This window comes from Phaethon aethereus, assembly GCF_964289735.1.
Source record: "Phaethon aethereus genome assembly, chromosome: 3".
Taxonomy (NCBI): domain Eukaryota; kingdom Metazoa; phylum Chordata; class Aves; order Phaethontiformes; family Phaethontidae; genus Phaethon; species Phaethon aethereus.
In genome coordinates, this window is record NC_138576.1 from 110,672,576 (window position 1) to 110,799,027 (window position 126,452).

At 50.7% G+C, this 126,452-nt stretch overlaps 1 protein-coding gene across 1 annotated transcript; it reads left to right on the top strand.

Moving 5' to 3' along the window:
- Positions 1 to 16,199: 16,199 nt before the first annotated feature.
- On the top strand, positions 16,200 to 111,699 carry GALNT14 (polypeptide N-acetylgalactosaminyltransferase 14; the record flags this gene model as incomplete). Its single annotated transcript, XM_081997852.1, has 15 exons — positions 16,200 to 16,331; positions 50,522 to 50,691; positions 72,987 to 73,085; positions 81,963 to 82,030; positions 84,590 to 84,655; positions 86,731 to 86,852; positions 91,342 to 91,429; positions 92,100 to 92,184; positions 93,620 to 93,723; positions 98,116 to 98,242; positions 100,814 to 100,906; positions 102,249 to 102,332; positions 102,800 to 102,944; positions 110,832 to 110,951; positions 111,541 to 111,699. The coding sequence occupies 15 exons, from the start codon at positions 16,200 to 16,202 to the stop codon at positions 111,697 to 111,699; spliced, it is 1,662 nt and encodes a 553-aa protein (XP_081853978.1).
- Positions 111,700 to 126,452: the final 14,753 nt, after the last annotated feature.

Below are 126,452 nucleotides of genomic sequence, written 5' to 3' on the forward strand. Positions count from 1 at the left end.
GTCTAGCCGCTGAATGAAACAGAACTCCAATGGGAATGAACATATAATGAAAGACCATACTCTAATGCCTTTGTGGGAAGGAGTTATATTAAGCTTGCATAGGCAGCCTTCCCTCTGGCTTTTTGTGACTTTTTAGGTGCTTAATCTCATAAATATCCTTTTAGAGTGCATATGAGATTCAGCAATGAGGTGAGCTGTGGATGAGAATGTAAATACGAGCAAGAGCCTAAGCTCAGCTATGTGCTTACTACATGTATGTGCAACAGCATAAGCATATTTAGAGAAAAACCTCAGTGTTCCCAGTCAGGAGGCATTAAACAGTGAAAACAAAAGTGCGCTCTTTATTCCCCAGAACAGTCTATTTCTAAACAGTATCATTTTCATACTGTTTATGAGAAAACTGTTAGAATGAGATAGATAGCTGTGTTTATATTTGTTTATAATGTGATAATATCTATCATCTATTGTGAGTGGCCTACTGTGGTGTCACTGGAGCCACCGGGTTCAGATCTACGAAGCCGGGCAGGTTAGAGGGAGCAGGGGCATGCAGGGCCCCTGAACAGTGGTGTCACAGCACTGCCATCCTGCTGGGCTCCTGATGAGGCTCTGTTAGCAGCTCCCATCACAAAGCACGTGCCCTGTCCCAACTGTCATTCCTCTCTTTGCTTTTGTGACTCGCAACTGAACACGACGGTGCAAACTAAATTAGCCTGATTTAATTTGCACTCAGCTCAGTGGGGGATGTTATAAACACTGATTTACTGTGTGCAGGAGCAGCACTGGAAGAACCGAAAAGGTTGACTGAGAGAGCATAGGTCTTGCTTTTTCTCCAAAAAAGATGGTCCCTGGCACCCACAGGGATGGCTGGGGGGGTCTGCGTGAGTGCAGAGTGCTCACTGCAGGACTCTGTTGGACATGCTGGGATGAAAATCTATCAGTCCCAACTGGGTTTGTTGCACAATGTGTGTAATTGGGCTGAGCAAGAATCATTTAAGGTTAGGAGTATGCTGGACATAGGTCTGCCACAGGCTGCGTGCAAAACTGTGGTGCAGGACACCCGGTTTAAAATGGCAGTTCATTTTAATGTTGTACACACGGTTTTTTAGATGAGATTTTGTACTTATTTACTTCACACCTCTTTAATGCAGAGCAATGTAATTGCAGGGAGATTATTTTGCTATTGATTACTTGATCCAGGAAAGAAACAGAATTCATCCATGCTGTGAATCACTAAGCATTTGCAGCAATAAACTTTACTGAGCCATGTGACTTGCTGTTACAGAATTGTAAAGAATGCTTTACTGGAATGATTATACCAAAGCGTGTACAATTCAAACTGAATTATCTGGCTCACAATAAAATGTTTTTGGCAAGGGCACCTACTCGGACACTGTGAGGCTTTTATATTGCTAACAGAATAATGTTTTCTGGGCAATTCTGAAGATCTATTACTCCTCATTTACAATGTGCATTGTGGAAAAAATGGTCTAAGAGGCTGCTGAAGGATGCATTCGTTTGTAACCACAGTGTTTACAGAGATGCTGAGCTTTGCAGTGGGTGGTATTGCTCTAGCAGAAATGAAAGAAAAGTGGGGCTGCGGCTTGAGACTAGTATTGCTAATAAAGGTCCTTTTTGGAAAAGGCAGGTGCAAATAACAAGGATAGCAAATAATGGCTGGAGTGCGAAGAGGAGCTGGCTGATGAGGTATACTGTAACAGTGAGACTGAGATGAAAGTGAAAGGAACTAATCAACACTTTGCAGACAAAATATTCAGCTAGATACACATGCACAACTGGAAGTATTTCATGCTTCCTGGATATAGATGGTGTGCAGTCGGGGTAGAGCAGGTACCTGTTGGCCTCGCTGCGTGCATTCTGCATGGTCGGGGCATCTAACCAGACAGCAACAGGACAGGCTCTACTCTAAAGCCTAACAGGATTCAAAAAGGGGTTAAGACTTACTGCAATGACAAGCGTGGCTGGAATGGTCATGGCCTCAGTGAAGAGCTGAGGCAGAGACCTGACATCTGGCTTCAGGCAAAAGGTAAAGAGTTGTCCTCTGGGGACAAGTTACCCCAAGGCAAATCACCCCAGGCTGATGGGGCTCTTGCCCTTGGACAGCTAGGAATGACCACCTGGCTGTGGTGGGAGAGATACCAAGCTGGGACAGGTTTGAGGTCTGAGTATCTGCCTATCTGTGTATTTATTTCTGGGCAATCAATTAAAATCTGAAGGGCTACATGCTGTGGAAGCACTGCAGTGTAGTCCTCTATCTGAGGTCACGTCTCTCCTCTTCACTAGTTTTACAGTGGCGCCAACAAGACTCCTGCTTAACCTAAAAGCTTGTTACAATCCTTTGCTGGGAGGTATTATATTCATCTAAGTGGCTACTGCACAAACCACCATCATGGTTGGCCAAGCTGGGCCAGTGGACTTTGACCATACCACGAGATGCCCTGTGTAGAGGGAATAAGGTTGCTTTGGTTTTAATTATTAAGCAGTACATGTAATCCTAACTCCATGACCCACAAAAGGGACCTCTAAAGAGGAAGTTGTCATCGCACCGAAGACATAAAATGAGGACTTTGAAGCTTTTGGAAAGAAAAGCCTGCTTCCTGGGGCTGGCGGTACCCAAAGGCTGGCAGCTGAGCAGAGCAGGTGTGAGGTGTCCCAGCAGCACAGACCTTTGCACATGGCAGTGGTGGGAATGAAGAGACAGCATGGGAACGTGGAGTCAAAGCCACTGCTGAACCCAAGTGTCTACCAATCCTCGCTCACCCCCTCTCCAGCCCTGCAACCCCACCAGGAGATTCAATTAAAACAATGTGATTTCAAAATTTGCAAACCTTAAGTCCTTTTTTATTTCCTTTGTGAGCTTTTCAGGCCAATATTTCAAGCTTTCTGCCCAAACAGAGAGGACTGGAAGACTTTTCTTCCAACATCAGTCCTGCTAGACTCTGGCTGAATGCGACCCTGTACTCCAGGGTGGAAAAGCTGTGAAAAACTGGAGTTTCCCACAGGTGTGACATTTGCATCCAGATTCAGAAAAGTTAAGGGCAAAAATCCCCTTTGTTATTATTTACAGTGCCATGGTGCTGAGGCGAGGAAGATCAGGTCCCCAGGGAGCCGCCTGCTGCGTGACCCAGAGAGCAGAACTTGCTGTCTACTTAGAAAGAAGAAGTATTTCTGCTGTGCCCAGGGCAGTTATCTGTCTGTGTTCAGCCTGGGGCTCCGCAGTCAAGATTTGATCTGAACCTCAGCCTCCCGAAGCCCAGCCTGCCAGCTCCTCTTCCCTTTGCATACCAGAGCCTTGCTGCTGTATGGTCCCCATGCTGCTGTGAGCCAGGTTTTGCCCATAAGCAACACTTCTTTCTCACTGGCACCCAGGAGCTCAAGTTACGATCCTGTCCTGAGGTTTGGGGCTTGGGAAGAAGCCGCCGATCGCTGGGTGGTTCTTCTGCACCTTGCTATCTGCATGCACGCCCCCGCACCCTATGTCACCTTCCTCAAAAATAGTTGCAATACTGTGCTGAAAGAGAAGGGAAAAAGACAACCTTTATTTTTTTGTCTCCGGCTCAGGGAGCAGCTCCTTGCGGAATGAAATGCTAACGAGTGCCTTTGCCTTTCCTTCCTGCTGTGTCTTACACTGGATTAGACCTGAAAAGCAGTATCACCAAGCTTGAAGTTCAATTTATCAGTGCAGTCAGGATTGATTTGTTACACTACCTATTCTGGGGAAATGAATGTCTCCATTGCGCTCCCTTCCAATGCAGGCAGACCTTTGTTTTGCTCAGATCAGCTATGTAATGTAGGAAGCTGACTTTCCACAGATAAAAGAAAAAACCTGCAAAATCCTGACTAATTCTACCCAGCCTGGCAGTGCCAAGACTGATGCCACTTGCAAAGCACCCGCTTGGCATTATGGTGGCTGCAGATACCAGGCAGAAGTAGTGCTCTCTGCCTGGGCTTATCTCCTTTTTTTGTTGTTGTTGAAGTGGTGGGAAGTGTCCTGGAAAATGATTCTTGAGTGAATTACACATCCCCTTTATCACTAATAATATTATAGCTGGACAGCCAGGTTGGCCCTTGAAGTCCCAATTCATAGTAAGATTCAGACTGAAAACAAAGTTGGGTTTTCTAGAAATTTTCAGCTGTTTTTTGAGACAATGGAAATGGACTTCGCCACTGCTGTTGAGAGGAACAAGTTTTTCTAGGGAAATTTGCACCCATAATCTAGCATAGGGGATCTCCATTAAGAAAGCATGCCATTACAATTCCAGCTTTCTCCCAAAGCCCATTTTGATGGAAAATTTAGTGAACCATGTACACTAAAACGTACATAGTGTACATAGGAGTGGCTGGAGAGTTGCCTGGCAGAAAGGGACCTGGGGGTGCTGGTTGACAGCTGGCTGAACATGAGCCAGCAGTGTTCCCAGGTGGCCAAGAAGGCCAACAGCGTCCTGGCCTGTATCAGAAATTGTGTGGCCAGCAGGAGTAGGGAAGTGATCGTGCCCCTGTACTCGGCACTGGTGAGGCCGCACCTTGAATCCTGTGTTCAGTTTTGGGCCCCTCAGTACAAGAAGAATGCTGAGGTGCTGGAGGGTGTCCAAAGAAGGGCAACGGAGCTGGTGAGGGGCCTGGAGCACAAGTCTTCTGAGGAGCGGCTGAGGGAACTGGGGTTGTTTAGTCTGGAGAAGAGGAGGCTGAGGGGAGACCTTATGGCTCTCTACAACTACCTGAAAGGGGGTTGTAGCTACGTGGGTGTTGGTCTCTTCTCCCAAGTAACCAGCGATAGGACAAGAGGAAATGGCCTCAAGTTGTGCCAGGGGAGGTTTAGACTAGATATTAGGAAAAATTTCTTCACTGAGAGGGTGGTCAAGCATTGGAACAGGCTGCCCGGGGAGGTGGTGGAGTCACCATCTCTGGAAGTGTTCAAAAAACGTGTGGATGTGGTGCTTCAAGACATGGTTTAGGGGACATGGTGGCACTGGATTAATGGTTGGACTTGATGATCTTGAAGGTCCTTTCCAACCTTAGTGATTCTGTGATTCTGTGAAATGTGGAAATTACATTTTCAGATTCAAAAGACCCAGAATGTAGATTGTTAAGAGGAGTCGTATTTTAAAAAGACCCATTTTTTTCTCTGACAAGTCATGTACACTTCTCATGTGGAGGGAAGCGTTAAGAGCTGAACACCCTGCGGAAACATGTGGAGATCCTCATGCTCCTTCAAACGTGGCTGTGAGAAGGATGTCTATAGCTGGTGCTCATTAAGCGAGACGAAATGAAAGACGTAGTTGCTCTAAAGTAGCTTTTTTTCCTCAGGTAAAAACAGGATTTCTTTCTCATAAATACGCTGCAGCTAGACATAAACCACTTACTGCTTGAAAGCCGCTCTGCACTGCTGAAGAGCTGGAGCTCACGAGTGAGAAATTGGGTCTTAAGCAACCCTGACTCGGGTGCTTTCAGCAGTTGTGATGCTGCTTTTTGCGTGGGCCGAGGCTGCAGAAGGCTCCTGCCTCTGCAGCTAAGCGCCGAGTTTCCAGAGGATGCGAAATGGCCTTGTTGCCACTGTCTCCCTCTTCCTGCTGCCTCCTTCAAAACCGAAGTGTTAGCTAGGAATATCTCCCCAGAAATTGTGGCCATGCCTGCTCTGCAAGTCTCTAGATCCAGGCCCCTGTAACTGTGTTTCCCCTGAAAACTGAGTGGGCAATGCAGAGCTTTGGAGCACACAGCTAGCACGCCCCTGCCAGAGAAAGGGTCATGGAAATGGCCGTGGGCCATTTTAGATGCAGGGAATATCCTGAAGGGCTGCACATCTTTGCATATGAGATTTCATGTTGCCCCTTCTCTGTAACTTGGGCGTTTATTGCCATTTCTTGTGTTTCCTTTTAAAAGGAAAAAGAAAACAAACTCAGCATCAGACACTCATCCTACCTGCTCCTCAATCTTACACACATCTCAGAAGAGTCATAATCCTAGTTTTAAAAACTGCCTCCTGCTCTTAGGGCAGAGGTGCATGTGTACCAACAGATTAAAACTGAAGAGCTGAGGTGTTCCCCCCGATCTCCTGACCAACATTAGCTCCAGCTGTTCGTTAGCTCCAGCTCTGCAGGATGATGTCTGAAGTCACACAGGAACTGGCTCATGTTGGACTATGTGTACCAGCACTGGGGTCTGACCGCATCCATGAGAGTGGTGGGACAGACCACTGGAGGTCTTATTTTAACTTGGAGCCATGCTTGTCAGAAACCCCTTTTCTGAAACCCAGGTGGTGCCCATGCTGAGCACATCTGTTGCGGCCAACTTCTACCAGCATTGTGCTACCTGCCTTTCGGTGATACTGGAGAAACGTTAGCTCAATGTTAAGATGCCTGTCCTCAAGGACTTTGGAGAACCATGATGCCTGGCCTCCCAACGCTCATCGGGCAGATATGGACAACAGAAATAACCCTGAGCATCTCCAAAGTACTTTGATCTGAAGGGCTCATGACTTTTGAACAGCTGAGATGAACATTACTGAGAACTTGTGCAGGGCAGAGCGCAGAAACAAGGCTTGAGCACGTCACAGCCATCGTCTGGATCAATACTTTCCAATGTGCGTGAGGTTCCCAGAGTTTAAACCGCTGAGTTTTGCAGACCTTTAATTGTATCAAATGCAAAAAAAAAAGGGGTGTTCTATCAAACTAACACATAGCTAAGCACATAAAGAATTTAGGGGATGAATTAACAGAAAATAATTCATATGCTGCAAGAAAAAATTGCTGAGTCTAGTAGAAGGAATCCCTAGCTCTTCTTCATTTTTTTTTTAATGGTGCATAAGTATTTGGAAATACAAAATCTCAGGAGTAATTTGGTGGAAAGGCCATGTGGAGGTGCCATTCCTGAACACTACTCTTTACATTATGTAAAATGTTGCAAGAAATTTGAAAAACATCAAAGAACTGCTATCAGCTCCAACCACCCAAAACAGCTGAAGCAAGCTGAGAAGTCCACATGACTTTGCTGAATTAAGGTGCCAAAAACTGAGCTGCAAACACAGCTGTTGCTGGAGAGCTTACCATGACAGTAAATCAAGCCCTTGCCCCTGTGAGACAGACATTCGTCCTTTCTCAAATTATTTAAAGCAACTAGAGGCAACAGATCCTCAGGTAGGCCACACTGTTGCATACTCATGAAAGTTAGGATCAGCTGAGAGTGTTTATCCTCAATGACTTGGCCTATAAGAAGAGCTGCCTCTAGTAGATAGGCTCTTGGGAGTTAAGTCTGGTGAGGAGGTTTCCTGGTATTGGTGGAATTACTGATTCTAAGAGGCTGTTTTGGGTGCTTGTACTATTCCTAGCATGGGTTCAGGAGCTGAGCTGGATCTTTTGCAGGGGTGAGAGGCAGGGTAAAGGTCTTGCAGCATCAGCTAAGGCTGCTTTTTGTGTGAAGTTGGTGTTTCTCCCTTGCTGAATAACCCTGGGTTTGGGATTGCTGGGATGAAGGGTGAGGCTGTCCTGATGTTAATAGGGGGTGGTTGCAATGGGATCAACTCCTCCTGCATTGCTTGGGTAGCAGGGTGAATGTACCCCAAGGATGAGCATGCTATGGGGGAGGGATAGAGTGTTTCTGTCAGCAGCCCAGCTCTTGGGGGCTGCAAGGCTATGCTAGCATGCTGTGACAGCTGCTGCCCCCCAAAACTGAGGATATTCCTGGTTGCTTCTGGGCTGTGCAGGGCAAGAGCCAGCCTGGGACCTGATTCGCATCTTGCATTCAGCACATGGAGGAAGAAAATGAAAGTATCTATCCTCCCAGGTCAGGCTCTTCAAATCTAGAAACCATTCTTCTTTCTCCTGCCACTAGGCTCAGCTTGCTGAAACCAAGATTAAAAGCCTTCTTGTAAAGGTACTTTAATGGCAGCCAAAACAGGCTTCCTAGAGAAGATTAACTATGCCCTGGACTGAGGGGGGCTTAAGCTTTAGCAAAATAGACTGATGAGAAAAACATAGCTAGTCCTGCAAAAGTGAATGTGATAAAGGGGTGGACAGAGCATGGTGAAGGCATGAGACACGGGTTAAGTGTTTGCTTTTATGTGTAGCTGAGTTCTAGGTCTTTAGACAAGACTTAATTTTTTCTATAAACAAATAACACATTCATTTACATGAATAATCCACATTTCTTATGCAAATCACTTCCCTGCTGCTGTTTCTACTGAGAATAATATTCAGTATAATTACCACATTTATTTAGTGAATCCATTTATACAGGGTAGCTCTCTGTCCATGAATGCTCCTCACCAGAGAGGCCCAAAGAGCAACAGGGGAGCCCAAGCTGCCAGTCATGTGCGCCCTCTGCTTTCTATTTTTGTTCTGATAAAGCGTTTTGGGACTGTTTGAGATGTCTGGGCAAGAGCAGAAGGATGTCAGCATCCTGCCTCTGTCCCAGGGAGAGCACCTGCTGCTAATGGAAGGCAGCTCTCCCCCTGCTCGCTAGCCTGCTGTTTGAGCTTGAGCTAACTATAATGAGGCAAGACACTTTGAATAATAACTTTCCTTTGGGTATAAGGCTATCTTAATTTTTTGTGTGTTTAAGTTGGTAATTGCCATGGAGTTTGAAAATCTTCCAGGTTTTACCACTCTTAATTATGTTCTCATGCATATGCATCGTCTGCTTGTGCACTCATTACTGTGAGGAGATCAGAACCCGAAACTTTGGAGCGGTTTCCTCCCATTATCTCCCGTATGCAGAATTTCCTGTGAAATACCCCTCCTGTGAGGACAGCCCAGGCTGTTTGGAGTGCACCTTGTTGTCCAGGGCGCTTTCTGCTCTGTGCTGTTAAATCGAGATGAGTCTCTTCCTTCACATGTCTCTCTTGGGTTGCTCCTACCTGGGATGTCCCCTTGCTCATTGCACCAGCTGTTGAAATGCTTGTTCAGGGGAAGTTATTACAGTGTCCTAATGGAAATATTTCAACTTTCTAGAACCCTGATTGCCTCTTTACCTGCTCTGTTTGCATCTATTGATCGTTCTGGTTCAACAAGAGCCTCTGGGACTAACAAATTCTAACAGGTTTGAATGCATTAATGAGGTGGTGTGCAGGGAAGGAAGAATAATGCTGTTGGGCTTCCAACTTTTTCTTGCTCAATAACAGCAAAACAAATGTGTGCAATTAAACATTACTTTGTTTTCTAAATGGCAGCCTTGAAATTTTGTCCTGCTAGTGGGGAAATCAAGCTGCTGCTTTGCTTTCTAACCAACAGCAATGATTTGGTGATGGGAAATGAGATGTTAATCCACTTGAGGGTGTTCAAGGTAGAATATTGGTCCCTTGTAGGTAGGCAGGATTTGTAGCATAGTGTCTGTGTTTTCCTGTGGGAGAACACAGTGGATCCCGTGACAAGATTGACGTGAAGCAAGCGTATACCTTGAGGTCATGCACTCTTTTTGCCCAGAGTAACTGCTTGCTTTTAACTGTTTTTCAAGGAGATGTGGGGTTAGTTGTTGGCCCCTTGGAGCTTTTGCATTGAGAGCAGGAGGTTGCCTGATCACATATAAATCACTCTGTCTTTATGCTTAAAGCGCTTGATTGTATATGGAAAAAAGTCTATTCCTAGGTGCTTCACCTAAATAATGGGATTGAAATTTTAAGAAGCTAGGTGGTATGTGGCTCACACTTCAGTTTTCGGATCCCTCAGGAGAGGGGAGGGATAAATAGTCAAGAATTTCTCTACAAAAAATTTTGTAGGAGGAAGATGAGGGTAAAACTCTTCCTCCAGCTGTGAAAATGCTCCTTCCCACGAAACGCCTGGTGCAATATTGCATATTGCCAGCTGTGTTAATAGATACCTAAATCCCAGTTGGCATCGGGCCACACATATATCACAGAAGTAGATTTGGCTCTGAAGTCTGCTTAAAACCTGCATGCAAAAGGACGGAGGCATTAAAGGTGCTTTAAGAACAAAGTTTTATTTTGGCTAATGTGTTTTCTCACACATCAACTGATTTGTCCTTTATTCTGTTGAGTGTCACCTGTGCAAACTGCAATAATGGGCTTGAATGTGTCTAAGGGACATAGTCCTGCAGCTGGCTAAAAGGACTGATTTAGCATATTCAAAGTAACAAAAGGGTTTGGTTTGAATTCTGGCAGGGTTCTTCACTTTCTTAGAGATGGATGGGGCATGTGTGCACACAGCAGCACGTGTCCTTGGGAGGCAGCTGAGCAGCTCTGCTTCCCCCGTAGAGCTACAGCAGCGCTGGGGTCCCCGGGAATGCGGGTGCCTGCCGGAGCTGTGCTGAGGACTGCAGGGTGCCCAGGACCTTACAGGCTCAGGTGCTGCTGGTAAAGATTCATCTGCCCTGTGCTATGTTTGCTTATTGAACATGTGCTGCAACTTGGCCCGTAAAGCTATCTGCTGCCTTTTGGCTCAAACACTCTTTTGTGGCTATTTGCAGTGGCTGCCACCGGTTGCTGATGCAGTGACCTGGAGCTGGACAGCTTCTCCTTGGCCAAAACGCTGATCCCACTGGCTGTGGGATCAGCAGTTGTCACTTATCCATGGGCTTTTCCCAGAAAATGCCTGTGTTGGGGAGCATCAGGAGAGACTATCAACCACCAGAGACACCTGGAGACAGGCAGGACCCAGAAGACTAGCTCTGTTGTGGCAGTAAGCTACACAAAAGCAGGGCTGGTCAAAAGCAACGAGTGAACAGTACTGAAAGTGGTCACAGTAGAAGAGCACTGCCCAGGGGATCTGCTCTTGTGCTCCGTAATATGTCCTCCAGACACAGGCTGAAGTCAATGTGTCTCCCTTCAAATCTCCCATTGCTTTGGGCCTTGTTCCCACACCTGCTTGTACTGGCACCACTGGGCACCTGGAAATGCTGGGAGCTAGTAAAAAGGCTGCATCTAATCCTGGAGAAACTGTGCTCCAGCAAATGGAGACAAAGACTGGGGAGAATGTGAATTAAACACAGTGCAAGTGTGTGGCTGACTGCAGTTGCTAAAGATGCAAAGATATACTTTGTCGTAGGCAAGAATTCTCCTCACCCTCCTCCAGTCCTACTACGGAGAAGTCTTCACATTTGTCCCAGTGGTGAGGGAGCTCAGCACTGCCTCATCCATAGGTGCCGCACAAGCTGGGCTGAAGGTGGGAGCTCGACTTGAAGGAACTGCAGGTGAGCGTCTGGATGTGTGCTGGTCCCCATCTACTCAGGGAACAGCTTGTGTTCCTGCAGCTGACTTGATGAGAGCTTCAATTAACAAATGCTATTAAAGTAGCTCTCCTCTTTATTTTTTTTTTAATGCATAGCGTTTTCTGACAGCTTAAACCTTTAATTAACTAGAGATGCCATCATGGAAAGTTTGCTAGAGAAGAACGCATGTTGTTTGATTAAAAAGAAAAAAAAAATATTTTACAGTTACTGAAAAAGATCTGCTTGCAACTCCAATAGTGGCAAAAAGCCTGCAGGAATTCCTCCGATTCCCTTTCTGATTGCAGCAGTAGGTGAGGAGGCGCAGAGTGATATCATCACCCAAGTGGAGAAGGTGAGTGCTTCACAGCTTTATGTTTGACCATCCAGTTTAGGCTGCAGGGGTAGGACAAGCTACAGTTCTGTTACCTCAATGTGGGAAAGGAGACAGCCAACTATAAAGCTTTTACTTCTTTTAAAAGGGCTTTAACTTAAAATTCTCTTGTTATTAGGCCAGAGCTGTCTCTAACATTTGTGGTCTCTGAGGGCATGGAGGGACAACGTTGTTCAACATAAGTACTGTTTTTTGAGGGTTTTTTTGGCTCCTATTACAGCACAAAAGCAAGGGCAGAGCTTACCTGCCACAAAAATGTAGGATAATCTTCACAGTATCTTCAACAGCCTTCATGGAAGCTGCTTTTTGAGATGGTAAGGTACCACCTGGGGTGGCAGAGAGCCTTGGCTGCTCTTCGCAGCCCTGAGGGCTGTGTGTGACGGTAGCTGTGGAACCACTAGCTCGGGACACGGGGCCAAGGCATGGTGGTGACGAGTGCTGCGGAGCTGGTGGAGCCCCGTGGCAAAGCAACAATTTCCCCTTGCTCCTGTGCAAAGGACTTGCTGGCTTCTCCCCTTCTTCTGCCCACGTTGACTGGATTAGGAACAGACCAAGTGACCTGGAGGCTTTTTGAACAGCTGTAGATCCAAAAAGGGATTTTTGTTCATGTACTAAATATAAACCTGGAGAGTTTATATGACTTGACTGCTTTTGAAGCACATCTCCACCCCTAGACAAGTAGCAAAGAGTTTCTGATTCATGCCCTGAGAGCGGGTTGGTGCTGTCAGGGTGGTGCCTGGGCTGGGGACAGGTGTTGGCTTGCTTTCCTGGGGGCCCTGCACCCAGGCTGGCACCTCAGCTGCTGGGTAAACTGGGACAGCTGGGCTTCTTGTGAAACATGCCAATGCTCGGCACTTGCCAAACCAGCCATTTGGGAGCAGCTTCATGTGCTCTCCCTCCTCTCCTGGCCCTGTCCTCAGTGTGGTTAAATTCAGCACACCCTCTTCCAGGGGTGGGCGAGGAACTTCTGCAGTAGCTTCTTTCCCCAAGCCTGCAGCAGGGTCCACTGATTGAAATCCTTTTCCCTGTGTAACCACGTATTACCATGCCGACCCTTTCAAACTCTGATCTTTTATTTTTGCAAACAAATGTATTCTTTCTGATATACGTGCTACTGCAAGCAGCACCTCTCTGTGGGGAAGCCACACTGCCATAAACAGCAGTGAGAGTTGGGCTGCCCCAAACCACTGACTGTAGCAGGTCCTCTCCTGGCTGCGGGGCTCTGTGTCCTAGAAGCCCTTTTCAGCCAGAGCTCAGTGAGTTTGCTCCATCTTACAGATGAAACTCCTCAGCATCCCGAGTTGGGGGTAGATTTTGATCCTTCCCTCTGATCCCTTCTTGAGCGTATCTGTTTAAGCCCCTTCCAGCTTTCCCAGAACATACTGCAAACTATTTGCGATCCTTTGGGAAGAGAAATGTGTGTTTTCTCTGCGGATGGGATCTCAGCTGTGAACTGAACTCAAACCCAGGAGTGTTCCTAGTAAAAACTGCACTGCCACAGCGCCCAGCTGATTTGTAGACCTGGTGGGATGAAATTCCCTTGAAATGTGCTTTGCAGATGCCCTCGAAGCAGCGAGGAGAGCTATTTTCTCCTACTACCCTTTCCTTAAAGGCAGGACCCTGAAGGGCTGTCACCTGAGGCTGTGACTCCGAAGAGTCCCCCTTCCACTTGGAAATGATGTCCTATTTTTGCTCTCATGAAACAATCACTTTTCATCAACTTTGCAATGCTGATAACCAACAAATGCTAAATACCCATTTCCTAGACTTTTTTTGTGTCTCTGGCTGTATTGCTGGCCTTCAGTTTTGTTCTCCTGGAAACAGGCAGTATGCTGTGGAACCTCACTTGTGAAGCATCTGTGATTGGCAGATGAAAAATTAGAAAAATGGGGTATCAATAGTAATATAATAGAAGATTTTTTTTTTATTATTTCCATGGTTTTAATGGAATTGCAATAGGATTTTTATATAAGTCTCTAAAAGCCTATGACTTCAAATGAACCTACAGATTTGTACTCTTGCCTCATTCTTGTTTTAAATAGCTGTGACTACGATCTGCTCAATGTATTATCTGTCCCAGCACACATGCACGTGGTCAGGAGGAATAGACTTTCTTGGAGATTGTACGTATTGCTAGAGCTCCTCAAATCTCCCTACTCATCACGGGACACCTGCCCAGAGCAGCCACGGGGCTCCAGCAGGCAGGGATTTGTACAGTGTCACCCTCCTCGCTGGTGTAACGGTGGTGCCAGCGGGGAAGAGTCAGGCCTTCGCCTGTTATCTCGTCCGGGCGCAGCGGGTTATTCATCACGGTGCGGAGCTCTGCCAATAAAGCTTTCCCTCAGTAGAGGGAGTTGTTTCTCAAGGTAGTAAGATAGCATTATCTGATTGCATATTTGTCAGGTCTGTCCTATTTACTACCTTACCTGTAATCTAATTTGTAATGTATTTCCGTGGTATTTTCTATATTTCCCTCCTATATTTTGTAATAACTTCTGCTGAAAGTCTGACCTGCGAAAAAGACAAGGTTTTTAATCCAGCTTTGAATGATAACACCCAGGTGCCTTTATCTGGAAAAGCTCAGCACCCTCTGCAAATATGTCAGGGGAATGCTGCGTTACAGCGGCCGAGCTCGCTTCATCCCAGCCAGGAGAATACCAGCACCTACTTTCTATTTGTGGCAAGATGATCTTTTTGGTCAGAAAGCCATTCCTGCTCTAAAGGGGTTAGAGGGAGGTGCGCAAGAGGCAGCAACCAGCCCATGGCAATAGCTGGGGTGGGCACAAGGTAAGACAACTATGAGCCATGTGAAAAGCCATCACTGATGTGCCTCAGCTGCTGAAAGTTGCTCAGATGCTTCACCTTGGCTTTCAGAAGAAAGCATAAAGCAACAGTTTGGGGAAGAGCGCAACACCTGCATCCAGCTGCAGGTCCCCTCTAGGTTGGGCAGAGCTGTCTCATGGTGGCAGAGCCGGAGCGCGGTGGTCCAGCCACCCTGAGCACGGGGCTGAGGAAAGTTAACTGGCATGACAAATGATGCACACCATGGGAAGAGGTGGCATTTTCAGGCTGGCGCGGGCTTCCCATGTGAGGTCAGGCTAGTGGCTCGTCTGGGCACGAGGTTTTTCCACTCTCTTCCCACCTGGTTAGTTCTGCTCCTGCTTGGCTGCACTGCTGCCGCCGTTGTTGTAAAACAAGGTTCAGCCTAAGCTTGCCTGCTGGACCTGGATTTCATCCTTCTGGTAAAGGCGTTTCAAAGTCAGACGGCCCTAAAACAAGGAAAGAGAAATGTCCCTTTTTGTGGATGCTAATGAAATTTTTATCTGGGCATCTTTCTGTGAATGTTGGGCCTGGGAGGCATGGATTATGTTAGGGGAGGAGGGCTTACTGAGCCCTGGAAATAAATCAGAGGAGGACTGAGGATGAAGATCACAAATGATAAATTAGCAAGTGACAGAAAACAACTGCAGGAAATAATAAAACCAGGAGGAGTGTGTGGGAAATGCATGGGAGAGGTTGTTTACAACATGTGCATCGGACTTTCCAGCATTTGACATCTTCTCTCCAATTCATTCCATATGTTACTTTACGCATGGATTCCTGTTTTTATGGGGTTTGTTCTATAGTTTTTGTACTAACACGAATGACTCACATCTGCTCCAATACTCAATTTATTCTTTAATGTCTTCTGCAAGGGATTGCTCAGCTCGTGCAATACTTGTTGACGGCAGGATTGGAAGCGCAGCGAGTCAGGCAGGTGAGCGGGGATGGCTGGGTGAGGCAGCTCTTTCCAGAAGTCCCACTCTGGTGGGTTTCTTCCCCCTAGCAATACCTGTGGTTCCCACTTCAGCTGCCCTGTGTGGACAGGCTTGCTGTACCGGGGCTGTGTGTGGAGCCAGCAGGGAATACCCCACGGGACAGGGATGGCGGCCGAGGGCCATCCCCGCAGGACCGCAGCCCGGCGTCGAGCTGCTGCCACCACACAACAGGCGATGATTATGATTTTGTTTTTTTAAGTGCTCTTGACAGCTCCGGAGACTCACATCATCTCTTCCAAATCCAGTAATTAAATTCCACCTACCTGAATTCCCCCTGCTGTTTCAATTGGATAAATTAATCTTCCCGTCATGTCTGAGCCTCCTCTGTGTGTTGTTGACCGGGACGGGGACCGACCCGGGCCACCTCGGCAGCGGCGCTGCGCGGCCCCGCGCATCCTTTCGCGCTCGGCTCGCGGGCGCTGGGCAGTGGCCTGGACCCACGCACGCTGCGTGGGAGGGCAGAGAGATGGGCGTCCCCTGTTACACGCCCCCCCCCCCCCCCCCGTCCTCCCCGGTGTGCTTGGTGTCCCCGTTCCCGGGCAGCCGCGTCCCCGCCGGGCCCGGGATGTCAGCCCGGCTCCCTGCCCGCAGCGGCTCCGGCCCCCCCACCCCCACCTCCTCCCGGCGCCTCCTCTTCCTCCTCCCCTCCCCTGCAGAGCTCGCACAGCCCGGGACTCGCACCGGCGGCTCCGAGGCGGACGGGCGAGCCCCTCCTCCCCGCTTATAGCCCCGCTCCCGCCGCCCCCGCGGCGGCGACCACCCCCCTCCCCAGCCCTTCACCCTCCTCCCTCGGACTTTTCGCTCCCCTCCCGAGGATGAGGCGGCCGACGCGGCGGCTGGCGCTGTCTCTGCTGGGGGTGCTCTGGCTCGCCGCCCTCCTCCTCTTTTTCTTCTTCGGGGCGAGGAAGAAGTTGGGGGCGGCGGGAGCCGAGGGGCGCACGCCGGAGGTAAGAAGGGGCGGCGGGGCCGGGGCCGCCCCGGCGGGACACGGCCGAGGTGCAGCCGGCGGGCAGGGCGCGCCCCCCCCCCCCCCCCCAACCCCCCGGGAAGAAGTTTCCGGCGGTTTTCGGGACCCCCCACCCCATCGTTCGCCCCTTCAAGTTTCGCCCCGGCTCTGTGCCTGGGGGGTGGGGTGGGGTGGGGGGGTGGGTGTTGAGTCCTTTCCTTACCCCCCTGCCCGGCCCTGGGCAGCGTCGGTGCCAGCCGCCCCGTCCCACCCCCACCCCACCCCCCCGTCCCGGCTGGCCGGGGGTGCCGGCGGTACCGGTCCTCTGCCCCGTCGCCAACTCTGAGCATCCCTCGCTTCGGGTTTGGGTCCCCGAGGGGGCGCGTGTTTTGTGTCGCGCGTGGGGAATAGGCGACTCCTTTCCCCCGTGGGTCATGCAGTGTTTCCGCCGCCTCTCCTAAACAAGAAGGGCTCGATCCTGTCCCCGAGCCGAAACGAGAGGGGAGCGGAGGGAGCGCGTTTAGGAGGAGTGTGGTCGGGGCACGTGGGCTGGCAGCGCTGCAGGTAACATCAGCCGGGTGAAATCACTGGGGCTTTTTAATTACTTGTTTCGTTTGAAGGCAGGGCGTGGGTAGGACTGTGGCCCTGGAGGTCTCAGCCTGGGTGGAAGAGGAGCCACCCGTTTGCAATGGGGTGGTTCTGTGTCACGTCTGAGTCCCCGAAGTGCGCCAGAGTGACAGCGCGGGAGGGGTGCGAGGAGCATCCCGCTCGCCACGGGGAGGGAAACCGGAGTTTCGCTGCCCAAACCCTGCGACAAGCAGGGAGCTGCGAGCAGCTGCCGTTGAATAAGGTCCCCTCTCCTCTCGAGCGGCCTGCGCTTAGCTGAGGGTTAACTCTCCAAAGGACGCGCGATTAGGTGCTGCTCGTAGTTATGCTGCTGTAGATCCTGAATAAATTAATCGAGGTTAGAGCCCAGGTCCTGCAATAATGCTGAGATTAAGGGTTATTGCAGCAGAGCGAGCCCTCAGCCCTGTTTTTGCACCCCTAACACCCAGCTGAGCATTTGGTCTGTGACTTACGGCAACTGTACGTGTCGGACGGGTCTTTGGAGAGTCTCATGTGTGTATCACCTCTGCAACTGGATTAACGACCTGATTGGAAAAAAAAAAAGTCAGTACTCAAAAAATCAAAGTAAGCTTTATTGTTTTCATCCAGAGGAATTACTGGTTTTCCATGTTTTTTTAAATAAAAATGATTGAGGAGGTTTTTTCAGGCTTTCAGAAATCTTTCAATCCTAGCAGAGGGGGGTGAATCTATGCAATTTCAGGCCCCAAAATAAATAATTATATATACATATATTTATTTATTTAAGCGGGGAAAGGCATTAAGACACTGACAACAGAAGACAAGTGCTTTCTTAACTGTAGCTGTGCTTTGGTGTCAACAGGATTCTATCGGAACTGCGTTCTTAAAAAGTGCAAAATAAGACCTCCCCTGTTTGACGTGAGATCCTATATTCTCCTTGAAATGAACCTTGCTTCTCGCTATAGCACCAGCTGTAGCTGAAGCGCTGCTTCGTTTCCCAGCCCGTTTGGACTCTCTGCTCCCGTTCAGTGCTCCCCCCACCCTGAGGTGCGGGTTGCTGATGCTGTTAGGGGCTGGGCTGGGCTCCCACGGCTGATGAAGAGAACTTCTCCTGTCATGCCGGATCAGGACCCGTGTTTCAAAGCTGCAGCGCCAGGTTGCCGTAACTCCGGCAATTTGACTGCTAAAATTGCCTCTCCTTCATTTCCTCTGAATTTTCCATCAAAACAGTTGCATCCCTTGAGATCCATAGAGTGCAGATTCTTTTTTTTTTATTTTTTCAATGCATTACATTTTTTTGGCTTTGGAATCCACTTTTGAGCAGTGTGAATTATAAGCTGGTTCTGAGTGCAGTGACGTGGTGTCACTTCAGTTAACCCCTCTGATGGCTGCAGATTCGGGTACCAGAGGCAGGGATGCCACGGTCCGGAGGGGGGCCTGGCAGCATGTCCCATTCCCCTGCCTAGCGGGACAAGCTGCCAATGATGAAAAGTTGAGCAGTTAGACTTGTCCTCCCAAATTCCTCAAGTAACTGGAGGTAGGAGGTTGCTAACAGCAGTGCAAACTTTTTAACACAGCTACCGTGGAGAAATGGAGCAAATCCACATCAAGTTTCCTGGCAGTCCTTTCTGATGTGGTTTTTTTTTTACACCTCACCCCCCCCCGCCATCTCAGTTGAGCTTTATTTCTGTAGCCATATGCACACCATATATCATGCCTCATGTGGATTTAACCTTTAGACCCTTCTAGTTAGGCTCCAGCTGGTAATGCCTCCTTCTGCTCACGCCCGTTTCCTGGCAGGGCTCGTGGCACGTGTCCGATGCCAGCCAGCCGTGGTGCGTTGGTGGCTTGCCAAGGGCCAGCAGCAGAGTTGCTGCTGGCGGAGCTGCCACCCTCAGCTGCGGAGAGAGCTTGCCCATCCCTTGCTGTTACTTTGGTCTGTGCCTCACTCTTCCCCCCCCCCCGCCTTTACCCCAAATCCTGTGCCAGATCCAGTGTTCGGCTTCCCCAAGGAAGGCTTGTGATGTTTTTCCGACAGCCGGAGAACCCTGTGTTGGGGTCAGCAAGGTCTCTGAGGAGCAGGTCCTTGGTGTGAGTGGTCTGCTGCGGTCTTCGAGTCCTGCCTACCCCTGAAACACGCTGCCAGCTTGGCCTCTCGCAGCCCTGGGGTCATGCGGGGCGGTTTGACGGTGGTAGCTGAGCTTTCCCGAGCTGCCCGTGCCCGAAGAGGTGGGCAGAGTTGTCTGCTGTAATTAACTTGGCTTCACCTCCCCTTTTGGTTGTTGGGTTGGCTTTTTTTTGGTTTTCCCCCCTAATCCCATCTCTGTGGTTCTCTCACCGCTGCCCGGTGGTGGGCAGGCTCAGAGGGCTCCCCTTCCTCCTAGCCCGTTCTCCCCTTGGTTTGTGTCACCTCCTCTCCCTCCTCCTCCTCCTCCCTGCTGCTTGCAGCTGCTGGCAGTATGTGCTGGGTGGCTGGAGCAGGCTGAGGGTGGATTTTTAGGGTGTGGGACTCCCTCCCGGCTGTGGGGTGTAGTAACCTTGCAGGGCTGCTAGCGTGTAGAAGAACATAACTCTCTCCATTTAGGACCATGAAGCTGTTCCCAGGACAAGCTCCCTGGTCCCTCCGGTGCCGTTAGTACGGCTGTCACTTGGCGTATGGGTTTTTTCGTTTTTTTTTCTTTTCCAAAGGGCAGATCGAGCCCTGTTAGCGCAGTAAGCAAAGCTTGCCCTTGCCCTTTCCCTGCCCTTTACAAATTGGCTGCGAAGGGGAGCCGTAGCGGCGTGCCTGCCTCTGCCGGGGTGCGCTGGGCGGCCGGGTGCCTGGTTAGCAGCGGAGCCGACTCTGAGGGAGGAGGGCGTGAGGACGCGGGGCCGGTCGGGGTTACGGATCGGCTGGGGCTCATCGGCGCCTCCTGCCCTCCGCGCCTTTCGGCCGAGGGTTTCGAAACACTTCGCAAGCACTGATTAGTTCCAGCCCCTCTCCCTGCCCCAGCAGTTTTCCGGCTGGGTAAACGGGGACCGGAGTGGTTAATTGAACTTTGTATCCTTCTGGCTCTCGTTGACTCCAGAGGAACTGGGGTAGCGCAGCCCTCTTGGAAGGTCAGGCTGCCCACCGGTGACACCTGAAATCATGCAGGGAGGTGGTGCTGAGGCTTGGCACGTGCTCGGGTAACCGGGGCGCAGGGTCCCGCGTGACCGCCCGGCATCTCCCCTGCCTCCCTCTGACCCGGTCCTTTGCTTTGCTTTGGAAAGGGGAGGGGGGGGGAACAAGATAAAAATTAATAACTTAATTACATTAAGAAATAATGAGAGGAACTGATACGCGGGATTAATTACAAGCAAATTCCCAAATTGGTTTGCGAGGAGTACGTGTAGCTCGCTCTGCAGGGGTGTTCCGTGAGCATGCTGGCTCCCCCGGCTCGCCCCGGCACCCAGCTGCAGCCACCTGGCCCCGGGGGATGCTGAGGAGGGAGGGGGGGTGACAACCCCTTGATCGTTGCACCCCCTCCACCCGGCGAATCCGTAGCAGACAGAAGTGGGGAGCTGGCTGTACAAGCAGAGCGGGGCTGGGACTTGCGGCGGGGTCTGGGCTCTGGTGGTTGGGGCCAGCAGCGCGTGCAGGAGGGGCAGGAGGGTGGCTTTTTTGGGTGTGGGGTTTTCGTTTCTCTTCATTCCCTCCTGCGTGCTGGCTTGCTCGCTCTGATGAATGGCTGAAGCACAGCTGACAAGCCTCTGGAGGGAAAGCGGGCCCGTCATGGGCTGGGTTGCGGGAGAGAAGCTACGGAGGAAAAGTTCTTTTTATTAAAAAAAGTGACCCGATACACTTGTACTAGCGTTTGCGACGCCACAGCTCCTTCCGGAGTGAGTTCAAATGCAGCTGGGGGGTGAGGTGAAGCGAGGTGCCCGAGGTGGTGCTCAGCACCCTGGCTGCCGGCTCAGAGCGCTCCGGGGTGCTCAGCACCCTGCAGGATCAGGCCTCGAGGCGAAGGGACGCCTGCCAGCTTTGCGCCTGTGCGCCTCGCACCAGCCTGCGCTTCCTTCTGCATCATCGCCGTCTAGAAAGGCTCAGCACCTGGAGCTCAGCTGACAGTTTCCAGATATTAAATTCCTGTCAGTTTTGTAGCAGCAGAGCCACTTAACAGATTAAAATAACTGTGTATCCTGCAAAAATTCAGATCTTAACAATTAAGGGATTGAAGTGGCAAAGCTGTTGGAGGGAAAAAAAAGGCAGAGGATGTGATAGCAGGGATGCTTGTGCTGGCTGGGGACTCAGCTGGGGGCATGGGTAGGTCCAGGATGGGAGAGAAGAGGAACCTTCTGTCGTGCTTTGCTGGTGAAATCCCACCCTGAACTCTCCAGGAGCAAACCCAGGCGTTCTAGGATGCCCAGAGCTTTGCTGGTGCAGGAGGTGGGGTGGAATCCAGTTGCTCTTTCCTGCTGGTGTGTTTAGTGATGAGTGGGGAAATATAAAATGCAAAACCATGCTCAAGCCATCCTCATCTGTGGGACCAGATGGGCCACGTCTGGTGCATCAATGGGTGCTATTCCTCAGGTGCTCGCCTTCCTTCTGGTGGGCTTGGGAAAGAGTTTTTCTCAGCATGGCCGCCTCCTCCTTGTGCAAATGCCTGCGTCCCTGTGGAGCCAAAGTCAGCACCCAGCCACCTCAGCTGCTAAACAGCCACCGACAAACAGCCTGCCTTGTACATCTCGTTCAATTAATCTACTGACTACGCATCGAGGCACTCTCTGAGATACCTGGTAAACAATAGGCACTCAATGAAAACCCTGTTAATTTTTCACTGCTAATGGCAATGAATGAATTTTACCCCCATTACATTCTGGTAGAGCTCCGTGTTGCGGCTGTGACTGATGGGGGCATAAATATTGGTTTGAACAAGACCTGTTGGCTTTGCTAAAGGGTGAGCATCGGGGTGTCCGGGCACCTTTCCTAGCGCAGTGCTCTTAAAAAACCATCAGGGAAAGATGGAGAGGGTGCCAGGATTATGCTCCCTTGCTGGTGAGATGCTAAATAAATTTCTACGCAGCTGGCTTGTGTCTTGTTGACAAGAGGTGTTGAGCACCAGAAGAGGAAAAATAATTTTTATTCTGCTCTGGAAGGATAGAAAGAGCTGGAAAAGTCCCACTGCTGTGCTCCGAAGGGGTGTCAGAGGTAGTGATGCTGCTCAGGAGTGTCACGGTCTCTTTTGTAATCCGCTTCTCCTGGCAGAGTCCCTGTGGAGTGCCCTGCACGCTGCCAGCGGGATCGCTCTGGGCTGCAGTGTCTCTCGCCTGCTGCCGTGCTGTGCCGTGCCGTGCCGGCGTTCCCTTTGCAGGTGATGGGGAAGAGCCTGAGCCCTTGCCCCTGCAGCTGGGTTTTTAGGAGGGCTCAGCCCTCGTTCATGGCCTTTGGTGACCCTTAGGGGTGGGCTTAACAAAAGAAGGTCCTGCTTTTGAGCAGGGAGGTCTCTGAAATCAGCTATGTGTCTGGATGTCAAGGCATGGCAGACACAGCACGTATGTCGTGAAGTGTCTCCACGCTTGAGAAAGATGCTGACTATCAGGGAAGGTGGTTTTTCCTATTTACCCTTTCGCCACCTCAGATACGTATGGAAGTGGGTTATTTACTCGATAAACCAGGTTGTTGTCTCCTCCTCGCTCTTCCTTTCCACGATAAGAGAACATCATCCTGATTTATTTTGACGTGCTCAGGGCCCAGGGCTTGTCTTGTCTGGGTTTCCTTCCGCTTGCTCTGCCCAGAGGTCTCTCGACCCCGACTCTGCGGCATCGTCCGCGCCTCCCCGTGGGCAGGGGGTCTTGGCAGGCGGGGGGGCTGCAGGGTGAGGGCTATGAACGGCTGTGCCCGGGGAAGGCAGGGCTGTGGAGCATTCTGTGGTACCGGGACTAGAGTTTTTCTTTCCCTCCCCAAGCTGGGAGGTTGGTTGTCGGCGTAGAGACCAGGGCAGAGGACGCAGGGCACGGTCTGTCGAGGCGCCCCGGGTCAGCAGGCGTGAGCTGGGCGAGAGCGGCGCTGGGAGAGGCGGCCTTGCAAATACCACCCTCTTGCAAGCCCGTCTAAGCGCGGGTGCGGCGTTGCCGTCCCGGGGTAGCTGAACATGGGGTCTGAGCAGAGGTGTCGTGAGCCGAGTGTTTTTCTTGGGTTTGTGGACGTGTGTGTCCAGAGCACGCAGCCGGCGGGGTGCCGGTTTGGTACTTCTGGGTGCGTTCGCCTGTGCTCTAGGCTCTCTGCCGGGGGGAAGAGCAAGCCTGGGAGAAGCCATGGAAATGCAAAAGCAGCCTGCTGCAGCTGGGAGAGAGAGACAGGGCTGTAGCCGTTCCCTTCCGCGAGGGCAGCCCAGCATTTGGCGCAATAAAACCAATTACGGGGAATGTATCTGCGGAGAAAGTAAAAGTAGGATCTGTTTAAGAAAGACGTTTGCATGAAGGGGTAATTATGTGTAGCCTAACGACAAAGGGTGCAGCGGATTGACTATTAATTGGAGTAGCGCGAGCGGGAGATTGCTGGCGTTAGCTGTGTGTTTCTTGCTGGCTTCCTCCTGTTTAAAGAAAGAAGGGGTGAGGAGCAGATGATGGGGGGTGGCATTTGCTCTCAATCCCCTTTCCCGTGCAATGAAAAAGCCATTTTCCCCCCTTTTACTCTCACAGTGAAATGTTCAGATTTTGCCAGCGACACTTAGCACAGTTGCTTACTAAGCTGCAATTAAATTGATTTCCCACCCTCTTTCCCCTTTTTGGTTCCAAAATCTCAGCAGGAGTCAGCATTACGGGAAGAGTGAGCCAAGGAGGAGAACTTGGGCCCCATCCTCTGCTCGTCTAGATCACTGTTGCTCCACTCTTCCTATGTGTTTCCATAGGAGGCGGGGATGGCGGGCTGCCTAGATATGGGTTTTCCCCCATAGCTGCTTCCCTGGTGGGGGGGGCAGCCCTAGGTCGGGCTGGATCAGTCTATGGGGTTCTCGGGAAGCCGCCTGCTGTGGGATGGGTGCTGGGTGTCCCCGCGGGGCTGGGGCTCTGGGTGCCCATGGCACGGGGGTGCCGGGAGGAGGAGGATTTCTCGTCCTTAACGTGTGCCTTTGGAAAATGATCGGTGGCGACAGGCTCAGCGTGGGTTCACCGCTCTGTTTACGGAGGCGGCGTTAGTAGTACTAGTAGTTTGCCTTCGATCCGGCTGTTTGGAAGCTCCTTATGAGCCTTAATTAACCCTTAGTGCAGCCCTGAGGGAGTGGGAGAGGTGCGGCAGTCCTTCGCACGTCACAGGGAAGCGTTTCGGGAAGGGACGATGTGCAGGTTTCACTTCTCCATGGTGGGGACATGCTGGCTTTGGGGGCTGTCCCCAGCCAGACGGGACACGGAGACAGTGGTGGTGGCACCTGTGGGGCTTGGGGGGGCCTCGTGTCCTCTGCCAAACCCTGCCTGGCTGCACATAGGTGGAAATAAATTAGTGACTATTTACCGCAAAGCAGCTCGAGCTCCGGCTTTGTGATGTTATTTGGAGAGGTAAGTGAGCTAACGATCGCATCTCGTCTCGGAAGGGACCGTGGGAAGTGCAGTGCCAGGAGGGAACTGGTTTGGCAACCAAACAGGTTCATTTTCAGATCAGGCCGAAAGACAAGGGAAAGATAGATTATTATTATTGGGTTTTCATTATTTTTTTTCCTTTCGCCTCCATTTCCTGTGCAGCGGAGGATTTTAGCCTTTCTCTCCTTGGTTTTCTAGTGGAAACGCCAACAATAAACCCGATTGGAAAGTGATATGAGGAGAACAGAAACAAACAAGCTCTGAAATCACCTTCTATTCTCTAAATATTGTTCACAGAGCCAAGGAAATTGAGACAGATTCTTCTTTCTTTTTTTTTTTGGAGCTACTAAAGGAATAAGTCCAAAGGATGTAATTTGGCCCACGCAAGGAGAGCAAGGCTGCTTTGTCCTGGCTTTCTAAATAGCTTTGCCTGCATTTAGACACACACCGTTGCCTCCTCAAGGACCGCTGTCAGCGTCCGCCGGTTACAAACACACCTCATAACACATTATGGAGGCACGTGGCTCGCAAATAAGACGCGAGTACGTTCATTGGCACGGGGCACAGTTGCAGCCCCCCCGGGCTGGGGAGAGTTCATGCGCATCTTTTCTTTCTTGTGCATTGAATTTTTAGTTGCTTGTCATTAGATGAGACAGGGAAAAGGTGGGAGGGAGGAGTCGCAGGTGTGGGCAGGCTCATTTTCAATGGCTTGGGTCAGTTCTTTTTATTAAACATGGATTTTTTTTTTTTTTTTTTTTTTTGAGAGCTTTTTTTCACTGAGTCAGAGTAATATTCTCTACCCAGTGGGTTGATTTGGGGTCCTTCAGGAGGGAATAATATCCTCTAATATCCTTTGGGATCTGCCTCGGGGGATGTTTGGGATGCAGCCCCTTTGCACTTTGACCTTGCCCAGCCGAAATGCGAAACTCGGAGTCAGTTTGGGGAAGGCGGGTGGTTTTTCCATGGGGGTGGGCAACGGGAAGACGCGGCGGGGGCTGCTGGAGCTGGTATGTGGGAGCCGGGCTGGGAGGGAAGCTGTCATGTCGCACGGTCCTGCCTTTTGGCAAGAGCGGAGCTGGATGGGGAGGGTGTGGGGAAGAGCCGTGGTGTTTATAATGCCTGTTGCATTTTCCCGGCACGGTAATACGGTGTAATTTGGGGAGAGGGAGACTCAAGCACACATTAACCAGCCATCTGCTCCTGCGACTGGGATCAAGACGGATGCATACCTGTCTGACGCTCAGAGTTAAACCACGTACGGCGTGTGGACTGCCCACGGTGTGCTGCTTGCCGTATCGCAAGATGCTTCATGAAGACCCCTCCTGTCCTGCCCTCCCATACCTTGGGGAAGATCTTTGGTTTAGGTCCCTTAGAAGGAAGAACCAACCAGCCTTGGGGGTGGGCGCTCAGCCCAGCGGTGCCCCGGCGGTCCTGTCTACTTGGTCACGGGGCAGGAGGAGCTGATTTTGGGGTGGAGGAGATGAGAAGTCTTGGCTGGCATGGAGCAAGGGAGGGATGGACGGACAGCTTGGTACGGCAGAGGGATGGCACATGTCTTGGGAAGCTGTTAGTGGCGATTCTGCTGTGGGGGTGAAATTCTGGGAAGCGAGAAGGAAAATCAATTTGCCTTTTTTTCTTAAGTTTTGACATTTTTTACCGTATGATTAAGTACCCACAAAAATACTGTTCTGGGTGTTTGAAGACCAGGACTGAGGTTTTAAAGTGGGAGCATGCTGCCATACCTGTCACCGCTTTAATATAGTCCCTATTAAGAGGGCGTAGTTTGAATCCTGCCCCATACAGTGATGTGCACGAGTCGCTGCACAGCGTGCTGGGCGGCCTCTGCTCCCTTTTCAAGCAACTACTTTTTTTTATTCCTTACGGCTCCCTGCTGACCCCAAGCCCATAGATGGAGGACAATGTTATACGCTTCCACACAGGCTTCTCTGTCGTGCTCTGGCAGTCACGGGCTTCACGAGCAGTAATAATTTTACTTGCACAGCTCCTGGATAAATAAGGATGCGATACAGAGGCGATACGTGAAGGACTCGGTCAGCGCTAGAAACGGTGAGGAGATCAAGCCTACAAAAAGCCTGAAATCTGCTGAGATTTCTGCTGCTGCGGTCTTGGGAAGTGACAGGTATTTGGGCAGAATTAGGCTTTGCGAAGGCTTCTCACTTTGCCTGGTTTGGTGGCATTCTCGGGGCGGGGGGAAGTGAAATGGCTGAGCACATTAGAGAGGCTGTTGGCTGCCCGATTTGAAGTCCCAGCCCCAGAGCTTGGAGAAGGAAGGACGTCTCAAAACAGAGGTCACCAGGATTTCGTCACAGGACCGAAACAACTTTTTTCTTCCCTGGTTGTGTTACTTGAAAGAGAGTCTGGTTCTCTCTGCCCAACCTTCAATTCCCCTGCAGTAGAAAACCAGCCAGGACATTTTTGAGTGAAATAGCTGAAATCTGAAATTAGACTTGCAAGTGGCAAAAAAAGGGACTTGGACGATGACAAGAGTGTTACGTTGGTGGTCCCCGCTGCTGCTGGTGACATGGCCCCCTTTACAGATGTATCTCCTCAACAGCGACCTCCTGGGTGCACCCATGCACTCAAGAAACATGATGTTTCCAAAATCAAATGTAAAATACAAACACAATCTGCCCTGCAAGGCGAGAGCGAGCTCCGGCAGGCATCCAAATGCTGGGGAAAGCAGCTCAGATGTCGTTCTTCACCTGAGGCACCGTGGGGCTTGGGGAGGTGAGGACACCTTGCCTTCTGGAGGCAACGTCAGCGAAGGGAAGTCAACTCCAATTTGGCCTTTGGAAGCAGAAGCTCCGCTAGCGCGTGCGAGGCAAGAGGAGACGCGTTGGTGCTCGAGGGCACCGGCTGCCGGGAGGTGAAGTGCGGTCAACCTTCCCCAACAGGCACGAGTGGCGTTCTGCAAAACAGGATTTCTTTGCTCTCGGTGCTTTATTGCATCCTTCGAAGACTGGGTCCTTCTGCTGGCATCGTGGCCAAATCCTGCCACTGGAGGCATCCCAGCGGCGAAGAACGTCTCTGGTGTTTAACCAAACCCGTGTACGTCTGCTATTTAACCAGGCCGTTGTCCGCAGACCGCAGCTGTGGAACTGGGGGCAGAAGCTGGTATAAAGGCACTTGCCGTATGTGGCCGCGGTAGGTGGCACGGCCAGGTCCAGCACAGGGCTTTGCCTGTGCGAGAGCTGGAAATGAGCTCATTAAATGAAGTGTAATTTGCAGCTTTTAATCTCAGCGGTGCCTGCGAGCCGGCACCCGTACTTGGGATAAAAGCTTGTTCTGCTTCAATTAATTTTGTATCGATATAAGCTGAATAATTAAAGGTGTGAATAAAAGGCCAGGTAGTTATTTCCCTTCCCTCTGGTGCACAGGCTGCGCTGGGATAACCGGGGAGGTGGGAGCACCCGGTCATGCAGGTGTTAGCCCAGCCGAAACCTGCCCGCACTATCTCACAGCCAAACAATTTTGAGTCTCTGTATGTAAATATCAAGGGGGATCAACTAATTTTTGACACCAGATCTCCTGGTATTAACACCGGTTTGGGCATTAGCACCAGCTGTGCGTATGGCCTTGGGCAAGCCAGCATCTCTCTCTGAACGACGGCTTGGGTCTCAAGGTGTTCTCTCCATCTTCGGGCAGAACTAGCAGCCGTTACTGTATCCGAAAGACAAAGCAGATGAATTCCCACTTTTTTCCCTTATTTCTAGAAACTGTGTTTCAAGTCCGTGGGCCAGGAGCGGCTGTGTGTCGCGGGCATTTCATTACAGTAGGCTGCAAGAGATAGCCGGCCATTGCTGCATCAAAAGCATGGGGAGCTTTTCAGAATGATGCTAATCCAATAAAAGTAAAAACTTTTAAAGTGTAACAGCTGGGTGTCTCTTTCCCTTGAGAAGAGACTAATGCTCGACCTGGAAGGTATGATACATCTCTAGTCTGCGGCGCCGCTAAACCCGCGCCGTGCTCAGGATTTCTCTTCCTCCCCCAGTAACCCTTTCCCAGTGCATCAAACACAGGTACAGATTAATTCGCTGAAGGTCTTAATGTTTTCCCCATGTTGCCGGGACCCAAATTCCACGCAGGGCCCGCTTTCACCGAAGGAGGTTTTAAAGCCACCCGGTTCATCCCAGCACTTGCTTGAGGGCTCTTAAAGCATTGGGTTCAGCTTCCAGTGAACGTACTGGGAAGCCAGCGCTCGCTCCTCCGGGCGCGGGGCTGATTTCAGACGCCGTACGGAGCACGCCGAAGTTTGATAACCTGGCAGCGTGGTTTAGTGCCTTCCCTGGCGCTGCCCGGCTGTGCTCTTGCAAGGAGCCACAGTGTGATTACAAGGGCTGTTAAACGCCCTTAATATTCACGCTGTTGGAGAGAGCATTCCTCCTGCAGGCGCTGCTGCTGTCTGCTGCTGTTTGCAATAGCATCGCGCCGATGATGAAATCACCGACGCCGCGTTGCATAGCGTGTGAAGCCCCTCCGGCCAGCAGCTTCAAAGGCAGGGTTAAATCCCTCCCGTTTGCCCACCTCCTTTTTTCTCCGTCTCTTAAGTAACGACGTTTTTTTAAGCAAACACAGCACAGAGGGAAGGGTTCAGGGCCACGAAAGGAGACGGGGAAACGAGGCCCTTGCGGAGAGGTTAAGAGAAGAGGGCACGGGCGCTGCGGGGGAAAGGAGCCGGGGGGGTCAGGGCTAACACGCGCGTGATACAGCGCTGCTGGACACGCTGCTTCTCCCTGCGTTCTTTTCAGGCGTGGATGGGAAAGCAGCAAACTGAGCTTTTTATATATTTTTTTTTAAAAATATATATATAAAAAAATATGTATATACTGATACATACTTGGTAATGCAGCAAAGGGGGGAGCGCAGGGCGTGCTACGGCGGTGGTGCGGGGAGGCTTTCGGAGCTGAAGCCGGCGTCTGCTTGTTGTGAAAGAGCCCCAATCCATCCTAATCTCTTCGGGGTGCTGGGGGGAAGCTGCTCCCTGTTGGCTTTTTTCTTTTTCCTCTATGGATCAGCCAGCGTTGGGTGTGGGGGGAGCGCCTGTTCCCCGCCGCGCCCGCGCCGCCGTCCCAGCTGCCGGCTTTCCTCGGCTGGCGCCGGGACGCAGCCCGTGCCCCGCCAAAGCCTCGTCCCTGGCGCGCAGCCTCCGCCGCCGCGGGCGGGGGGGCTTCAGCCTGCCAGGTTTTTCCTTAGGGAAAACAGTTTTTCCTTAGGGAAAAGCGCCAGAAGCGGTTTCTTGGTACGCTGCCTCGCTCGCTTCCCCGCTCGACCGCGGGTATCGCAAGCGGGTGGTTTGTCTCAGGGGTGTCCCGCTGCTTCCCCTTCTGCCCCAAAATGCGCAGCACCCGTCTGGCAATAAAGACTCGGGTTTCGCTTGCGGGGCCGGGGGCTTGGAAAGGCCCGTGGGTGGCGGGGAGGGGGGTGCTGAGCCGAACGTCCTTGTCCGTGGGGAAACGCCGGCGGCTTTTCTGAGGCCGGTTCCCAGAGGCGCCTCAGCGAGCCCCTCTTTTCGGCGCCCGCATCGCCGGGGAGCAGGCTGACGCCTCGGCAACTGACGCCTTTAGGTGGCTTTGCCTTCGAGGGGCCGCGGTGAGAAGAGTCCCGACGGGGCGGCCGTTAACGAACCTGTCGGTTAATCGCTTCCCCCGTCGGTTTCGGGTGGGGAGAGCAGCGTGGCGGGCAGGCCTGCCTGGGCGCCGGCAGGAGGCTTTGCTCAGGGCTCGCCGAGCCCCCGTTGATTTTTGAGCTTGTCACGCTGCTCGTTAGGGGAGAGAGGGGGAACTAAGTGCTTAGCAGAAGTGGTCCGAGTCGATCCTGATGGAGCAGGTTTCTCTTGCTGCCTGGTTAGGGGGCAAAAAAATTCCGTCTCGCCCAAATCTCCTCCACCCCCAGAGCTCTCAGCCTCAAACGTCCCGTCTTCCAGGGGTGGTCCGTCAGGACATGTGTCCGTCTGTCCCGTCGTTACCCCGTCCTCCCAGATTTGCTGCGACGAGAATGAAGAAAATCTTGCTGTTGGTGCTCTTGGTTCATGGGATGGATTTCTGCCCTGTCCCGGCCCCTTGTCCTGCAGGCTCCTGCGGCCGGGTCCCCACTGCGTGTTGGGCTTGATGCGTCCCTTTTTCATGCAGCTCGTGCCGGAGCTGCATTGATCGAGGCAGAAAATCAGCTTGCCGGTGCTGTGGAGAAAAATGATGGCTGTAATGTGAACTGAGGGGGAGCAGGTTAAAAAAAAGAAGGAAAAAATTGGGGGAAAACAAAAGGAAAAAACGGGGAGAAAAAAGGTGAAAAAAAAAAAGGGGAAAAAAATAGCGTGCTCAACAACAGATGGGCTATGAAATGAAATCTCTGCCTCGGCCACGGCCCCTCGGGACGGCCGCGTGACCCACGGCGCTGCAGTGGGACCTGCTGGGGAAGGAAGAGGGGGGTTCCCGCGGGTACCCCAACAGGGCAGCAGAGCCGCGCTGGCCCCGCCTGCCCCCCCGCCCCGCTTGCGGGCGGCAGCCGGCGGCTGGCGGCGGTCCGGACGGAAGCCGGTATCCGCAGCGTGCGCTGAGGCGCCGGACTGAAGAGAGGGCACCGAACGCAGCTAAATCGTGGGCCAATTTATAGTCTCGCCGTCTACGGCTGCGGGGAAGGTTTGAGCTGAAAAGACCGTTGTTTGAATGTCTCTGGAGCTCTCAAGGTTGCAACCTCTCCGTTCGCTGCCTGCCTCAGCTGGGTTTCCTTTTTTCCCCCCGATTTTGAAGCGCTTTTCCTGCTGCTGAAAGGCTGACAGCCCCCAGGGCTTAAGTCTTCTACTGATTTCTGCAGACGACAGTTTCTGGATCCCTGGGCTGCCCAGACCGTGTCCCTCAGCCCTGGCCTGCGTTTCGGGGATGGAAAAGGGTGTTGATGGTGATTATGGTTCTCTTTTTAGAGACGGGGACTTCGAGGCACGGGAAGGTTTAAGGGGGGGGACGCTTTGTAAAGTTAGCTACTTAGCTAAGTTTAGCAAAATCTTAGCCAAAGTAACTAAAACGGAGCTAAATTTAAAATCATGGGAGAATTGTCATTCTTGATGGAGAAAAAGCAGAAATGGGAGGCGAAAGCGAGGAGTTAGTGACGCTGATGAAGTTGTAACACTGGCCGGTAGCTCAGGAGCGCATCCCCGCCTTGAGTACGTTGCTGAGTTTTGGGCATCTCACTGGGATGGGCCCTGGGTCGGAAGAAATCAAGGTGGATGACGGAAGGTTATCTGCAGGCAGAGAGAGGGGTTTCACCGGTGGTCCTCGCTGCTGCTGGGCATCTGCAGGGTCGAGCACTTGGCGGCTGGCAGCAGGAGGATTGTGGCCATCCTCTGCCACAGCTTTTCTAAGAGGAGGGAAAGAGACGGCAAAAAAAAAGTCTTGTGAGTCGGGATGGTCTCTTGCTGGCCAAAAATTGGGGAAAAGCATCACCCGTGAGGGAGCCACGTGTGGGTAACCGGCGCGGGGAGGTTTGCATCTTCCCGGCCGGTGTTGGAAGCAAGGTGCCTGGTCGGACGGTTTGGGAATGGTTTGTGTTCTGAGGTTGGGTATGGAGACAACACAGCGCTGTTGTGGTCCCGCGCCCTTGGAAGTGAAATGTGAGGAAGGAGAGGTGAAGAACAGCCTCTGTGGCTGAAGGAGGAGGTGAAGGAGGGTTACGATGAAATTCAATTCTGCGAGCCTGGCCGTCGGCCAGGAGGCTGTGGTGAACTTCTGCCGTGTGCCTCGGGATCTGTCACGACCGGGAGCACTTAGGAGCTATTTTTCCTACAGCAGAGCTACATCTTTCTGGAGATGTTAAGCTGCCAGAGGCAAGACGGATCGCTGCAGATGTACAAAAAGGGCTTGGATGTACGTTTTTCCCCTGATCCCAATTTATGTTCTAGATAGTTGTAAGCCCCATGGAAAATTATTCCTGGTAGAGGATCTGGCAATGTGCTAGTGGCTTTCTGCCTTCTGGCTTTTCCCAGAGGCAGTCCCAGTGGACTAAGCAAGGGGTGTCAGTGTCACCGGCCGGCAGCGTCGAAGCCCGTCCGTGGGGTCAGCCTCTCCTCCTCCTCTGCTCAGGAAAGCTGGGGAGCTGATATTCCCTGTGGATCAGGAGGGACTGGAGACGTGGTTTTCTGGACTGTGTGTGCGTGAGCTGGCTCTTACCCACCCAACCTGTGTTCAGCCCTCGGAGCCGGCAGAGTTGTTGGACCGGAGCGGTACCGAGCCGGGGGGGCTGGTGCCGCGTGGCAGCGTCCCTGCCTGCAGGAGCGGGGCCGGGGACACAAATCGGGGCTGAAGTCTAGCCCCGGCGCCTGCGCCGCTGGGAGCTGGGAAGGGGATGCGGAGCTGGTTCGGTGAGCAGTGCAGGGTTTGCCCGGCATCCCCACCTCGCTTCAGGGGCTGGAATGATTGCGATGCCTTCAGGAAATTGGTCTTGGAAGAAATATCCTTGTGGAGGCAGGAATCTGAATAATCTGTCAGTTTTCAGGCTGCTCTGATAAACTTTTGTTTTCAGAAGCGAGAAACAGGTCACGCAGCCTTTTTGCTTCCTCCGAAAAAAGCCAACCCCCAAACCCCCCAAACCCACCTCCACCACACAGTGGGTAGGGCAAGGAAGAAATGATTTTTTTTTTTTTTCCATTTACTTTCATTAAATATTTTATCACGAAACGTTCACCTTGGCCTGCCCCAAAGCGCTCTGTTTCAGTTAATGAATTTCTTTCTCCCCTCTGGACACCCCCCACCCACAGCAGTCCCCCAGCCAGCAGGGCAGACCGGGGCACTGCTGCTTTCTTGGGGTGCCCGGGGACGAGCCCGGGCAGCGTTTTGCCATCGGGGGTGTTCTTTTGCGTGTACAGCGGCTGCGGTCGAAGGGATGGGGATGTTGGTGGACGACGGCACGTTGTTTCAGTTCAATAGCTCCTGTGCTGGGCGCGGGGCTCGGTGTCCCATCCTAACCTCCAGCTTGTTTTCGCCCCGCGGCTCCTGCGTGCCCATGGGGAATAGGGAGCAGGCAGAGCGGCTCTCGCGAGCGTTGCTTTTCAGGTTTGTGGATAATAACGAACTGTGGTGTGAGGTAGCAGTTTCTTTTAAAGCAATCCTTTCGACAAAAATCCCCTTGAATTTAATGAAGACTTAGAAAAGTTGTTCCTGAAATTTTTATGCTGGCATATAGATATCCCTAAAAGAGCCCTCCCTTCAGCTGAAGAGGAAGCAAGCCATTCATTTCAGTGTCTGTGCATTTATGGATTGGTTTTTACAGAATCCTGTTAGTTTCTCTGCCTGTAAATGCCACTAGGACTCTATTTCAAACCAGACAATCTCAAGGGAAAGAGGTGGGCATTAAGTATCATCCTACCTGTTGCTGTTTGGATATAACTCCTGCTTGTGTCCGAGCAGAATGTAGTTGCAGAGACCAGGAATGCCAAGTCGATCTCCTTCCAGCTCTTTGATTAATAAAATCATTAGAAACCAGGATAACGTAAGAGGCTGGCATTACGCTGTTTCGACAGCCCATTGAATAGATCTCATCATTTTTGTGCAATGCTTTCTTAAAAGCGAAGAAATACTCTCCTGTAGCCATTACTTGGTACCCGCTCTTGAGAAAGCAATGGTTTATAAACCAGGCTCACACTTTCAGCGTTACCGGGTTTTCTAAGGGTCGGTCCACAGCCTGGGGAAGAGCGGGCAAATTTGATGCTTCAGATTGAATATGGCTACCCTGGGAGTCGAGGTGATGCTTTAGGGGGCACCTGCAGTGGCCGATCTGTCTTGGGGTGCCGAGTGGCATCCCGATACTTCACGTCCCCCAAGGGGACCGGCTGACACCACCCGGCATCACCTCCTCTTCCCTGCGGTCCTGCCGCGAGCGCGGTCCATCACGGACGTATCGAAGGGGCCGCTGGTAGCGCTGGCGGCTGCGGTAGGGACGCGGAGCCCGTTGCGAGCAACATGCATCGCTCACGACCGAAGAAGACGCAAGCCCGTTCGTAAAACCTTTGTGAGCCATTAACCACAGCCCTGTTACTGTTTGTATTCGTCCCTGCCGCTTGGGCTGTGCCTTTCGTGGCCCGGCAGCCCCGGACATGTACTTCTCTCTTCCATCCCTGTGGAGCTGATGTCGGGATAAATACGAAGAGGGTGGCCAGACAAAGGTTAGGAATATTTTGGATCTGTTTCAGTTAGCTTGGCATAGCAACTTAGTCCTCCTCTCCGCGACTTCCAGCAGCACTGGTAGGGAAGGGGAGGCACCCAGGGCTAGAGAAGGAGAGGAGTGCGGCACGGGGACCCGGCCGCCAGTGTTTTCCTGCCTCGGTGTTGAGGAATAGCTTCTGGGATCGGAAGAGCACAGGGCGCGCTGATTCCTAGGCAGCCTGGGGCCTCCCGGCCGGTCGGAGCGGGGAGCTGCCTGCTCGGCCGGGGGGCCGGTAGAGGCAGGGTTAAGCCAGGTCAGCGCGGAGCGCTCGGAAGCGGTGCGGGGGCTCCGAGCTGGCCCTCCTTGCCGTGTGTAACTGGTGAGTGCAGCAGAGGCCAGGAGCCGGATTTGGGGTGGGTTACTGCCAGGGCACCTTTAAATTGCAGGGCTTGGCTCCTGGCAATAACAGGATCTGGCCGTAACATCCATAGCCTAAATTTCAACCTGTCCCAAGGTTTTTGAGTCTATTTAGAGCTGGGATTTTTTTTTTTTTTTTTTAATTTTTTTTTTCTAAGCTTGGATTGGACTGTACCTGAAGAGCTGCCACATACGAAGACCCCGCTCTGGGAGAGCCCAGTGGTTGGGCTGACAGCTTATAGCACATTCCCGGTGGGTTTACATCCCACGGAGAGTTTTGGGCTGCTGTGGGCAAAGCAGTCGCTGTCTCTGCACTTCAGCTGCCCCATCAGGATGCGGAGAATGGATGGGGAGCCCTGTGTGAAGCTGTGCCGTGCCCTGGGGGCATGGGGCAGCAGCTGAGGGGAGCTCCCCACACCAGCCCCGCTGCTCTGCGCTTCCCAACGGGGGGAAATACGGCCCAGGAGCATGTCAAAAGCTCGCTTTGCCACCTGCCTCACCCACTCCGAGGGTTAAAAGCAGCTCCCCGTGTAAGGCTGTAAAGAAAATTATGCTAAAAGCAGGGCTAAAATGCTGTTTCTTTTGCCCTTTAATTATTTAATTTATTTTCTATATTTAACGTGCTTGCTCTTCGTGAGTCAACTGAATTTTTCTGTAACATCTTTTGCTCAAATATTTATCTGTGTTGGCGGAGGGAACATTTTGAAACGAGCCTTGCAGTGCTTGCCCTAGATGCCCTAGCGTTTCTCCTGGCTTCTCCCGCTGCTGAGCCGGAGCGGTTACTCGCTTCACGTTTTCCACCTGTTTTCCCCGCTGCTTCCAATACAGAAAAAATGTTAAATCGAAACACAAAGAAGAATTTTAATTTTATTCCCTGTGTTCACCAGTTTTTTCTCGGAAAGTAAGGGGCCGATGGAGTTGGTCCATTGGTGATGGAGCCTGGTGCCGGCGGCAGAGCCCCGGTCCAGTAGCGCTGGCTGCCCGTTCCCGTTCGGCATCGCTGGGGCGGTGCGGGGGGGTGAGGGATAAGCCAAAATGAGCCTGCTGGAGCTCAGCTGTGGTGCTGGAAATAGCAGAGCCCCTGCCAAACACCTTGCAGGTTTGTTTCCCATCTCAGCCTGGAAGAGCATCTTGTCCTGATGTACCTTGCTCCTGCAACCCCCGTGCCTTTTAGCAGCCTGGGCTCATGTTTTAGAATAATGAGGCTTTTGCTGCTTGTCTTTTTGTAGGTATTTAAGTAGCGAGGCAGAGGACAGGGCTGTTGAACAGCCTCTCCTGGGTGACTTGCGCTCGGGTTTTGCCGTGCTGCCGGCGGTGGTGACTGATGCTCGGGGAGCGCAGCCAGCCCCATAGCAAGCACCGGGGGCTGGAGCGTGGTGGGCAAGTCGATTGTGTTGCTGGTGAGCCATGGGTGGTCAAGGGGCGAGGGCAAGCAGGGTGCGGCCACGTGAATCCCCGGCACATCTTGCCTGCTGTTTGCTCCCTGCTGCCTTGGAGAGGCGGAAGCGGTGCAGAGCGGGGGACACGGGGTGGTCGAGGCTTTGGGATGGCTTCTCTGCAAGAAGTAGGCTTGGGCTGCTTAGCCTGGGATGGAGGAGGGGGGGTTGTGCTGGAGATCTGGAAGATCCGTAAGGGCGGAGAAAGGGTGGATAGGAAATCCCTCCCGTCTCTTCCCGGCCAAAAGCTGGGATCGTCAAAGGAAGCTGCCAAGGGCAGGCTCAGTGTGGATGGATGCAAGGTGCTTGTGGAGCCCCTGCAACAGCATCTTCTGGCTGCTGAAAGCCTGCGTGGGCTCGGCAGCGGCTGGGCAGGTGCATGGGAAAAAGGTCCGCGCGCGCAGGCGCGAAATGAGGAGGCGGGAGCGTGCTGGCGGCGGCGGGGTGCTCAGAAGGGGTGTCCCGGGGCTCGCTCACCCAAAGTTTTCCCTGCTGTTCAAGACTGCCATCAGAGGTGGCATATTTGGGCAGGCGTGACCCAGCACCGCTGCCCTCCTCAGCAGCCCTTCGGTGCGTGGCTGTCGCCCTGCTCCCCGGGGACCAGCCTTCCCTCTCCGTGCCCCCAGCGCATCCCCGGGGCAGCTCTAGCCGTTCGGTTTGGAGGTTCATTGCAGGGAAGGGTGTGTAAATGAGCAGCAAAACGCGGCGTGCATGCATGTATATGCATATACAACAATATATTTAATTTACCACGTTCCTGTAAGGTAACTGGGCTGCGAAAAGCCGGGGCTGGGTGTGGGAACGAGCAGCTCGGCAGGGAGGGAGCTGTGGGCACACCGGACCGTTCCACCGGGGGTGCGGCGGGACGTCTGCCGTGGGGCCAGATGGAGACCGAAACCCTCATCCCTGCCCCTGCCGCTCTGTGCCCCTGTGGCTGGCTGCGTTACGCCACGCTGGCCCTCACCTTGGGAATACCAACCTCCGGACAGGCGCTGCCATGCGTGCCGGGCCCTGCCTGCACCTCGCCCTGCCTAGTGCTGCTTGCTGGGCAGAGAGAGCCCAGGAGGAGGTTGGCAGGGAGGAGGAAGCCTTTTAAAATAACTTATTTCCTTTGGCATCACTAGATTTTTTTTATTTTTTTTAATTTTTTTTCCTGCTTTTTCCCGGCCTCTCTGAACACCGTGTTCCGCGGCTCAGCGGGTTTGGAGCCGGGTGCTATAACGGGGTAGAACCGCAGCGCGGTGCCCGGCTGGGATGAGCCCCCCTGCCCAGGCGGGGAGCTGGGCGGATGCCGCCGCTGCGCGCCCGGGGCGGGGAGGTGGGTGCACCCCTGCTGCCCCGCGTCCTCCTCTGAAGCGCTGCCGGCGCTAGAGGCAGCGTAGCGGGGACCGAAGCACAGCACAGACCCTCAGTCTTGCCGAGCGTGGCCATGCGCTGCCTTCCTGTGCCTCGTCGCTGAACCGTGTAGAGCACTTTGCAGCCATTAATTCAGCACGAGGCTCCAGCTGCCCGTTATTGCCCCTGTTTTAGAGCAGACGTAAAGGTGCCTGGCAGACCTAGAGCAGGAACTCTCTGCCATACAGGTGTTCACCAGCCTGGCTGTCACAAGCCACCGGTACCTCCCGCTGGCCTTTTGTCTCGGCACATTTTTAGGTCCACTTCGTTGCCCCTGAGATGGTGTTTCTTCCGCCGCAAAAAGAGGGGATGCATTTAGGTGCTCGGCTGTACCTGGTAGTTTGGCATTAAAACTCTCTTCGCCTGCGTAGGAGAAAAAGTCTTGGCTTGTGGAACCAGTTGCTTCTGGTGCGTCTCCCCCGGCGTCTGCGCCGATGAGGGCAGCGGCAGCGTGCGCCGCCGGCTGCAGAGGGACCAGCCCCACGGCGGGCGTTGCAGGGGGGCTCTGTGCCCCTGGGGCCCCGCGTGAGCAGGTGGCAGGTCATCCAGCTCAGCGCTGGGAGCCTGCAGTGGTGTGTCCAGCGCTCTTCACGTCTCATGAGAGTTTCGTCTCCTTTGGGCTCCCGTGAGGGCAGAAAGAGAATAAAAACACCTCAGCTGGAGCTCATGATGGTCAGCAGGAGCTTGTCCTCCGGAGCTGCTTTTACAAGCAGTAAATCAAATGTAAAAGCTGTCAGGTGGGATTTTTTTAGAGCCATCAAGACCAGTGCTGGTTGAGACGCTCAAGTCTGCCAGCCCTATGGCTGGTAGGACGTCTGTACGACTGCTGTGTGTTCAGGAAGTGTCCATTGAATAGCACGTCTGCTCCTTGGCAGGCCTTCTCCATCCACAGGGTTTCTGCTCCCACCCTTCCGTCCATGAGGTGTTGTGGCTTTTGCTTGCTCCAGTGTGCCTATCAAAGCCTGAACATACCCCTGAGATCTTTGTATCGCCATCTTCCCCCATCCATTTGAAGCCATGCCCGTGGCTGGTGCCGAGGGCTTGGGGAGCAAGGGAAGGCAGAGGCATACCTGTGGCTGGGTGGAGAGACCTGCTGAGGGATGGAGGAGGAGGTGAGGATGGAGAAATGAGCCAGTGGGTGCCCAGCGTTAAAGGAAACGGCATCAGCAATTTAGGGATCAACTCCATGTTGATGCTTTCAGGGACCATCCAGAAAACAAAAGGGTTTTGTTGCACCATCAGACCCCCTCTGGTTACGCAGACCCATGCAAGGGTGGTGCGAGAGACTTCCCTCCGGCTGCGGGGAGCCTCCCTGCTGCGTCCACTTCCAACCTCCTCTGCTTTCCACCGGCAAGCCCAGCTGGAGATGTAGCTCCTCTGCAAGGAGGGCCCCTTCCCCCGCAGCTGTGGGCTATCAGGTGCTGTGGTGGTGTAGCCAAACCTGTGGGCAGAAAAGCTGTGTTGGCCCGATCTCAGCCATACCCCTCCTTTCCTCTCCTGCCTGGCTGGAGCTTAACAGCATCTCATTTCCCTCCGGCTGGGAAGACTGGCTCCTCATTTCTTTGCAGCTACTGTCAGCAGCAAACGCGACCTCGTTTGTATTACCCCGCGTCTGATCCCACCTAATCCGTAATGCAGCGCTGCCGGCAAGCGGAGCGTCTCGCCGCGGGAGCAAGGTGGATCAAAGGCATGTGGGATGGGCCCGTGGCACAGCTGGGCGGTGGGGCTGCCTGAAAGTTGGGTCCAGCCTCTGCTTTCCACTCCTTGTGTCGTGTGGGGCGCTTCCCTTCTCCCCGCCATGGCTTTCTGAGAGCAGGGACCTTCATCTTTGGTAGATACTGCACAGTATCTGGTGGACCTAATGTGCTCACCCAGCACAGAATGCTCTTCGTTGAAGAGATCATCATGCTGTTTCGGTGCTGACTCTTTAAGTTTGGAGGTCCTGGGTGCGAGAGCTCTGGTGACGGGCCCTTGGCGGTAACACAGCTGTCCTCCAGATTACAGACGTCGTTTGCCACAAGCCCAGTTACAGCTTTGGTTGTTTTTTGTGGCTCTTTTTTTCCCACCCTTCTCCTGTCTCCCTTTGGCATCTCTGACCTTCCCCGCAATGGGGGGAGCTGTGCTTGTGGCTTCGCATGAGCACGGTAGAGGGGCTGGTGGGGTGTGCGTCTCCACGCTTGTTTGCCCGCTTCTCATTTTTGGAAAGATAATGCTGCTTAAGCCTGTCCCTCAAGGGAAGCAGGTGGCTTTCGCGGTGGCGGCACATTTCTACTAGCCAGGGTTGGGGTTTTTTAATTCCTATTACGGAGCCGAGCTAGGAGAAGGTTGGGCTGGCACACAGGCTCTAAATTACGGTGCCATATCTCTGATGCTGTCAGTCACATTGCTCCCCAGCCTGGGATCTTGCAGCCATTCCGGCAGCAGGTACCCAAGGATCAAAGGTGTAGATCGGTTCTTGCTGTCGTGTTTTATATCTCATTTCTCCTTGAGGAGAGTTGGGGAGAGGGTGGGCTGGCGGCTGAGGAGTACACGCGCCCTGGAGCATCGTCACCGTGACCTGAGCTTCGTCCCCCTCCACCTGCCTGTTAAGGACCAGCTCGGGGTGACAGAACCACCTGCCCCTCTGCAAAAGGTGTGCGTGTGAGGCGGGGAGGTGGGTCACGTTGAAGCCTGGGTGCTTTTTGTTGGTGGGATGGCGTCTGACAGGCGGGCGCTGGGGCGTTGGAGAGGTCGTGCTCTGACTGAGATTTTCTCTGCCGGTACCAGGGCAGCTGCTTGGCGTGGCTCGGGCTGTGCATCTGCCGGGAAGGCTCTCCCAGAGGGCTTGGGGCGTTTTGGTTAGTCGCCCACCAGCGATGTTTTTTTTTCCTCCGCTTTCCCCGCTTTGCAGAGACTGAGAGGTGGGAAAAGAAAAAAAAGCCCTTGTGCTGGGGCTGCTCAGCGCCGGCGATGCTCTCTGGGGAACCCCCCAGCCAAGCGGGAGCCTTGTGAATGGGTTGTAGGAGCAGGGAAAGCGAGGCATGGCTGGTGCGGGGCGGGGGGGCAGTCCAGGGCTTTTCCAGAGCTGGAAATCGAGCGCAGGAGTGTGGAGTTTTGACTGATGGCATTTCTTGGTCCTTGCTGAGCCCCTTCCTTCGAGCAGGTTGTGCCTTGGTGCCCGCTTGGTAAAGCTCTGCTCCGCAAAAAGCAGTTAGCTGACAGAGGGAGGGGGAAAGGTAAGCCGATGTCTTCCTGAACGCGACTAAAGCCATGCATCTAACTGCCTTGTGTATTTGCAATTATTTTATTTTGCTTGATTATCTATTTTGCCAATCTCTGGGTTCCCTGCTCCCCCCCCCCCGCCGCCGGCCCCGTTAGAATAAACCGAGGTAAAACAAAGGCTGAGCTTTTCCTGCCTCAGAGGCACTTTTCCCTTCACGTTAATATGCTGCCGTTATCCATCACCCCTCGTTGCTGCTCGGTTTGGAAGGGCGGCTGCTCAGGGAAGGATGGTAGCATTAATTTCTAAAGCTGTGTAAAGATCCCCGTGGAAGCAATTACCGGATGGATTACCCCTGGCTTTGCTGCGGCAGAAAGGCCGTGTCGGGTCAAGGGTGCCGAGTGTATTAACAGCGCGATCCCCTCCTTGCTTGGGAGGTGCGGCTTGGATTAGCTGCCTGCTTTTTCAAGAGCTGGGTTCAGAGCAGGACTCGGGCTTCTGGGCTCTTTTACCCTTCCCTCCCTGCTCCCCTTTCCCCGTCCCTTTCCTCCCCATGCGCCCCATCCCAGGCTGTCCTCTGGCGTGTGGGACCCGCAGCTGTGTGGGGAAGGGGGGAGACCTTCTTTGACCTCTGAGGTCCTCAAGCTTTGTGGTTTGGTAGGAGCTTTGGCTTTTAAGCAGAAGGATGAGCAAAGCTCAGCTGGAGACCGAGGGCAGCTATGGGCACCTAAGTACTAAATCATCTGCTGCTCTTGCTGAAGCCTGGGAAGGCTGGTTTGACCTTCATGGCTGGGAAGCAGCTCGTGTCTGTCCTGAAAAGGCACAGAAGGAAAGCAAAACACCGTCTCTGTCCACACAGGAGTCCCTTTTCACCACTCCATTTACCCGCCGTGGGTCTGGGCTCTTCCCAAATGTGTTTGACCTCTGATGATCCTGGGAATGAGCTGAACCTGGCTGGCGTGGGGGAACGCAGGGCGCTGTGTTCCTTTCTTTCCCAATTAGTGCCCCAGGTAATTGCCACCAACCTTCAGGGGAGCAGCTCTAGGGCTCACCCACCCTGTGCCGCCAGCGGATGGTGGCACCGAGCGGTGGCAACGAGCCATGGAGGGGCTGCCTGCGGCGCTCCAGTTAGCGCGGCACAACGGCCACCAAGATGCTCTCTGCCATCTCCCGACACCCCGGCGAGCCCGGAGCGGGATGCCGAGGGGACCCCCTCCGGCAGGGGGCAAAGGCACTCGGGGGAGCTGGCATCAGCGAAGGACAGAGAGGGCCCAGGGGAGCTGCGGCTGTCCCACCGCTGGTGGGAGCGGCAGTGGGGGGCTATGACCATCAACCCGGGGAGCTCACGATGGAGCAGACCAGTGGTTTTCCACCTTTTTTGTTTTTTTAAACCTGAAATCTTTAAAAAAAAAAAAAAAATTCTCAGTGGAAGCAGAGACTCTTTTGTAGACTCCTAAAACCTATTTGGTCTTGTTTGCTGTCCAAAATTAATGTTTGCAGACCCATTAGAAGAGTTTGCGGGCACCAACAGGCTCAGGCTGACCTTGCTCATCCTTTCTCGGGGGGCTATGGGGGAGCTCAGACCATTTTTGGTGGAGGCTTGGGAAGAGCAATGCAACCCGAGCACAAGCGGTTGATCCGAGCAGACCCACTGTATCTCAGGGGAGCTGTGAGCAGGGGGACAAGGAGATGACCAAAAATCCTCTCCATCCTCCTCCTTGGCTCCCGGCACAGACAGAGCTGGGTCTTTTTTTTTCTCCAGTCAGCAGCTTGGTTTGTGCTGACCTCCTAAATATTCAGCTCATTATACAGTGTAACGTATAAATAAAACAGAAGCAGGCAGCAATATTCTCTAGGAGGATATAATCGGCTTCCTTTCCTTTCTAATTATACAGGATTTGTCTTCATGTGTCGGGCTATCCTATGGGATAATTTATTATTTTAAAGAATTAAAGTCTGTGTTTTTTACGCAGCAAAATGCTTCTGTGCGGCCGCCTGCGCACACCTGATTTTGGGGGTCTAAGAAGGGAGAACGCCTTTCCAAGTGGGAGCACAGGGGATTTTGTAGCTGGATGTTGTTTCTAGAGGTCGGTGGCCTGGGTCCTGCACTCCTCTCCATCATCACAGGGAGGCAGGAGGTTCCTCAGCATGTTGGAGGTGATGGAGGTCACCACGGGGGTTCCTTGGGATCTGGCCGGGGCATGCAATGCTGGCCAGGAGCGTGCATTGCCTCTCCCCGCGTGGCGGCAGGGCGGTGGCCTGGTGCTACCAGAGGGTAGGAGCATCATCCACGCGTGAAGCTCAGGCCCAGGCTGCCTTCGGGAGGTGGGGGTATATTTTAACCTGGCACCACTGCTGGCATGGCAAGTGCTTGCTGTTAAGTGTGGAGTGAACTTGCTTTCTCCTAAGGGAAGCCCTGGAAACAAAATTTGGCCTTTCATCAAAGCAATGAATCTTTCCCGCCATGCAACTCAGAGTCCCCTGCTCCTGATTTGCAAATGAATTCCCCATTTTGGTGGCTGCCTTGGCCATCCATTTTAAAGTTAAAGCGTTGGTGCCCTTACTGGAAAAAGCATCAATAATTTTCCGGTGGCTTTTCATGCCGTTGTGTTTGGCTGGAGACTTTAGCAGATTTAAACCTGTGGAGGATGTTTCGGACCCTGTACATTGTTTACTGCAGATAGAGACAAGACGATACACAAAGAGGTGGTTCTAGCTGTGATCGACTTAACAATGTCCCAGCTGCCCTAGCCCTTGGACTGCTCCTTGCACTGAATCAGCAGCCAACAGTCTGTGCTGATGCTAATTGAGCATGAGAACATAGAATCATAGAATGGTTTGGGTTGGAGGGACCTTAAATATCATCTAGTCCCAGTCCCCCTGCTGTGGGCAGAGACACCTACCACTAGACCAGGTTGCTCAAAGTCCCAATCCAACCTGGCCTTGGTTCAGAGGAAGACACTGGAAAACATTCAGAGGAAGACACTGGAGGGAGAGGAAGACACTGAATGGGCTTCTCCAGAGCCTGAATGGGCATGTTTCTATCCAGGCAGTGGTTGCAGCCATAGTTCCTGAAGGTCAAGCCTTCTTCCAGTTCCTGAAGGTCAAGTCTTCTTCCATGGCCACTTTTCAGCTTTGGTCAGTCCTGTTGCCTGAGGCAGTAGGTGTCTTAATTGCATAAACGTGTGTGTATACGCAGGAGAGATGCAGGCACTGCCCACGCAGGAGTGGTCATTAGAGGGTGCGTTGAAGAGAGATGGGTAAAGGAAACTGGGCAGTGGGCAGGGAGGGCAGCCAAGTTGGTGACAGCGTGGCCTTGGCCTCAGGGCCAAGTGAGAAAGTGGGACGCTTGCTGGAAGGTCCTCAGGGACTTGTGTTCCCTACCGAGCCAGCAGAGGAGGAGGCAGTGCTCTGTCCTTTGAAGGTGGAGCGGCGTGCCTGTGGACGTGCGCGAGCGGGGAGAGGTCATTGGCAGCGAGAAGCTTAATGGTGAACGCTCAGAGCTTCTTCAGAGACCCCAGCTGCAGGACAATTTTTGCTGGAGAAGTGCCTTGCTTTTAATTAGGTATTTGTATTACTATTTTATTAATGTGTTTTGGTGTTTTTTTTTTTTTTTTGTTCTTTCTTCCCCCAGCAAGTGGGGTCAGAGCAGACTCAGATCTGCAAGTCTCCCTTGAGAGGCAGTAAATCACCGCCAAGCAGTGGAAGATGCTGGTTCTCCTTGGGGCAAGGGGGGATCCTGGCAGAAATGGGTCTGCTGTGCATCCCCACGGGGTCCCGGAGGAGCTGCCGCCACGTTGCACCTGGGGGTTGTGCCCAGATACCAGAGCAAGAAGGAAGGAGAGCTTCACAGCCCTGAAATAAAGGAGCCGGAGCTAAAACCTCCATGGGGCAGAAGACTAATTAAGGGCAGATGATAGCTGGGGCCCAGAGCTGCCTCTGTTTCCGATGCGTCATTGGTGTCGGCACAAAGCTGGAGAAGGCGGCACTGAGCCAACGAAGCACTTAAGCAAGTACTTAACGTCAAGCATTTAAACAGGGATTTCTGTGGGCTCCTCCAAATGCCTAGAGTCACTTAATTTTGTGTTTAAGTGCTTGATTGGCTTGGGGGCTGTGCAGTTTGGGGAAGAGGGGTAGGAGAAAGGAGGAGTGGGATGGGAGCCTTCCAGGGTCTGTGCTGGTTTGCTGCTGAGCGGTACCTGTAGCACGGGAGAACGTGCTGCAGGACGGATACGAAGCCTGTTCTCCTGAGACCCACAGCCTGATTTTGGCACCGCCGCGCACTCGTTGCCAAAGACCATGGCCATGGTGTTCTGTCCGTCTTCCCCTTGCACCGTGGGCATGGGGCCATCGGGATGCACAGCACCGCGTGCGTGGGGCTAAGCCAACTGCTGGGCTCTGGCATCGGGAAGACTACATCAAAACCTTGACCGAAGGATCTTGTGCCGCGATGCTCCATCTGGGCTGTCCGGGGAGACAGGGAGGAGGACGGAGGCGGCGTGACGCTGCCCCGCTTCTTTCTCCTCCGGGGCTGCTGCCCCTCTTACTGCATGCGCTGGCGCTGGAGGGGAGGAGGGGTGAGCCCTACCCTCTTTGAAGTATTTTAATCCTTTCAGACGGCATTAGCGCCTCGGGCGGTAACAGCTCTATAATCGAACCTCCTGTTTGCAGGGGCCCCGCGCTTCAGCCAGACATCTAAACCTCATTTGCGTAACGCCTGGCTGCAACGCCGGCTGGAAGGTCGCCCTCCGCCCCCGGGTGCCCCTGCGCCGTGGCGCGCACACGCGCGTGCTCCGACCCTGCGCGGAGAGCGGCGCGGCCGAGCGCGGCCAGGCAGCGGCGTGCTGCCGCGCATCCCGGTTTCCGGAGTTTCCGCTTGTTTATTGGAGCTCGTGCGAGACTGGTGTATTTTCTTTCTTTCCCCCTCCCCTCCTTGTTTTTTTAACGCCCGAGTCCCCGGAAAGGCAGGACGGAGGCTCAGCAGCAAGCGCTCGGTGAGGGATTATGTAGGGATGAGATTTTTCTGGGGAAAGCCGGGCGCGGGGGGGGGGATGGGACGACCGAGGGGCTGTAGAGGCACGTGTGGCAACTGCCAGGCCTCCTTGGGGTCATCGTTACACCTGCACAGGCAAAACCCCTTCGCCGGGGCAAGCCCCAGGGCTCCCCGGCAAGCGCTGGCAGCTCTGCCTGTCTTCTGGGTTTGCTCCCTCCCGAGAGGATGCGCACGGTGCCAGTCCGGTCCGCCTCGGTCCAGTGGCAACACTCAGCAGCCCCAAGAGGAAACCGACTTTTATTTCAGCAAAAGCTTAAGTTCTCTATTTTAAAACAGTGCCACGAAAGAAGAAAGTGAAAGGGAGCCCGCCCTTGGCTCGTGCCGCCCACGCCTTTTCTTCCGTGGCAGCTGGAAGCTGGCCCTGGGGACCAGTGCGACCGGCCCGGCCCCGGCCACCGCCGCCTCTGCTTGGGCCAGGCTTTTCATCCGAAACGCCCGTTCCCCGCCGGGTCTCCTCAGCGCGGCCAAGGTGCTGCCGCAACGTGCCGGCCCCCTGCCCGGCACCCTGCCTGCCCCGGCCCCCCGTGCCGGCGAGGAGTGCTGGGAGCTGCCTGTGGGCGCAGGCAGGAGCGGGCAGAGCACCCCGTGGGGAGGCTGTGGGCCCGAAGCAGCAGCCGGCTGGGTCGCTCGCTCCTCCTTCCCGCTCCAGCGATCCCTGCTGTACTCTAATCACACGATTATTATGCCATTAAAATGTCATATTCACAGAAATCCACATAAACAAGGCACTAGCAGTTGCCAGAAAATTGTAGTTTTACTGCTAATGACCTGCTCTCCCCCCGTAGTACGACTCCCTTTTTTTTTTTTTTTAATATTTTCCCCCCTTTTTTTTTGTTTCTGAGCCGTGTTTTAAGAGGCAGATGATGAATTACATCTTCGCACCGAGAGGCTTTCGATCCTTGACGTACAGCTGTGGTGAAGAGCTGCCTCCATACCTGCTGTGGGGGTTTGCAGTTTGCCCTTCGCCAGCCAGGCAGTGGGCAGTTTTGGGGCGATGCTTTGTAGTGGGTGGTTTTGGGGGGGTGCCTTTGGTGGGCTGGCCAAGGGAGAGGCTCTCGGTGAGCCCTGCTGTCAGCTGGGCGCTGAGATGGGAGCTCCTGTCCGCAATCAGTTTTGTCTATGCCTCCTTGCCTGGGGGGGGGTCCCTCTCGTTGACCCCCTGGGGACCCCCCCTCAATGTAGTGTCCTCCCAGAGAGGAAGGGGTGGCAGGGCTGGCCCTGGCACTTGTTTGCCAAGAGCGGCGGGCTACCCCTTGGATATATTTTTCCACCCTTTCCTGCAGACTCGTTGAGTCTCTTGAACTCTTCTAAGCATTGACTATGTTTCCTATAATTAATATCAGCCATTAAACTGCAATGTTGAAAGAGAAATTACCTAATTCCAAGAAAAAAAAAAGGAAATTTATTACTAGTACATGAGAGAAAATGAATATGAAACTTGCAGAGAGGAGCCCTGTAGAAGATAAATAGAAAGGCAAGTGGAGTATTGACTTGATCCTTTTCTAGTGCAGGGTAATTTGGCTTCTAAAGTGAGTTAGATCATAATAAATTAAATTTAGATTTCTGCACATCAGTTAAATAACTCCCAAGACAGAATTCTGATGTGAGGAAAAGGTGATAATACATGGCAGAAATATTATAATGAAGACCTTATCCAGTAACCCGTAACTGATGCGCCCTGAGTGAGCGAAGGGGATTCCTCCTTCCGCTTTAACTTGCTTTTCCCATCCCTGATCAGGCACCAAGAAACAGGTGAGTCCCTGCGTGCAGGTCTGGGAGGTCTCCCTCCTCGCTCCGCTTGCGTAGCTGGGAGCTTTTCATCCGAGGGTGCTGCCTTGCTTTCCCTCACTGCTTTGCAGAGGTATTTTTTTGCAGAGGTTGGTGCACTTGTGTGTCTGAGCATCCCGCTCTGATTTCGGTTACCCTGGGGGGAAGCTCGGGATGGAAAGCGGAGGAGCTCCCAGAAGATTTGGACAGGAGATGTGGTTTGAAAGCAGATGACCAAACCTGGGTATCTACTTCTGGCTGAGAAAGTTAACCCAATCCCTGGGCTTGTTTTATAACTGAAGCTCTGTGTTCGGGCAGTGGTTAAAATAACTCTTTAATCTCTATTTGACATCTATTTGCTCTTGATCTCAGACATGTATTTAGCTCCCGATATTTAGGAACCATCCTACTGATAGTTTTCATTAACCCAAAGAGGAGAGGCTGGGTGAATCCAAGTGGGCTGATGTCTTCCAGGTGGAGATTCCACGGGGTTATTAGTTACTCACTGCAGTGGGAACCAAGAATGCAACCCTTGGATGCAAGGTGTGTCCAGGGCAGGATGAGAATCAAATGCCATGGATCAGGCACTGGTATCTGTCCATGTATCCATTTACCACTGGGATCCCTCTGTTGCAGGACGGTAGCAGGGATAGATGGATGTCCCAGACATGGAAGCGCGCGCCGAGACCCTCCTGTGCGCCAACCCCCTGCTTCTGCTGGCCTGGCCAGAGCCTCGCTGCCCTTGCAGCACCTGCAGAAGCTCCAGTGTTCCTGGAGCCGTGGCTGCCCGTGGGAACCCACCATCCCTCCCGCTTGAGCCGTCGGATGCTCGCCCGGCTGCTCCCCTTCCAGCTGGTCCACAGCTGTTTGGTTTAATTGACAGTAAAATATATATATACACACACACACATCCAACAGCCTTAAGTGCTATGTGGCCGCTTTTAAAAGCCATTTCTTTTCTCACTAAGTTTGATAAAACCAACTTTTACTTTTCTTCACAGCATTAAAATTTAGGGACAGTAACTCTGCGGCAGTTGTTTTAACGGTGCCAGGCTCCCCGAGGTCATCATGAAATCTTATAAATGTCAGGCTGTTGGTGTCTCCAAGATGCGATCAGCTCACTTTTCCCTGATCTTTTACTGTGGTGGTAAATCACGTTTTGCAAGATGCCTTAGAAAAAACATAAACAGTATTTATCACCCTGTGTACGTCGGTCCTCCCGAAAAGCCCATAGGTGGGTTACGTATATCCTCCTCATAAACCTCCTGCAATGACCTTACTGATTTCATAACTTTCTCCCAGCCTCGAATAACTTTCTCCTGGTCCTGAATAACTTTCTTCCAGTACAGGTGATGGCTCGGGGGTTTCATTTGATCCTCCCTGCATGGGGGTAAGTGCTGGAGGAGCTCCTGAGAAGGCCATGGGGTGGATGAATATGAAGACCGGGGGAGGATGAATATGACCCTGTATCTGGAAACCCCTGCATCCCATCGGCTTTTTGGGGGTGCTCGTGTTGCTGTGACCCAGGGTGGTGTGGTGCATCGTGTGGCTGGAGGCTCCCGGCTTGGTCCTGCCGTGGTTCACTTGCAGGAGCTGGTGCTCCCGCCTCCTCTCCCTACGACTAGAGAAAACGTGCTGCCAGATACGAGTAAAATCAATTACAGGATAAAAATCACCCATTTGAAAAGCTTCATTTTGCGCTATTAGCAGGCAAAATCGGCTTTGAGATGGTGTGAACCGAGGAGGGGGGGAAAAAAGAAAGAAAAGGAGGCAAAAAGATCAATTATTGGATAAGATCACAATTTTCTTTAGGGATGAGATGACTCTAAATGTTTGCATCTTTCCGTGTTACATGTAGGCTGAGATCAAAGAGGTTGTGCTGCTGTAATGATGAGATCTTATCGGCGCTGCATTGTGCTCGCCGGCTCCGGCACCACGCTGCTGAGGGATGCTTAAACCCTGCGATGTCTGTCGGAGCCGTTGGGTAATCCCAAAATGCAGCTCCTCCATCCTTTTGGAGGAGAGGGACCACACGGGCACATGCTTGCCCGCTCCTCTCCCTCTGGTAGGGCTGACGTCCGTGGTGGGAGACTTGTGGCAAAGTCGGACAGAAAACGGGCTGGGAGGACAACGTCCCCCTTCTTCCAGGGTCCCATTGCTGGAGCCGGCCCTGGGGCCAGGGTACGGCTATGGAAATGTGGGATTGCGCTTGATCAAACTGCTTCTGTCTGATGGCCCTTTCCTGCCTGAAGGGCTACAGGGGCGATGGGGCATGTGGTGTAAAATACCTTTGGTTTTTGGCTGGAGAGAAATTAAAACCCTAACAAGACCTTTGCGCTTTTACGTTTCTGGAGACCGTGCTGTTTGAGAGGGGGGATCCACCAGAGACCTGAGTTTGGTTTCAAATTAGTCATTTTAAATTGAAATCGGCAGGCTCTCCTTGACGTGCTATTTGAAGACCTAAGGAAAAAAAAAAAAAAAACAAACCCACACTGAAGACCTAATGAGACTCCTTGTTAGCCTGCCTTTGCGATGCTTGCCCATGCTGCAGGGCTGACCGACCTCCGGCAGGGCTCAGGAGGACCTCCGGAGCAGGGTCAGGTATCCCCCGGCCTCTCCTCTCTCTAACGGGGCTGACTTTGTGCGCGCAGGGCTCGGACATGGACTGGGACGACCTGTGGGATCAATTTGAAGAGCGAAGGTACCTGAGCGCCCGGAGGTGGAAGGGCGGCGAGGACCCATACCGGCTCCATGCCTTTAACCAGCGGGAGAGCGAGAGGATCCCCAGTGACCGCGCCGTCCGCGACACCCGCCATCACAGGTTCTGCCTCCCCCCGATTTCTCCTGGTCTTCCTCACGAAACTTCATTATATGGGTGGATAGTCTCATTCCTCTTCAGGGCCGTGTTTTTGGGATGCTAGGTGGGTCTAGGCCCTTCACTCACGCCCAGTGGGTGCGCTTGGGATTAGTTCTGCCTGGGTTGTATTTTTAGGATTGAGTCTTTCACTTTACTTGATTTCTTGGCATGTCTGGCAGTCCTAAACCTGTATTAATTATTCCAGGACCACAGGGAAAGAAAGGAAAAGCCTTTTTTTTATTTCCTTCAGAAAAGTAGTGGGTGTGCGAGAGCACATCTCCACGATGGGCGAATTTTACACTGGTGCTGGGAACTCTTGCTCTGCAGAGGACGCAGTGAGATGGTGCAAGGGGGATAAAATAACTGCTGAGCACTTATTTTTCTTTGCAGAGAGAGGAGTTAATGTGGGGAATAAGGGACTATTGGTGAGTGAGGGGGAGAGGAAGGTAAAAACTTGTTGGGTTACTAGGCGCTCCAGCACCGTCGGGGTCAAAAATATCCTTCGGCACCCAAAGGACCTCTTGGGAGAGGCAGGGAGGATTGCAGCGAGGGTTGCCTTACGGGACCTGCACTCCCGTGCTCCTGTCAGCCTGAGACGGGAAGGTGGGAGTTTTGGTGGACTCTTGCTTGTGATGAGCGAGGCTGTAACCTCCCACAGGTCACCACTCAAACTCATCGGGGAAGAGCTGCCCTTCATGGCTGCAGGTTGTTGATGGTCAGTGTGCTTAATTGTTAGTCTGTTGGACAGAGTGATGCTGGGGTGTCCCACTGGTGTGGGAAATGTTCCCAAGGTTCTCTCGATGGAGTTTTCCTCCTTGTCCTCCAAGGGCGCTGTGCATGCCTGGCCCCCGTCGGTGGTCCCCAGCCCACAGCCGGTACAAGCCCTTCCCGAGGAGCCCGGCGTTACGCCCCAGCCCGCTGGCAGCAGCTGTCCTCTACTGCCTTCTCCTGGGAGGCCTTTGGGGTCAAGTCCTGCTCCGGTGGGAGCGCTGTGCTGGACCCAGCCATGGCATCTTGCTGCCCGCGCTGCCCAGGCTGCACCTTGCTCCCAGGTCAACTCCCGGCATCTGACCCGACACTGCATTTCCCCTGTTCCAGTCCAAATGCAGCACTTCTAGGCTGAAACGCTGAAACAGTACCAGTTCTCCAGCCCTACAGCAAGCAGTGTGTTTATTTATTTGTTTGTTTATTCTTTTAGCTCCTTTTTGTAGTAAGGACCAGATGCTCCTTTCTCCGGAGAGGAGCTGTCAGCCCTGACGGACGCCTGTTATAGCTGTGCAGAGGGCGAACGTGCTATTCCTGGGGAGAATTAATGCCAGGGATATTAACCATCTGCCCTATTAAAAGGGAAGATCGGCTCGGCTGCCCCTCGCCGTCGCCCCGCTGCGCAGTGGCAGCCACCTCGTTCCTGGGCGGGCGGATGCGGCGCTGAGTGCTCCTGCGAAAAAAAAGTTCTCATTAAGGAGGAAGCGAGGGCACAGCACGTGGGAGGGGCTGGGGCTAATTGCATTTGCTTCCAATTTCCTTAACCCGGTAATTGGATTCTGATTTATTGAGTACGTCTGAACAATGCCGCAGATGATGCACCATTAGCGGAGCATTAGAGCGGCCACAGAGGAAATGGGGATGCTGGGAGATCTGGGGGAGGCAGGCGTTGGTGGGTGAGATTGAGGAGGAAGAGCATGGTGGTCGACAGGGAGAGGAAGGTGCAGAGTCTGCAAAGCCCTCTCTGGAAAGAAGTCCTTGCTCATGGTGCAGGTGATGCTCTGGCACTACCGTGCAGCCTGCGAGGGAGTCCTGAGTTGCACAGCGGAGCTGGGTGGGAAAGCATGGATGAGCATGGCCTGCTCTTAGAGCAGGGAGGAATTGCTGGTGGCTGTGCAAGAAGAACATGTAAGGAGAGTCCAGTACGGGGTGGACTAGGAGAGGTCTCTCCTGCAACGGGGAGAGCAGACTACCGGAGGCTGGGGTAGCGTGAGAGATGGGGAAACCCCCAGGGCTCACACGGTGCGACCTGCTGGAGGCTGTGCTTAGAGACTTGGTTTTGACGGCAAACCTGGCTTAGGCTGCTTTCTGTGAGCCAGACTGGAAGTGCTCAGGCTTTCGTGTATGATAGTGAAGCCAAAGAGCTGGACCTCAATTCTGGTCCAGGTGACCTTGGGGGAAGGTGCATCCTAGCACGGGCCCTACACCAAGGGGCACCACCGTGCCGGGAGCTGTGCCCAGGTGCTCCTGCCCAGCTGCAATTCCCAAAGAAAGTTCGCAGGAAGGGCAGGAGACTTTGGAGAGGGTCTTAGCCACCTCTTGAGCACGTCCCCATGGGCAAGCAGGCTCTCCTTCAGCCTCTCAGCCAGATGCTGTTGCCCGAAGCAGCTTGCTCTGCTCTCCGACCGTGTTTTCAATGTGCTTGCTCTCCATCTCTCTTATCCCTTCTGTACAACGTGTGGCAGCTCCAAGACTCACAGACCTGCAGATCACGGCAATGCCCAGAGACCAGCACCTTGCAGTCCTGATCCTAGAGATCCGTGTCCAGAGAAGGGCAACGAAGCTGGTGAGGGGTCTGGAGCACATGTCTTATGAGGAGCGGCTGAGGGAACTGGGGTTGTTTAGTCTGGAGAAGAGGAGGCTGAGGGGAGACCTTATCGCTCTCTACAACTACCTGAAAGGGGGTTGTGGCGATGAGGGTGTTGGTCTCTTCTCCCAAGTAACTAGTGATAGGACAAGAGGAAATGGCCTCAAGTTGCGCCAGGGGAGGTTTAGATTGGATATTAGGAAAAATTTCTTCACTGAGAGGGTGGTCAGGCATTGGAACAGGCTGCCCAGGGAGGTGGTGGAGTCGCCATCTCTGGAAGTGTTCAAAAAACGTGTGGATGTGGTGCTTCAGGACATGGTTTAGGGGACATGGTGGTGCTGGATTAATGGTTGGACTTGATGACCTTAAAGGTCCTTTCCAACCTAGTGATTCTGTGATTCTGTGATTCTAGTGCCTGGGACGTGGGAGTGCTGCTCCTTACAGCCTCTCTGTGGGGATGGTTGCAGAAGGTTTCCTGGAGTTTTGTTTCCTAATCCACCCAAGCATCTGGACTTGCCAACAATAGCTGAGTATACAAAATCTGGCAAGGGCTGAGCAGCAAGCTCCTTGCCAGAAGGTCATGGAGAGGGCAAATAGTTTCGGCAGGCTGGGATATGGCACTGACAGCCAGTTGCTTAGCAATGTTTGCTGGATTGATTTTATTTTTAAATTGTAGCCAGTGGAATGGTTTCAGATGGAGAGGAATTGCAGTGCTCTGAGGAATCGAAGCGGGAGAAATTGTGGTGGGTCTCCTTGCCTGCCTCTGGCCAGCACAGGGCTGCAACCTCGCGCTCGGTTTGTGGGTGATTTCAGCCAGGAAAATGCCATGTCTTCTGTGGACCGTGTCATGTCCCTCAGCCTGGAAGATCTCACGGCTGGAGCATTGCTGCTGCTGACCTGCCTTCATGTCCCTGCTGTTGACTGAGTTCCTGGTTGCATGTTGACTAAGCCCTCAGACCGTGCGAAGGTACATCTTTCTCCAGGAGAGGACCAGGTACAGTCCCGTGGTGGTATATCGCGTCCCCACCAACAGTCAAGGTTAGAAAATTCCCTGTGACCACAGCAGCAGGCTGGACCCGGATCTGGGTGGCACATCCACATTGTGCACAGCCAGCGCATGCCGCTGGGGTGGGCGGCTAGCGCCCCTCCGCCGCGGTAGCCACACGCCATTGGGATTACCTCATCGCCACATCCCCCCTTCTGCAACTCCCGCCGGCAAACCGCAGGACCAAACCGGCAGCGGGTGAGTCAGTGCCAGGCGCGCGCGCGTGGGGAGAGGAGCTGAGGTTTCCGGTGTTGCTCAGCGGCTCGGAAAGCCGGCAGGGAGGATGCGTCGCCCCCAGCCAGAAGATTTCGTCGTGGTGGCTCCTGGGCTGCTTCCATCTGTGGCAGACAGCGCCTGGGGAGGCCGGGACTCGCCACACGGTTGCTCCATATGCTGCTTCGGCTGACCTCCGCCTCCCAGGCGCTCCGTTGGGTTTGGCAGACGTGCAGATGCTGTTGTGGCTGCCAGGCTAGCCTGGGGCCACGGGTCGCGGCCAGCGCCAGCCTGAGCTGGGGTTTGCGCCCGCTGATGGCAGCGAAGCGGAGAGGTGAAGTCGGGGATGAGGAGGGTGGGTGGGAGGTAGTGGCTGGAGGAGAGGTAAGAGCCTCCAGCAGGCATCTCTAGCTATTGCAGATCACGTCAGCCAGCCTCAGGCATCCCCCGCTGCCTGTTTTCCTTTTTTCATCTTGCTTTTTCCCTCCGCAGCACTGATACGCGTTTAGCAGTGCTGTCTCAAGAGCTGGTAGAGCAAGGAGGCCGGGGATGGAGCCCTCCCAAATCGTCTCGTAAAGGCAACAGTCCTCCACATTTTTGAAGCTCCCTTCCTCCCCGGGTCCCAAGTGCTTTACAAGAGGCCCTGCCTACCCGGTTAAGCTTGAATTTTAGAGATGCTTGAGGGGGTGCGTTTCTGTGTGTATGTGTGTGTCTGAGAGAGAGAAAGCAGCTGCTAAAATCAAGTTGTGATTAAAAGGCGAGGCTGGCAGGGATACTGGCAGATACGAAGATCAGGCGTTCCATCATCTGCTGAAGACGAGAGCATCCTGGCAGCCTTGGGAGCCTGGTCACACCAACTTACACCCCCTAGAAAAGCTCTGCCCTTGTAGTCTGTCCTGTTCCCTTTGTGGGGAACAACACACACCGTATGATTTCCTCCTGGTTTCCTCGCTCAAACCCCTGTGCCATGCCAGCTGGAGAGCGTCCATTGGGTGGGAGAGCTGCCCAGGGCTGCTGGCTGTGCTCGTAGAGACTGTTCATGGAGGGATGGGAAGAGGTGATGCCTGTGATGTTCCTCTGGTTCACACAGCTGCTGTCTTGAGTTCCCAAGGTCCAGAAATGTCAGGATTTCAGCCCCGGAGCAGAAGCACTAGATATTGCAGCGTTATTTTGACCCATTAATTGCAGCATGTATCCCAAGGGTGCAGAGGCTGCATGTTCAGCATTACGTTGGGGTGGCTGAAAATACCTGACTGTGCTGTGCGTGGGGATGACCAGGAGGAACACGCAGTCCTGAGGGAGGTCCTACCTCTGCCAGGTGTGGTACCTGCATACACGGGCACGTGCGGCTGGGCTTGCGTCTCTGCCACTGCACACCTTCCACGTGCCCCCGTGTCCTGTGCGACGGCGTTTGGTGCACGGCACGTGAAAGCACGTGTAGACATCTGCGTGCAGATTGCGAGAGGGCAGCTGTATCTCATGCAGGTTTTGAAGTGGTTCTGGTTTTGGCTGAGTTGATGATTGCATCCCAGGAGTGACAAGCAGTCAAGTGCACTGAGAAAATTGTAATATCTGCTTGGAAGTGAAGAGTCAAAGAGGAGAAAAGTAGATTTTGACAGCATTGCCTTTTGCTTAGCATGTTTATGATCCCCTTGGACTTCTCACATTGCCTTGTCTTCCTTCAACTTTGTTGCCTGCTAGATGAAAAACACTTTGAGATGAATTGAGGTGAACACAGTCTCAGAAGCTAGAAATGTATTTTCTACCCCTGGTAGGAATTTAGGCATCTTATCTTCCTTGCCTGGTTTCTTGAGAGTCCCCAAAGGAGGAACTCAATGTCTGAAGAACGACACGTGTGGAAAAGCCCATCTTACTCCACAGGCAGTACAGAGGCGATGTTCTTCTCCACTTTTCCGTCCTCAGTGGTACCTGAAAATTAGACCTGCAGAAGCAAGTGGGTACCTAACAGGCGGCCAAACCCCCTTTGAATTCGAGGGAAAGTTTGCAGGGGATTCAGCAATATCCTGAAGAGTTTTTCTGTCTCTCGATCTGTTTTTCCAGCTGTTATACTGTTCTCTAGGCAAAGCCAGGGCATTTGTGATTTCATTACAAAGTAAGATTTATCACACTTGGGCAAAAGCCTGTAGGGGTGAGGGCTGTCCCTAGATCTCCTGGGACGGATAGTCTGAGGATACTTTGAGGCTGAATTAGCTGGATAGGAGGAGATCTGTGATCCCCCTGCCTTTGGTCTTGGTATCCTTCTTATTCCTAAGGACAGGCAAGAGCACAGCATGACGCTGCAGGCAAGGAGTTAGTTACACAAATGAACGGTGGAAAACATGTTTGAGATGAAAGTATCACCATTAGGAAACAAGCGTGATTGCTTTTGTCTCTTGGACACCAGACCCCAAGAGGTTAGTGCTAGACACTGTGTATTTCCATCACCTCCTTAGTCTGCGATCTCTGGGGATGAAGATATGAGAACAGTCCATCAAGTAGTGTAGGGGTTGGCGTGTGTCTTAGGGATAGATTGGAACTGCCTGAAGTGGCCAAGGTTTTGTTTCTGCTGTTGACCAGCTGGCTTTTGTGGCCCAAGTTTGAAACTTTCACAGGCTGGGCAATGTCTTAAGAGAGAGACTTGCTCGTGCCTCTTCTTCTGTGCAACCTGGTAACCCTTTGGCAATGGTAGAAATAGCTAGCACAGGTTAACGATGTCAGGGAAAGTATCTTAATACATTTTGCAGCTTCTCTTAATGCACTTGGGCAGCTGAAAGTCAGTGAGAGAGACAGCTTTGGGCAGCCAGCTCGCTCTCCACACACTGTCACCAACCAGTGATCAATTGACAGTTTGGATCCATCTAAGTAAGAGGGGATTGTCCTATGAAGCTGGGGTTTATTTTATTTTTTAGGGAACTGTCCTTATTATCTCTTCTCATCATAGTTATCCTGTTTTCAAGCTCTCCAGCCCTCCAGGAATTCAGACTTTTGCTGTACAGGTTGGTTACAAGTGCAGCCAGTTCCGCTAGCTGGGAAAATTTGCTGTCTGCTAACAAAAGACCTGGTATGGAGCTCCCCTTATCAAAACCCACTACCTATAGCTTCATGCTGGAGCTTACACCTGCTGTCACTCACAGTTTGGACCTATGTGCTGCTGGAGATCTGAGGCTTTTGAACGAACTGAAGCATGAAGCCCAAAACACAATTTGGAGGATACAAGAAGGTCACATCTGGCTGAAGACTTAAGGATGAGATGTGGCTGGAGTAAGGGTGTGTAAGTAAGCACTGTGTCCTGCAGACTACCAGACACTAGTTATTTTGACCTCACAGCCCCTGTCAGACAGCTGTACCAGCATCCCAGGGTTGTGATGGACAGTTTGTTCCCCATCACTCCTGTGCCAACACTGGCTTTTGCATGCCTGTTGGATAAACCTGACCCACCTATGACGATAGGTGGGCCAAAATCTGAGTCTTTCACTCAAAAGAGCTCAGTTCTGCACTTTGTAGATTCGGTCCATCTGGAATGCTCACTACACATGGTGGCATTTTGTATGTGGTCTTCTGGGTGAATTAGAACTTGAAAATCCAAGGACGTTTGAGAAACGCGTATGTGATCAGAACCCATAAGGATTGTTTTCAGGTAGCAGAGAGAACAAGGAGTATTGAGATTTGCAGTTGGCAGCTAAGAAAGGAGAGCAAGACAGGTCTTCCTTGGTATTAATCAGAAACAGGCACTTCATAAAATCATAGAATATTTCAGGTTGGAAGAGACCACAGGAGGTCCTTGATCCAGCCTCCTGCTCGAAGCAGGGTCATCTACAAAATCAAACCAGGTTTTTCTCTCGTGGCAGAAACCACTGAGCCCTCCGGGGCTCCTGCCTCTCAGGCATGGCCCAGCGTTTTGTAAGACCTGACTTAATTTACAAACTTTGATTGCAGCGCACATAATTTTGTAGTTCTTCTCCCCCAGCTGCCTGTGTTTGTGTAACAAGCTTTGAAGGTGCTTGAGTAGCCATCCTTGCAGCACTTGCGTTACCCATATTTTTCCTACCTTGCAGACACCATGGACCTAATTCTGCAGTCAGTCTAGTGAGTGCATTTAAATGAGAGGAGAGGTAGGGGCACATCAAAGCATGCTTTCTAAAGCCTCCCATCCTCGCTGCCTGCCATCTTTTCCAGGATTGATCGTTACGTCAGCAGCAAATCTGTGTTTCAGATCTGTGTACCGCTGTGTGGTCACCCTGATGGAGGACTGCTGAGGTGACTGGAGACCTTCATCCATGTGATTAACAAACGAGAGTCTGTGCTGCTGCTTGAGTGACGTTGACATGTTTGGTAGCCTCAGGTCATTCTCAGTGGGACAGCAGTGAGAGGAGTTTTCTCTTCTCCTCTTTTGGAGTTTGTCATCTAAGAACAATGCACTTAACTACCGCACTCACGTATCTCTTCTGGCTTGACATTGCAAGGCTTTGCTGGTGGTGAGGTTGCTTGGACTTCAGCACAGTCCCCACAGCGTTTCAGTATCCGCTTTCCATGCTGCTCAGGCTCTGCAGCTCTTTTAATGCCCACTGTGCATCCTCTGCAAGTGCATCCAGTGCAAGATGTGGTGACCCTGATTCCTTGTTTCAAGTTGGAACTGAACTCCTAAACTTCGCTTTTCCCTAAGGCTTGAGAAAACTCGGTCAGAGACAAAAATTCCCCTCCCACTCAAAGACAAAAATTGCACAGAGTCTCCACTCCATGACATTGCCTGAAAGTGGAGAAAAATATTCACTGGACCATTTTAGCGCTGCAAAAAAATAGTTTCATGTTCTCCTGCTTCTGCTGGGGTTGGCGTCTTGTATGGATGTGGGAGCACCTGGTAAGAAGTCAGTAAGGCACCTCTTTCCAATAGCTGCACCTGCTACTTATGGAGAGCTCATGACCAGTCTCTCCTGGGACTCACTGGCTGCGAACTGGGCTGGAAATGCACAGTCCTGGGAAATAGCTGGTGTGTGTCCAAGTCCCCATCCTGGGAATGGCTGTGGCCACCCCGACGCATGACAGCATCTGCGATGTTTGGTGCCCCATGTTTGTTGTCTGGTGGCCCATGGGACCGCTTGCCAGGAGGTGGAGGGCTTGAGGAGCAGGCCAGCTAGACCTGACGGCTTCCGAGACAGAGGCTGGTGGCTTCAGGGCACAAAATTTGATGAATGTGATGATCTTTTTCAAATATCTCTTTCTACTTAATGCCCTCTTCTGAAGCTTTTTGTTTGTTTTTTTTTTTAATGGGGGGAGGAGGGAAGGAAGTAGTGATGAAAAGGGGCTGCATGAAATGGGATTATGGTGGGTTTGAGTACTGGGAGAGGTCGCCTGAGGTGGCTGCCTGGGGCTGAGCTGGGGACTGTCCTTGGGCAACACTGCTGGCCAAACCATCATCCCAACATCTTCTTGTCCTGAGGAACCTGTTCTTCCCTCCTCAGATGTGATGGGGCTTCTGCCACAGTCCATGTTGGGTCTGCCGGTGCTTGTCCTGGGGGTTAGCGTGTTCCCCAGGCCCCACCAACATCTGACCCTCCCTGCATGACTTGCACAGACCTCCCTGGGGAGGAGAGAGGCTTCCAAGTGCCGAGATCCCAACCTAACACCAGATTTTGCTCTGATGTCTGTGGCAGCCTGCAAAGCCGCTGTGCCCTCCAGCCCCTGCCTGATTGCTCCTGGAGCTGGAGGTGGTGGGTCAGGTCAGCCAACAAGCAACTCCCAGGCAGAAGTGGAGGGTAATCGTTACCGCCGGGCTACCAGCGTCACAGCGAAAGGACTGCCACCCTGTTGGTTTTGGAGGTGTTATGTCTTCCTCACCCTGGCAGCGCACTGGCTCCCCTCGGGTTTTCCGGCCACGGCTCAACTGCTCCCAGGCTGCCCACTGCGCCCTGGGGTGACGGGCTCTGACACTGGCTGTTTGCGCCCAGCGAGCGGGGCAGGATCGGAAGTGCCGTGAGATGCCGCAGTTTTGTATCTCGAGGGGCTGCCTAGAGAAAAGCAGGCTGAGGGTCTCGAATTAAAAACGGTCCTGGGAAGGGATGCTGGGGCAAGGGCGGGGGGAGGCTGCTGGTGTTTCTGCAGGACCGGGTTTGGTGGTGTCCCCATGATGGATGCCGTAGGGAAATGGCAAGTGTGACGATGGTGCTTATTCTGCAGCAGTGGCTTTGCAGTCCTATCCCTTCCCCTCCTGTTCTTTCCCTTGAGTGAGAAGGATGAGGGCGACTCTTGGGAAGGAGCTGAGGAGTGAGCTGGACTGGATGAGGAGCTGGTGGAGACGCACAGGCGGGTGTTTCGAACGCAGGAGGATGTGTCAGCTAAGTGGCTGTGTTACTCATTTTTTTTCCGGAGGGCAAAGCTGGTTGTATCCGAAAGAGCTGTGCCAGGGGTGTGAGTTATGGCACCTGTCTGCCCGGTGAGCGGGAAGGATTCCCGAGCGGTGTTCTCAGCTAAAAAGTGTCTGCAGGGCAAAGGGGACAGCACGGGTACCCGGGGAACCTGTAGGGCCTCGGCGTCTCACAGCCTGGCTTTGGGCAGTGGGGGTGACTCTGGACTGTTCCAGCAAACACCACGGTATAATATTACATTTCCTACAGGCTGTCTTTTGTTTCTCCACGTTTTCCCTCGTCCCAGCCCCAGAGTGCCTCACTGGGTAGGAAGGCCATCCACACGGGACAGGCATCCTCCCAAGAAGAGTCCAAGGAGCTCACTTAAGAGAAGGCACAGCCTCCATCCCAGCTGTCTCTTCCCTGGAGGAGAACACCTTTATTTTGTTTGGACTGACGTCTTGCCAAAAATTGCTGTTTCGGAGAGAGAAAAAGCTGAAAACAGTTTCTCCCCCAGCTCCAAGTGATAGATTTCCTTCACCTATTTTGGTTTTGTTTCCCCATAAGACAGTTTTGATTTCATTTTGGAAATTCCCCACCCACCCATCCATTACATTTTGCCAAGAAAGACGCGTGCACAAAATAGTTCTGGGTCGATCTGAAACGGCTCTTCCCTCATCCTTTCCCAGTTCCTCCATTTACCCAGCTTGCATCCCAGCCCTGTCCTAAGCAGCCTCGTGGAGCGATGTGGTGCACTGTAACCCCCAGTGAGGACTTCTGTGCAAGCCCTGGGGGAGCTTTCTTCTCGGCAGTCCCCGCGGGAACTTGCTTCAGCGATCGGTTCCCCCCGGGAGAACAGGCTTGTCATCGGGATGGAAGAGTTGGGGGACCCCTTGGGATTTCCCCCTGGTTGTGCAGAGCGGGGCAATCGGAACGGCGAGGGGAGAGACTGCCCCAGAGCTGGCGCCCGGCGGCGCTGCCTGGGGAGAAGGGGCTTGGACTGGTGCTCCAGTGCCACAAGCGTGGCCGTGCAGCTCTTGCCTGAACTGCAGTGCCTGGCGTTAAAGCATCCCCTGCACCTGCGGGCATAGAATAGGACAAGCAGAATACGTACAGCCTTTGGATCGGGGTTTTGCCTCTGTTAATATTCTACGGCAGGTTAGTTTGTGCTGAGAAGTAACTGCTGGTTAGATGCACTGTTTGCCCAGGGTCGAGATGCTGTCTATCCATCAACACCACGTGTGTCTCTCCAGCCTCCAGTCTCTTGCTCGGTCCCCTTGGGAAATGGCAACGCTAGTACTGCCAGGGCTAATTATTCCTCAGGACAGAAGACATGTGATAAAATATTAACCGTCTTCAAAAACAGAGCCTCAGTTAATTAGCTCCACTTCTGCGACACATTCACCCGGAGATAAAAGCTCGTTCCCCAGATACCTGTCTGTGGTGCAGTGATCTTTCTGCATGTCCCTGTCACGATGGGGGACGGGGAGGGGGGGAGAGCTGGGAATTTAATAAAAGACAGTGACCTGCCAGTCACTGCGCCCTGAGGATGCACTGCTCCATCTCAAGGAGAGCGGCATCCGGGCATGGGCGCCGCTGCTTTTGTTCGGGGGGCTGAAGCTGGAAACGGAGACGGGGTGGGTGGTGGGATCCGCTCCCCACGCCCGGGTTACATCGGTGTTGTCAGTGCCACATCTCTGGAGCCTGAATTTGGGGGCTATGCGGGTGGACAGGGTTCAGCAGAGCTGAGGCAATAACCGTGTTTCGGTTCTTTAGTTATTCAAGAAAAAGAAAAGCCAGGAGTTAGCAATTTCAGGATAAAGCAAAAGCAAAATTCTCAGTGAATTTAAAAGTAAAAATACAGGAAAACTTAGGCCAAAGAGGTCTGTTTTTCTCATCCTGAAAAGGAAAAAAAATTCATTTAGATCTCAAATGTTTTTGACACTTCTAGTAATCTAAAAATGACAGGCTGTATTTAAAAGCAAGTGATTTTGAGTATCAGATGAAAAGTATAGGTTGGGCTCCTCTGGAACAAACAATGTGCTGGAGTGGAAGTGATGCTGCGCCGCACGTCAGCAGCCGCAGGAACCACTGGTGGGAGGACATGGTATAGTCATGGCGGTCGCTGTGCTGGGGAGAGAGCTTCTTCCCATTGGAGGGAGGGATGGGGCTCTCTGACAGACCAGAATTGACCACAGCCCTAGTTGTCGCCCTCCGCATGGGTGTGCCAACACTGGTCAAGCCATGGAAGCGTCAGGTCTTTTCTTGAAACTCAATGTGCCTCCTTCCCTGCAATGGACAAAGAGGATCCTGGAGTTTTTATAGGGAAGAGAAACCCTTTCTTGTCTCGATGCCCTCCTGAACCATACCAGGGCCTGCTGATGACTTGATGATGGAGATTGCTTCATCACCAAGGGCTTTGGCATTCCCAGGGTGCCATTGATCGCTCTGTGCTAGAGCCATCCTCTGCCTTTGGCAGCTATAACGTATTGACCACTTGCCTTATAGTTATTACATGCCATCGATTACTTTGATAACTTGCTCCAAGTAATTCTGACAGAATGAAGTTGGTTGTTTAACTTTCGTGCTTGTTTCGGTATTTCTATTGACCCAATATGTTTGCCTAGGCTGAAATTGAAGTCAAGTATTAGTAAGCAATGGAACTAATTCTCCAGGGCTCGCTACTATTGATAATTAAGGCCATGAGGCAGTATCTTCCATCAAAATCTTGTTTGTTTGTTTCTTCAGCTACCCAGTGCCTTAAAGTCCTGCTCCCTCATCTGTAGCAAAAGGGCAATCACAGGCAATGTTTCAGGGCCATTTGGGTGGATTTTTGCTGTAAAAAAATGGGGTCTTTTGCTGCTTTGATCTGCCATGTGGTGCCAGGAAGCTCTGGTCAGAAAGTGTCCTCCCTAATGAATCTTTACATCATGGATCTGACGCTCTGAAATGTAATTTCAGGTTGTCCTGGCTTCTGAAGATCTTTAATAAAGGATTGGTGGCTTTCCAGGAAGGTGCAAGGTGCCAGATTTTGCTTTTACTTTCACCAAGTGAAAACCTTTGATGTCAGCTCTGGTATTTGAGTAAAACTGGCATCAGAAATTTGGCCACAATTTAAAATTCTACTGGATTGGAAAACAAAGAAGGTTCTTCTTTTTTTGTTTTCTTCTTTTTTTTTCACTTTTGTTGGCTCCTTTTTTCTTTTTGCCTCACTTCTGAGGGGGGAAGAGTGGGGGGAGTCAAGAAGCAAGACAGACCCTGAGTCTGTGTGGAAGCCCTAGAAATCTGAATTATTTATGAGCTGCTTTGAAAATCAAGACACACAATCTGGTTTAACTTGTTTTTAAATGCAGCCGTGATATTCTCTCCTTCCTTTTTAGTAGGTTCTTTTTTTTTTTCCCCTCCCCTTTTCCAAAGACAAAAATCCAACAAATTTTTAATAAATTATAAATGCATCATCTTGTCAGTTTTGAGGTTTGCAGGCAGCAGCACATCATATGCACAGAAGGTTATTTTTGCCTTCTTGTATTTCCTCCTTTCTTCAAATTTAGCTGTTTGATTAATTTTTTAGATATCTATCTTGCAGGGAAAAGGAATAAAGAAAGAGACCGAAAGAGGCAGCGACTTAGATGAAATACTAATTGTGCACTATCCAAATATAGCACTGTTGCAATTTCCAGAAGCTGTGTAGAAAAATGTCCTTCTTGGTCCACCCAAGAAGGCTGACCTCAGGTCAAACCTGCAGTTGAGTTGGACCCAGGTTCCTGTTTGCAGGTCCCTGCCCTGACGGGCAGCATGTGTGGTGGTTCCCTGCCAAGGCTTGGAGCTGCTTGCCTTCAGGCAAGCACTAGCTGTGACCATCACATTCATGGTAGCACATTGACTTCAGAAGAACACGGAGGCTAAGAAGACCTCTTTCATCAGCGGCTGCATCTTCTGCCCTCAGGAGGGCTCTTCTGCCCATTTTCTAGTATTTTTGCAGTAGCATGTGCTGAGGAGGGGAGAGGTGGGGACTTGGGACAGGTTCCTCAGGGAGTCTAATCTACAGCCAGAACTGGTTCAGCACCTGGCAGTGTTTTCCTGATAGTCCTCCTTACGGTTTTATCCAATTACATCTCGTTAAAGCCTGCTAAATAATTCCTTGTCAGCTCTGATGCTAACCACCATTGAGTATTTGTTGCAGATGTACCTCCTCACTTTCGCTCAAGCCCTTGCAAACCCCCAAGTCGTCTGCTCAACCGGCGATTCCTCTCTTTAGATCACTCCTGTTTCTCCCAGCCCCAGCAACCACTGAGGCTGTTGCATGCCACCCTGGGGATTTTTCAGTCCCCTTTTGGGAATGCAAAGCTGAGGTGCATGCCAGTCCAGCACGGAGAAATCCCACCGACCTTTCACAAGGGTGTTTTTTCACTTTGGCAAGCCAAACTTGAGCTGGCGTTCTCTGCCATCATGTGGCATCGCCAGCTGACATCTGACTCCTTGTCCCTTCTTCTTTCCTTTTGGCACAGCTGCTTTCCAAAGCCGTCTGCTTTCCAGCTGGTTTTTCAGCCTCTCTTTGCTCTAGGCCTTTTGGTGTTTTGGTAGCACCAACCTGCCCACGATCACGGCCCGCCTGAGGCGGACCTGCAGGACCAGGATAGATGCAAGAGTGTCTGTAGCTGGTAGCAATTCCCCCAGCCACTGCTCTTCCTACCCTACCACAAAGGTCACATACGTGCTCTGAGCAGCAACGTTCATGCTCAGATTGTGGTGTGTCTTGGTGGAGTGGTCAGCATCAAAGCTCTTGGCGTTATGGAGGAAACCCCAGAGCTTTCTCGGTAGGTCTTTGTCCCAGACCTGACCCCAAGTGCAGGATGTACAAGCAGCCTGCTCGTGGCTAGCAGCCATCCCCCGGCACAGCCCCAGGTGCCAGACAGCTCGTGCATGGTGGTGCTGGAGATGTGCAGCAAGGCAGACCATGGTCAACCCTCCATTTGGCAGCCTAATCCTGACTGAGGTGGTGCAAAGCATACCCATAGAAGGAGGAGGAAATGCTGGCATATCTTGGGAAGACAAAGTAGGATTTTCATAGAATCATAGAATCATTAGTGTTGGAAAAGACCTTTAAGATCATCAAGTCCAACCATCAACCCAACACCACCATGTCCACTAAACCATGTCCCGAAGTCTCTCAAAGGTGAGTGACAAAATATTTTGAAGTAATGTGCAGGAAGGGTGGCTTGGAGAGAGTCAAGAAGAACCGAGGGTGGTGATGGGAGGTGAATGTCATGAAGAAGGCCACTAACCTCTCTATGTGCTCCAGTCATGCAAAAACTGAATTGTTGTATCCCATTTATATGTCATATGAGACTGACGCATTGACTGTAACGTGAACAGCACTTCTTGGATTTTCCATCTCTGGAGGTCATGAAGTAATGATTTTTTGAAAGGTACTCTGCAGTCAGACACAAGTCACTGGGCTTAATGCATGGATAACTGAGAAATGCACAGATAACTGGGAAAAACGCCAGAGACCATGTTATCCAGAGGTCAGGTGAGGCAGTGCATGGTCCTGTCCAGCAGTAAACTCTATGAACTCATTAGTTTCTATACGAGTTGACACATACATTGCTACATAGATCTGTATCACAACATGTCCAGGGTCCCTATTTTTAGAGTAATTTCATGGAAGACGCCTGTAATTTAGCTTCAGCTCGAAGACAGGGTTTAGGCACAGTGGTTTCCCACTGGCTGGGGGCTAGGCCACCCTGAGAGGTTGTCCTGAGAGGTATGACCAAGGGGCCTGCATGTCCTGCCATCCCGTGTTCACTACTGGCTGGGGCAGGGCAGCTGGGGCTCTAATCAATTCCTTCTCACCAGCCACTGTTTGCTTTCCTACGGTGGGTGGCTTCCTCCCTCCCTAGGGCAGCAATTTAAATTGTCCTCCGAGGAAGCCATTTTTTACGCCTGGTTGGTTTTCAAGACTTGCTCCAGTTTCCTCTGGGGTCCTGGAGGGATAAATTGCAGTGGCTACACAAAGGATGCCTGGCCACAATGAGCTGAAGCAGCTCAACCCAGAGCAGACTAGGCTGGTTTTTCATGATAAGAAACAAAAATTACAAAAGAAAGCTCTCCATGTTTTTCTTTCCTGGACTGACACCCATTTCCAGAAGCAGGCTGGCTCCTGTCCCTTTGGTAGGGTACAGACATGTTTTCAGCATCTCTGGTCTTTCTCCCCTGCTTTCCCTGCTGCCCTGCCTCTCTGGCTGGGTGTGAGGTGACAGCAAGGTCCCTGGAAGGTAATCGTTGACTGACTGGCATGTAGCCTGAGCAAAGCTGTAGAGGCTTCTGCCAAGCATGGATGATTTGGGTCAGTCCAAGGCCAGGCTGGAGCAGATACTTGCTCTGGTCCATTCAGAGGTGTGCATCAGGCTGGCAAGATCTCTTCTTCCAGCATGGGTGTGAGATGAGAGCTTTGATGTTGGTATTAACTCTTCCTTGAAGCTGCTGCAGAGATTTGTGTAATTTAGTTCACTTTTTCTGACTTTTTATGTTTTTTCCCCTTTCTCCACCAAGTTCTCTGCTTCTGGTGGAGCATCCAAGTCTGTAACATGCAGCTCATGGCAGTTACACTGCTGTGACATGACTCTTGCACATACCTTCACTCAAGAGAGCCATCAAGCTTGGAGAGCTAGTCAGACTTGAAGAATGTAATCTGAAATGCAAAGTGCTTGTAGGTTTGTCCATCAGTGGTGGTGTGAACCCATACTATTTCTGATGGCAGGTCCCTGTCCTCTGGATTGATGTGAGAGGGACAACCCTATGAGTGCAGTTCGGAGACAAACCCAAATACTCTTGGTTTAGATGTGTGGTGACAAGACTGCTCTCCCACGTGTTTCCAAGGAGAAGAGAGGAGCCAGGAGGGAGTTGAAAGACGGTGTAGCTCTGTCTGATGTGGCTGGCTGTTCAAAATAAAAATGCAGAGAGCGCTTTGGATGTGTTTGGAGCTGTGTTGAGGGAGAGTTTGGACTCCATGGAAAACGTTAACAATTAAAAGCAGAGCTGTTGGCAAGTGACGGCTGCTGAAGCAGAAAAGAGGAATGAGCAGAAGCCTGGCAGGGCTAGCTGGGGGAGCACGATGAGGATAGTCATCTCTTGAAGGAAGTTAACAAGGCACAGGAGGGCGTGAGCGTGAGAGGTGGGTTTCAGGAGACACAGCGCAGCTCTGTGGGCACGTGATGGCAGATGTCAAGGCAAAAACACACTCTGGATGAGACCAGGGGTGGACCAGGAGGGGTTGAAGAACAGGGTCCATGTCTGTTTATAGCATTAGTCTTTACCATTGTGCTGCTTAGTGGTGTTTCCAAGGTGGGCTTTAGTTTGGTGAGGGGCACTATGAGTTAAGTCTGCCACTTTAAACATAAGATGGGTTGAAATGCCCTGGGAATGGGCGAACATTGCCCCATCAGGAGGACCTCTAGGGATGCAGGGGCGGCTGTGTGCAGAAGCTCCCAGGGTGCGGTACCCCATTGCTCACCAGGAGCACAAGGGTTGATGCAACGCAAGAAAAAAGTCTTCAGAGTGAGGGATTTCGGAGGCCTGTGAGGAACACTGGCAAGCCCAACTTTGTGAGAGGGCTTTGCGATTCCTGGAGTGAGCGCAGGGCTCTGGCTGTCTGCTCCCTGTCCCTGCAAAGAGGTGCGCCGTGATTTATTCCGGAGGTGTTGACGGCACATTGGGAACACAGAGATGAGATGTGCTGCTCCTTCCACCCCAAAGGAAGTACGGCGGGCAGCCAGTCCAGGTTGGGATTTTCCAAAGGAGATTCCTAAGGTGTCTGCAGCCAGAATGCCTCTTTCATAACTTTCTTAGTCTGAAATTATTTCAAATTTGAATGGGAAATGACCTTAAAACAGAAAAGTCAAACTTCCCATCAAATGAGTTTGACTTCTGGGTTTGCAGGAGGAAATAATAATTGTTTCTCCAGCTGGATGCTCTCGCTGGGGTTTTTAGGGCAGGCCAGCCTAGCTTCTGTCTTGTTTTGGTCCCCCAGATGCTGTGAGCTGGCGGAGCAGCCCAAGTTGCCGGCGCTTCAGCCTGGCAGCGTTCCTGCTAGCACTTCTTGTTCTAAGATTGCTCCCCAGCCCTGCCGCAAGTTTCAAAGTATGCAACTTTAAATGACTTCAGCCTGTGAGTTTCAACACACTGCAACTATAAGCAATGCAGTTATGACTTTTTTTTTTTACTTTTTTTTTTTTGGAACACTCTAAAAAAAAACCCCAAAACTCAAAATTTCCGTGGTTTCCTGAAAATGTTGTGGGTGGTTTTTTTGTGGGGTTTTTTTTTGTTGGCAATTGGGTGACCTATGAAATACCATAAGCAGCACAAAACGTTTATCCAGCGACAGCCTGCGGTAGCACAGGCAGCTCTTAGTGGGTTTATTTTCATTATTACAGCAATTTTAGGGCTGCATGCTGCAATTTTCACTTGCAGTGAGGTATTAAATTGAAATTACCCCAGATGTAATTGTCACACAAAATAATTCTGGACATGCTGGATTTAATGCTTTTCCAAGCTGTGGTTTTTATTACCCAAGCAAGTGCCAAAAAAACACTTGTAGTCAACAACTTAAACTGAAATCTGCCTTCTGGGGAGCCAGGGTGTTTAGCTGCAGTTACACTGGAGGGGGACGAACAGAAATAAGGGACCAACTGGAGGAAAGTTTGGGAGGGCTCCTGAAGGAAGCACCCGGGGGTAAAATCCTGGGCAAGGGTAGAGTCAGGGCCACATAGGGACCCTGGAGAAGCCCTGGCAGATGCAGCAGCTCAGCCTAACCCTTGTCGGGCTGGTTTTCGGGGAGGCGAGTCCCACCTGCGGTGCAGTGCTGGTCGCAGAGGTGAAGCGAGGCTGGGGGTGCTGCAGGGTCCCCGCCGGCTCCGTAGCGGCAGCGCCGTCGTCGGTTCCGCCTTTGGGGTGCGACGAGCCTCATTAGAGGGAAGTCAGGGGCGGGTCGCAGAGCCAGCGGTCCAAGCTCCGGAGGTGCTCGTATATGACGTTTCAGCGTTTCCCAGCTGCACGTTGCCTGGTTAGGTTGACCTGGTGCGTAGACAGGTGGGTTTTTAGAAGCAAGGTGCTGTCACGCACGGGGAGCCTTCATCGTAGTGCTGGCAGGCTCAGCCGGCGTGCGGTATCGCTGTCGCTCCCGCTGGTGGGTGACACAGCACGCATCTGCCGCGGATTGATTTATTAGCTCCTTAACACTTGTAATAACGTAAGTAAAGTATTGATGACTTTGTGTTTTCCACCCGCTTTCATTCTTTTCCAGAAATAGCTTCCCTTGTTATCTCCACACAACCCCTCCTGATGCCACTCTGGAAGTGGGCGGAAGGACACGCATCTGGGAATGGTTAGGAGATAACGGTGTACAAATAGCACAGGGAGGGCAGTCGGCGTAGTCTGTCCCTGCAGCTCCACAAAGCGAGCGAGAGGTGAGCCTGGGCGTGGCAAACCAGGCGCCGAGCAGCAGCAGCAGCAGCTTCTTTCTCACCATATCAGGTTGGGAAAGCTCAGCTGAAGTTGGCCTTCACCAAGAAGGCCAACAGCGTCCTGGCCTGTATCAGCAATAGTGTGGCCAGCAGGAGCAGGGAAGTGATCGTGCCCCTGTACTTGGCACTGGTGAGGACACACTTCAAATCCTGTGTTCAGTTTTGGGCTCCTCACTATAAGAAGGATGCTGAGGTGCTTGAGCATGTCCAGAGAAGGGCAATGAAGCTGGTGAGGGGCCTGGAGCACAAGTCTTCTGAGGAGCGGCTGAGGGAACTGGGGTTGTTCAGTCTGGAGAAGAGGAGGCTCAGGGGAGACCTTATCGGTCTCTACAACTACGTGGAAGAGGGTTGTAGCTACATGGGTGTTGGTCTCTTCTCCCAAGTAACCAGCGACAGAGTGAGTGCAAATGGCCTCAAGTTGTACCAGGGGAGGTTTGGACTGGATATTAGGAAAAATTTCTTCACTGAGAGGGTGGTCAAGCATTGGAACAGGCTGCCCAGGGAGGTGGTAGAATCACCATCACTGGAAGTGTTCAAAAAACGTGTAGATGTGGTGCTTCAGGACATGGTTTAGGGGGCATGGTGGTGTTGGGTTGATGGTTGGACTTGATGATCTTAAAGGTCTTTTCCAACCTTAATGATTCTGTGATTCTAAGTTGGTTACTGGGTGATGCAAGGGGCCACAGCAACCCAGTTGAGCTTGGGGCATCACACAGTGCTGTTTAGTAATTCAGAAACCTTCTGCTTTTAGCATCCCTGAGATGTAACTTTGATGAATGAGGGTGTTGTCGCGCAGGGCAATGTCACTGAATTTTCTCCTGCATGTGGAGTGGCCATGCAACTTTAGTGTCCTTTGAGGATGGACGTAGAATTAGAATTGGTTGAATGATGAATTTTGGGATTGGTGACTATGCTGAAAGAACAGGGTGGTAATGAGAAATCTGCTTTGATTGCATTGAGGCAGGATTTGGGGAAGTTTTTGATGAAAGAAGGCAGCAACCAATTTAGTTTGAGCTTGCAAATAGTTTGTCTCACCCAAGATGTCATGTTTTTTCTTATCTTTGGAATTATTTTACCTTTTGCACACTTTTTTCCTTTCATTTAGGTCACTTTGTAAATAATCAGAAATGCAATTTCAAAATGAAAAGGTGAAAAACCTCATTAAAAATAATATCTCAAGCATTTTGGCATTTCTGATGTGCAACATGCCATGCTGATAGCTCAAACCAGCAATATTTGGCTACTGATACTTGCTTTCATCTCCCCATCCCCACCTTAATTTTTCCATCTCTTTTTACTTCACCTTGCAGATACCATGACGCAGAGCTTTGGGGGATCAAACTGATGGTTTCTTGAAAGAGTAATTGCTCAGTTCTCTTTCCTGCTTCATTTGAGGGTGGTAGTGGTAGCATCTGGGCAGTGACACAAGAGCAGGAGAGTGGTGTGTAGATGAGAAGGGGCATGATGGCTGTGATGGGGAGCTCCTCAGGCTGGGCATGGGGGCCCCTCCTGCCACTGGTGTGTCATTTTAAGGCCATCATAGGGGCTGACAGGGACCTGGAGAGAGCAGCACAGATGTAAGAGGTGTATCTAGATTTCCTGAACTAGAAATGTGTTGGAGTCAGTCTATAAAAGCCACAAATTTCATCAGCTAAAGGTCAAAGTAATTATAGAGTCTACGACGTTTCCTCCTGGGAAGGAGGCAGCAGGGGCTGTGGTTGCAGTTGTGGGTTTTCACCTTCTGCAGGCTGGCTTGGAAAGTGTTAAATCCCAATCTTCCCTGCAGTCAGGTTATCCCACGAAGGCAGAATGAATAAGGAAACAATCAATTTAGAAACAGAACTTGGCTTACCTTGCAGCCAGCTGGTGGAAATTGCAGGTGGGAGAGAGGTGGCTCAGAGCTGGAGCTGCAGTGATGCTCTTACCTCCACTGCTGCCACCAGCTGGGTGGGTGTGAGAGTGCTCGGGCCCCTGCCTCAATTTAAGAAAGAAAAAAACCTCATCATGATGACCCAGTATTTCTGGAATGACACCAAGAGCCCCATGAAGCTTACAGAGCCACCGAGGCAGCTTAAGACTTGCAGCTGGCCTTCTGCAAGCACCTCACCCGTGCCTTTCCTTTGGCACGAAGGACCCGTTTCTGATCCCATCACGCTAATGTCAGTGAGGAGTATCTTTGCTGAAGGTGGTGTTGCCATAAGTAATGTAAAAAGGGAGGGCCTTTATTTTCCCACTGCCTGTCGGTTGGGTGGCTGGTGGTGCCAGGAGGGTATGATAGCTGGGAAGCAAGGGTTAGAGAAAAGGACTGCAAGCTGGGTGCCTCCTTTCTCATCCCTTCCTATTAATGACACTTAAGCTCTTTTTGCTGCTTTAAGCCTCAGTGACTTACTTGGCAGTTTCTGGACTCCTTCAGAAAGGTTTCATGCAGAAAAACTTTTTTGTTTGTTTTTTAAATAGTGGCTGGAGGTGATAGTGATGGACTATCTGCTGCCTGTGTTAATGAAGGGAGCTCCCACTTTGAATTCCAGCACCTGAACGACCTTTTCCTCTTTCTCCCTCTCCAGGTGCACGACTTTGCACTATCGCCAGGACCTCCCGCCAACCAGCATCATCATCACCTTCCACAATGAGGCCAGGTCGACCCTGCTAAGGACGATTCGGAGGTAAGAGCTCCCAATCTGCCCTTAAAAAGGGGTGAGTAGGCTAGAGGTTTTCGTGAATAAAGGCGGAATCTGTTTGCACTCAACGCAGCAATGGGACCAGACCTACCAGCTGCGGTCTCGAATGATTACCGGGAGAAATTAGTGTGAAAGCTGGTCTCTGAGAAGTAGATTTTATGGTGGGATGCTCAGGAAAGTAAGTAGCCATGCTGCCTTTGCAGGGTCCAGCATGGGACCCTCTTGAGGGAGCAGCAGAAGATTAGACAGAGTCAGGGATAAGAGGTTTTATATCCAGCTGGGTATCAGTGCTCAGCTGTATTTTGTCCCAGTCCTCTAGGGAAAGCTATTATTCTGCAGATGTCTGTTCCAGTACTGCTGTTTGAGCCTCTCCAGTGACCCATCAAGTGCCAGAACGGCTTGCTAATTGGGAAGCCCTAATGGTGCACATGCAGCCTAGATTTTTCAAGGACGGTCTCTGTACTCCTCTGGATACACGGTGGAGCGCTCTGGGCACGTGGCCATTCCTTCATGTGTTGGTTTGTTCTCGGCTGTGTTTTGCTGTAGTGGATAGAATAAAGGCTTCATTTTCACCACAGTTTTTTTTTTAAAATCAGTGTTTAATCCCAATATGTGCCTTGAATCTGCAAATTCTCTTGTGGGAAGATTTAGTGAGGTGTGTCTATGACACCTTTGAGGGGTCTATCTCCAGGTCTCAGCTGGTGGGTTCCTCTGTAGCGAGCTTGTGTGTGCTCTGCTCTGTGATGGTGATAAGTGTTTTGCAGGTGTCTCATGGCCACACAGTGAACACTTGTGCCCTGTTGCAAGCCTTGTCAGTTAAACGCTGGCATTCCCAGGGACCTCTTGCCGTCGTCGGTACTGGTCAGACTGGGGTTGCTGGCTGAGGCGATACTTCAGCTGTGCCCTATTCACCGTCACATCCTCACCAGGCTCTTCTCTGAAAACAGTATCCTTCCTCAGGTGAACACGCTCAGTGCCACAAGTGAGTTTGACAGTCCTGAAATTGAATTCCTGCTTTGCTTTATGGTTTCATGCCCGATCCCATCTCCTTCGCTTCATACTTAATAATCTATCACTGCTTGCTTTCTCTAGAGTGTGTGGATTTTGGGTGTGCATAGCACTGACACTTGGTGCTGTGTACCACCTCCTTGATCCTGGACCTTCTCTTTTATCTTTACAGTGCCTTGCACAGGTTTACCATTCTCCAGAGCTTGTTGTAACAGAGATGGCAAGGCAAAGCCAAGTGCAGTCCTCTAGGCCCTGAGATATAGGATGCTTATAACATGTTAAGTGCAGGGATGGACTTTAATATCGTTTCTCCTCATAATTCAGCACTTGCCTGTCCTGGCAGGTATGATCATGAGTGATGTTGTCATGTGAGAGATGTTAGACCCATGATACAGCTCTTATGCCTGGATCCTCCATATCTGGCTTCATTACAAAACTGTTCATTGCAATGATGGCATGGTTAGAAATTTTCCTTCTTCCTCCAGTATGTTGTCCTCTGAAGTTTCTGACTTCCAGCTATGAAGAGTCTTTCTTCCTTGTTCCTCCTCTTTTCTTTGCTTGACTTGATTAGTTGGCTTTACTGCCTTCCTTACCTGGTTGTGTGTTGTTTCTACCACAACCTTGCCCCCGTGCACTGCTTCTCCCTGCTCACATGCCCTGGCAATTCCAGCACTCATGTTTTGTCTGTGGGGAGGTTTTCCCCAGCTCTTGGGCCCCTTCTGAGCCCTCTTTCCTCCAAACAATGCCAGAGCCCCATGGAGTGGAGCATCCCACTGAGCTGCACCACAGAGGCAAGCCTGGGTGGTGAGGAACCAAGATGACAGCCTTGGGTCCCCAAGTCCCCTGCTTCTTCCTGGGCTAAGATCTTGAGTTCTCCTGAGCTGACCCTCCTTTTTCTGGTCCCCATGTTTTGGAGGTGGCCTCCTGGCATCAGGGTTCACTCTTTTCCTCCTGGATGCAGTACTTAGAGGCTTGCTTTGATCCAACTGGCCCTTGGTGGCAAGTTGTGCTGGTGACGTGGCTCCTGCTCTGCTTCTCTCTGGCCATGATTGTGCACGTATTGTCACCTCCCTGCTTGTTTTTGGACCCAGCTGAGAGCTCATCTGCCTCTTCAGCCTCTGTAGGTTAATTTGCTGTGCCTTCTGACTGCTCTGTTTCTTTCCCCCTTGCTTGGCAAATACTTAGTTTAATTAGATCTTCTAGACAACTCCATCCCATGGTGGCTGTAACAACATGGATCATTTTCCATTGCCATTCAAACAGACTCTCTCCTCCTGACACTGCTTTGTGCCTTTTGGAGCCGTCTGTGGCCAAGTGTCTCCAAGCGCTTTGAGCACAGCAGTGAGGAAAAATGGGCATCTCTTCTCCCCTGTTCTCCCCAGTACGTCTCCATGGTGCACTCTTGCTATAGCCCAGTTGACAGATGGACAGGCTGAGGAACACAGAGGTGATTTGCCTGTGGGTGGTAGAAGATTTGGGTTGCAAACCTGGTTTCCTGAGTTCCAGCAAGTTGGGTTTTCCAGCCTCCTTGCAAAATGAATGTTCTCAGTTAACTGCTGTGGCAGGAGCAAGAAACAGGGCGAAGGGACAGTGCTCGGCTTGTCCAAAGCCGTGGGGCGAGGGGCATCAGCCCCCCAGAAGGAGCACTTCATGCAGGACCCTGTGTAAACACAGAGGGGTGACAGAGGGAAATGCGGGTGAAGGTACCCTGTAGCAGAGGAGGAAATCAGCTCTTGCAGAGGGGACCATGTACATGACAAGCAGGAGGGATTTTGCTATTCCTACACTTTTCCTAGGTGCTTGAGAGCTTCAATGCTCACCGAGTGCTGAGGCTGAGCTGTACCGCAGGCTGAGTGTGTTGCGTTCGGCTCTGGGCGAGGATGCGAGTGCTCTGACCCGTGGAGCAGAGGCACCAGGACACGGCCTCCGCAGCACCCCTTCCTTCACGCAAGTCACGTTGCGAGCATTTGTGACAGTTCGTTTATGAACAATTTGCGTAGAGGTATTGAGAAAAGCTAGTGGACTGTGTTGAATAATGAATTAATTTAAAAGTTTCATGATCTTTTCTCTGACCATTTGCCAGCTGGAAGAAAAGTAGGGGGAAAAAAAAAAAAACAAGCTAAATTAATCGAACGCCCAAATCTCTGCAAATGATGTAGTCAGCGTTTATAAATGCGTATGTAACTATGCTTGTGAATACGTGCAAGTGTCTGGGCAGTGGGGGATGGGTGTCGTGAGAAAGGGAAATAGAACAGGGAAGAAGAGGCCAGAAAGGAGGAGATGGTGAATAGCAAAGTAGCTCTTGAGATTCTATTTTTTTGCTGCGCGGACAGTGAAGAAACTGCCACTGGGTTGTTGTTTCCGCCACTCACTTTTCGAATGACCTTGGGCAAGTTTCTTATACCCCCGTGGTTCAGTTTCATATCTTTCAAGCTCCAAGGTTCAGCGCATCAAAGATGGTGAGAGTCTCCAGCAGTATGGGGATGGGACCGTGTGAAGAGGAAAGGCAGGAGCAAGGGAGAGAATAAGCAATACAGAGGCATTTTGGAAAAAAATACACAATTTCTTCTTTCTTCTCTTTCCATCCTGTGCTAGCCTGGATTTAGGAAGGGAATCCAGCTCATTGTCCAGCTCATTAACTGTCCAGCTCCTCCAGAGCAAGAGCTTAAGGGTGTCCCCAAAGCCATAGCAGTCACGGGAGGAAAAGGAGCAGCAGGGCCAGGAAAGGCGCGCTCCTCGTCACCTGGGGCTGGGCTGAGTGTTGGGGCTCTTGACAGCGTTGGGCAATAGTGCTTAGGGGGATCTGCTCCATGCCTTGCCTATGAGAACATCGTCCTCTTTCTTTCCCATCCCTCCCCTGCAGGCACGGGCACGCTCGCGTGCCGCGACGCGGCCGCCGCTGGGCGGGCAGTCGTGCTTTCAGGGCTCGGTGCGGCGCGGCATCCCCTGCCGAGGTCTGCAGGGAGCCGGGCTTGGTGCCTGCCCCGTCCCTGGGAGCGTCCCTGGGAGCGGTGGGGAGAGGAACGCCGCCCGCCATGGAGGCAGGGCTGGGGGAGGCGGAACTGCAGGCAGCTTGGGGTGACGCTCCGCTCCCGGACCGTCGGAGACCGTCGTGCTGTGACTCTCTCCAGCAAGGCAATTCGAGGAGCTTGATGGCCGGTCGGCGCTGGCGCAGGCTGGGCAGGAGAGGAGCGTAGGAGGCTGTCATGTTGGCAACCTGCCGTGCGGAGAGCGAGGCAGAGGCAGCCCTGTTTACTCTGCTGAGTGGTCTTTATTTATTTAGTCTTCAAACCTGCAGCTGGGGAGCTCAGAACAGGAGTAAGGAGACTTAATTACTTACCTCTCGCTGACAAACCGGAACACATCCTTTGGCAAAAGTCCTGATGGCGAGTGCTGCGAACACCACATCAAATATTTAGACCGTTAATTAGCAGGGAGCATATCATGGCTTTCATTTTCCAGTGCTCGTAAGTAAGAGAAGCGACGTCCTGGACAGACAGCACCTCACACCTTCTCCTTGTGCCGCTACCTTGTCTGCATCCAGGCGCATCTGAGGCAGGGAAACGACAGAGCCGTGCGCCTCCTTCCTTAGGCAGCGGCGGCACCATATAGAATCTGTGCCATAACTGAAACGAGCCCGATGGAAGAAGCGAAAACAAGCCAGGTGTTGCGCAGAAACTGTATAATTAGCACATTGTGCTTACTATTTTTTTTTTCTGCTTTTTGCACCCTGGATGTTTTTTTCTTAATTTGCTAATCCTCTCTCGCGGTGACTAAGTGCACAGCCCTCCATGCGCTTTTACCTTTTGATGTTAATGTGAGAGAACTCTTGAATTTCAAAGAGCTTGGTGGGTATCTGAAAGAATAAAATGCAAAAGCCGCAGTGTAATCAAAGCTCATTATGGTTATTCTTGGTGTGATGTCTCTTTTCCTACATAATCAGTCATCTTGGGTTGTTGAAGCAGTTAATTTTGGTGGGCATTTTCTCTCCTTGCTCTCAGTCTGATTTCAATAACTGTGACCCTTGGCCCTTTTGACACTTTATTAAACTCCCAAATGTTTTTTTCTCCCAGATAAGTCCCAATATGTTGCCGTGGAGAAAATTAATTAACGGGCTCGTGAATTCCCAAGGATCAATGTCCACAGTCACCCCTCTAAAGCAACTGGTATTCTGGGTGATGACCAAAAACATACCGACCTTTGGTCAGAAGATCTGAACTCCTCCCTGGAAACATTTTCTGTGTCTTACATGCCAGGGTGACTTTTGCATTGGTATTTGTTTGGAGACGAAATTGCTGAATCTAGTGCTTACCTTTGGGTAGGTGGAAAAGGATCCCAACAAACTGTTGAGAAGGATGAAAGAAGGACCTTACGATGAAGTTTTAAGGTGAAATTCTCTGTGGTTCCATTGTATAACGTCTGCTAAATCTATTGAAATGAAGAAAATTTCAGCATTAACTTTTCAAGATAAAGCAGCACCAAATCTGGTCTTATGGGCTTGAAAAAGCATAAGCGCTTTCTGGAGTAGAAGCATGACTTTTCATTTCAATGGTAACAGGTCTTTCAGTGATTTAAGGGAGAAAGTGTTGTGACCTCTGGCTCAACAGAACTTAAAAGCTGTTTTGATTTGTTAAAATATGCCAATCATTGCAGTGTATCTACCTATGTTTGATTTCAAGGAAAAAAATTCTATAAATAACAGGGGGACTTCAAAGCACTATAATATTAATTGTCTTCTGATTTTACCCATATAAAAGGAAAAAAAGCCGTGCACACACATAAAGTATTAAAAAAAAAAATCAAAGCTGAGAAAAGGCACAACTAATAGCAAAGCTGTCTTTGAATTTTTAGAAGTGCTTTTAATAATCTGAAGAAAAAAAAAATCCCCATCACATTGAAAAAGTGCCGTATTCGGTGCCTCTGTCTCCTGTCCTCCCTGAGGAGCATTGCAGGAGGGGTGTTTATCATCTCCTGTGTTTCCGGCGGCATGGGTGCGTTATCGTGGGATTAATAGAGCACAGGTAGAAAAAGCGTTGGAGACGTGAATTTGGCTTTGCTGAAAAGCTGGCGAGCTTGCTCTCGGCTGCCTTGGGGAGCACGCTGCAGCCATGGGGCCGCAGCCTTTGCTGCACATCTCCTGGTGCCTGGGTCAAGCGGCCCCCAGCCTAGCAGCAGGTTTGGGGCTTGCAGGGGTCTGTGCGCGGATTCGCAAGAGCAGCAACGAGCTCAAAGCCTGCTGGAATCGGTGGGCACCAGGTCCCTTGGAGCTGTGGTAGACACAGCTTTTGGACCACCCTCACCGGGGCTTTGTTCACTTGGGATTGGGGGTAGTGTCATGCTGTGGACGAGTCCCACAAGGACTGGGAGAGGGCCGTGATGGTGCTGGGTGCGGATGCTTTCGGTGCTGGGGGATGCTGCGTCACCCATGACGGTGTCTGTCATTAACCCCGTGGAAGGATGACGGTTCATGGAGCTGGGGCAAGCCTTGGCGAGGTCCCTCCCGCATCAGCCTGTGTGCTGATTTTTCTTTTTATTTTTGTTCTTTTTTTTTTTTTTTACCCTTTGCCCTGGTCAACCCTCTGCATCCCACAGATGGCCATCCTTGGCATTCAGGGGACATCTTCCCTCATTTACGGGGTGGCAAGCCGAGGCGCAGAGTTGGCAGCAAACGGCTCAATCCGGGAACAACGGGAACTGGCAGCTGAGCCTAGATGGGGCTGCACATCTCCCCAGCCCAGCGCCTTGGAAATGGCCCGAGCTGGGTTTTCTTCCGTAAGAGGTGCCCTTGGGGGGAATTCGTCCAAGTCACTGGGTACTGCCGCGAGCCCAGGTCTGAGTCTACAGCCCAGTGCAGCGGTTTTAGTTGCGTTATTCTTGCTGGCACCAGCAAAAGCAAGCTCAGCCCCTTTGTGACTGCCTTCCTGTAGAGTTAAGCCCTGCACTGCACTTCTGGCAGGCGAATCTATAAGGGAGACTGGGCGGAGGCAGGCTTTGAATATGCAAGTTACCCACTCCCTCCCCCTCTGCCGCTCGCGGCGGGTTATTTATTTATTTTGCTGGCTTTTTTACAAGTCTGCTGCTTTCCTGCAGGTTTCACCAAGTTAGGTTTCCAGGCAATCAGCGCTTGTTAAATATTCCACTGAGCATGATATTGCTCTCCTGTCTCTCTGTACTGACGCTCAGCCGCGGTAATTTGCTGAACTCAGCTCTCACATATGGGGATTTTTTAAAAATAACAAACCTATTAATAATAATAATTAAAAAACACTTGACAGGTGGAAACAACACATCTAAATTACTCTGTGTGCCCCAGCGGGAGGAGGAGCGTTCAGCCACTTTCTCTAAGCCTTCGCGCAGGCTGCGGGCATTGGCGAGGCGGTGTTGTCTAACCCTGCTCGGTGCAAACCTCAGCGACGCTGGGGTGGCCACAGCAGCTCCTGGCTGATAGGACTCCCACTATCACTGTTGCTTAGGGGGTAGAGGCTTTCTTCTCCACCCCACCCCAACCTTAACATGCAAAGTATCTGAAGTGTGGGGGGGAAATCATGGGTTTTGCCAAGTTCCTGAAACTGGAGGAGGCTGGGATTGTTTCCAGAGAAAGTAATTATGGACTTGGAAGTGATGTTGAGGAGCTCCACAAGGGAGGTGCCAGCCTTATCCACTCTGCTCTGAGATAAAACCCCCTTTTTTTTTTTTTTCCCAATATTTCTGACGGGGTAAAAAAAACCCAGAAACCATGGAGGAAGGATCCATTTGAAGCATCTGCCTTAGGAGGTCCTGTTATCCTCCCCAAAAATTCTGGCTCAACTCTTTCTCTCTCTAGAGTGCTGTAATTCCAGCACCTGGTGGATGCTGGCACCTGCCAATAGGTATAGATACTCCAAGCCCTCCTGGGCAGGTGGCCTTGTGGTTTTTCATCAGAGAGGTGCAGGCCTTTGGATGAGCATCCTTGGATATCTGGCGGTGATGCTGTGAGACCTTCTTGGGTTCCTACCAGCTGGGCTGGTGGCACCTGGGTTCCCTGGGGATTCTGCCCTTCAGAGCCCTCTTGACTGGAGTCTGAGCCAGGGATGTGGTTTTCCAGACTTCCAGGCTCTTTGCCGGGGCTCTGGGAGCCTGAGAGGCTAGGGAAAGGATATGGAGGTGTCAGGGGCTTCAAGGGGTGTCTGTCCTCTTACGCCAGCTGAAGGCTTTTCTTAACCCAGACCAGAAGGCAGACTCAGGGGTGAAATCTGGGGGGCTTTTAAATCCTGTTTGAAAAAGGAACCGCGTGCAGGAGGAAGGCAAAGGAGTTTAAATTCTGGAATGGCCCGTGCCACCCAACTGGCATTATCAAAGCGCATGTGAAGCCCTTAGGCGGGTTTTTGGGGTGCCCTGGGGTTTCTGCTTCAAGAAGGTAGCCTTGACCCTTTGGTGGGCAGGATTTTACACACGTGTAATTCTGCCAACCTCAGCGCTGTGCAAGAAAGGGGGAGATGAGGTCTAGACTTTCTAATAATAATAACAATTAAAAAAAAACTTGGTGGCCTAATTAAGGGAAGATTGTAGCTTTCAGCCATGTTTCACAGTGTCTGTCCACCTGGAGGGAGCTGTGAGCCACATCCTCCAGCCTCTCTCTCTCATTAAATAGGCAGGCTCCAACCCTGCGCTCATCCTCTCGGCAGCCTCTGAAACGCAATCAGCTCACGGGTAAAAACAGGAGCTGTCCCGCCACGGCTGTGAGCTCTGTAAAGATGGGTTTGAGCCTGGTCTTCTGTGCTTTGGCAGGGATCAGTTCCTAGGCTTTCTCACCCTGTTTGCTGGGTTGTTGAGTTGGTCAAGCACTGTCATGGATTTTCTCTCTTCATTCTTTAGCGTGCTGAACCGTACCCCTGTGCACCTCGTCCATGAAATCATACTAGTGGATGACTTCAGTGATGATCGTAAGTGACCCTTTCTGTATTAAAAGCAAGGGGCCAAACTGAAAGATACTGTGAGAGACTGGGATTTACGCAGAGTGTGGAAGGAAATTTAAAGCTCCGTAGGTGTGGAGAGCAAACCCCGCTGTGCCAGGTTTGCATCGCTGCGTGGAGAATTCAAATTCCAAATGATCAAACCTCTACTCATGAAAATAATACAAGAAAAGCGCATGGCAAATCATTTTTACGCCCAGTAGACGTGAATCAAATCCTTACCTGGTTGTATCCTGCTGCAGCCGTGGTGTGTTTAATCTGGTTTTCAGCTGCAGCCAGGAGCAATTCTGGGTTGACACCACTGGAATTGCACAGGATAATGATAGTCTGGCCCTCCTGATGTATGCATGTGTTCTGCATATGTTTACATAGGTGGCCAGCAACTCTTGATTGATTTTCTTTCATCTATGTGAAGGGCAGCGCCTGTGGGAAATCCTCATTTCTGAGCTGCACCATAAATAGGACTGTACACCACAGGCAGCCCACATCCTCCGGCCGTTCTCTCCCGGTTAATAGAGTGACTCAAGTGAAATCAATAGGTCCGATCTCCAGCAAAAGCCAGTAGCTGAAGCCCCGGGGGCTTCCAGGGAACTACCCCAGCTAAAGACCTTGCCTGGTGAGGTGGGTGAATGGAAGGTGCAGGAGCTGAGTGTAAGTGCTCAAAAAAACTGTCTCAGGGATAAAAGCGTTGATAAAATACACCTAGGCAGAGTGGTCCATGGCACTTACATTTCAAGGAGCTGCAAAATGTAGCCATTTAGTAGGAAACGTGAAAACAAAGCCAGAGAGTTGGGGGTTTTTTTTGTTTTAAAAAAAAAAAAAAGGATCTATGCTTTGCTCTTGGATGTTATAAATAGGCACTGCCTCAGAGAGCGTTAGGGAGAGATTTCACACGAGATCCACTTCTCGGCATCAGCACCTCCCCGAGCAGCCCCTGAACCCAGGGTTGCAGTGATTTTGGTGAGCTTTGGAGCGACTCCAGTGCACGGGGGGCCAGGCTGGGCGAGCCTGGGGACCGGCAGAGCGGCCGCGACGGAGAAAAAGGAGCCGGTGCGAGGACTGGAGCTGCCCTGGCGTACAGCAGAGCGGGCTTTTCGAAGGGTGGGGAAAGTAAATGCCGCTTATTTGGCTAAATAGACAAAGCGCTTGGCTCCCTGGAAGGAGGACGGTTCGTGGCAGTGCAGCTGCCCTGTTGCAGCGCGCCCGATGGCGTGAGGCGGGGAGAAGGCGCAGGGCTGGGTCTCAACTCCTCCCGGGGCTGCAGCGGGGAGGCTGCTTCCTCGGCTACTTGAAATCAGCGCTTCTCCGCTGTCTTACATCTCCTTTCCTGTGATAGTCTGAGCCTGCTGGCATCTAGTCTGCATGTATTTACATAAAATACATGTATTTGCATAATACGCTATACACACGCGGTCAGTTTTTTTTCCCCCTGCAACCCACCCCCAGCAACTGGTGCTTTCATCTCGTGCCCAGCTGGGGCTCATTTCTCACCTCTCTCTGTCCGTTGACCATTTGTCCGTGGAATGCGGTCGTTCTGCACGTGGGTTCCCGTTCTTCCCAGTGGGTTCCCATTCTTCCCAGCAGATTCCCGTCATAGGTCCATGGCCGACCCGTGTCGCTTCTGCTCGCCTGGCGTGCACAGAGCAACGCGGCTCTGTGCCCGAGTTTGTTAGGGATGCCAGTACGGTGATGCCCCTTCTCAACAAAGGTCGCTGGAGGGAATGGAAGCGCCCGGAGGCGCGTGTGGGCGCACGGGGTGGGCGGTGGGGACGGGGCACGTGCCTTGCGTGTTTATAGTGCTGGGCAAGAAGAGGCGGAGACGTGGTGAGGGGCACGGAGGGGTTGCGGAGGTTAGAGGGGGCTGTGATGGGCGCACCTGCCTGCAGACCCAGCTCTTGCTGGGAGAAATCCAAGCGAGGAGGGATGCCGGGGCTGCAGGCAGCACCGGGGCAAGAGCAATGGCAGCAACTGCATACGGGATTGCAGGACCTCCCTAGCTTGGGTGTGAGCGGCTGTGGGGCCTCTCTGCCCCATGGAGCTGCTGCCCTGGGCGTGAGGAGCCCTCGAACTCTCCACGGGGCTTTCTTTGACCCTCCCTTTCTCCTTGCTCGGGGCTCACAGGCCACCTCAGGAGGCTCCTGCCCCGCCACACAGACAGGCATCAAACAACTTACATGTTGCTTCGCAGCTACCAAAAATAGTAATTTGTATTAATGTGCAAAAACTCCGACTCCGACCCCAACCACGGCTCTTCTATGCTGACTTTACAGCGTAATTCAGCTGTTCTCGGTGTAAATTGGATGGGGCTACGCCAGTTTTATAAGAACTGCTGCTCTGCCAGTCCCAATTTATGCTGCATGAGCTGAGGGGTAAGGCTGTTGTGACCCAGCAGTGCCATCGCCCTGACGAGCCATCCGCCCGTCCAGGATGGGGTCCTCTCCCTGCTCCTAATCTCCCCTAGGACCATTTCTGCTGCCAGAGCTGCCGTGAGGGCTGAGGGTGACATGTCCTGCCTTTGTGTTTCCCAAGCTGACGACTGCCGCTTGCTGGGCAAGCTCCCCAGGGTGAAGTGCTTGCGGAATGGACGGCGAGAAGGTAAGAGCTGCCTGCCCACGACCCAGGTGGGAAACCCAGATTTTGGGAGGTGGGGGAGTAATGGAACAGGGTGGGGATCTCAGTGGAGTGACTGACAAGGGAGGTCAGCAGAGCCTGTGGACGGGGGACCCTGATAAAAGGAGATGTGATAAAGGGGTGGAATTTTAAATGGATCTCCCCTCTCTCACTGAAAAAGATGGGACTGTTAAGATATCCAGTGAGGCTCAGCTGTAGCTTATTAGCCAGAAAATTAGAACAGGCAAAACAAAGCCCCGGGTCTTATTTTTGAAGATGTTTGCTCTAATGAAAGAGGGGAGATCTGCTCCTGCTGCTTCTGTGGGATTTATATTATATTTGAAAGATTAAGAAGGGCTATATGGAGGATGAATGTATGTCCTACTGGGCTGCTGCTGAGAACCTTTTGAGACATTTTCCAGCTCCCCATAGTCTGAAGAGGTGTTTTCAAGTCCTGCTTTGCAATATTAGGAAAACAAAAAACAAAGAAGTTTTTTCATGCTGAAAACCAAAGGTATGAGTCCAGGCGTTTGTCAGGTTGGGGAGATTGAGGAACGGAGAGGGTTTGTCTGTGGAGTCTTTCTGCAGGTCTCAGCTCTGCAGGTCAGGGTGGCATCACCCCTCCATGGGTGTAAGAGACATACCTGCTTTGGCAGGAGGGTAGGGGAGGTCTCCATAGACCCGCACCTCCTTCTCACCTTTCTCTCCTGTGTTACGGGGGTACATATGTGCTCACCCCCAGTGCTGGATGGACCTGTAGGTATTGCTGCTCTATAAAGCAGTCAGGACTCGGGAACCCAGCCTGGAGAGCTTACCTCACTTAATACGTCACTGAAGCTGCACCACTCAGGACCTGCCAGGATTTGGGGAAGGCTGGGGAGGGAACAGCACTCTGTGCCTACCCACAAGATCTTAGAAGTTGCAAAGAGATATACAGGGACAACCCGCATTGCGGGAAGTGACCTCGGCAAATGCTGGGTTGCTCCAGGCTTTGTTCTGTCCCTCTCCCTCCTGCTCAGAGGCTGTTCCTTGACCCCTTTCCTCTAGGGAATTTTAATATGAAAGTCAGTAACCTCCTTCTGCATGGACCTGTTGTGTGGCTGCTCCCTGAAGCCCTTCTATCTTTATCTGCCCCTCTCTGCCCTCATATTACTCGCTGTTTCTGCTTCACCAAGAAGCTCTGCTCCCCTTGAGCAACCTGCGTGTCCTCTTGTTTGCCCACAGACCATCTCCTTTCTCATGTTGCCGTTCACTTGAGCATTGGCCGCAGGCAGGAGGAGTGTTGGAAAGCTGGTTGATTCCTGTATAAATAGGAACAGAGCATCTTTAAGGGCGGTGATCTTGCCAAAGAGTCTAGTGTGAAATCCATGCGTGCAGCTGTTTACCATGAGCTCCCTCTTTGTTAATTTTTCTCTCCCACAAACGCACGCAGCAATCCATCTCCAGCTCCAAAGGACTCTAAATTTGCCGTCAGGGCCCTGATGAGCCAAGAGGGCTCTTAGCACCTTGAGAGCTGACCCTCTTTCCTTGTTGGAAAATGTGTTCCCATTGAGCTGCAGGTCAGCAGTGCCCCCAGAGTGGGAGAGAGATTTGGGGGTTGCTGGGACATGGAAAGGAACGCAGCAGGGAAAAGAACAGCAGTCTAAGAAAAGCCTAATTCTGGCATGAGGTGATCCGACTCTCGACTATCCTGACCCATTCCTCACTGACTTACATCTGTGTTAGATTTATTACCTGCAGGGGGTTATGAAAGCATTTTGAGTTGTGTTTTGCCCCAGAAGGTGACAGCAGAAATAATTGCACAAATTAGGGATTGTCGTAAATGTCGTCAATCATTAATCTTGGTGAAGCCATTTATTTACTTTGGTGACCTCGGGAAACAGTTGGCATGCCTTGCAGCACCAGGAAGGAAGCAATGAACCCGAGCCATGTTTTATGTGAATGGGATTTAGGTGGGTCAAAACCCAGGAGATGCGTGAGTGCAGGAGACCATGCTGGAGGAGCCCGGGGACGTTGCCCAGCCATCTGGGTGGCAGCTGACGTGGTGTGTCCCTCAACAGGTCTGATTCGGTCCAGAATCCGAGGGGCAGATGTGGCACAAGCAGGAGTCCTGACCTTCCTCGACAGTCACTGCGAGGTGAATAAGGACTGGCTGCTCCCTCTGCTGCAGAGGATCAAAGAGGTGAGTGCTCCTGAGAGACCAGGGCCACCTTCAGGGGATACATCACTGATGTCCACCTCCTCTTCCCTCTCAATGGGCATGACCACCCAGCTGTAACCAGCTGTGTGCAAGCATCCATGTAAGAAAGTGATGAGCTTTTGGGGTGCAAAGTGGCCTTTGCTGGTCTTCCTTCACCCAGCAGCAGGCTTGTCTCCATGACTGGGAGAGCGTGTGGATGGGTGAGACAAGGTGCCTCCCGGGGCAGTGGTGCTCTACCCGGCAAGCACAGGTTGAGTGGTGAAAGGGGAATACGTGGGCAGTGCTCCTGTGGAGTTTTTAATTAGGCTCATGTAAAATGCTCAGTGCTGATGATGTAAGGGAGTGACGGCTCCTTGAATAAGAAGGGCCGAATTTAATTTCATGCAAATTAAGCGCTAATAAATTGATTTAATAGGATTTAAATTCTGCTGATTTCGGAGCAGACAATGACATTCGCTTTTCCCTGGCGGCGACTCTCTCGCCAGACGTGTGCACGGAGGCTCCCGGCACCTTGTTGCTTGTCGGAGGGAGCTCTGTGCTGGTGACCTGCTGGCACAGTGCAGGGGACGAAGCCTTCAGCTCCGGCATGGACGCGTGGTTCTTTCCCTTCGCCGTGCCTCGTTCCTCCACCCTTGCCTCACTGCTGGCTCCTGATTAGAAAACTGCTTTAACTCCTGATTAAAAAACTACTCCTCGGTAGTTTAAGACTACTGAAATACATTGAAATAAGGATAGCTGAGGAGCAAGGGGAAGCCGAGGCAGTGGGCTATGGAGAAACCCGCTCAACTGGTGTTCACGGTGCCCCTCGTCAACAGCATCCCGCTTTTCACGCCTCCATATGCGATGGCTGGGCTATGCGTCCCCGGTGTGCAGCGATGGGGCGGGGGGAACTGGGGCACAGCACCAGGCCAGGTCCCTCCGTGGTGGGTGAGGGCAGCCAGTGCTGCTGGCGCTCGTAGCACAGCCAGCGCTGGAGAGGTCCCAATCTCGGTTTGCAGGCTGGACCACAGTGCTGCTGATAAATGGTAATATAATGGAAATGGCTTTTTCATATTATTGATTGCAGCTCCGGTGGAATTACGAGAACGTGTGCTATGATACCTCACTCGAGCTTCGTAGCTGGCCTGCCCCAGGCTTTTGATGTGTTTTGGCAGGAGAAGGGCAGCAGTGGCAGCAGGAAAGGGGCAGGCAGAGCTGCTTTCTTGCGTAGCTCCGGGACTGTTCAGCACGCCTGGGGTAGGTGGATGTGGATGCCACGTGTGGCATCGCCGTAGGAGTTCCACTGCGTCGTGGTCTGGATATAGCATCAAATGCGTGCGTCACCTCCATGGACTTCTTTTTATTCGCTCTTATGGGTTAAATCTTCTTCCGGCTGGACGTAAGGCAGTCTGTAAGCTCGCGCTGCTGCTTGTGCTGCCCTTCCCAGAGTCTTGCAGCCCAGGCAGCACGGGCGACTTACCGCGAAGAGTGTAACTTGAGGGTCTCGCAAAGCAAGTGGCGTCCCGCTCGCTTGCTTTTTAACTGCTCGCAAAAGCTGCAGGGTAAGGGCAGAGAGCCCCCGGTTTCCTTTTTCCCAGGCCCACCGTACCCATCCTGTCCATCAGGGTTAAAATATTGATCAGTGAAGTGTATGAAATGTTACTGCTGCCACCTTCAGGCTGTGCTAAAGAGCCAGCTTCCCCGTCTGACCGCTGCCGTGAGGATTAGCCGCCTAGAAAAAGCCTTTTCTCGCTGTGTTGCTCCTGGGATCAGTCTGCTTTGAGCTCATGTGATTTAACTTTCAAGCAAAGGAGCGGTGAGCGCCTCGAAGCACACCCGGCGCTTTCGCCACCACCAGCCACCCTGCACGTCGCTTTGCTTCTCTTTTCTCAGCCGGAGCAGCTATTCCTGCAGCTTTCCGTGGTGGGAAGCGCCAGAGCCGGTGTCTGCCACCGTGCACCCGCAGGAAGGTGCCCCTCCAGCCCCCCGCATCCCGCTTCCCCTGCAGCCGACAGCATCCCCCCGCAGCCCAGCGCTCCCTCTTGGATGCGGGCAGCACGTGCCCAGCGTATGAATTTGGAAACAAGCAGGACTAGAAAGTCTAAGAGCGAGTAAAGGGGAGTGGGGGGAAGAGAGGGGGTCCGTGAGGGTCTCGGACCTGTGCCTGGGAGGGTGCATGTCCCAGGGAGGGGCAGTGACAGCGGGTGTTTTACACCAGCACGTTTGCAAGCGTGTGACTATGAGCGCGTGGGCACGGGCTCTTGTTTTTACTTACGGAACAAATATCTCTAGAGCCATTAATGGTGCATTTAAACTGAGTAACTTTTCTAAAAATGTAATTATCCAGCCCAAGGTATTTTTACAGTATGACTCAACGAGCTCGCCCCAAAGCTGGATTTGCAAATGGCATTGGGATGAACCAGTGGATGGTGACCCCCCACTTCCAACTCAAGCACACACCCCCCCTCCCCCAAGTCTGATGGTCTCTGGGAGCAGGGGGGAGGCAGGTGAGGGGCATCCTGGCCTTCTCACCTTGCATAACGCTGCGTGGGGCCAGAGGAGCAACCATGGCTCTTTCTGTTAACCTTTACAAGGTCATGATGTAGAGGTTGGGAGACAAGCTGGAGTCAAGGTCTTTTTCCGAGGTTGAAATGTATCTGTTGTCTTCAGGATAATTTTCAGAGTTTTTTCCTGTTGATTTAGTTCCATAATTTGGTTTGAGAAGTGTATTGGAGAAACGCGTTCACAGGTTTTTGAGAATTTCATGTGAAAGAGGATTGAAGATTTCAGTGTTTTTAATATTAACATGTCCTGGCATGGAAGGGTATCAAAAAAACAGAAAGGTGAAGCTGTCTATAATAGAATCTGGTGCTGAACCCAAAATAAATCATAGCAACAGCTCTGTGCTCTTGAGCATGCCGTGCTTTTCTTTTGAGGGTCAGAGAGACCTTCATGAAAGCTGAGTAAATATAAATGCTCCCAGGACATGACAGGGAAAGTGAGGCAGGGAGAAGGCTGCACTGCTGAAGGCTAGCATTTTGCAGTAATGCACTCAGCCAAGATGTAAAGGGGATTTTCTTGCAAGAAGTTGTGCGGTGCGATGAGTAGGAGTGGAATTGAAATTGGGGATGAGTGTCAGGTAGTTAGAAGTGCTCACCAGTAAGATGCTTGAGGGGCAGGTTTTAAATGACTAGTTATGATTCTTTCCCTGCAGCGTTCTGCACACAAAGCGGGTGCTTTGCTTAAAACCTTTCCCCTACCCTCAGGCAACTTAAGGATGCTTGGGTATGCTGAGCTGTGGCAGCTTGGGCTGCACTGTGCAGCAGCTACGATGGGCTTGAAAGGTTCATTGCGCTTGGACGTGACTTGAGTTTCCCCCGGTGGTAGGTAGGTACAGCAGACCTTGCCTTTTCAGTGGGATGTTTGACTCGAAGAAAGTCACGTTAAGAAACCTGACTTGATGTTGTTATGGAAATACCAAGTATTTGTCATGCTCATTTGGAAAACCTGAGCTCTAGTCCGGCTCTCTGCTCATGGCCTTGGGTTGCTTCTTCCTACAGCTGTGTTTAAATACTTCTTTGTTAGGACTAATTTCTAAAACAAAGTCTTCTCCCAGCAAGAGAGCAAGCCCTGTGTGCTCAGATGCTTTCCTTTGCATGGCTGTGAAAAACAATTTGATCTGGAAGGGTAAAAGCTTGAAGTTTGAGCTATAATTGGAGTTTGGATTTTTGAAAAGAAAAAGGGAGATAAGAGACCAGTCAAAGCTGTCAGAGTCTCTTCCTCCTGTAGGTATTTTTGTTCATAACTGTTTGTATAATCTCTTTGCCCATAACAAGATGTTAATTAAATCACCACCAACTATTGAAAATAATTCAGATTTTTTTTTTTAACCCTTTCACACCTTTGGCAAAACTCTAACTGTGTCCCCATAGTTTGTACATTTAAAAAATACCTGTATTTAAGCTGCTTGACTGTCTGTGTTTTTCCTGTGTCGTTTCAACTGCCTGTTCGTCGCCTGGCTTCTGAAATCCAGTAGAAAGTATTTAAGGCAGGTGAAAGGGGAACACACCCCTGAATTTGCAAAAGGCAGGCGGAGCTTTGCATCCAGCCGAGCTGGGTGCCGGGTATGCGCACAGCCTGCGGAGGCAGAGACCACGGGCGAAGCCAAAGCCGGTGCGAGGTGCCAGCTCAGCGGCCCAGCAGCACGCAGCGTCTTTCCCAGCAGAGACAGCGCCAGCCTTCCCAGCCTCTCTTGCCGGCGTGCCCCTGGCTCCCGGCAACACTCTGCTGCTTGGCGCTGCTGCCATTAATTCCTTGGTTGAGCTGATGTGATGGCTGAGGTGGAAGCGGCGGTGGTGGGCGCTTGTCCCTGGCAAACCTGGATGACACCAAGATTTCCAGCCACCTGGTGTCTCCGGGTGTTTAGGGCACCCCTTGACCAGTCTGAGCGGCGTGATCTGAAGTCATGAGTCGTTTCGCTTCTGCTTTCCAGGATTCCACCCGAGTGGTCAGCCCCGTTATCGACATCATCAACTTGGACACTTTTGCGTATGTGGCGGCTTCCTCGGACCTCAGAGGAGGTAAGTCCAAGCCCTGTGGGCATCCATTCTGTGGTGTGGACACGTGCTGGCCCGAGGAGCTGGTGGCTCTGCACCACACCGCTGGCTCCTGCTATCTTGCAGAAAGCACATTAGCACCGTTCCGTGCTCCCCGCTGGCTGTTTTCAGGCAACGTTAGAGACAGCTGAGCATGGCGTGAGGAATGGCGTTTGCTACAGCGAGTAAGGCGGTCAAGCAGGAAAGAAGGGTCATGTCGAAGCCACCCTTGGCAGCACTGAAAGCCGGGCTGCCGACCAGAGGAGATGGGGGATGTCTAGGCAACAAATGGAGGATGCGACTGTAGCACTTATTAGTATGCCTGTGCTATTTGTAGCACGCAATATCCATCGGAGCGTGTATCTCTGTGCACAAGGGGACAAAGTGAGGTTTCAGCAGCAGTTTTAATTCTGACTTTTCCTGCCTTTAGAGTGCTTGACTTTGCAATTGCAATGCAATATGTTGTTTCTTGTTCACATGCAGTAGTAAAATATGTTAGTCACTGGACTCTTCTCCCAAGAGTTGCATCTCCATGGCCTAAGTCATTTGGAAGTGGAGAAAATACTCCACCAAACACAGCTTCTGCAGCCTGTATTGCCTCCTAATCCATGCCAATTTGTAATTTTCCCATGGTACTTCTCTGCTTTGGTTTTAGGTTTTGACTGGAGTCTGCATTTCAAATGGGAGCAGCTTTCCCCAGAGCAGAAAGCCAAACGACTTGATCCCACCGAACCAATTAAGTAAGTCAAGAGGGGGAAGGAGGCACCTGAGGAACATGGGGAAGGAGGCACCTGAGGAACGTGGGGCAGGGCAGGCATCTCATCTGACCTCATGGGTGTCACCCATAACAGTGGGATATTCCTTCCAGGACATCTCTGAACTTCTAATACCTATAGCGAGATCCTGGCTAGCTTGGGTTTTGCAGTACGGCTTTACATCCCAACACCAAAGCCTGAGGGTGCTACAAAGGTAGAATGGGTATATTTATGGTGAGTTGTGTTTTGGTAGTGCTAAGGAGGCTGAATATGGTTAGGGAAAAAGCGTAGTGCTCTAGATTTCTGCTTCTTTCAGCTCAGCTATCGCTTAAAAATAAGGCAGTGTCCTCAGCCCACTTGATAAAAACGTGCTGTCAAGTCCGGCCTTTCCAGATCAGCGCTGCTCTTCTGGACCTTGCTGAAGGCTCCTCAGAAATTCAGAATGTGCAGGAGAGATAGCGAAACTGAACGGGAGAGATGCCATCTGTCCTCATGCCGTGGGATGGAGGGAGTCCTTCATTCTGCTGAAGATCTCTCCTGGCAGCAAGCCTAGTGCTGGTGTCTGCATCCCCGGCCATGAAGCACTGGGGTGGGCGGCATGGAGGAGACCCAGCGCTGGGGGAAGCTCAGGGCCTCAGAAAGCTCGCAGCGGGGCAAAGCACTGCTTCTCCTTAGGAGGCTGTTGTTAACAGGAGCTCTCGCTGGCTTCCCAAAGGCTCGCCTTGCATTCCTGGTTGTCCTGCCATGTAGGGCGCTGTGGAGAGTAGCCTGGCACAGCAGCCACCCCAGCTCCTCCCAAGCCTCCGCTAAGGCATCCACACTGTTTGCAACTGAATGGTGACGGCACTTGTGCCAGCAAATGGCAAGTCTTCTCCAGCTATCTTCTGGGTCTGCCCTCCCCTCCTCCATGGACCTTCTCTGTACAGTTTTCTTAGCTAATCCAAAGAATGAAAAATAACCCTGTTTTGAAATAAAGATCACACAGTTAGTGATGGCTTTTAAAAAGCCCTTCTGAATTGGCTCTGCCTTCCCCTCCCCAGTGGAATGGTGCTCTTAATAGGCTGGCTCCAGGCAAAAAGCCCATCTGAGTGAATAACCCCCTGAGCGCTAAGTGCATTTTTGATGCTGAAGCCTACAATCAGGACTGTGAACTTCGTGCTTGTAGGAGTTGTGCTGACGGGTGCATTAGCCAGTCATTAAGTGCCAGGCAATTTATGATTGACAGCAAAATACAAAGGCAGCTGAAAGAAAGGCTCAGATGCTTTTTGAGGTGTGTTGCCTTTGTTTGGTGAGAAGGAGATACATAGGTAATGTCCTGATGATGGAGGAGGAGGAGGCAAAGGGAAGGGCTGCTCCTGTGCATCCAGGTGCTGCAGCAGTGTTTGAGAGCGTGTCCCTTCTTCCCTTCCCCATCCTGCAGGACTCCCATCATTGCCGGGGGGCTGTTTGTGATCGACAAAGCCTGGTTCAACCACCTGGGGAAGTACGACAGTGCCATGGACATCTGGGGTGGGGAGAACTTCGGTGAGTCACTCTTCTTCCTCCTATGCCGTGCTGTGTTGGCTTCTCTTCCTGAGTCATGCCAGATGGATACAAGGTCATTCTGGACTTTGCTTTGAATGCTCTGTGTGGTTTCCCTCACTTACATTCCTAAGTTACGGTCTCAGGTGAGTAAGGGATCCAACAGCCATGAATGATGGGAAGTGAGCAAACCTGGGACTCCCTGCCTTCCACACTGCTTTGATTTTCTGTGGGTAAATACCCTAAACCACAGAGTTTTCAGCTTTGGTGTCACCGACAGATGAGAGGACACCACATGCACCCTCCTATTCCTTCCTGATCTTCTTTTCTCATTAATAAAGCAAAGATGTGTCTTATTCCATGGTCTAATGACAGCATTTCGAAGCTATGAACTGAGGCATCAGTGCCTCCCTGAATTTGCAGAGTGCCTGAAACAGTAGCTCCATCAGCATACTGCAAGCAGGTGACAAAGTAACATGGCTGCTTATCCTTTCTGTATCACTAGGTAGCTGAGCGCTGCCAGGCTCTCCTTTACGCTATCATTTTTCCTGCACAAGAGAAAAAAAAAAAGGTTAAGAGCTGACCTAAATTCAGTCACCTCTGCCCGTTATCATGGGGCAAGATGGGCATTAAGAGATCTCCTGCATGCAAACTTAAGAGGACACATGAAAGAGATACCAGCCTGTCCCTTGTCCCCCATGTCAAGCGGAGCTGGGTCGGGCTGGGCTGTTCTCTCTTTGAAGCCATAGCGATGCTGCAGATCAGAGCAAGAGACTGTATCTGTGAAAGAAGGGGGAAGCATTCAATGTCAGGGAGACAGATCAGAACCTGGCTTTAATAGCCCACACCTCTGGAGAGTATGGCTAGCAAGGAAGGACCTTGTGTCTTAACACATACAGCGATGCTGTCAGTCATCCAAGGGAACAGACGCTGCCGCCTTGCAGTAACCCGTCCTCTGCCTGGCACTGTTGTTTCCTTCACACGTCTTTTTCCTCTAGCGTATTTTATTTATTTATATCTCGCTCTGCAGTAGGATCTCGCTCCTTCGTGCTTTCTCTCTGTGGGTGGGTGTCTTGTCACTGGACTGACCCCAAAGCATCTGCTCCTCTGAGTGGGGTGGCTCTGAGGAAACCCAGGAGGGGAGCGGCAGCCAGGGAGAGGAAGGAGAGGGACTGCTGCGCCGTGCCTGACCCGCTGTCCGTCTGCTCGGCACTCGTCTCCGACAGCAGCCGGCCCGAGCTGCACCTGGGAGCTGAGCAGTGGCGGAGCAGCCTGCCCTGCGGGGGAGCTCCATCCCAGCAGCTCGTCCGACGCCGCGCAACGGCCGGCGTTGCGCTCCTTTCGCGTGGTTGCGGCCCATCCTATGGAGCGCGATGCCCCGGGAGGCCGGGCCCGACTGTGCCACGGGGCGTAAGGCTGCCTCCCGGCATTGGCGTGGCGGGGGGAAGCCAGGCAGGGTAACGCTGCGACAAAAAAGTGCGGGTCTGCGTAGCAGCAGGGCAGATCCCCTCTTGCCCGTCGCCCTGAGCGCGGAAGCGTGCCCGGCTCAAAGCCGCGTCTCCTGCAGGCGCAGCAGTCGAGGGCAACGTGTCCCACCTCCGCTTTGCATGCAGGCGAGGGCAGCTGTGACCCTGCTGGCCCCGATCACCTCTGGGCAGGTGACGGGGAGCGGGAGCCGACCGAGCGGCCGCTCATTTTGGACACTTGCAGTGAACTGTGCTTTTTCTGGGAGCTTAAGTCCTGAGGGGATGCAGGACTCTGGTCCTGGGGAGCATCGCTGCTGCCTTCAGTGTTATTGCCTGGGCGGCTAGAGGGGGCTGGAGACTTCGGGCAAAACAGAAGCAAGTGTGTTTGGGTTAGGAGGATGACGTTGTAGGTGTTTTACTACTTAAATTTACTTAATATTCTGCAGGTGAATTGATGAGTAATGGCAGAAGGACTTGCAGGCCAGCAAGAAGCGCTGACGGTATTTTGCCAAGCTAAGACCAAGCCCAGTGCACCCCAAAGCGTGCTGCTCGCGTCTCTCCTGGGGGCCACCCGCACTGGAGACATCTCTCGAGGGTCAGGTGAAGCACGCTGTTGGTTCCTGCTCCCTTGGCTCCTCTGAGCTGGCCCCGTGCCATGCCTTCGCTGGTGCCTCAGTTTACCTCTTCCCGAGGCGTTTTAGCTCTCGGCTGCTTCTCTGGAGACCTTGTTTGTGAGCTGCCACAGGTGGCTCCGTGGCTCATCCCTACCTGCCAAAACCTCTGCTTTAATTGCTTCTGCTGGGACCGGAGCAGGGTCTGCAGGGTGCAACGTGCCTGAAGCAGAGAGCTTGGACTCCTTGCCATCTCCTGCCTCTCCAGCACTGTGTTCTGACTCCAGTTCGCCGTGCACAGAGATCACCTCAGCCCACCTCTTCATTAGGCTTTAAATTAAGAGCGGGCGAGGACTGAATGGTGCAAGTCTTTCCCTTGCAGCACTTCAGGGAGCTTGCTCTTCTCCCAGGCTGAGCAGAAGGACCAGAGGAGGGGAAGGCACGATGCAGCAGCCACGCTGTGGTTCACAGCTGCTTGGCTGATTACCCCCTTTTATCAGGCGCCCTTCTGATGTACACAGCCGCGCCGGCGGTGCGGCCGGCGCTGTGACACACAGGCAAATGGCAGCAACAGCCACGTGCGAGGGGAACCGAGCGCAGCAGCTTTGAGCGGCCGCGTCCTGCCGTAATCTCATTTCCCTGCAGCTGGGATTAAGGTTGCTCCCAATATAGCACCAGGACATGGCACAAGGGCACATTTTATTGGCCTGTTAATACCCAGCTCTGGGGAAAGTGGTGAGGCTCCAGCTGCTGTTGCAGCACTTGCCTGTAAATACAGCAGTGAAGAGAAGGGGAGGGAATTTCTGGAAAGAAATACTCCTCCTTCCTGTGCTTTCCCACCCCAGCCTTTGCTGGCCCTTGCTGCCAGGGCCAGCTTTTGGGGATGGGCTCAAGCCTTGAATTTTGGACCCAGGCATCAAGGCAAGAGGGCTTTGTGGCTGTGCCAGCCTCCCGCTTCCATCGGCTCAGGTTCAGGCGGGCGTGCTGGGAGCGGGGACGAGAGCGACCTGAATCTGACTCCCACCGCTGCAGCAACCTGCACCTCATGGCTGAGCTGAGGAGGCTTTGGAGGTCCAGGCTCCAATTCTCCTTTGCTCCCTGAAGATGTGAGTTGTTTTTGGAGGGATGGCAGCTTTGTGGGCCGGCAGTGCCTGCTGCTGGAGGAGGAGGAGTTCTGTCCACGCTGCCCAAATGGCCTTCTAGCCACAGGTGCTTGTCTTGCCAGCATCTGATCTGGAGACAAGTCATCCTTGTGCTGGTGTATGTGAGGGGACAGCCAGGAGCACAAGCTGGCAAAGACAATGGGTGTCTGTCTGACTTCTGTAATTAAATGCAGGGGCAAGAGGGGGAGTAAAAAGGAGTTTGTAACTTTGGAGTAGATACATGCTACATATAGCTCTATGCTGTCAACAGATGATGAAATAGGTTGCAAAGAACTGCAGAAGCCTTTTCTTCTTAATTTATTTTCTTTTCCATGCTGGTTCTGTCTAAGCATGACTGTCTGACACTATAGCTGCAGATTCATAGCTTCACAAGCATTGGGACCAGATGGACCCGTTAGATCAGCCGTTCCGCTCCCCCGTCCTAACTTGCCAGGTAGGCTTTCATCCAGCTCCCTGCCAAGAGCCCCATAACTTCTGGTGTTAATTGGGCCACGGGCTCATTTTCCTTGAGAAGGGCCCTGTGGACCAGCCAGAGGGTGGCTTGGGGCAACTGGGGGACATTTTCTGTACTGACAGCTTATCCAGATTCTTGGTATAATCCTTCCTACCACTGACCTTTGCTTGTGTGAAGGTATGTGCCTTGTTGGACCACAGTGTTGGCACTCATGGCCAGGAATACGTGCTGGGCAGGGTAAGCTCCCATCCATTTTGGGACCGGTGATGGATGCACAGCTCTCGTTTACTTTGCAGAATCAATGGTGGATTCGTAAAGATAATGACCGTTGTAGTCATTAATAAACAGAATTCATGGCCTCTCCTGGTGAACCTGACAGCCCTTTGGAGGGAAGTGACTCAGTGCCAAAACTGGCAAGACAATTCTGCGATGTAAGCAGGGCTGCATGAAAAGGGACGTACTTACCATCTCGCTCTTGCCATTGTGATAGCACCTGCTGTGCTATAGGCAGGTTTCAAGTGCACCGACTTCAAATAGATCGCAAGAAGCTTTGAAATGCGCTTTTAAGGCAGTTGTGCTTAGGAAGGCCCCTCTGGTAATTGATTTACCCCAGTTTAATGTGGCAGCGGATGAAGGGAGAGGTAACACCAGGATCCAGCCTTCTATAGGACAGAAAGGTGCTGAAGCTGCTTCTCTTGTAGAAATCTCTTTCCGTGTGTGGATGTGTGGAGGGAGCCTGGAAATCATCCCCTGTAGCCGCGTTGGACACGTCTTCCGGAAGAAACATCCATATGTCTTTCCAGAGGGAAATGCCAATACTTATATTAAGTAAGTGTTTTGTGCTTGCTTTGTTTTTTGTGAAATAGAGTAAGGTGCTGCCTTGTGGGGAGGGGGGAGCAGAGAAGAGAGGGAGGAAAGTTTGTCTGGAAAACTTTGAAATATCCCTGTGCAGCAATCTCCTGAGCTGAAGAAAATGCAAGTCAGTACGATTCTGCCTTAGGATTTCTACAGTGTCAAGAATAGGACACTTATATGGTACCTTCCATCAGCACACAAATTGCTATCCCTGAGCACTATCTACCTTAACAGCAAATGGATTAGACCCTAAGGTCATCAGAACACATTTGTAATGACCTGAAATCAGGCTGCCAGCCATGCCTGTCAGTACCCAGTGACCTTAGCTGAGGGCTGAGCCTGGTTCAGCTGAACCGGAAAATTTGGTTCCAGATGCCTCTCTGAGAGGGGAGCCGAGCAGCGTGCCGGAGCCGGTGGCTTCGCCTCTGGGCTGTCTCGCGAGCAGAGGCAGCAATGGGCTGCACCTCGCTGGCAGGGACACAGAAGGAACTGCCAGGGCATCCCAGCTGAAGGGGACCTGTCCCCACATACAGGAACATAGACTGATTTGGGTACTGAAACAGCTGGCTGAAATGGGCTAAGATGCTGGGAACGGCAGGCAAGGAGGGGGCAGTCCAGAAGTGGGAATCAGCATGGGAAAGATGATGGGAGCAGCTAGTGAAGTCAGGAAGGATTTCCTCTTTTTTTAGAGCATGAGGCTGAAGATTGTCCATTAAGCAAATGACAGAGAAAAACACCGGGGCCACTTATACTTAACGCAGGGTCGTTTCTCAGCTAAACTGCATCTGGGTGTGTTTACACACCAGGCATTCCTTTTACCGTGGGTTTGCCAGTGTTACAAAGAGCCGACAGTGTTTGTGAAGACCCAGCTGCCTGCAGCGGGGCTACCACTGATCCGGGCTCTCTGCAGCTTCCCCACGCTTTGCGTGAGACAGCGAACTGGGGGAGTGCAAATTACACCTCTCGGTTATACCTAATAGGTGACTTCCAGCCACGCAGTGTGTGGGGCAGGAAGGGGACCTTGTCGCCTTGCTTCAAAAAGACAGCAGTGAGGGGCACAGGGCATTGCTGGCATCAAGGAGGAGGGCACAAATTTGAGAGTCATTCAAGTCACTCTTGCATTTAGTAGTGAAATAAGACTCTTGCAGAAGAGGCTGGGATGTGGCAAAATCTCCACTGTCAGAGTTGCTGCAAACCTGAGCGAAAAGGCGGCATCTGCGTTGCATCACCTGCAGGAGGAGCAAGGGGAGCTTGAATGGGTACAGCTCTTCTGGCTGCACCCCAGGCACCAGCCCACAGGGACTTTGGGGAGGTCTGAGTCAACGCCTAGGTGAGAGCCTCGGCATTTATCCCCGTGTTTCTTATAAACCCCAATGAGATCAGGAAGCCAAGGTTAAAAAAAAAATGAACTTTGTGGAAGGTTAGATACAGCTGGAGACACTGTGACTTCGGCATCTCTTGAGCAAGAGCACTTAGATTATTGCAGTGGCCTTAGAGAGAGAGGAATAAGCACCATGAATCAGCAAGGGACTGAAAAGCGGCCTGCAGAAACCTTTCTGTAGGCATTAGGAGCTCAGATTTTATTAACCTTATGGTACCTATCAGCCTTAAACTTCATGTTGAGAGGCTGAGAGGAGAAGCAGCTCCTGGAAACCTGATGCCATGTGGTACATCTGTTTAAACAGAGATGTTAGCAAAATATATCTCCACCTTTCTGCCAGATATTGATCTTTTTTTCCACACAGGCTCTTCCAGACAGCTCAGGCTCCAGTGTTGTGCTGGGTTCACGTGCAGACTATGTCCTGTTCTGGCCTTGCGGGACTCTGCTGGATCAGAGCCCGCCCCGTGGCACCCACAGCCCAGTGGTGTGGTAGCAATTGCTTGGAGGCGCTGACCTGCCTTGAAGCAGGAGCTTGGAGGACTCCCCTGACCTAGGCAGGGATGGGCAGATAGGCATGGAGCAACAAATGAGAGTTAGAGCCATCTGAAGTCAACAGAAGATTTCCTGACTTTCATAAACCTTCTACAGACACGTGGGTGATGTGGAAGACTGACATTTATGGTACAGCACTGTGGCCAGGGTGGTTTCTCTTTAAGTTTTGAATGCTGAGATTTGCCTCAGTGAAATCCAGGACTGCAAAGCAGAAGAGTCCATACAGGATTGACGCAAAGGACATATTTGCCTTCAATCTTTGGCAATTTTTGCATCACTTTTTCATCTCAGCCACTAAATAAAACCCCAGGCACGCCTGCCTGAGAGATGATGCTTAAGAGAAGCTTCAGTTCTGAGTCTGGTGGATGCAAAGCATCCGACTGAGTTTGAAATGGTAAATTCTTCACCCAAGCTTTGGCCTGTTGTGTTTGGTCCCTGGAGTAACTGGGGAGGAGGAGTAGCGAGGGGTGGGCTGGCTCAACAGTGGTTTGGGTGAAGCCAAAGACCAAATTGAAGATGGGAGGAGAGCGGGGCAGATCAGTCGACACATTTTAGAAAATGCCACCTTGGAGGCTTCCTTGGTTTCACCTGTCTTTCATTGCCTCCTTCAGAAACACCAAGCGCACTGCAGAGGTGTGGATGGATGAATTCAAGCAGTACTACTACGCAGCTCGTCCCGCAGCCCAAGGGAGGCCTTACGGAAAGTAAGTGCCTTTCTCTGCTGCCTGCGCCCTGCCTGCGCCCTGCCTGCGCCCTGCCTGCGCCCTGCCTGCTGCAGTGGGCGTTCACGGTGACGTCGCCCTGCTGTGGAAACCCGCCTGCGCTGTTTCTGTAGTAACGCTCAATTAAATGCTAATGGTAGGCAGATGCTACGAGCACAGCAATGAACATGTAAAGAGCTAGTCTATATGCTGTGCTAGTTTATCCCAGCGAGTGAACCGAATCGAGGTGGGGGAAAACCCCCTCTGCCGAGGTCCTGCCCTGGGCATTAGGTACAAGTACTTCTGGTCCCAGAGCGGAGTTTGGTGGGGACAGCCCAGAGGTCTCGCAGGCAGCCGAGGGGCAGGAAAATCACCAAATTTGGGGCCCACTAAGGGTTTATAGGAAAGGAGCAAGTGCTTTGTATGCGGGGACTTTGCCATTCACTCTGTGAACAGTTAGAAATGCCTCCCTGTCAGGAGGACTGTAAATATTTGTGTTAATTTCTCATTTTCATATGCTCTTCCTTGCCTTAGAAAGTTTCCTTTGGACCACAGAGGGTTCCAAAACCAAACCCTAATTCCTTCTGGCTGCTCTTCAATCTCCAGGCTAAATAAATTGAAATCCTGGTGATTGACCTATTTCCACTGAATTCATATCTTCTTCCGATCCGTCAACACCTAATGAACATAACAGCTCTGTCCTGCTAAATATACGAGGGTGTAGAGAATATAGCCTATGCGAAGGGGAAGGTACTGGAGGCTTTCTGCTGCTCCGTAAATGCCAGCTCATAATGGCTCCACAGGTAGAGGCTGGCCCGGGGGGAGCTGGAGTTTGGAAAATGTCACTATACAGCATGATCCCTCAGCAGAAATTTTGTCCTGGTTAATGAAAGAAAGTAGTATTTCACTATGTGATTAACTTCTGCTGACTTAAAGGCATGTTTAGGTGCTCTTGGAAATCAAGGCCTTCTGTAGTCCTGTAAACGAAGAGTAACTTATAATAGCGATATTAATTTCCTAGTACATTAATATATTAAATAAATACTTATTGCATGTAGTAGATAGCACACATTTTTTACTAACCATTTTTAAATGACTGTACTTTTCCATGAACCTTTTTGTCCACCAAACTGCAGGCTTGTTAAAATGGCAATATGTCAATACGCCATTTTACCAAGTGAGTCCTCCAAAGAGACTGAGATCAAAACGACTGCCCAAGCTCATGCAGAAGATAGCAGAAAATAGAGCTGCTGATGCTCTTGTGTTTGCTGTCTGTGCATATCTGTTGGGTTTCTCTCAGCCTTCATGATTTCCATTGTATCTCTATGATATTTTCTTCCCACAGCATCCAGAGCAGAGTGGAGCTGCGGAAGAGGTTGAAATGCCACAGCTTCAAGTGGTACCTGGAAAACGTTTATCCTGAACTTCGGTATGGATGTGTGATCTCCGCCTGTCCCTAGCAGGCCAGCAGGATGCCCCATCCCTCCTGCCCCACAGAGCTTTCCTCTGCTGCCTTTCCCTGTGTGGCATTGCACAGCAGCATTCCCAGGGAATGCCAGGGCTCTGTGGTGGTTTGTTATAAAGTTCCTCACCCCTGTAAGCTGAAGGCTGACCTTCAGCCTGCTCACAGTCTATTCCTTGCTCCTCTGTTTGCCTTGTGCAGTGTTATTTATATTTTCCTCTTAGAAAGTCCGGCTATCCATCTCTGAGTGCTGCTTCTGCAGTGTCCCTGTCCACGTACTGCTCTCAGTGGTTCAGTGTTGTAATAGATCTTGCCACTCTCGTTTTCTGAAGGTGAAATGGTGTGACTGCGTCCTCCTTACCCCACCGCGCCTCCCTTTGAGTACTGCATGTGTCTGGGAGACCAGGGATGTTGTTTTTATGTTGTTCCCACAGGATTCCCAAGGAATCACTCTATCAGACTGGAATGATCAGGCAAAGGCAGAGCTGCCTGGAGTCGCACAAGTCTGAAGTCCAGGAGTTCCCTGTCCTGAGCTTAAATCCTTGCATCAGCAGCAAAGGCACAGCAGCAACGGCACAGGTAAGATGTGTTGCCTATCTCCATGACGCCAGCTGGAGAGAAGGCTCTGGGGCAGGTCCAAGGTGATTTCCTAAGTTTGCTAAAGCTCTGTTGGAGGATTGCTTGTTCTGCCAGCCCTTTTCCTAAGGTAGCATGTAGTTAAACTCTGGTAAGTCCTCCTTAGCTCAGTGGAGGGCCCTGGGCAGCAGCAGGGACTGGTGCAGGAGCCACAGTAGAAGGTGGACCAGTTATCTTGGTGCTAGCCCAGGCTCAGCACTTTCTGCTGCTTAGGAAATGCCACATACCATTTGTCTACAGAGATCAGAGAAAGACAAAAATAACTATCATTTCCTCTCATCTTTCAGGCTTATTTCTTTCAAAATGCACTGAACCTTAATGGTATTTATAACTTCATAGTCTGCATTCTGTCAGTATTAGATTGGCCATTAAACTAGTGAATTAAACTACACTAAGTAACATTAAACTAGAGAATTTAATGAGGAGGATCTCATTTTTTTCAATTTCACTGAGACAAGAAAAAGATGTATGAATCAGTGTTCTCAAAAGCGTATTCTTTGAAATGTTAGACCCAAGAGCAGGCACAGGTGCTTTGCAGCAGAGTCGCTGGAGCAAGACCCTGAAGACACAGCTTCAAAACCTGCCTTTGCCTCAGGCTCCCTTTGTGATTTTGGGCATGTCAGGAAGTTCTCTCACTGTTCCCATCTATAAAACAGGGAGGATAACAATCACTCACTACTTTGGGGTGCCGTGAAATAACTTAATAGGTAATGGTGTGCTTGCTTCCACTTGACTGTACGTCCTTAAGCCTCACGGTTACACATTCAAACCAGGTAGCTATGCATATAAAAGGCCCAGCCTGGAGATGCTGCTGAAAATGTCCCTAGTTTGTATGTGCAGATGAGGCATGTCACTATGTGTATCTCTTTTGCCTACAGTTGCATGTCTGCCTTTAGTCAGGAAAATACTATCTGCTTCACACTCTGGTAAAATCAACGATGACTACTTGAATTTTAGTCAGTTCAGAAAATAAAGTGAATATAACTGCACGTAGCGCATAGTTACAGTTCTTATGGTTTAACTGGTTTCCAGGTTTTAGAATGCTTGTTCTTTCTTCCACTGCTACATGGACTTTTTACACAAACAGAAAGAGAAGCTGGTAAGAGCAGATCATCATGTTTTGCCGGGTCAACTCTGCTGAAGGAAAAAAAAAAATTTTAGTAACAATTGCAACTTTCAATGAATTGCATGTTTTTAAAAACATCTGGGAAAACCAGAATGGAAAATGCTGCTGCAAGCTAGTGTTTCAAAATGAAATTACATTGGTCTTTCTGAAATATCAATTTGATGTGATATTTTAAAATGAGAAATGTCATGCCAACAAGTTGGATTGCTTCATTCCCATCAAACACATTCTCTTTTGACATTTCTGTGGAGTAAATTTGTGGAATTTTTCATGTCACAAACTTTTCATCTTCCCATTCTGATTCTGCAGCAGTCTGCAATAGGTCAACGCTTCCCACTGGATGTCAACTCTGTTTCTTGTGCGCATCCAGGACTAACTCTGCAGGGGAACAGAAAAATGCACTACAAACAGATTGATGAATAGCTACACTCAATACACAGACAGGAATAGAGAAAAACCTTATCCTTTTATGCTCCTCTGTCTTTGTAGGCTAGTTCTCTGTAACTTGTATCCATGGAGAATGTTTCAGATGAAAGCAGGATATTTAAATTTTCATTGTGAATAGAAACTTACATTTTAATTACACAATTGTTACAAGACCACCTGAACTTGTGGATGACATGGGGGTTATAGTCACCAGGCTGTGTAGGATAGATTATGCAGCAGTCCTGAATGCTACTTAGTTTTGTATTTGGTATACCGGAATAGAACAATAATCTTCACTTTTAACATACTGAAGTCACAGCTTGTTTACCCTAAGCTTCATTATTTGAAAAATAGGCTTAGCTAAATCAAAGCTGTGCTTTCTTGGCATTCAATAAGTAATATGGAAATATCCAGATCCTTTATTATCAGTGTTTGTAGCATTAATTTGGTGGTTTGATTGCCCCTCTGTAGCTGTCTCCCTACTAGGCTCCCCAAGCCCTTTACCAACATTGCATGCATGAACTCCTGGGACCAGGTGTGAGAAGATCTGAGCTGTCATACATCACCATGGTTTGAGGAGAGAGGAACAGGAGCTGTCAGATGGCAATCAATTGCTCTTTATTTTAGTTTTTTTCTATCAGTAGTGGAGGGGAAGGATATTGTGAGCCAATCCATATTTTGGGTAAATTGAGAAGAGTATTCACTGTGGTGAAATCAGATTTACACCCCTAGCAGATCTCGCAAACCTTCCCTGGTGGTGTCTGGTGTTAGTCCTGAATTACTAAAAGGGACACTGAGGCACAAGAAGACAGCTCATCTTTGTGCAGGAGCGTTCTTGTCTTCTCATCCCTGGGATCCACTTGGCCCTTCTCTCTCCAAAAGGTCTGGTAACAGTCAGGGCAGGCTCTCTGCCCTGGGGTAGCTCTCATAAAATCATAGGATCATTTAGGTTGGAAAAGACCCTTAAGATCATCAAGTCCAACCATTAAACTAGCACTGCCAAGTCCACCACTAAACCATGTCCATAACATGTCTTTTAAATACCTCCAGGGATGGTGACTCAACCACTTCCCTGGGCAGCCTGTTCCAATGCTTGACTACCCTCTTAGTGAAGAAATTTTTCCTAATATCCAACCTAAACCTCCCCTGGTGCAACTTGAGGCCATTTCCTCTTGTCCTGTCACTAGTTACTTGGGAGAAGAGACCAACACCCACCTCACTACAACCTCCTTTCAGGTAGTTGTAGAGAGCGATAAGGTCTCCCCTCAGCATCCTCTTCTCCAGGCTCCTCAGCCACTCCCCATAAGACTCGTTCTCCAGACCCCTCACCAGCTTCGTTGCCCTTCTCTGGACACGCTTGAGCACCTCAATGTCCTTCCTGTAGTGAGGGGCCCAAAACTGAACACAGGATTCAAGGTGCAGCCTCACCAGTGCTGAGTACAGGGGCACGATCACTTCCCTACTCCTGCTGGCCACACAATTTCCGATACAGGCCAGGATGCTGTTGGCCTTCTTGGCCACTTGGGCACCTCAGGGGCCTGCTCTTGAGATAGTGGCTGGCAGAGATCTTTATGCAATGCTGCCCATCCCCAGGGCTCTGCCTGTGCTCCTGCCCACTGGAGCCTTGGTGCTCTATGTCTTCTTGTGTCTCATTTGCTAAATGAACTGTTTGATTTAGTTTTTCACAAAAGAAATGCATCTGAGGGAAAATAATTGTTCATAATTTTATGCTGGTCTATTTGATGAAGATGTGAGTGATTGGTTTTCTTTTCAACCTAAGTGTCAGCTGATGTTAGTGCATACATCTTTGGAATAGACATCTGACTCTGGGATTTATTTAACAAACCATTAATCACTAGCAGTTCCGTGAAACCTGACATACTTCAGATAAAAGAGCAAAACATGCTTTGGCCTGCATACTCATACATAAACAGTAGCCGCAAGAGGAGTGTAAAGTCAGTCATCTCCTAGACAAGTGAGGAAGCAGTAGGAAGGTTGCAGCATCCATTTCCCTGGCCTGCACCCCAAAATATCTGGGCCTTGGAGCTGATTGGGTGCCATTATATTTGGGTGGCATGTCCTTGACTCTGGTTGTGAAGGAAATGCAATGTGATAATCTGCCTGATATGGCATTGAAGCTTACCCCAGTTGGCTTGAGGACCTCTGTGGGCTGACTAGACCTGCGCTTTCTTTGGAGAACATTTAGCATCTATCCAAACTAACCTGACAGTGTCCCTCCTGAGACATCTCAACCTTCCTCCCCTCAAAAGTCTTGGTTGTTCTCCTCCATGGGCACGTCCTGCCCCAGCTGCAGGCTGGCTGGAGGTGCAGGAGCTGGGCTGAGCCAGCAGAGCAGAGGGGCTAGCTGGCAGCTGTGTCACCTCTGCACCTGCGCTGCCGCGGGCACCTTTTGTACTTTGCTTTCCCGCTCCTGAGATGTTTATAAGAGCTAGTTGCATCCCAGGGCCTTTTGATGAGTGAAGCACTTTGGTATCCTTAGGTGACCCATTCAGTCACGTGCCTTGGGAAATCCTTCCCTGGGATTTTAAAAAGATAATTGAGGGCTGAGGTTGTTCCCAACTTCTTCAGAAACATTTTTCTCTAGCTGCTGCCCTGGCTTTAGGGTACAGCTGACCTCTTGCTCAGCAGCAGAGCATGTACAGCTCTGTCACGTAACGCTGGGCTCCCATGGGGCTGCTCCTTGCTAGGCTGAGGGGCTCCTTTCTCCTTCAGCCAGCCAGGCTATGCCAAGTTGAAGGTCACATTTTAAAATAATTTCCTCAGGTCACAGTCATGCTGAGTAACAGTGACAGGTGCCTGCTCAAATGATGCTAAAGCCTTGGAAAATAGTTGCAAGCCTCAAATGGGGGTTAGTGTTATCCAAGGCTTTGGAGGAAGGGGATTGCTGGCTGGTAGTTCTGCTCTCCCTGTCCACCCTCTTCCTCCTTGCTTCACTAGCACTTCATCTTTGTCTTTGAAAAGGCAGGAAGTCTTGGTCTCAGTTTCATCTCGTATGTCTGTTTTTCCTTGGTGCCGGGGTCAGCTCTAAACCCTGCTGACATCTCTTCAGGCCAGTCTGCGGCCCTGAAGCCACGTTAGGTCCTTGAAGGTCTCTCTTCTTAGGAGTACCCTGGGCTGCCCTGTCCACAACCTCTGGAGTGTGAAGCTCTGCTGTTGTTACTCTGTGCTGTCCACGTGAGTGCTCAGTGTGCCAGGGTTTAGAAGACAAAGTAGTTTCTCATGGGAAAAAAAGCAGGAATTGTCATCCCAACTGATACAAATAAGGGAAGAGATGGGGTAAGATAAAAATTTGCATGGCCATTTGCCTGTATTTTAACTCAAAGCTTTTATTGTATTCTGTGGTGTTCAAGTGACTCCTCCCCGCCCCCCAGAATTTCTTCATTTTCTGCATCATTTTCTCTGGCTTTCATCTAGGGCTGAAAAAAGACAAGACATGATTAGAACTGGATAAAACATTTTCAGCAGGACAGGCTTCCATAAAAACCCATTCTGCCAGAATGGAAGAGCCGTGTGAAAATCTGTCAGTTTACATAAAGACAGTAGCAGGACAGCCTGGGGGCAAGAGGGAGGATCCGATGTCAGCTATGGAACCGATGCATGTATCTAGCTCCGAAGGCCTCTCTTCTTACGATGAAAAACAGCCTAGCAGAGATGGTTACCATCACCCTGCCTACCCCATGGTGCTTTGCTGAATGAGAAGATGGTCCTGCCTTGAGAGGATGTGAATATTGGGAAGGCTTGAACAGAGCCTGGCCTGGAAAAAAAAGCATGGAGAACCTCTGGGAGGAGCAGTCCTCCGTGAGGTGCCTCAGTGAAGCAAGGAGGTTAAGAGGTCAAAGCAAAGAAAAAAGTCCCATGGCCTGAGTTAGTTGGGGGATTCAACATATACGTGATTGCAGGATTAACTTGCTGCTGCTGAGGAGCCTCCTGGGCGCAGCTCCAGCCCTGTCCTCAGCTAAAATGATGAACAATTGGTTAAAAATTGTTTTCAAAGCAGCTTGTAGCAGCGCAGGCGCCAAGAACAGGTGTTGGAGCTTGGCCCGTAGGGCTTGGTTCTTCACAGATGCAGGACTAATTTGGCACCTGATTTCCCAGGCTGGTGGTTTACACAGCAGCTGACAGCGTGCATGGTTGGGATGCCTGGAACGTGTTCACTGTAGGATCAGGTAAACTCTGCTCCATCTGACAAAGAAGAAGTAGTTGCCAGAAGGCCCTTTGGGTGCAGACTACGGCTTTGAAAATGAATGCTTGCTATGCGCCTAAATCCTGGGCAGCTCTTGCTAGAAGCCTGTGGGCAGGCTGTTCAGAAAGCCAGGTTTGATTTCCATCAGCTGGTGGGGAGTAGTAGGCTAAGAAGTGCAGGGTGTGAGGATCACAGTGTGAAGTCCCTGTGGATCTGGGTCTGCTGTGCAAAAGCGTGTTTTCCCTTCCAGATGGCTAAGAACCTGAATGAAGTGGGATTTATATTCCCAGGAATTAAATGCCTGTAGCTGTTTTGAAGTCAGGGAGAGGAGTTAGAGCTGCTGACGGTGACAAATACCAAAGGGGTGATAGCGTTGCCCTGCTGTAATAACTCAATGCTAATACAGCCCAAAGCCTCCACCATTCAAGGTCGGGGGGAGCTGCAGGCGTCCCAGCTCTGCGATCAGGGCAGCCATTCTTCTCTTCTCCCTCCGGCACTCAGAAAGGGTTGCAGTCTCTCAGGAGCACCTTTTACCCTTCCATTTTTCCAGACCCAGCCTAACTGCAGTACATTTGAGCGCTGCCTTCCCCTCCACCGCCCGCACCCCTGCGCACTTCACTCCTCCCGGAGCTCTCCCTCCTCCGTATCTGAGCTCTCAACTGTTCTGCTTTCTCCCTGCACCTTTTCTTTCACAGCAGCTTTCCCAGTTTTCTCATAGCCTGTACCCTGTCAAAGCACTTGGCTCTTGGGGTCTGTTGCAGAAATCCTCTTGCTCCCTGGCCTTGCTCTCTCCAGCACGGTTATTGCCCTCGCTAGCGAAGCCAGCCTTCTCTTTGTCCTCCAGTCCTGCTCATCTGCCCGGCCACGGCTCAGCAACCTGCTTTCCTTTTGCTCCCGCTGCTGCTCGCCTGGCTGCCATTTGCACAGCAGGAGTTGATCCTGCTTTGCACCCCAGCTAGAGGCCCTCAGAAGCCCCTCCCAGCCCTTCTCTTTGTAATTTTAAAGTTAATACCTGCACAAAGTTGTGAGCAAAAACCCTCGTTCCCCAAGTCACTCTCCAGGGTTATGTGAAGGCATGGCTTGCGGTTTCCCGTAAGCCAAAGCAGCTCTAGTCTGCTTGTGTACACACACAAACAGCAGGAGATGTCCCTTGCCTGGGCGATCTCGGATCCTCAGGAGGTACTTTTGGGTAATATGAGCACAGGTGAGTGATAGAAAACATTCAACTGGAATAAACATCGGAGTAAACTTCTGTGAAATACTGCTGGGCTAAGCACTGCATCTGTACATGCACGATGCTTTGTCCAGCACATTTGGAAATCTTGGGCAAACTGTCAACTACTTGGCTTTTTCTCCCAAGTAAAGCATCCAGGGGTGAAAAAGAGGGTAATCCCAGAGATGTCGTATGGTAAGCTTTACACAGGACAAAGAGTCTCTTCTCCTCCGAAGTTTATTTCGTGAGCTGAGGAGTTGATAAAGAGCAGGTAAACATGAAAAGCGGCATGAGGGGAAAAAACCTCCAAGACAGCCTGGGGGAGCAGGAATAGCAGTGGTCATAGCAAACCAGTACAGCAAAATTTTGGAGTTTGGTCCGACTCCTTTGATATTTACCCCTGATTTTTGTGATATTTGGGAACAGAATCCTGGGAGCTGCAAAAATTTACTATATATCACCTCCCTCCTCTCTCAGCATTTCTGCTGCTCTTAAAGTGGATTGCACGTTGAGGTTAGTGGTATTTCTGCTTCTTTTGCTGTTTTTCCATCCTCTTGTCCCCCAGCCACAGGCTGGATTTCTGGGGATCTGGGTATGAAATCCTTTGCCTTGTGAGCCATTGTCTTCCAGCAGCTTTCGTAGACATTTTCTTTGGTACATGCAGCCCCCCAGTGACAGTTGCAGTTTTGGGGAGGCTTGAAACATCCTACTGACCTGTCCCGGTGCCTCTTGAAGTCAATGAGGTTTGTGCTTGGTTTCCTAGAAGGCAGACTCCAAGGCAAAGTGTTTGCCTTCCAGGTAGAAGAATACCAAGAATCAACCCTGATCTATCACCTTTTTTCTTTTTCTTCCTCTCTGCAGGAATGGACATACACATACAACCACCAAGTCCGCCAGCAGCAGCTGTGCTTGTCTGTGTACACCCTCTTCCCCGGTTCCCAGGTGCTGCTGTCACCTTGCAAAGAAGGTGACAACAAGCAGGTGAGCCCTTTCATTGATCCCCCATTTTCTTCGAAGTTCCCTTTCCTTCAGCGTAGTATTACTGCGCGTCAAATCGCCCATGTGCTCTGACTTCATCTGGGAAGCATAGTCTATCTGGGAGTACAGACTCTGGCCTGTTCAGCCCTTTGCCTCTTAAATGAGTGCGTTGATAAGGATGTCTATTAGTGTGGGTGGTGATCTGGATACTTATACTGCAGAAGTCAAACCAAAACTGGCAATTTAGTTCGCACGGGCTGCCAGTCAGCCAGCAGATGCTAAAATTTCACTGCAGTTAATCACTGAGCTGGCATTTGAACCAGTGACCTGGGGAAAAAGCTGTTATTAATATATTATCTTTCTGAAGCCAGACAGAGACTGAGTTTAAATGAGTGTGCTTCTGACGGGAGAAATGCTCAGCCTGTGCTCTGCTGGGTGTGGGCTGGGGGACCCTGTACTTCCCAGCATCAGGCCACAAAGGCTTAGTGACGACTGTCCTTTTGATGCTGGAAGAGTATAGTAAAAGTATAATGAGGAGGAAGCTTGTTCACCCTTGTTTCCCCTGTTTCTCCTCTCATGTGTCTGTCCTCAGCGTTGGGGTAAAGTTGGGTCGCACATTGAACACATAGTTTCACGCTTTTGTTTGGACACTGAGACGGTCGGGGACACGAATGAGAGCACCAAAGAGCTTGTCATCAACCCTTGTGAGAGCACAGCCATGAGTCAGCGCTGGGACATGGTGATGTCTTGACCTGCTGGAGGACTTACACAGCGGGGATGGGCACTGAGACATTGCTTCATGCAGCCAAGATGCACCAGATGGAGCTCAAATGCAAAACCATTGGGGGTCCTTGTGTATTATGGGACAGGAGAAGAATCATTCAAATAAAAATAAGGACGTGGCACTCCAGGTTGAACAATGGATGTTGTCTGCAAGGCATGCAGCTGGTATTGGCCTGTTGGCAGTCATACATTCAAAGAGAAGGGATGGAAAAAAAACAAACTTGAAATGTTTTAGAGGGATACCGGGGCTCCTGTGATGGGCCCTACAGAAGTTTGGTGTGCACAGTATTTATTAATCTTTCTGGAAACACAGGTAGAAGAGCCTTGGAGACCAAAAGGAAACTTGGACTCAGCAACACAAGCATTTCAATAGCTTTTGGGGGGTGATGCTGGTGTGCAAGGAGAGATGTGCCAAGGGATGCTAAGAAACATCGCCTAGGATCAAGTGGAAAACACTGAATTATCTTTGCACTTTTCATTGCTGTGGATGAGTTTGTCTTCTGCAGACAATGTGGGTGGAGCCATGTTGCACGTTCGAATTTGTATCTGATCCACATACATACTGTGTATACAGAGGCAGCGCAGTCATTTATGGCTGTGGTCAGGATCAAGCCAGCAAGTAAGGGGAGTCGGGCTCAGTGCTAACTGCACGTGGAGGTTTTTGGATCTACAAAGCCCAAGCAAACAGAGGATTCAGTGTGTGAGATTAAAGGATATAAACTGCTGTGAAGCTGGGAGGAAAGTCAGTAACATGATTATTTTTCCTCTCTGAAGGCCATGGGTGAGCCTCAGTCACTGAAAACTCCCCTATAATTTCACTCTGTGTCTCTCACTGCTTCAGATCTGGAATAAGTCAAATTTTCACTTTTCTTCCATAAAAGTAATATTTTTGGTAATTGAAGGTAATTGTGTCATATTTGTCTTGCCCAATTTCCTGACTACGGAAGAGGGGACTGCCATGAAGTGCTGCTACTGAAGGAATGGAGGAGGTACTTAAGACTAGAGACTACTCTGAGAAAGCAAAAGGGCTATTACCTGGTTTTGCTTCCCAGGTGTCTTGTAGCCCAAGATGTGAAGTAATGAAGAAAAGATTTGGGATTCCCCTAGTCACACCTGTGAGCAGGGAACCCTAGGTCACAAAGTACCTCTCTCCTGAAGTCTTACAGCATAGGCAGACTTGGCAGAAATTATTTCTTCAGGTTTTGGAGATACGTGATTAACCAGAGGTCATGTCAGGTGCTATTGCTATGTGGGCATGAGGTGGCTGCCAAAGGAGAGTAGGACAGAAGGCTTCAGAAGGGTCTTAAGAATAGGAGAAGACTGGAAGGTGCTTTCCAGCCTGTCCGTCAGAGAAGATCCCACCACAGCAACAGATAGCAGGCAGTGAATCACCAAGAGCTGCACACACAGCTCTTGTGTAGTAACAACTCTTGAAGAGAACTTGTGCAGAACCAGCGATGTAACTTGAAAAAAATAACAGCTTGTGTCTCTAAAAATGCTAGGGTTTAATGAAAATCCTATCCTTTGTTCCCTGTGCTGCAAACTACAGGTAAAATATCACAATCTTCGAGCCTTCAAGTGCTCTCAGCATCCCTTCTCGAATAAATTGCTGGCTTTCAGGATTTTACCGCCTCAGTTTCTTCTCCCTCAGTGCTTGGAGAAAGCTGTATGTGTAAATCTCCCTGGCTGTAGAGGCAGAACCAGTATAACTCTTTATTTACAAAAGGTTGCAGAGTATTAATGCTTTGTCCGTGCTGCAGTGATTACTAACCTAATCAAACTCCCTTGGTGCAATCCTCGAGGGCTTCTGTAATGAAAGGGCTGGAGTAAGCTGTCATTTCATGGTGGGAGATGGCATTGTTTCCATGTCACCACTTTGCAGAGAGAAGTATTAAAATGGAATGGACCCATTTCTGTTTAACTGAACTGGGAAATATCACACTACTTTTCACACTGGTGATGACACGCAAGTGGTAGTAATTCCCTGCCTAGTGCTAGCAAGGGAAAGCAGCTCCCAAGAGCTTGCAGCTTAACATGTTCGCACCTGTACCATGCCTGCAGCCTGGGACTGCCCAGCCGCTGGCATTTCAATTCTGAAAACTTAAAGAGACAAACAACTTGGCATCAGTTTTGAAGTCCAGCACCCAGCAGGTACACTCTGACCAAGACCTAAGATCTGTTAAAATAACCTTTGGTATTTTCCACCTAGGCCAAAAATACCTGTTCTGCTGACAGCCAAAGCTCTCTTAAACAGGTGATTCTTTGCCTTAGCAGAAACTGCTACCTCACTACACATGTGTGTACCTGAGCACATGGACCCATGGGACCTGTAGGGATGTGTTCTAGGAAGAAGTTATTTGACCAGCTTTTCAGCTGTCTTGCATTTTGTGAAACCCAAAACCTATACCAAACCCCTCCTATTCCAAAACATGTGCTAAGGTGATGGCTGTGAACTTGTTTGGGGGTGGTGGAAGGCAGGCAATGGGGAAGGTGACATCGGGCACCTTCAAGAAAGGTCCCCTACAAGAAAGCAGCATCATTCAGATAAGTCTGTCGCAGGGTCAAATCCACTAAGTACCTGACAGACCTGGGGAGCAGCAGCTACTTAGCAAACTGGTGATCGTGTCTCACATATCCATTGGCCATAACCCTTATACTGCAGTTTGTTTCGTGGTCCAAGAAATGAGATTAGCCCTATGGATCAGCAGTGTTTTTGGAGAAGCCTGAGGGTATCAGCCTGACTCCTGTGAAGCTTTATATAAGCAGGCAATGGACTGGAAGTCTCCAGAGTTAGCCCCAGTATGGCATGTAGCAAATCTTCTGCTTAGCATCCCTGCAAAGAGACCTTGCATCATGTCAGGGGAAAGGTTAACTGCGGCTGAAATCCAACTCATACCTTTAGGTTTATTTCACTTATTAAAATACTCTGGAGACAGATGAACCTTTTTTGCTTTGTATTTGTTACTTGCCTAGATGTTTATTATCATGCTGTGAACAGATACATATGACATTGATAGGTGTATCTAGATAGGCTCCTATGCCTGTACCTCTTAAGCTCTCATGTCATTTGGTAGTAATTCTTTTTTGGTAACATTTTGCACTGACTTGCAAGAACAGAAGATAAAGTAGGAAATACAGTTCTAATGCTATCTGTTCAGCTTTGTGACAGCCTTTATGATCTCCAGGTAAGTCACTTCTTGTGCCTTGGGAAAATTAGATTCAGAGCAGGAAACTTAGGGCTAGAACTACTACTCCTTTTTAAGGAGCCAACCAAGGTTATGCAAAAAAAACCCCCAAAAAGCACCTTAACCTTCCCCTTCACTCCCAAAGGAGATCCATGTTCCAGTGAGAACAAATCTACCTGGTTTTAGTTGGGCTGGGGGAAGTCTTACAATCCCTAACTTGCTGCATATCTGATTTCCAGGTATTTTGTGCTCATCCTCTCTCTGTACCAGCGTGGTGCCATGAGATAACAATAAAAAGCATCAGTGCTTGGAACCTCAGTTTACAACACGGCAATGTATTAATTTAGTAGTAAAGAGAAGGAAACTGAATTGAAAGATCTTTGATTATCCAGTGAGGCAATAGGAAAATGGGGCTGGTGGGTGAAGAGTGGTGGACTGTGGTTCAAGACAAGCACCAGCCCTGAGTGCTAATCCCTTCTGCTGCTTCTAGGAGCGACTTAGGCTAGCTTACTTCATTTCCCTGCCTCAGTTTCCCAAACTTTTAGTGAAGACTGAATGTTTTGAACAGAGAGAAGGCCAAGTATTAAGTTTTTGTTGCATGCAATACTGTCAGTACTGGACTGGCAATGGACTGGCAGCCTCTGGAGTTAGCCCCATGGTCCCTTATTATCTGCCTGTACAGGGTCTTGTTTGCATGGAGTTAATTTTCCTCATAGCAGCCTGTATGGTGCTGTGTTTTAGACTGGTGACCAAAACAGTGTTGATAACACACAACAATGTTTTAGTTAATACTGTGCTTGCACAGTGTCAAGGACTTCTCCATCTCTCACTCTGCTGCCCCAGCGAGTAGGCTCGGGTTGGCAAGGGGTTGGGAGGGGACACAGCCAGGACAGCTGACCCGAGCTGACCAAAGAGATATCCCATGCCATGTTACATCGCACTCAGCAATAAAACTGAGGGGCAGGTTTTCCACAGTAGGTGTTGCTCGGAGGCTTGCTGAGCATCAGTCTGTGGGTGGTGAGTGACTGCGTTTGCATGACTCGGTGTTTTTTGCTTTTCCTTCACCTATTAAACTGTCTTTATCTTGACCCACAAGTTTTTTTCACTTTTGCCCTTCTGATTCTTTCCCCTATCCTGTTTGGGGTGGAGTGAGTGAGTAGTGACTGGGAAAGGGCTTAGCTGCCAGCCAGGGCCAACCCACCATGCTGCCTTGAGCAAACCAGGGTTTGTAGTGTAGCTGGCTGGTATTCTTCATGGCATGGACTCTGATCACAACTGTGCAATAGGATCTGCGCTGCTCAAATTTCAGATCTTAAAAGCTCTAGTGAAAAGCTACGGGCTAGGATTGTTTGTAGAACTGGTAAAGGAAGCAAAATCAAGCAGATTACGAACTACTGATGATCAACATACAAGCAGCAGAAGAAACTGTAGCTCATTAATGTTCTGGATAAATTAATTTTGAATGATCAGTCCAGCTCCAGTTTTAATATTGCACGGCTGCATTAGATGGCTGAAGAGTTTCAGGAAGCCTGGTACAGGTGTCCAGCTTACATTGAGACTTAAGGGCTAAAATCCAGTGGAATTATTCCAGGTTTATGGATGTTTTCCTTATGTCCACTGTTCTGTTACTCACTGGAAGTGCCTTCAGAACCCTGTAAGAATAAAAACCTGTTGCAAGCTACTGCCTCTCCAATTGAGTCTAATTAAGTTGAGCTGCATTTTAGCTTAGAGCTGATGAAAAACAACATAAATTTGCCAGTAAGACTGCTGCTTTTGCAGTGTTGGGGGCTTTTTTTTTCTCTGGTATTACTTGGGCACTAAGGAAATCCAAACAGGTGTGTGTGTGATGTACAAAAGAAAACATGACTAAGTTTCAAGGTTGGGTTTTGCATAAACGCTCATCTAGCAATTTTCTATCAACTGTCCATCGCAATGGCTGATGTCTCTCATTTTCCTGTGCTTTATGTGGAAGAAATGTCCAGACAAGACATTGCTACTCTACAGAGTTAAATTCAGTTGTAAACCCAACCAATCAACCAAGGAGGAAAAAAAGTAAAAGGAACACTAAAAGCTTATACGTAACCTGATACATGTAATAAAAGACAGATACTGCAAAATCAGGACTGCTGCCAGGCTGAAAGGTTTTGGAGTCTGCAAGTCAGTAGGAATGTGCTTAGGGTTATTTTTAAGAGAAGGGTGGAAAAAAGAGATCTTAAGTGTTAACAAATTTGCTGATTGTAAGCAGACTTTTTCCTGCAGTCTCTGCGACCCAAGCTGTCTTACCTTGGGCTGTGAGCTGATTACAGACAGAAATGTCCTGGCCTAGCCTGTTCCCACTGCTCAGACTGAGAGAAGTGGGAAGAAGCGAACTCCCATCTAAAGGTCAAGTTGATACAAGTCTTACTAGTTTTAAAATTAGCTTTATCCTGTGTGAGAGAGAAGGGTTGCTTTCCCTGTAGGGTAGCACAGGGTAGCAGCTGTCTCTGCTGCAGCGGGGAGTCCTCTGCCAAGGATGCTCAGGGCGCATGAGGCACCTTAATGCTGTGGCAGGGTCCTCTACAAACTGGCAGCGTGACCTCCTGGCCGTGGGCTGGAGTGGCTGTGCTTTGTCTGAGTAAGCTACAAATTCAGCCCCGGTGACTCGGAGCTACACCATGGGGTCAGGTTTGTAACGCAGCACCGGAGCAAAGTCCCCCCCGATCCTCAGTTTTCTTACTGAAAAGAGCATGTACCTCTGCGGTGCTCCTGTGGTCCTTCAGGGCAGCCGTGCTTGTATCAGGTGTTAAACATGTACTACATGGTCCCAACTAACTCTGACCACGGACACACGTAATGATCCGGGGGTGTGTGCATCTCTGCAGCAGGCAGATACAATGCCATGCCTCCTTCTCTCAGCTTTGGAGAAGTTGCCTGAGTCTATTTTAATGGAGGTCAGCATCCTGGTACTGTAACAAGAAGCGAAAGAGCATGCAGTCTTGGGACAGAGTGCTCTTAATCCTCATCCTGAGGCTGCTTTCACCTCCTTACTGATCCTTGGGGATTTGATCTGGGGAGGGTTGTGCACAAACTAAGGTGAAAGGGAGTTTTCCTGGAGGTTTGGCAGCTGTGGGAGGTACTGGCAGGTAGTCTGACTGACACAAGAGCTGACGGAGGGCAAGGTGGGGGGGCTCACAGATGCATGGTAAGTTGTGGAGGTGTGAGGTTGCTGCTGCTACAGCAGGTTAGGTGAGACTAGGGAGTAACCAAGGACATTACAAATCACCTAAGCATGAAAACGCCTGCTCCCAGCGGTGCAGAGAGCCTGGGTGGATCTCAGGTCAGCACCCTGCATATTCAGAGTTTTTTGTTTTGACTGATAACTGATCCATTGGCTTGAAATGGCTGCCCCAGAATGCTGTAGGGATTGAAAGAAATTTGCTTATCTGGTCACAACATATTTTTGCCTCCATTAGTGAAACTGTTGTTAGGGTAGCAATGGTTTATTCAGTGCCTCGGAAGTGAAGGCTTGATTTGGACACGGCATATACGTTGATAACGTGCGTTGCTTGTCCTGTCTCTGCAGCTTTGCATTGACAAACACTTTGCATGTTTGCAATGGATCCTTAGCTTGAAAGATCACAGCCATTGCATCTTGAAATTTATTTTCTTCTGCAAAGAGATGTTTGAAGTAAAAACCAATTTGATTTTTATAAACTACATTAGATATGAGAAGGTATCCCTCAGAGTGCATGGGATCACCTTTGAAGTCATTTTCACCCTACCGTGAATAACAGGTTGCACAATAAAAGGAATTTCTTACAGCTGATCTGATCTCTACCCACCCGTGAGTTGTCTCTGAAATGAGATAAACCTATCTACTCTAATTCAGGACAGGTGTATCATATTTCCCCATCATATTACAGAGACTCATGAGGCCTGGTGGTGTAACCCAGAGCATATTACCAGGGCAAGCAAGGCAGCTCTATCTGCTTTGATGGCCTTGCCTTGCAAATGAGATGCCAGGCTGTTCCTGCTGCCTTCAAGAGGCAGCAAGCTGGTCTGCGAGGTTCTACCCGGGCTGCCAGTTGGTAAGTGCTGGCTCTGGAGGGTCATGCATGCAGCTTGCTTTTCTCTTTGGGTAGATTCAGTGTTTTGTAGTTTTCTTCTCCCCCAGCTCTGGCCAATCCTGTACTTCCAAATGGGTCCTCAGCTAGTGTCTGTCTGTTTAGGTACTCTGGCAGCCAACCTACAGAGAACAGTAAAACAGAGAGTACGCTTTAAAGGGAAAAGCAGTGAGATAAAAAAAAAAAAAACCCACACAACAAAACCACTGCTTTTCCTTCACTCCCTCCTCCCCATTTCTCTTAGTCTTTTGTAATACATTTTCCTGATGCGTGCTAACATCTAATTTTTAGGATACCTATGAGGTATTAGGGCTTGGGAAACTACTTTGGTAGTGGAGATACAGGTGCACTTGCAGTGCAACTCCTGTCTGGAGTCATCCCCTCTCTTCCCTCAGCACAAGGCTGCCAGCTTCAGTTGTGCCAAGACTGGGTATGTTTTGGGGGTCCTGCATTGCCATTTTCCCTTGGCAGGAGTGTCAGGTTGGCTCATGAACACCAAGATGTTATCCCTGAACAGGAGTAGATGGACTCCTAGCTATAGATGCCAACTCAGGGTGTCTCTGAGACAACAGGGAAAAAGACCCTGGCTGACCAGGTACAGGTCATTCTGCAGGGAATGAGGGGATGTTCACAGCTGAGCTTGCCTTTGGTGTCAGAAAGCAAATCTTCTGTTGGTTTGCCTGTATGCAGCTGTGGCAATGAAAGGTCCCATATTCATGTATCAAGATAATTAATGGTAGTTGTCAAAAGGTGCCTGAGAGTGTAAGCATCCAGAAGGGAAAGGAAAAATTCATGGTTCCTCAGTTGGATTTAGTAAGAAGTAACTGGACTGGGGGAAGAAAAAGAACATGTCCTTAACTTGACTTCAAGTTTTTGTGGCAAATAATAATGGTAGCAGCTGTGAGTGGGTGGATGGGTGTGAAGGGACTAGCACTATCCAGTCTGTGATTTAAAAGGTCATCCCTGAGCTGTTTCAATGTGATGCAATGGGGAGTTAAAAGCTCTGCTTTATAAATCGTGTGTCCTGTGTGCTCAAGTGTGCAGGGCTGTGCTGGGGCCAGGGGAGCCCTATCTCCCCAGGCTTCCAATGACAGCTTGTGGAGAATCACCGGCGGTGAGCTGTGCGTGCCCTGGGCATGCTATATACCCTCCTGGTATGAGATGCCCGCTCCTGGAGGGACCGATGCCAACACCAGCGGAGCCAGTGGGAGCCCGTTTACCTTTGGGGGGGCCCTGATGGAGGAGAAGCCAGGTCTGTTCAGGCAATTGCAAGTTGTTCCTTGGAGTCTGCTCTTTCTAGGGCACTCGGCTGTCTGGTGCATCCTTCAGCCTGCTTGTCGGCAATATTATCAGCTAATTTAAAATGACTCAGACAAGCCCTTATCAGCACATGAGACCAAAGGGTGTTAGTGGGCATGATGACAAGGAAGGCTTTTATGAGCCACTTCATAAAGCCAAATCCTCAGGAGATACTGAGGCCGTAATTAGATTTGAAGATTCTTGTTTGTTAGTTTGTTTCTGACCTCTTTTTTACCCTCTTTCTTTCGTTCTGGTGGCAAATCAAGGAAAAAATTGGAGCACTCGGTTCATTCTTGTGGAGTCAGAGTGTGGCTGCAGGCTCTTTACTCAGTAACACAAAGGGATTACAACTTAATACCAAGTAGCCTGGGAGAAGTGTGAGCATGAAAGTATAGTGGTCTTTTGCTATAGTGTGGATCCCTTGTGTATCTGCCTTGAAAAGGCCTCCCAAGCCTTAGGAGCAATTAATAATGAAATCAACTAATAACAAGATCTGCCACGCGAAGAGAAAACTAGCTGGTATTTTGTTATGGGGAGAAAATGAGCAAACCGGCAGGGGACATGCTGATCGTGTCTGATGCATGTTGTCTCTATAATCTAAAGTTTTAACAGTCCAGAAAGATGAATTACCCACTCTAACCAACACACGGATCAGCATGGGGTTTATTAGAAGCTGGCTATCATTTAACAATGTCAGAAGTGTATTTATTATTAAGCAGTAGACTCCACAGTCTAAATGGAAAGCTGTTACTTCTCCTTAGACACTAAACAAGGTATGTTCATAAAGCCAAATGGGCAATATATTGGATGCTTGCATGAACACAAATACTAGGTCCACTCTACCGGACCTCAGGGCTTTCTATGTTTAGCTAGAGAAAAATAAACCAAAATGTTTTAAGCTACTGGAAGGCAAAGCTGTACAGCATATGTTAATTTTGACTCACAAAACTCCCTAGTGACTTCACCCCAGTGACTTGGTAAGAAATGAGAGAGAGGATTCTGAGTTCAGCACTGAGGGATTGGTTAAAAATGATTGCATGTGGGACATGGTGCAAAAAACACACGAGAACTCTGCACTAGCAACTAGACTGATTTCTAATATGCACTGTGTATTTTCAGCCTCGAGATTGGTCAGAGTCCTTCCCTTTTCCTTGAGACCTCTGTCCTTGTCCATAGGAAGACCAATCAGTAAAACATGGTAATACATAGCAAACATTTTGGGTTTATTTGTCACTACATTAAGGTATACAATATGGAAGCATAAATAATATAGTTCCAGTAAACTACCACTTAACGTAGCATTTCAAGCTGGATTTGTGGGAAAGGCTTGGGGCTGGCTATGTTTTCAGTCCAGCTGTGCAAATACAAAGCATTTCTGTAGGACCAACAAACATACAGTGCTTTCAACCTGTAGCACAGCCAAACAGCTCTAAGCGTTTTGCAGTTCTGATATTGCTGCACAATCAAATGGCAATCACAGCAATACTCCTTTCATCTAAATGTGGGAAGAAGTTGCTGGGCACAGCCATCTGACTGATGTGACTGTCTATATTCATAGGCTGCCGCAATTACTTTTAAACATCACAAAAAGTCTTTTCTTTGCAATTTATGAGGCCTTCTCAGCCATATTTTTAACATGTCCTCCTAACGACCCTGATGGGAGATACCTTGAACAAGGCAGATTTCTGAAATTTGAAGCCAAACTGCAGAATGGCAGGGGGGTTGAAACTAGATTATGTTTAAGGTCCCTTCCAACCCAAACCATCCTATGATTCTATGAGCTGGGGCAGGCATGGAGCAGACGTGACAGACTACTTTTAACTTTCACCTTTTTTTAGCAGCTATTTGGGAATACCTGAATTCTGAAGTTTAAGCAATATGAAATTTCAAGAAGTTTTTATAATAATGTTACTTTTAATTAATTCTCTTCATTTCTCAGATTAGAGATTTGTGAATACAATAGACTGGAAATGCAGGATGTGGGTTATGCAGAGTTAGTGCTGGTCTTTAAACCTGCTCTTTACCAAAGGCTGCTTTGTAAAAAGTAAAATGAACCAGTTGACTTTTCTGGTCCTGTTTCTTGTCATGCATTTGGAAGGGGACATACCAAATGTCCATTTGAATGTATTGACAACTGAAACCAGTCTTTGCATCTGCTATGTGGGGCATGGTATCTGCTGTTGGTCTGGGGCATGGATCTGAAGGATCTTGCTATAGCAAAACTTTTTCAGTTCTCCTCACCCTCAGTGCTTAATTTGTCCAATCAAATTTAAAGTCCTTCTGTGTTTCATTGGTATTCCCATCAGCTAGTTCTACTGCTGAACATAGTCTGTCACTGTTCCCTGAATTCCCTGTAATGATTATCCATGATCAAGTCATAAAAGCAGATTTGATATCATCTCAACAAGAATGATTTTCATCTAGGTGTGATGAATACCTCTTGCACTCCAATAGCTTGGATTTGAGCCATGCATAATTTTTGCATTAATTATATCATTACTGTTTAATTGCTGCAATTAGCAGCATCACTTTCTCTGAGCCATCACTGTCATCATATGGCCTCCACATTATAGCAGGCTCTCACTTCTGCAGGCTCCCACCTGTTGGGGCAACCTATGCTGATTCTCATGTATGGGATGTCCACACAGAAAACAAATACACGATCCCCAAATGACAAGTCCGATTGTCTGCTGCAATGTAACTGATACTCTCAGAAGAAAGTCTTCCTGCTTTCAAAGAACTGTGTTCAATTGACAAGAAGAGAGTACCTCAGCTGCTACCTCTTCTTTGTGAAGGCACCTAAACCCCTGCAAGGTGAGTGCAAACTGGTGCCTCTCCGAAATGGTCATTTTTCATGTGCTCTTCATGTAGCTTCAGATGGCTCCGCAAAGTACGGGGAAGCTGGAATCAGGTCTCAACCTGAATTTTGAAGAGTTTCATAAACTCAATTTGTATGTCACCGTGACAGTAAGTGCCACCTGGAAGTGAGATAGAATCATAGAATAGTTTGGGTTGGAAGGGACCTTTAAAGGCCATCTAGTCCAACCCCCCTGCAATGAGCAGGGACATCTTCAAATAGATCAGGTTGCTCAGAGCCCCGTCCAACCTGACCTGGAATGTTGCCAGGGATGGGGCATCTGCCACCCCTCTGGGCAGCCTGTGCCAGTGTTCCACCACACTCGCTGTCAAAAATGTCTTCCTTATATCTAGCTGAAATCTGCCCTCTTTTAGTTTAAAACCATTACCCCTTGTCCTATGGGAACAGGCCCTGCTAAAAATTCTGTCCTCATCTTTCTTAGAAGCCAGACCCCTTTAAGTACTGGAAGGCTGTATTAAGGAGTTCCTGAAGCCTTCTCTTCTCCAGGCTGAACAACCACAACTCTCTCAGCCTGTCCTCACAGGAGAGGTGTTCCATCCCTCTGAGCATTTTTGAGGCCCTCCTCTGGACCTGCTCCAAAGTGCTGAGCGCTGCTTTCCTGTGCTGAGGGCTCCAGAGCTGGACACAGTACTGCAGGTGGGGTCTGACCAGAGCGGAGCAGAGGGGCAGAATCACCTTCCTTGACCTGCTGGCCACGCTGCTTTTGATGCAGCCCAAGATATGGCTGGCCTTCTGGGCTGCAAGCACACATTGCCAGCTCATGTCCAGCTTTTCATCCACCTGTACCCCCAAGACCTCCTTGGCCAGGCTGCTCTCAATCCCTTCATCCCCCAGCCTGTACTGATAGTGGGGGGTTGCCCTGACCCAGGTGCAGGACCCTGCACTTGGCCTTGTTGAACCTCATGAGGTTCACGCAGGCCCATTCCTGGAGCTTGTCCAGGTCCTTCTGGATGGCATCCCGTCCCTCAGGCATGTCACCCACACTTACTGAGGGTGCCCTTGATCCCATTATGTCATTGATGAAGATGTTCAACAGTACTGGTCCCAGTATGGACCCCTGAGGAACACCACTCGTCACTGAGTTGATGTATGTTGATAGCATGTTAGGCTGGGAAACAAAGACCAGGCTGGGAATGTGTATCAGGAGGCAGACTGATGCTTAGTTAAGCGTGTGACCACACTCTTCAACGGCAGTATAGCTGGTCACATAATGCAGAAAGGGGTTCAGTTCATAGCTATTAGGTGCTTCTGGAAGACCTGAGTGCTTGCTACTGTCTAGTGAAAATGTTAAATGGTGGACTAGTAACAGGAGCCTTGTCTGAGAAGAAGCTAACTACACTTCTGATGTCATCTGTGAGTACTTTAGGAATCTACCCTCATCTAACCCACTGCTGCATCTGCAGTGGAGAGATTCAATGCAGAGCCAGTTATGGGCTTGTAAGACCTGGGGGAACCCTGTCACGATGAACTGAATGGAAGCATCGTGCAGGCAGGCACAAGACCCTCTACTTTCACCTTACAGCGGGGCTGGGCAAGCCCAAACTGTTACAGCTGCAGGCTACATCCTCACAGTTTCTGACTTCTTGAGCTAAAATTTTCAACATTACCTCTTGTCAGTCTTCTGCACTAAATTAAAACCCATTTTAGATAATGTCAGAAGGATGCCAGTACAACAAGTTATTAATCCTACAGCTATAACATCTGGAGAAAGCTACTGGGACTAGAGCATGCTCATGATATTAGCCAAGTACAGAAATGCACACTTCCATTTGTAGAGGAAAGGGCTTGTTTCTCTGAAGTAATTGCTCTTCCAGTAATCTGACCAGCCCTCAAGAGATTATACAAATTAAAACTACACTCCGTTATTCAGAAACAAGATTATCTCTTTAAGGAGAGCCATACTTTGTACTGTGGTTGCTGGGCTCAGGAGGCTTCTCACTGTCTGGATCTCTGGTCTCCCACTCAGTGTTAAACTATCTGCTACCAGCACCATCAGCCATCATTACTTTATTGCACAATATCCATCAGGCAACAAACCCTGGTATTTATTTAGCAGCAGGAGATCATTATCTGGGAGAAGTATTCTTTGTGCCTTTAGACATTCTGCCTTAAATAAGGGTCAACCATCCTGCCAACTGCATAAAACTCTCTTTGCTCTGAGTATGAACACTTATTTTGAGTAAAACGCAAAAAATGCAAGTTCCTGAACTGCTTTTAACTCTCAGTGATTTTTTTTTTTCTTTGTGTATGTGCGACGAGAAGGCTGTGTGTATGCTTCTGGAGACTCTTTTTTGCAATGGCTCTTCTGGGAGTTCTTATTATTGTTGCATTCATTTGAGTTTGCTTACACAGACAAAAATCACTCAAGCAAAATCACTGCTGATCACTCTGAAGTGGGAATGAGGTGACACTTCTATGGGCTCAGCTGCGTGGATATAAACCATCTTCATTGGTTGCAAAAGCTGACTTGGGAGGGGTTCGATCTTTTTGTGTTTGCTTTCAAGCACTTAGGAAGAAAGGCAGCAATTAGAGAACGCGGCTTTGGGTCGCTTTAAGTCATCCAGCGATGAACATTTATGCCACATGTTACCAGATTTTTAAAAGACACTGTTCTGTGCCAGCGATTACCTGCTGTACAGATAATTGTAGAACAAACTCCATATTCCAGTTGACACCCTTTCTAATTACATCTCACCTTCATTAAGCTATTAAAGTGATAAATGCTAGCAATTACATTCAACTCCAGTGAAAACCCTCTGTCTGTGGCATGCACTGACTGCAGTGTGAGTGATTTGCCCAGGAGCCTGGCAGAAGTCTGTCAGTGCTGCAAAGCCCTGAACAAAACCACCACAATAAGAGAAAAAAGAGCCTGCAAAACATCTTAGCTGATTAGACGGTAGATATCTGACAGTAAAGTCTATACCCAGCATTGAACTGCACAGCTGGCTGGGGCTGATCTGTTGGCCATGAATGGCGGCTTCTTTTAATTTTAATTAGATCTGTGCAGGAGGGGAAGATGTGAGCGGATCTGACGTGTGCTTCGACAGGGAAAAAGGTGTTCCGTTCTGACACCAGTGGCGGTGCCGTGGTCCTTGTGTGCTCGCACATTTTGGCTCTCCCGTGTTCTCGCAGGTGCAACCTCCCCCGCGTGAAGGGGCTGCTTGCCTGGGACCCGCGTGGACGGACATCTTTGCTCTGTGCACGTGTAGGATTTACATGTGCGCGGTCACCTGTGCTCTAGCTCGTGCGTGGTCTC